General features: G+C 44.2%; 1 protein-coding gene across 1 annotated transcript; it reads right to left on the bottom strand.

The window, feature by feature from the left end:
- Nucleotides 1–524: 524 nt before the first annotated feature.
- Nucleotides 525–90,972, bottom strand: Ccdc3 (coiled-coil domain containing 3). The gene is made up of 3 exons (XM_006974658.4): nt 90,416–90,972; nt 87,393–87,567; nt 525–2,587 (listed from the first exon to the last, which is right to left on the bottom strand). The coding sequence occupies exons 1-3, from the start codon at nt 90,787–90,789 to the stop codon at nt 2,315–2,317; spliced, it is 822 nt and encodes a 273-aa protein (XP_006974720.1). The 5' UTR covers nt 90,790–90,972; the 3' UTR covers nt 525–2,314.
- Between the last annotated feature and the right edge of the window lie 30,924 nt (nt 90,973–121,896).

Genomic DNA, 121,896 nt, shown 5'->3' with positions numbered 1-121,896 from the left:
TCTTGCTTACTGTGCAGTTTTGGAACAGACACTTTGTCTTCTGGTACCTTGAAGGGAAATGAGACCGTAGCCTGCATTTCACAGAAGGTTCTAGAACAGACTGGAGAAAGTGTGCCATGTCCTGAGTGATGCTTGGAGTCAGCCCTTTATGGAACATTAAACGTGTCACTCGTGTGATTGACAGGTGGCAAGGGCTGTGGCCAGATAACAAGGCAGAAGATGATGGGCCCCGGGAAGCCTCCTTTAGCAAGGCTTCAGTAGACGTTTGAAGACACTGATTAACGATACCTCCTGTCCCCCGTGAGCCAAAGAGCAGGAGCACAGGTGTGCTGAGAGATGGAAGGAGGGAGGGAGACTCAGGGCACATCCATCAGGGAATGGCAGGAGAGCAGGCTTGAACAATCCTCAGTGTCCCAGGGTCACTCCCAGATGTCTCCCCCAAGGCTCAAAATCACTTTTCCAGGCTGAAACTGGAAATCATGAAACCTCCCTGATCCAAAGACACGCTTATTGTCTCACGGCTGTTGGAATCACTGCTCATGTTTATTGGAAAAGCAGAACATAACACATCTTGGTCTCCACATTTCTCTGAGTCCTGGCTCTGCCACCTCTAAGCCTGCCATTCTCTTGGGAGGTAACAAAACCACTCTAATGAAATGTTCCCAGGGAGAATTAACGAGAAGGCTCATCTATGTAGCAAATTATGAACAGCACTGCTAAAGGGGCTGTGGAGGAAAATTGGTCCCCAAATAAAAGTTCCCATCATCCCCAGTGCAGCCAAGGGCGTAATACTCGTACATTTCAAGGTACTTCTCAGAGAGGTGCCTGGACTTCCTAAAAGCAGAAAGGTAGCAGTGTGACGGTAACAGCCATTTTATCAGCCTCATGTGTCTAGAGTGGACTTTGGGAGGTTGACATTGTAGAGCCAAAGGAGTCTTTCTATCGAACAACATGGAAGGGCATTTGGTCTAAAGGGCAGTCAACAGGGGAGATGAAGCAGTCGCACAGCTGACTTCTGAATGCTACAGCTGAGGCATGACCAACCTTGGCAGTGGTAAGGACAGTGAGAGCGCTCTATTGAACTGCCTTGAAGTTTTCTTTCCAAAGAAAACTCTTTGTTAAAGAATTGATTAAACGAAAGTACACTGTTATGCAAATATTTCTATCAGGCTATGCACAGATTTTTTTTTTTTGTGGGGAACCTGGGCAGAGAGCATGTGTGTGTTTCTGGGATAGGGGCTTGGGGTATGTGTAGAAGCTTGGGTTGGAATACCTGGACAAAGCTGTTAATGAATCCCACCAGGCAGGGAGATGTATTTGCAGAGCAGGCAATCTCAGTGTGTTGGGGTCATTGACCTTGAACTCGAAGATGTGGCAGGCTGAGCAAACAGAGTTAAGACTCCACAGAGTCTGAGCTAAACTCCAATTCGGGAACAAGGGTTGAAAACATCTTGAAATGTCCATCAAAAGAGATCCGGGTCAGAAGTACAGCGGGGCTGAGAGTGCAGCCCAGCGGTAGAGACTTGCCAAGCAAGCAGGAGATGCTAGTGCGACTCTCAGCATCGTGAAGCAGGGTGTGTCCACCAAAACAATTACTCTTTAGATTAAAACAGCCTGTGAGTATCATGTCAGCCCTGGGGAGCTGGGGTTGGAAAACTGATATAATTTATCCTTACCAATTACCAGCTGCTCAGCTCCCTGCTCAGTTCCCTTACCTGTGATGAACTCATTAAGCCTTAACATGCTTCGGCTGTGAGGGAAATACTGACTTGACTACGGGTGCCCTGCACACTCGCATGTAGGCGCCCTGCTTCTAAAACCATGGGCAAACGCAGCAGAACATTCCAGAATGTTCTCTAGAACAGCGGCTCTCCAGAACGCCTGCTTGTGCCAGTTCTGGTTGCTGAGACTCACGCTGACTCTCTTCTGAAATTAAAAACAGAGTCCCGTCATATCTTCGTGTATGTTCTTTTCTAGAATGATCTCTCCACAATGAAGAGATTCCCTAGAGGCTGAGGGCCAGACCCGGGATGGGCCAGAACCTGGGGCTCCCACTGCCTCTGATCTTTAAGGTATTTGGGTGGCACCAGGACAGAAAAAGGGCATGCCACACGTAGGGTCTGAAGCCGAGTGGCCAGTAAGGCCAGCACCCGATGGGAAATAAACTAAGACTTGCCGTTTTACCCTGTTAGACGCTACCAAATGTCTAACGGGTATCTCCTATAACGTTTGAAGTAAGTGCATGTTACAGAACCCGCCTTTATCCTCTCCTCCGCTGGGACAGGCAAGGCAGGCCGGCATCCGCCTGCACCTGCTACCCGTGCAGGTAGGGGGCGCGCGCGGGCTCCCGGCCCAGGGCATTGATGTGTTGTTGAACACCTGCGCCCACCAGCTTCTCATTGAGTTTTTGGTTCACCAACTCCAGGTGGCGGCTGTTCTTCCGCGCCTGCCTCAGAGACCTCTTGACCTTCTTCACCCGCTCACGGAGCTGCCTGTTGCGCTTCTCCAGGGTGGCCACCTTCTGCTGCAGCTTCTTGACGTGGTCCTCCTCCTCAAACAGGGCCTTCTGCACCGAGGAGCACATGAGCTGGGGGCAGAAACACCGCAGAGGGAGAGGCAGGTGAGTCTCAGAAGCTACAACACGGGTAGTGGCCTTCACCATGACCTTCTCCCTTCACCCGCGAGTCCCACCTGACCTCAGATACAAAGGGAAGCCTCACTTGGCTCTTCTTTGTAAGATTTTGCATTTAAAATATATTCTAAATATTTGTCACTGGCGGCAGGAAGGAATGAACTTCCTGTAGTGAAGATAAAAGCAGTTTAAAGCCACGGCAGGTTATTATTTTCTACAGACTGGCGGATGGTAGGGAATAGTAAGGATTAGACCTAGGGCCTCAGGCATATAGGCAAGTGTTCTGCCTTCAAGCTGCATCCTCACCCGCCCGCCCCCCCTCCACCCCCTTTTTCACATATTAGACTGAGTCAGGATTTGGGGTAACAGGACTCTACTGGACAATGTGCAGGCCCTGGTGAAGAGCAGTTGGACTCTCTCAAAATAAAAACTGTGTATCCTTTGGCCTAGCAATTCTGAGACTTCATGTCACAGCAATGCACTCACATGTGCAAACTGATAGGTATACAAACATATTCTAGCATTGTTTGTATTTACTTCCTTTTGGGGGTGTTGAGAATTAAACTCAATTGCCTCAGAATATGCTAAATGTGTGCTTGGCCACTGAGCTATAGCCCGTCATTTGCTGTTTAAAAAGAGCTGGGCAGAGTAACGCAAGCCTGTGATCCCCGCATTTGGGAGGCTGAAACAGGAGGGTTATCATCAGTCTGAGGCAAGACGGGGCCTGTACAAGAGACTTTGTCTCCAAAATGTATTCTTTAAAATGTAGAATCAAATAAAAGCTTTTTTAAGGGTTGAAAACCTCTTTAAATGTTTATCAAAAGAGATCTGGTTCAAAAGTATAGTAGGGTTCAGAGTGCAACTTGATGATACTTGACTAGCAAGCGTAAGATACTCAGTCTGGTTCCCAGTGTTATGAAAGAGAACAAAAAGGTAAGTCATTATATGATGGAAAAGCTTTGTATCTTATGTCTTTAAGGGAATAATGTGGCTCCATAGGAACATCGTTGAGGCAAGGTCTAAGCCATGGTGTTAATACAGAAAGCACAGTGCAGAATGATATGGACATTGCGATAATGAGGGCCAGAGGATCTGGTCTCCATGTGTACCTATGCTTACATACGTGTATGCTCTCTCTGGGGTGACAATGGCTATATCCTGGGAGCAGAGGGGTCAGGAGTGTGGAGATGGAGCTTTCTCTTTCTGCGTACTTCTTGAGTCTTGTGCTCTAAGCAGGATTCCACTCTTACAAGGAAACAAGAGGTCTTCTTGCCACCCTGAGCTGTCTGCTCCCCCTGTTCTCCATTGTCATAAGCTGTGCTAGCATACAAAGGTTTGAACATCGCTGTCCTCTGCTTGGAAACAGCCTCCCGTATCTGTGTCTGTGGGTTCCCCCATCAGATTCAAGCAACCATGTATCAAAAATCAAAAAAAAAAAAAAAAAAACAATCCAGAAAGTTCCCAGAATAAAAATTTGCATTTGCCGCATGCTAAGTACTCCCCTGGATCCACACAGATGGGGTATAAGCTTCCCCAGCTGTAGCCTGACACCGTCTCTCAGACCCTTAGTCTCTGACAGCTGTCATGTGAGACGTGTTCCCCTTGCTCCGTTTGTGTGCTTCGTACGGAGACTTCTGTAGGTGCTGCTGGGCTGGAGCACGTACAGACTGTTTATCTGCTGTCATTCTGAAACCAATGGAGTACAGCAACTACCTATACCTGTTGCGTTCGGTATTCTACACACTCCAGATGTGGTCATATGCAAATACTGTGGCCACATGGAAACCACTGTGCCACTTTCCATTATACATAAGGAATTTGAGCATCTGTAGATTTGGGGATCTGAGGAAGGATCTCGGGACCAGTGTCCTTTACATGCTGATGGGGGACTGTGTTCATCTAGCGCCAGCCACCTGCACTGCAGTACATCAGTACAGTTAAATGCAGTCTTACGGCCAACTGCCCTAGTTTCTAACCTTGCCTTTTCTGCCTCTAAATGTTCTCACATCGGGTGGGCAAGCTTCTTGAACTCAGTGTAGTGGACTCTGCATTGCACCAGCCACACTGGCTTTGGGACTGGAAGGCCTATGCCCAGCTTCTTGGAGGGTTACAAGTGGACAGTTCTCAGCTGAGTTTTCTGGAACCTGCCCTGGTTTACCTCCCCTTGACTGGGACATTTGTAGTTAATGACTAGGCATGACCCAGGATTAGGAAATCCAGGGCCCTTCATCCTATCTTGGAACATCTCTGAAGGGACATCTTAGCTTCATAGTGTCCCATGAGCAAGACTAGAGCCCCAGTGAAGTTGGAATTACAGTCAGTTTCACCTTTTGCCTGGCCCTCCATCCCCTCTGGCCCTCATGTGCCTAGGTATGCCTCTAATGCCAGGAGCATTCTCTGAAAATTCTCTCATCTGCTCATCTCCTCTCAGAGTCCCCCTCTCACGAAGCCTGACTGGCCACATACAGTTTCCTCATATGTAACGTAAGATTGACCACAGGGTGGGAAGACATAATGAGTTCTGTCCAGACAGTTCTTAGACTCATGCTTAATACATAGTAAAAGCTCATCGACAGCCAGTAGTGCATGGTCAGAGCCACCCCGTGTACATCTCCAGTCTCACTCAGTTTATGCACCACAGGCTTGATCACAAAGTATGCTGGCTCCTGTTTCTTCCTCCAGCACATTTCTCTCCTCCTCATCTCAGAGTCTGTGCCATTCTCTCACAGCTCTCTCTGGACTTTTTTTTTAAGACAGGTATCGTAAGCTGGCTTCAAATGTACAACGTAGCCCAGGCTAGCCTTGCATTCTTTACCTGCTGCCTCAGTGCCTGGGATTCTGAGCATGTGTCACCATGTCCAGCTGTCTGGCAGCCTCATCAGCCTTCTGTGGGTCCACTTTCATGTTGCTAGCTATACCACACTCTCCTGTGGTTATTTATACATGGGGTGATGGGTTTGAGTGCCCTTGGCAGATCACAAATTCTTCAAGACCTAACCCAACATTGGCCTTTGGCATTCTTGTTGCCTGGCAATTTTGAACATATTTTTTAAAAAAAAGAAATTGAACCAATGTCCAAAAATTACTTGTCATAGTTTGGGGCTCCTGGAATGTCACTGTTTGTTGGAGACCACATATGCCACACTGCCCTCTTCTGGCCAAAATGAGACAGACAGACAGACAGACACACACACACACACAAGATAAAGTGGGTAGAGGAACTCATTATTTCTATCATATATGTGTAAGTAAGATGTATGTATTTTAAAATTCCATATGTTCAAGTAGCTAGAATAAGCACTTTCGATCCACTCTCCTTATATCACAGTCTATGAGTTATGTTAGATTCTTCAAGAACAGAATAAAAGAAGATAAGCAACATATACCAAAACAAGAGACCCAAGTCTTTCCATTTAAATGGAATCCATTAGTATGTGCTTGACTATCACATCAAAAGGAGTTGTAGGAAAGGGGGTATGAACAATCACCATGGACAAAGCTTTTCCCAGGTCACCAACATTCCTGGTAGGCATCCCTCTGACCAAAGGGCAACGAACTCCCTATTCGAATTCCCTATTCTGGAGAATTCAGGGCAAGAAGAGATACATCTCTAGCAAAAATACCATAGCCAGCCACAAATGCCTTGACAATGACCTGAAGAAACCAAGATGAGACCAAGAGGCACCAAGATGTGTCTGGGGTCGTGGTGTATTGTGAAGATAGAAACGGTAAATTCCAAAGCAAGGTTAAATGGGCTCCTTAGTGAGTGCATCACTGTGGTCCTCACAGCTTCTCCTTCCCCTGATAGGAGCAAAGAAAGACATCAAGGGACTCGCAGAACTTGTCTGGTGTCACCGGTTGCAAAGCCATAATCCAAGACTACTATCACACAGGTCTCTCCTCTTCGGCAAAGATGCCATGTGCATCAGAACAGTACCATGAAACAATGAAGCTACTGCCCATAAAACCTAAAGTGGGCCTTCTGGGTTCCGGCTATCACCCCCCCCACACACACACATACACACACACACACAAAGTGGTGCTTTCTTCCCCATTAAGAAGTGAGAACTCCTATGCTTTTCAAACACATGTTTCTTTAAGAAACTCCTGTTTGGGAAATGCTTTCCAAATGAAATCAATCTCTTAAAATCTGCTGGAAAAAAAAAAAAGCCAAGCCATGCCATTTGCTCATTTAGCTAGAGGTATTTTTCAGTAATCTGAGCTGCAGAGGGGAAAGGCTGGCTGGGCTGCAGCAGGTACTGCACATTCTCTTGGAAGAACTAGAAAGAAGGCTCTTAGGAGGAGCCCCGAAGCCACAGATTCCCCGGATCATCCTTGCAGAACCCCTGCACCTCCCCCAGGCTAACCTGGAGAAATGACTCTTTGGATGATGCCTAAGCACCTCCATTTGCCTGCAGCAGAGTTTTATCTGGAAGTTTCCATGTGGCAGAAAGGATGCTTGCTTCGGGCAAATGGGCAAACTGCCATGAGATAGAGACTGCTTTCTTACGTTTATAAGTCAGGCTGAGGTACCCATGCTTCCTTATCTTTTAAGATGTCATTTTCTAAAGCTAAAGAAGCAACGAGCTGATTGTAGATCAAGTTTTTTAAAGATAAGCAAGGGACCAAGCCTGGGCAGATGGTTTAGTTGGCACCTCTCAAGCATGAGGACCTGAGTTCAGCTCCTTAGACCCCAAGTAAAAACCTAGGGGCAAGCACACCTATAACCTTGTCACTGGAGAGCCAGAGATAAGATCATCCCTGAGTCTTGCTAGCCAGCTAGCCCAGTCTAATTGGCAAGCCCCAGGTCCCAAAAAAGGCGTCAGCAAGTAAAGGCACCTGCCACCATAAGCCTGGCAACCTGAGTTCAATCTCCAGGACCCACATGGTAGAAGCAGAGAATTGATCCGGCATGTTGTCCTCTGAGCACTACATGTGCACACGGGTGTGCACACTGTGCACATACACACATTATACAAATGTAAGAAATACAGAAAATACAGTAAGACGGAGAATAACTGAGAAAGGCATCTAATGTTGATCTCTGACTTCCACACACATGTACACATTTGTGTACATGCCTCCCTCACAAAACATGTATACATATATACTCACACACACAGAGGAATAAAAATGTGGAACATTTCAATTATGTGTAATTGCATATAGAGCTAGCCACTGTTGACGTTTTACTGTATGTATTCCTAGGGTCAGGTTTATGGGTCTAGGTAAGCACATACAGATTTTAAACAAAATTGAAATCATGCTGTTATTAGGCTGTCTATTGTAATTTTTCCCCTGGAATTTTATCAGGAGTATTTTGCAGAGATTGGTCTGGATACTTTTTTCATTGAGCACCTCAACAGAAACCCGAGTAGGGAGCATCACAAGGTCCCCAGGAACGAGTCAGGGACCCTTTCTTCTTCCAACTACAGGCTGAGCAGAGCGTGATGCGATTGCTGCTGTTACATCCTTGAGGCCGTGTGACCTTAACATGGTCATTTGGGTCACCAGCCACCATTGACAGGGCAAACACAGGAAGCTCCTTGTCTGTACCTTGGTTAGGTGTCTTCCTGTCTGATTGCCTCTCCCCCAGGAAGCTCAGGTTCTACAAGAAGGTTTCATAGTCAAGATCTTGAGAGGTTAAGGAAATATATTCATGTTACAGTCTAGAAGCACCCATCATTTCCAAAGTTGTTCAGCTTAATTACATTCTTTCTTCTTCCCTCTACTTCCCTCTCTCCCCCAGCTCCCCCTCCTTTCCTCTGTCTTTCCCTCCCTCACCTCTTTCTTTTTTTCTATCCAGACAAAACCACTTGCCATTCTGTGCCTGAGTAGAGCCAGGGGTAGAACGTTTTCTAAGTTACTTGGCAGTGCACCGGTAAGCTTTATGTCTAGCTAAACAAAAATAGCATATTTAAAAATCACTACTTCATGCTAGTGGGCCTAACAAATGTGCCCTGAGAGTTCTTTTCTTCACAGCTGCTTTCAATTTAAATAGCCACCTACAAGGACAAGACAACATGTACTTTCTGAAGTATAAAAAAACAAGAGTGCTGTCCAAAAGTAACAAGACAAATAGCTTGCCTTTTTAACACCTCATTCATATTCTTGGGACTCAAAATGAAAAGGAAGGGGGGGGGGACACAAAATGGAGAGTAGTGGTAATCCAACTATGGCCTATCACAAAATCTGGCCCCACATCAATAAAGTTTTATTAGCACACAGCTACACTTGTATGTTTGCATATTATCAGTGGCATTTGTTGTGCTACAATGACAAAGTTGAGTGGTTGCCACAAAGACCTTATAGTCCACAGGCTTAAGATGTTTACTATCTGACTCCTCATAAGGCAGGTTGCAGGGGACATCTGAAACCTGACCTCAGGAGGGACTCAAGACAAATGGAGGTGAAAATGTGATAGTTAACCACTGGATGGGGTTGGAGGGAAGGTGGTCTACAGCCAAGGCATAAGGGAAGGACAAAGAATAGATGAACATCTGACTCAGCCTGCCAAAGACCCTGTATGCCCACACCTCACCTCACGATCATTTTCATCCTGCTCTGGAACACTGATGCAAGGTATCAGCAGTCTTTGTCAAAAAGGCCATTTCATTCCATCTCAACGGATTGTGGCCAATTTTCAAAGTCCAGATGGAAAAGTAAACTTTATATGACTTTAAACTGTAGAAGGTCTAGAAACAGTAGACAGTAAAGGCCAGGATTGCTTCGCCATGTGTGATCCAGGGGCTCAGCTGCCTCAGCCCAAATGCCCACAGTTCTCTTTGGCCCTTTGGAAATTCATTTGGAAATTTAGCCTTGCTGCAGGGTCATTCAACTCCCTTTAGAAAGAGAGAGATGTGTGTGGAGGCAGGCAGGAAAGTGACATTAATACAGAGTGGTCCCCAAGCTGGGTGAGCCCACAGCTCCTGGGGAAACACCCAAACCTCAGAAGCGGGGGCAGTTCTTATGAGGACTCTCTGGAGGGAGAACCTGAGATGCCAATGGAAGCATTTGACTTGGCAATGAGTCCTTTGCTCTTTTTCTGGTCACCCCCCCCTCCCCGTTTTACTTGGCTGGATTATTTTGTACATCCTCGTGTCAAATCCTATAGAAGTGGAGCATGTTGGAAATGAGAAAAGTGTTTGGGGGAAGATGCTGGATTGCACAAGACTCAGTGTACTAGTTAGCTTCAGCAGGCAACTTGACATATACAGGGTCTTCTGAAGGAGCCTTCCATTGAGGAACTGGCCAGATCATATTGGCTTCTGGCCATGTCTGTGAAGGGTCATCTTGACTGATGATTGATGTGGAAGGGTCCAGCCGGCCGTGTGAGGCACCATCCCTAGGCATCTCTAGGGCTTGCTCTGTATAAGGAAGCTAGCTGAGCGTGAGTGAGCAAGTGAACAAGTGAGCTAGTAAACAGCATCCCTCTATGGTTCCTGCTTGACTTCCTGCCTCGATTTCCCTCAATGGTGGAATGTAATCTGGAAGTATGATCTGAAATAAACCCTTTCCTCCATTACATTGCTTTTGGGCACAGTGCTTATCACAGCAACAGAAATCAAGCCATTCAGGATCATGCTGGGGAAGATAGGGCCTATGGCCGGCCCTGCCATGAGCTGGGCAGCAGGGGTGCCTGGGAATGAAGAGGATGGGGACAGACCCTTGAATGGCCAGGGCTTGAATGCAGAATTGCTAAGAAGAGGAGAGGCTGGGCTGCCATGGGTGAATTCTCTGTCAGAAGAGGCACAGGTCTACTAGCTATGGCAGTTGCAGGGACATTACAGCAGTGTCTTTGCTCATATAAATCCACTCTGAAGTGTTTCCCAAAATGGAGTCCGAAGAATCCTCATGGGGAGGCTGCATGGTCAAATACAGTTCAGATATGACACATGCCACGCCTTCCTCTCTGATACAATAGTTATGCACTATCTGTAGCTTTGTTTTATGACAAGGGTAAGCAACCTTCTACGTGTTACCCAGGGAGATGAGCATATTTTCTCTTGGCTGTGATACATAGAGGACTGGGAAGTCCTGGGTCGTGGAATGCTGCTTCTTACCCCAGCTGCTTTTCTAGACCCAGAAGGGGAAGGAAGTGCTGAAATCACAGTTCTTGGGAAAGAAGGCCACTGGGCTCTTGGTGCTGACCACTTTCCACTGTGAGTGCAGAGAAGGCTGAACTGAGAAGGGGAGGGGCGTGTTTTACATTGTTAATGGCTTTCCAAGAATTCACTCCAAAAATTCAGCATCACAGTAGAAGAGACATGAATTTAGTTGCAGGAAGCCATCTAGATGATGGCCTTGGACACTTGTGGTCTTCTCAGTGACAGTTTGAGAAAGACACCTTCCAACGCTTGTTGCCTCCTGAAGTATCATAATCTACCCTTAGCCAGTCATGCCAGCTAATGCTCCTTTCCGTGGCAACTACAGAGGGTGCTCTGTGCTACAGACTGGCTGATTTGGTGCACCCTTGAGAGGGATAGTGTCATCCATGGCCCTGGAATCTCAGGTTTGTAAAGACCTGACGGTTGATCTGGTGTGTGTGTGTGCATGTGGGTGTGTGCGTGCATGCATGTGTGCTCGCCCTATGCTACCTAGCATTGCATGGGTGAATGGATGTGATGTACCTTCTTTAAGACCACCAGATGACCTTGCGGCTATTGAGGTAAGAGGGTCTTGGTTCATTCCTGCCCTGAACTTTGGTGTACTGACCCTGCATGAATACACAACACTGAACCACCAGTGGACTCTTTAAGCTCCACATCTTGGACCGCTGTTGATGTCCAAAATAATGCTCATGCTCTGACCTCAGTGCAGGAAACGCTCATGGCAGACCTCCCTGATGCCAGAGTGTAGCAACAAGGCTATGGAGGGAGTCAGGCCAGCTACAGACCAAGTGTCTGTGGCACCAGCTCCACTGAGGAGGAGGTCCCCAGGGCAGAACCACTTCTCCTGTTCTGTCCCACTGGTGCCATTGATTGACATCAATGATCTGACACTGGTAGCTAGCATTCAGTCTCCAGCTCTTCCACGGAGAGAGGCAGCAGGTTCTGCTTTTCCTCCTGTGGCTCCTGTATTTGCCTGGCATCCTCCTGGCTGGCTGGAAACCCCAAGAGCTCCTGCCACCCTCCCTACTGGGGAATGTGATGGGAATGTGTGAGCTAAGAGCCTGCTTGTGTTTACTTCTCAGAGAACAGTGACTTTGTCCACATGGCCACATCCAGGGCCAGACTCAGCTGAGACTGTTTATCTGGGAGAATTTATCAACTCAGATGCAAGTTTTTATGCTCCTGAATTAAGACAGGTGGCCCTAGAGCTGAAAGGGGCAAAGAGCTATGTCTGCTTAGGTTGGAAAGGGCAGGGGGTGGAATTTGTAAGACTTAGCTTCAAATGTCACTTGGATGCTTGCTGACTTCCTTAGCATTCTTCCTTTTCCTCTTTCCTCTCCTCCCCTCCCCTTCTGACTTCCCTTTCCTTCCCTCCTCCCCTCCTTCCCCCTCCCTTTCCTCCTACCTCTCTCTAGCATATGCATGCGTTTTGAGGGGTGGGTATTTCCCCATATGTGGGCATATCGACATCAAAGGTCAGTATTGCTCTCCACCTTACACTGGAGACAGGCTCTCTCACTGGACTGAAGCTCAGTGATTCAGCTGAACTGGCTGCCAGCAAATCTCAGAGATCCTCCTGTCTTCAGCTCCCTAGTGCTGGGTGTCTTCATGACTGCTCGACAGTTTACATATGGAGTTAGTACTCAGCCTTCCCTGCCTTTCTTAAATCTGAGACTGTTTGGGGGGGGGGACAGAACTGTGTCTGGAGGCCTCAAGGTCACTACATGTTGATGTGGCTATTGTAACACACTGCCAGATTCAGTCAATAATTTTATATCCCAGAGTGAAATCTCAGTTGATAATTTATTTAGTAAAAATGTGATTGGAAAAGTCACAAATAACAGATGACTGAGAGAGAGTGATAAATACTGCTGCCAATTCAAGGGTTGTCTTTCCTGGCATGTGTTAGAGTCAGTCTTGGTAAATTGGAAAGCTTTAATAACAGGGCAAATTTTCCATGTGGAAAGCATTAGATAAAAGGATTTTATACCCGGTGCACAGCTTTGGACAGATCCTATGATGTGTAAAAAGTGGATATTGTCTGTCAGAGAAAAGTTAAAATGTAAGTAAGTTTTAAAATGCCTTAGTTCACCTTCCTTTACACAAAAATTCCAAGTTATTCTGTGTCCGTCTTTAAGTTGCTGTTGTATCTTCCTTACTGGATAAAAAGATCAATTATCAAAGCATTGGAAACTACTAGAAAACAGGGGGAATAACTAACCTCACCATTCAAAGACACCTTTCATTTCTCTTTTAGTGTGATTTTTTTTAAAAACCTGGTTATAAATCAATTAGTATTTATTTTTTATTTTTTTAAATGATGCAGGGGTATATCTCAGTCATAAATAACTTGTCCAGCATATGAAAAACCCTGGGTATGATCCCCAGCACTGCCAAAAAAATAAACTTTTATTACCAAACAAAACCATAAATATTTATGAATATTTGAAATATGTATATATTATAGAATGGCTATTGAGTTAATTAATATGCACGATCTCACTTAATTTTAGTAATGATACCATAAAACTTTGCAGCAATTTTTTCTTTAAAGATTTCTTCTGGTTGTTTTCAATTATGTGTATATATATATGGGTATGTGACCATGAGTGCAGGTGCCCACGGAAGCTAGAAGCATCAGACTGACTTGGAGCTAGAGTTATGGGTGGTTGTGAGCCACCCAATGTGGGTTCTGGGAACCAAACTCAGATCCTCTGGAAGAGCAGTAGAAGGTCTCACTTTTAACTTCTGATTCCAGTCCCACTTGTAGCAATTTTCAAATATTTAATATACATTTATAACTTATATAACACATATGATATATTGTGATTAGGCACATCATATAATGTTCAATAGAATCACTGAACATATTCTTCCTGTGCAGCTGAAATTTTGTATCCTCTGAGCAAAGATCCCACTTTCCTCACCTTTGGCCGCTGGCACACACCATCCTAGTCTCATCCATGAGATCGCTCTTTTTTATTTTATTTTATTTGCCACAGGGTCTCTCCACATAGCCCTGGCTGTCCTGGGACTTACCACGTAGATCAGACTCACATTGAACTCACAGAGATTCACCCACCTCTGCCTCCCTCCCACGTGCTGGAATTAAAGGCATATGCCACCACATCCAGTAAGATTATTCTTTTTAGATTTTGCTTATAAGTAGGGTCACATGCCTGTTTTATTTCACTTTACATACTGTCCTTGGGCACTTAGCTTGATTTCATAGCTTGGTGATTATAACTAATGGATCAGTGAACATGGAGTACAGATCCTCATGGATACATTTATTCCACATCTTTCACACTCATACCCACTTCATTTCAGATATTTTTCTTTCTTTCCTATTTATTATTTTTTAACCTTGACACAGGTTTTCTATAACCTCAGTATTAATTTATAGCTAATTCTCACTAAGGATACAAGGGCAGTACTTAATCTTCATTATTAACTTGACTGAGTTTAAAATTCTGTAGGAGACACACTTGTGACTTTGTCTGTAAGGGCATGTCCAGAGCCAGAGGGTATTAACTGAGGAAGGAAGATTCCCTGCTTCCTTCCCCTCCCCTGCTACCCGCTAACTGGAATAGCACCAGCCCATGGGATGGAGGCTTAGCCTAAAACAAAGGAGCAAGCCAGGTGAGTGATAGCATCCCTAGTTCTGATTCCTGATCCATCCAGATGTGAGCAAGTGGACTTTCACTCCTGCTCTCCCTAACCACCATGACTTACGCACCATGGTGTACTGTACCCCCAAACTATCAGCCAAAATAAACTTTCCCTCCCTTAACTTGCTTCCTGTTGGGTATTTGGTCATAATAATGAGAAAGTGACTAATAAACTTATCTTTCACCTTCTTTCAAATTATAGACATTCCAGGAGGTACAAGGTAATACAATCATGGTGGCTTTAATTGGCATTTCTCTGATGACTAGTGATGAGGAGGATTTTTTTTTTTTTTTTTTTTTTGAGAATGAGAGAGGTGCCTCAGCTTTTACCAATCTTTCCCTCATTCCCTTGGGATGGAATTTCCATTCCTGTAGAAACGATTACTTGAATTTTGCTAAAGCTTGCCTTGAATCTGCAGGTCATCTCAGGTAGTAGAAACATTTTAATGGTGTCCTTTCTTTTACTATATGAACCTGGGATATCTCTATTTGCCTGTACCATCTTTAATTTCTTTTATCAGTGCTGTAAGTAGTTTTCATAGTAGAGATCTTTACCTCTTTGGTAAATTTATTCCTCAGAATTTTATTATTTCTTGTAGCTTTTGTAAATGGGGTTATTTTTTCAATTTATTTTCAGGTAAGTTGTTGGTGTATAGAGACACTACTGATTTATATAGAGTGACTTCAGGCCCTCCAGCTTCACTGAATTTACTTATTAGTTCAAATGGACTTTTTTTTTTTTTTTTGGTGTCTCCAGGGCTTTGTATATCTGAATGTCATCGCAAACACAGACAATTTAATGATCTCCTTTCCAGTGACTTTTATTTCTTCTTTTGCCTGACTGTTGTAGCTGTGACTTCAGTTCTATGCTGAATAGAAGTGGTGAGAATTATTTTTGTTCAACTTTATTGGTCTCGAAGGAAAAGCTTTGACCATTTCACCAATGAGTATTTGATGTTAGCTGTGGGTATGTTTTACACACACACACACACACACACACACACACACACACACACACACACACACACACGTTTGTATGTAATGTATTGTTGCATGCAAAATAGTAGGTTTCCTTACATTATTTTCAAACACAGTTGTTTTGGCTGACTCTTCCCACCCCCACATAAATACATATGTAAAAATTAGAAGCTATGATCCCCATTTACAAGAGAGAAACATGCCATGTTTGTCTTTCTGAGCCTATGTTAACTCACTGAATATGTTTTCTAGTTCCATCCATTTTTTCTGCAAATTGCATAGTTTCATTTTTCTTTATAATTAAATAAAATTTCATTGTATCTATATACAACATTTTCATTCTCCATTTGTTGATGGACATCTAGGCTGATTCCATTTCTTTGCTATAGTATGTGACCTTTTTTGTGTTGGGGTATGTTCTTTCTTTGCCTGATTTGTTGAAAATTTTCATCATGAAAAGATATTGATCTTGTCAAATTCCTTTCAGTACCTGCTGAGATGACCACATGAGTTTTGCCTTTCACTGTTTTAACGTGCTACATCTTGTTTATGGATTTTTATATAATACCTGGTGTGCTGGACATAGCTGGGACCCAAGTCCACGGAGGTGGATCCTCTAATCATGGAGACTGTCATGGAGCCTGAGTCTTCAGGGATAGACTTGGAGCTTGAATCCACAGGAATCAACCAGTGGGGCCTGCCAGAACGTCTGGTACTTGAATCTATGAAGTGGGCTTGGACTGTGGGTATACTGCATCCACATCCATAAAGATTGGCTTGGCACCTACAGCCTAAGGCCTTAAGGGAAGGCCTAGCGGTGGGACATTCTAGTGTGTGAGTCACTTCCTGACTGCTGTAGCAGAACACCTGACAGAACCGCCAGGGGAGGAAGGCTTTATTTGGCTCACAGTTTCGAGAACACAGTCCATCGTGGCAGGACTATCTTGTGACGGGAGTGACAGGGGGTTGGGGGTGGCCGGTGTAGCACCAGAGCAGCCAGGAGATGAGTCCGGCCTTTAACTCTTGAGATGTGTTGCACAGCCTCCTGAAACACCACCAGCAGCTGGGGACCAAGCATTCAAACACACACCTGTGGGAGACATTTCACATTCGAATCAGCACAACTTGGATGAGCCGAGGTACGGTGGACGTGGCAGTAGGCCCCCCTTCCCAGTGTTTTCAAGTGTCACACTGCACTAGGGCAGGCCTGAAGCCTGGGGCTGTGTGGGCTGAACCTCAGGTCTGATGTGAAACTTGAGGGAGGGTCCCAAGGACTGGCAAACCTGGAGGCTGAATTTGCAGGTGATAGCTACTGGTAACACAACAGTGGTCCTGGGCCTGGCAATAAGACATTTCCCTGCAGCCTTGAATTGCCTCCTTCTTTAGGATTTTCATGTTCCTACTAAGGCCTGATTGGACCTACTTTGTCCTGTGTAGCTATGGGGTCATCCTGCCAACACCATGTGGCTTTTATTAGTTATATAATATAACATGTGATAGGAATTTCCGAAAGTTTTTTGGCAAAAAAACTTTAAATACAGAAGGATTCTATAAAGATCTTAAAATATAATATGAAACTTATATGGTTCCACACATATTTTGAATGATATGGTTCCACACATATTTTGAATGTATGAAAAAACCCACAGACTAATATTTGACTAGTACAAACTTCTGCTCGGGAATTTAATTTACAGTATATGCAACCTCCACTCAGTCCCCCTGATCATAATGTTTTCCTAAATATACTTTTGATTCAGTCTTCCTCTTAACACCAGTTGGGGACTAAAGGCATGGCATTTTATGTTCCATTGTGGATTTAACCTATTGATGTTGTAGTTTTACTCTTCTCATTATCTTTATAGAAAATATGCACAGATGTTTATAAAAGTGATAGTCAAGGATGAGCCCTGCAAAAGGGAAAACTTTAATGTAAAAACTTGAATTCTCATCATAGATAAATCATATGCACCAGGCTGCATAATACCTTGTTCAGTTTGAAAGATGAAGGAGAAAATCGCTCCATGTGTCTTACCAAGTGAAAAAAAAAAGCCCTTATCAACCTTCAGAATCATTCATGCGATATGCCGTTCATAAAAGTAAAATACATATGTAACTATATTGGGGTGAGTGGGTGTGGATGTCCAGAGAGATGTAGTAAGTTCTTTCCTTTCAACATGGCTCTCTCAGTGGAGGGAACCCGGACCGCAGGAGGAACTCTTGGTCTCGGAGCTAACAATGCTGTGATTTCACTTGTAAAGTTTACATGGTATGTTCACACCAGCATCACTCGTGTAAGTAGAAATGAGTGTTACTTTCCGAGTTGCGGTCTTGTGAGGGGTGCTGTCTCTTGCATTACACTTCTGTTGCATTCACCCACATGCCTTAGTGCCTCTGGGTTCCTTAAGCATGTGCACAGGCAAGACTTGCCTCTCCTGCATTGTGCCAGTGCACACGCATGAGACAGCGTTCAGCCCAGAGGGACAGGCACTGTGACTAAGTCCCACCCAGCAGGGATAACAAACTTTGCAGTTTGCCATTTTTTTGTTAGAAAAGCCATGCTCAAGTAAGAGAGGAGGCTGGACCAGAAATGGACAGTGACTGAGTGCCTGGTCATGAGTGAGGTCCAGGTTTCCTAACCACAAGTCACAAGTTCTAGCCAGCAGGTTAGGATGAGTCCAGAACAGTATGTCTTATCAAGTGATAAAGGATCATTCTGCTAAGCAAGCTGAGACTTCGGGACATCAAATGCACACAGTTCAAAGCCAGCTGGAGAAGTAGGAGGATGTATTAATAGTTATTGAGAACTGGCAAGATGAATTGGTGCTTAAGAGGGCATCCTGCTCTTGTGAAGGATCCAGGTTCAATTCCTAGCAGCACATTGAGCAGCTCACAACTACTTGTAACTCCAGCTCCAGGGTTTCTGACCACCTCTTCTAGATCCCTTAGCCACTTACACACACACACACACACACACACACACACACACACACACACACATTATCTTTAAAAACAAACAAGCAAACAAAGTTACTGGACTGGGACAGGAAGCTACCCAGACTTGGGGCTTTCTCTTCACAACCTTCTAATGCCAGAGATGTAATTTAATGAACATAAACTATGCCCCGGGCACTGTGCAAAGAGTTTGGGTAATATTTTTTTATTAAATTTTGACATCAAACCACACCACAGTTTGGGCTATGTTTCCTTCTTTTATGGGTTAGACAGATACAGCTCTGAGAGCTTCTGGCACTTACAGAGTGGGGTCCTGGGATGCGAGAGGGGCCTTGAACTCAGACCATCTGTCGTAGAAAGGCTGTGTCCTCACGCTTGTCAACTCCACAGTAGGCTGACTATCTGCGAATACTCAGGATAATAAATACAATTTCATTTATAGACCAGGGGCGGGGGGAGGGGCAGCCGTGGTGACCTCAGCACTCCCTGGCTCTCAGCAATGCACAAACATTCTCCTTGGGAACCAACTCCCCTTCCAACTGCTCTCAAGAAAAACACTCGGAAACTACACATTGTGATCTTGGCCGGGGACGCAGTGGTTTTACTCTCCCAACATAAAAAAACTTAAGACCATCATTCCAGATGACTGACTTCTCATCTCTGTGTATAATCCCACTTGCAAGCAGTCTGGGCATTCAGTTTAAAATGAATTAAGGAAGCAACTTCAGTGTGGAAGGATGTCAGTCGAGCTTTTAAAAACTCAGAGTTAATGAACATCAAATTCCACTGCGGTCTGACTGAGGGTGACCTTTTGACTCCAAAATGTGTATGTCCTCTGGGCTGGGGCTGCCTCTGTGTTGTGTTCCTGCCCCCAAGGTTGCCTGAGCATGACTGCAGGAAGGGTCCAGCCCCAGACTCCTCTGAACTTGAACCAGTAAGCCCTACCCACAGCCGGGCTCCACTGACTGATGGAAAAGCCCGAGTTTATCCTTTTGTTGTTACTATTGTTGGTTGTTTTTATCATGAGAAAGCATCCATAACAGAAAGTTTATCTTCTTAAGCTCATAGTGTTAAATACATCCATCCTGCTTGTATAACTGACCTCTGGCACTCTCTTCACCTTGCAAACCTTCACTGATTTTTATGTGGTAAAATAAGCAGGCCAGAAAGTGGACTGCCTTAACCATGCTTAAGTGGACAATTAAATGCCATTCGGGACACTGTGCTGTCTGTCACACAGCCATAGTTGCCATCCACCTCCCAGACCTTTGTTTTTACTTCCCGGGTATTGACACACTGCTCTAACGACTCCTGGCGCCTGCTCAGCTTCTCCTTTCTTACAAACTGCCTTTTTCCTCCCGACTTGCTTTCTTATAAAAGTGCTGGGCTGTCCGGTGGAGTTCAGTTTGGCCTCTGTCCATGGAGCAAGCATAGGGCTCCCAAGCTGCCTCAGTTCCCCCGGCCTCCTTTGAGACTTGGGTGAGATCTTCCTCCCCAGCAGGATCATGAGCTACCCACCCATGCTAGCTAGCAAGCCTCTTCCTACCTCTGATTTCTTAGTGCCAGGACCCCATGCCAGGGTTAGAACTCCCTTTGTACCCTTCTTAGCAGCTGTGTGTCCTTGGGCAGCTGACTTCCTACGGCCTATTCTGCTAGCCACAGAATGGAGTCACCAATGAGCGTTAGTGCGACTGCAAAAACCAAATAATTTGTGGACTGCAGAGAGGGTTCAGTGGGTTAGCATTCGCCTCACAAGCATGCGGACTCTTGTTCTGACCCCCAGAACCCATGCAAAAAGCCAGGCGAGTTAGGAGGCAAGACAGAGGGACCTCTGGAGTTCACAGGCCAGTTAGCAAAGTTCAGGCCAATGAGAGACCCTGTTATGGCAGAAGACACCTGAGAACCCCTACTGGACATTGTTCTGTGACTTCCACATTTACCCATACCCACATGTATACACACAAATGAACACACGCGCGCGCACACACACACACACACACACACACACACACACACACACACACACACACCACGCGCACATATACACGTAGGCACACAATGGTTGTGTCCTGACCTGAGGCCCTCCCTGCCAGGTCCTTATCTTCTCAGTTCCTTTTCTCGCCAGCGCCCTCTCCTACCCTTCCCCAGCCCCTGTAAGCATTGCCTTCGGTGGGAAACCGGAATGTTTAAGTTATCCCAGGATGTGGTACGAAGCTGGAGCCAGGCTCGCTGCTGTCTGAATCCTAATGAGCTTTGGTGTCTACCCTCTTCCCTGTGGCTGGATCTGGCAGAAAGTGCTGACTTCGCTGTCGTGTCTCGTAGTTTGGAATGTGCAGAAGATGCTTCCCCAAATGCCAGTTTACGGGATGGAAAGCAGCCTGGGGCCTTCGGAACTTGGGAAAACAGTCTCTTGCTCAAAGATTTGCCAAGTAAGTCAGTTTACAAACTTACAACAACAGCCTTTTCCCTCTCCACTTGTGTGTGATTAAAAAAAAAAAAAAAAAAAAAAAAAAAAGGACAACCCCTTGATGGATTTGAAGAATAAGTCCCTCATTTTCAAAAGCTGGTGGTCAGGGAGGGAAGCAGGCCATCTGTATGCTCTGAAAGCCTCACAACACAGGAAAGCAGCTGGGTAGACAAAACCAAGCTGGGATAACCTTCTCCAGACTCCCCATGGGCTTACTGTCTGTAAGTTTAACATTCCGGAAGGGAAAAGTGTCTCCATGACACTCCCTGCTTGGGAACACATGCCAATATCCTCACATGACGTCATGTCTCTGTCAGATGTCCTCAAAGGGAACGGAAGATGTCCCCCACTTTGCTCTGTCACTTCTGGGTCATCACTTTGTCCCAAGCACCTAAGTTACAGCCAGACTGAACTGTTGTCACATTCCAGTACATCTGCCTCTTTATTCAGATGCTTCTCCCTAGCATGTCTTCCTCACTCCCATTAGCCAAGTGATCCCCTCTCTAAGGCCAGCACAATGCCACCTTCATATAGCCGTTCCTAGATCTCTTGATGGCATGTGACACACCACCTCTAGCCTCCGCTACCCCACTCCATGGTACATAGACCCTCCTTTCTTGAATCTATCCAGCAGGAGGAAAATGAAAACCACCTGTGTTATATTTTGCTTTAGGCCGCATATGGGGTTCCCTTTGGGATGTGCACTGTGGCCATTGACATCTTGTTTTCACCTCCACATACCACCAACAGTTCTGTGAAGGCAGCAACCATGAGTGATGGCCATCATTAGCACCTTACCTCTATGTCTGAAGCTTTCTGGGTACTCAATGAATTTAGTTTGTGCTTTACAAGCCAACGGTGCTATTCCAAGCATACAGACTTTGGATGGACATCACCACCCCTGCTCTATCCCCACGAAAGTTGACGAAGATAATTCAGTTCAGTAATCCTCCAACCTCTGCTCTGTGCAGTGGATGCACTTGGCAGTAATTCCAGGAGGAAAAGAATTAGTGAACCATCAGGGTGAACATTTATACACTCAGTTTTACACACTGAAAGACATGGTTTGGGTGCTTAGAATCACCATGGCCTCTATTTATTCGTTAAGCACTAGTATCATTAGCATAAACTATATATGCAACCTTCTAGTTGAAGCCCTGACATGTTAAAGTTTTGAATCTCCTGGAAAGTTGTAAAGATAAAGAATGGGACATTTCACATTCCCAAGCCTGTCTTTACCCTGCCACATGGCATGGTTTAAGACCCACAGTGCATGGTGCTGGTATGAATGCCATTTACTGCTTTTGAGGAGCGATGAACTTGCTATATTCTTCTGTTAGGTTCTGGGAAACGCTATGCCCCTGCAGTGAAGGAAAAATCCTAGAAAGCTGTGACGTGAAAACTCACTGCCAGAACAGAATTTATAACTGTGTTGCTACGGCAACCAATCTGTCACTTTTCACTTACCCTAAGAATATCAGAACACTGGTGATTCTGAGAATAGCCAAAGTGGAGGAACCAGGTGCAGACTCCACAAGGGGCCTGGGTTTACACTGTTTGTCAGCTCCTAGCCACTGCCTGTCTGTGAAGCTCCAAATCTCCAACTTCTCCTTCTGGGAGCATGGGCTTTCATACAATAGCACCTACACCACAGCTTCTGCTGGGCAAGAATGTGTAGTCAGTGCTCCAGAATATGCGGTCATTACAAGTCTAAGAGCTATGGGGATGGTGAAGACTTTGAGAGACCAACATGAGCGCAGCTGGAATTTTTCAGTGATGACTTGTAGTGCTTCAGTGGTGAGCATCCCTTGGGTCATAAAGGTGAAGTTAGTCTAAAGTTCTAGAAATATCTTTGTGCTGAGGATAGGGACCGCAGTTGCTATTCATGGGTAAACACAGCTTTGTAAGGCAGAGGGATTCTAAGTGAAGCACAAGGTACCGGGAGAATCCAGGTGGAGACAGAAAGCCTGGGTATTTTAGGGAGGAATGTGAAGCAAAGAACCTTAAAAAATAAGGTTCTAGCCAATAAGTCTCTGATTTTCTTGTATTTAGCAATTCTAGTCAAAACCACACAAGGGCTGGGAAGCTAGCTCAGCTGGTAAAATGCATGTCCTACAAGCATGTGGGCCTGAGTTTGCATCCCTAACCCTCCTGTGGAAAGCTGGGCATGGCAGCACAATTGCTGGTAATCCCAGCACTGGGGAGGCGGAGACAAGAGGATCTCCAGGGGCTCACTGAGCAGCTGGAGTAGCTGAAATGGGGAGCCGCTGGCCCCAGTGAAGGACCATGACTCAAAAAGTAAGGTTAATCACTGGCTTCTACATACACATGAACCCACATGCTTGCACAGATGTGTGACTACACGAAAATAAAAACAAAACATAGTGAAGATCTCATTTTCCCCTTTTCCAGACTTGTGGTCCATTATTAAGAGCAATTTCAAACTCAGAACCTTGGATTTCATTCAACCTTGTGGGAATTAGCATGATAAACAGAACAGTCACCATACCCAAACAATACCTATCGTGTGAAATGGGTATTGTATGATTTTTAGAAGCTACCACAACTGGCAAACCAAACTAGTGGGAGCTCATGAACGTTGGATCAATGGCTTTGGAGCCTGCATGGGACTGGACTAGGCCCTCTGCATGGCGAGACAACTGTGTAGTTTGATCTTTTGGAGGGGGCCCAATGGCGGTAGAATCAGAATCCATCCCTGGTGCATGAGGGGGCATTTTGGAGCCCACTACCTATGATGGGACACCTTGTGCAGCCTTGAGGTGGGGGCGGGTTTGGACTTGCCTCTACTGGATCTGCCTCCCCATGGGAGCCCTTGCCTTCTTGGAGGGAGGCTTGGGGGTAGGAAGAGGGGGATCTTTGATTAGTGTGTAAAATTAATGAAAATTTTTTCTTTAAAAAAAAGATTTTTAGAAGCAAAGAATCCACAAGGTTCTATTGCTCATATCAGCAGATATGAGATTTTTCTCAGTCCTGTTTTCTACTTTGACCAAGAAAATTAGTCTCTCATTTGTTTGTTTGCTTAGTGTGTGTGCATGTACCCATGGTGCACATGTGGAGATCAAAATATAGTTTCCAGAACTGGTTCTGTCTTTCTAACCACATGGGTCCCAGGAATACACTCAGATGGGCACCAAGTGCCCTTACCCATTGAGCTTTCTTGCTGGCCCAGGTGGACTCTTTACAAAAATCTTGCAAGTTAGTAAAATGAACTTCTTATAGCCACCACTGTGTATCTTCAAGAACTCTCAGCAGTTTGCCTTTCTTGCTTTGTCTAACAACTAGCTTATTTTTTTTTTGCTATGGTATTTCCAAGGAAATCCCAGCTATCATCTGTAAATACTTTATTATGCATCTCTAGGTAATGCATTTTTAAGACATAACCACCATACTGCTATCACATTCAAATTAATAATCACTCGATATTAGCTAATACCCAAACAGTTGTTCCACAGATGTTTTAATACAGTTACCCTTTGGAATCCCTTGGTTCTGAACCAGTCCCCTATAGATGCCTAAGTCTGCAGATGTTCAAATCCCTTATGTAAAATGTTGGAGTATTTGCATATAACCTATGTACATCCTCATGTGTCCAGTCATCTCTACATCACTTATGATACAATGGCAAACATAAGTGCTATGTAAATAGTGGTGGTGTTTAGGGAATCACAAACATAATCAAAAGAGCCTGCCCATGTTCGGTCCAGACTGGGTATTATATTTCTGACCTGTGAGGGATGAATCTGCAGATATGTAGCCCTGTCGTCATGGTGTGGGTCCTGCACATGGTTTATTGAAATCATGACTGAAGCCATGCCGTGGCTTGCACTCATACCTCAGCTCCCAAGTCTCCTTCTTCCTTTCTTAAAAATTCAACTGACTGCTTAAGAGAAACTGGGGCTTTCCTGCTACAAGATGACAAAAAAAGAGAGCCTGTTTTTGACTCAGAACGGATCTCTCCACAAACGATTATAACCTGCACACAAGTAAAGAACAATAACTTGGAAGCTTAGGAGTGGATTCTCTAATACACACACTTTGTTTCAAAAATACTCCAGAGGGATTCAAAATCACTTTGAAGGGATTGCATCTCATTTTCTAATGAATACATGGAACCTGTTCGGGCCAACTTGAACCACACAGAACCCATGGGGCCTGTTAGAATTATCTGGAGCAGAAACTTTTTTCTTTTTCAATTTCAAGTGAAATTTAATCTACATTTCAAAAGCACTAAAAAGACATGTAGGTTTTATCCATCTCAGACTGCAGAGCCCAATCCACAAAATCTAACTAAAACGGAGAAGGGACTTCAGAGCCCCTCCCTAGGTCTCTGAGAGATGAACATTGCCAAGTCATAAGCAACTCATCCAACTTTCTTCTAACCTGGAGGCATGTTGGGGCATATGGGAGATGTTAAGGAATGCAGGTGTGTGCATGCAGGGCTTCGGTGTGTTGAGACACAGCCAGGTAGATGGCATAGCAACATTGTCCAAACAAAAGTAAATGTAGACGTGCTGCGTGTTTTGAGAAGGTACTTGTGACAGCTGTGGCCGAGGACTCGGGAGGCTAGTCAGATGGCAGCACACGGAACTCTTGATAAGAAACACAAACTCTGATCTCTCAGAGCTTAGAAAGCCAAAGCTGTAGAAAGGGAAAGTCCACACGGGCCCGGGCCCAGGAGAGATCACCATAGAGAGGGTGAAACAAGCGAAGCAAGCATGTGGTGCTTTTTATTAGTAGCTTTCTATTAAGTCCTTCCCAGCCCCCTTCCTGAATTGTAGCTCTTGACATCTTGAGGTGTACCTCAGAGTGTGGTCCTAGTTTGCTTTCTGTTGCTGTGAGAAACACCACACCTGAAAGCAGTCTGGGGTAGCAAGGTTTATTTGGCTTACAGGTTACAGTCCAGCATTGAAGGAAGTCAGGGCAGGAACCCGGAGACAGGAATTGAAGCCGAGACTGGTGAGGGATGCTGCTTACTGGCTTGTTCTCAGGCTCATGTTCAGCTGCCTTCTTAAAGAGGCCAGGTCCACCTTCCTAGGGATAGTACCATCTAAAGTAGGTTTGGCATCAATCAACGATGAAGAAAATGCCCCCCCCCAGACGTGCCCCAGGCCAGTCTGATGGTCCTCTTTCCAGGTGTTCTAGTTTGACAACCAAGATTAGCTATCACGTGAACTGAAGGAGTGAACATGAACCAGTTCATCACTAGTGAGCCATCCTGTCCCTTGACAGGGCTGCATTCAGCGATTAAAGCCATGATCTCAGGAACCCCCTTTCTATGACTTTCCGTAGAGAGGACTATTCAGCATCTAAGTTGTCACCTGTACCCAGGTGCCAGCCTCACGGAGACCTTGCAACGATAGGGTTTTGCAGAGGCCTCCGTTGAAGTAAGATGTGAAGTGCCCAGGCCTTCTGTTCTCATTATACCATCCCTCAGCAACTGTGAAGTGCTGGAGGGGGTCACTTTGCCAAGACGATCTTGTCCCATGAAAGACACACAGTCTTCCAGAACCCACAGTGATGGGACAATAGATTTCCATCCCATGACCACCACTGTGAAAGGGGACTTCCAGGGGAGTATAGCTCTGCCAGTCCCTGGAGGAGAAGATCGAAGCCCATTGGGACCGTCTGGCAGAAAGACGATTCTGAAGGGCAATGGCAGATTTGGCTTTCTGCTGAATTTTACTTTCGTCCCTGACATGTTAGCACCTGTGCTCTGACAGCCTGCCTCTGGCTTTTCCTTAAGGTCAAAACGACCTTAAAGAGGCGAGGACTGCTGTCTCTGAGGAGCTGTGGGGATTCTGTAACACTCGCGGTGAAGCCCAGGTCCTGGCATTGATGGATGGCAACACTCTTTGGGGAACAGAGTGTTTCTGCCCCCTCTCTGCATAGATTTTCTTTTACTCTCAGTCATATGTTATTGATCTCCAGAGTGGCTCCCTAGAGCCAGTTTTTTATGCCTTCTCCAGTGGTCCATCAGGGTCCAAGTTGACTTAAGGTTAAGTCCTTATAAAATAACCTGACACTATTGGGTCCCGAGGAATCCTTAACTTCTTGGTCATGCTCCTTATATTTATATGCAGTGATGTCAGTCTAACAGAATGAGAATATTATATGTGGAAATGTAAAGGGCAGGCCTTTAAACTTGTAAAATGCTGTGAAAGTAAACGAAGGGGCTGTGCGGTAAAGAACACTTGCTGCTCTTACAAAGGACCCAGCTGCAGTTCCCAGTTCCCACATGGCAGCTCACAGCCACCAGCAACTACACCTTCAGGGTATCTGACACCCTATTCCGCCTTCCTCAGGCATACCCTCACAGACACTCCTACATACACATGAATAAAATTAAATTAGAGCGGGGCGGTGGTGGCGCACGCCTTTAATCCCAGCACTCGGGAGGCAGAGCCAGGCGGATCTCTGTGAGTTCGAGGCCAGCCTGGGCTACCAAGTGAGTCCCAGGAAAGGCACAAAGCTACACAGAGAAGCCCTGTCTCGAAAAAAAAAAAAAAAAAGAAAGAAATTAAATTAGAAATGAGGGCATTAAAGTGGCTGTGGGGAGAGGTAGTATTCTCAGGGCACAATGAGAAAGAGGTTTCTAGTTTTGAAGTGGACAATGGAAAAAAATAGAATCAGGGTCTCAGATTCCACTCTAGGTATTCCAGGGCAAGCCTCAAGCTCTCTATGTAGCTGAAGATGATCATGACCTTGAACGTCTGATCCTCCTGTCTCTACCTCTCCAGTTATTGGATATTGAGCATATGTCACAGTGCCCAGGGCTAGGAATGGAACCCCGGGTGTCGACATGCTACACAGGCACTCTACCAACCGAGCTACATTCCCAGCTCTGAAATTCCTGTGACTGGATGAACACACATGAGAGAGCAGTTCGCAAGCAGAATGTGGGAAATGACATTATTTGAGCTATATATGAGCTAATTTGAGACATATATGAGCTAATACAATAATAGAAGAGAACTTCAGATTTTCCCAGTTTCCGCTTGTAGCAGAAGTTGAATCTGATGTCAGCCAGTCCTCACACTACACTCAATTTCAGCCAATCTATTCTTACCAGATACATCTCTAATTGTTTTAGAAAGCGGCTCAGGGCAAGAAATTATAAGGGTTTTCTGTGGAATGGTGTAACATTTTCTTTTCTATTTGGTGATAAGAGGTCATTGACTTTCAGTGGATGTTGCTCAGAAATCTCACATGTGTCTCCTAAGAGCAATTTGTAGGCATTTAACAGAGTAATGAATACAATCACATAGCGTTTTTTAGGGGAAGTGTTATCTGATTTCTGTTGAGAAACATTGTGAACTCTGAGAAATGCTCTTCTCTGATCACTGGCATGAGAGTTCTCTGTTAACAGTTTTCTGCATTAGTAGTAGGAGGCTAATAAAGCATTTGGGGATGGGACGGGATGGTGAGCAGTGACGCCTTTCCTGTGCATTTGACAACTGCCATGGCAGAGGGTGGTTGCTACTGCTCAACTCCTACTATGTGCTAGAGCAATGGCTCCCAGTTGGTGGATTCTGTTCCCCAAGGGGACATCTGACAGTCCTGGGGTTGCTAGTCATGTCTTGGAGATTATGTTCCTGGCATCAGAAGGTAGAGGTGTTGTTTACCTTCTGAAGTGCCAGGCAGCCTCCCACAACAAAGAATCCTCCATCCTGAGATCTGACTAGTTTTTCCTTTTCTTTTGAACTAGTGTCTCATGTAAGCCAGGCTACTCTGCACCTTGATTTGTAGCCAAGACTGGCCTTTAATTCTCAATCCTCCTGCCTCTACCGTGCAGTACCAGGATTACAACATCTACTACTGAAGTGGGCTTCAGTATCTTTCTTGAGATATCAATAGTCCTGAGGGCAAGAAACCCATTCTAGAGAACAAAGCAAGGCAGAGAGAGGCCTTGAGGATGATGCATGCCTCAGTAACAGGACTTGTGTGAGATATGTCTAGCTCATTCATGGAGAGTCATAAACCCATACTCTAAGAGTTAGATCCTATGTAAGTGTTTTCTCTATGCAAGAATCCTTAATATGGAATCTTTACCACCCAAGAGATTTGTAGACAGCTTTCAGAGGCTGTTATTGAGTTACTATATTTTTTTTTTAAATATCAGTAAACTTTCTTTTCTAGAGCAGTTTCTGGGTTCATAGCAAAACTGAACAAAAAAAGGTAGACAATTCTCACATATGCCCTCTGCATGTATCCACAAAGTCCCCCTCCATAGACTTCCACTGACACAGCATCACCCAACATCCATCGCTTGTGTTTGGGTTCACTCTGGGTTTTGTATGTTGTGTGAGCTTTGGCAGATGTATAGGGATGGCTACCTAACCATTGAGGATCATGCTGTATATTTTTACTGACCTGCAAATCCTCCACACGCTACCTATTCATCCCTCCTCCCCACTAATCCTGGAAACTAACTACCTTTGGTCTTTTCAAGAGTGTCAAATAGGATGGCTCAGGTTTTAACAGTTATGAATATTAGATACCAAGGAGCATGTTGCCAGATCACCTGTCAAGAGAATGTTGATTTTTTTTATAATTAACACCTGCCAAAGCAGTTGTACCATTTTGTATTCTCACCAACAATCATTTAGAGTTCATGTTGCTCGATACCTTCACCAGCTGTCCATGACAACAAGATGCTGACCATCTTTATACAGGCTTATTGTCTCTGGCATGTTTTCTTGATATGTTGTACTCTCAGATCTATTTTTAAATCAGGTCATTTTCTTGTTAATATTTCAAGGGTTGTGTCTTCTAGATAATTCTTTCTCAGGTATGTGGTGCGAGTATTTCTGCCAGTTTGTGGCTCCTCTTGTTTTCTTGACATCTTTTGCAAATAAGTTATTTTAATTTTAAAGAAGTCCAGCTTATCAACTGTTCCTTTCATGAATCACATATCTGTGTATCTTTTATTTCCTTTTCTTATGGCATCAGCTAGCCCTTTATTACTTTAGGGTATATCATGGTGCAAAATAATGGGTTTCATTTTAACCCAGTACTGTGTATCTTTATCCTGTCTCCTGTTATACCATCACACTAGTCCTGTTTTTCCTTCCTCTGATCTTTAAGTCTTACCTTTTTAAAGGGTTGATTCCACATATGAGGGGAAACACATTGTTTGTTATTATGAGCCTGACTTAATTGATTTAACATGATGATCTGTTATCCTATCCATTTCCTGAAAATGGATGAGAAATACCTTGTGTTTTATATGTGTATATATATATATATATTTCGCTCATATGTATGAGAAATAACAAGGTATTTCTCATCCATAAATATATATACACATACACCATATATGTGTGTGTATATATATGTATATATACCTATACATACACACACACACACATATATATATATATATATATATATATATATATATATACATTTTCTTTATTCGTCTTTTAATGATATCCATTGGCTAATTCAAAACTTGCCTACTATGGGAAACTGCTACAATAAATATGGATGTACATCTGTTGTGTGCTGCCTAGGTTCCTTCAGACGTATAGGGATGTCATGGCTGCACCAGTTTGTTTTTTAGCAGTGTGTAAAGGTTCTTCCCTACCATGCAGTACTCCCACATGCTTGTGAACATTTGTTGTTGTTTTCTTGATGATTTCTTGGTGCTCATCATTCATTCTCACTGGGATAAGATGTAATTTTGATTTACAATTATTTCTTTGATGGCTAAGGACACTGAACATTTTCATATGTTTATTGGCCATATGTATTTTTAGTAACTGCCTGATTCATTTGCCTACTTATTGGATTATTTGGAGGCTGCAGTGTTTTGACTAGAAATGGCTCTCATAGGCTCATAGATTTGAATGTTTGGTCATTAGGGAGTGGTACTACTTGACAGGGATTCAGCGGTGGGGCCTTACTGGAGTGTGTCACTGGATGTGGGCTTTGAGGTTTCAGAAGCCCAAGTCAGGCCCAGTGACTCTCTCTCTGCCCATGGCTCCAAATTTAGAACTCTCAGCTACCCCTCCAGCACCATGTCTGCCTGCACGCCACCATGCTTCCTGCCGTCATGACAATGGACTAAACCTCTAAATTGTAAGCCAGCCCTCATTAAGTGTTTTCCTTTTTAAGAGTTGCCATGGCCATGGTGTCCCTTCACAGCAATAGAAACCCTAACTAAGACACAGGGACTGGATTTAAAGACATCTACCAGCAGGCCAGGTCCTATGTGTTACTTCCATCCTTGGTCCTATTTTGTTTTTTATTCCATACTTTTTGTGAGCTTAATCTGAGCATGTCATATGATTTCATTTTCTTTCTTAAATGTCAATTTTAAGTTCACAGGTAGGAGGACATCAGAGCAAAATAATGCTCAGATTCATCTCTTGTATTATTGCCATTATTAATTTCACTATATATATATAGTGTGTGTGTGTGTGTATGTGTGTGTGTGTGTGTGTATCCATATAACAAGAGTACATTAAGAATAGGACCAAAGCTTTTATTTTACCTCCACTTACTTGTTCTCTGATATGTGTCCTTACTTCATCAAGATACAAGTTTCTTCCCTGTGTATTCTGAGAAAGCCCATTTTTCCTTCATTTTTAAAGGCTAATTCCACATGGTAGAGAATTCTTACTTGGTTATTTCTTTCATCTCTTGAACATTTCACCCCACCCTCTTCTTCCTTGCTCCAATATTGATAAGGCAATGTCCTTTGTGGGGAGAGAGAAAGTCTGGCTAGCTTTAAGATATCTTACTTAATTTTCTAAAATTTGAATATAATATGTCCAGGTGTGGTATTTTGGCATTCATCCGATCTGATGTTGCCTACACTTCCTGTGTCTGTGACTTGTGGCTAATTTGGTAAATTCTCTGTGGCAATTGCTTCAACTACTTCTCTGGATTCCTTCTGGTGCCCCTTGCTTACATTACACATCTTGTTCAGGGGGACTGTGCTTCTCCTACAACCTCCAGTCTCTTTTCTCTTTGCTTTTGGAAGAACCTATTGTCTTCTGTCCTTATTTGTGAACAGTCTACCAATGAATCCATAAAAGACATCCTTCATTTCCACTGGTGATCTTCATCTCTTTCGTTCTGAAACAGGTTGCATTCTGTGCCTCTAGCTGGCCTGGAGCTCACAACACTCCTACCTCACCCTGGGAACACACTTCACCTGCCTTGGTTGCTTACAATTTATTTCAGATTCTTTAATGTTTCCACTCCTCTCTTTACATTATTAATCTATTCTTATGTACCATCTGATTTTCCACTAAAGCATATTAATTATGGTTATTAAAAATTCCTGGTCTAAAGTCAATGTTCCTGCCATATCAGATCCCCATTGTGATGTATGCTGACCTTTCCAAATTGTATTTTTTTTTTTTACTTTTGTTATGCTAGGCAGGTTTTTGTTGAAAGGCTGGCATAAGCTAAAGAAATCGTGGCATACATTGGCCTTAGTAATGACTAGAGCAGGTCAAGTGACACTTTATGAAAAGCAATATTGGGCCTCAGTCTTTAGAGAGCTTGTGACCTTCACACATACTCCTTAGTGTATCCTTCCCCTTAGATGGACCAGGATGGCTTGAGTGAAATAGAATTAGATATTTTATGTAGAATATTATAGCCCCGTGGATTTTTCTTTCCTCCTAGGTTGACTAGGCTCTGGTTATATAGTTTCTCCTGATTGAAGAAATTCTGGTCTTTTTCAAAATGTTTCCTTTGGGGTTGGAGATATGGCTGAGTGGTTAAGAGTTCTTATTGCTCTCCCAGAGGACCAAGATTGTTTCCAAGCATCTATGTGGAGCAGCTCATAACGGCCTATAATTCCAATTCCAGGGGACCAGATACCTTCTTTTGGCCTCCATATCCATACACACATATACACATATATTTTCCAGAAAAACAAAATGAGAGGGAACATATTCAATATACAGTGTATACCTATAAGACATAAAATGATACCTTTTTTTTTAATTCCCTGTGTCAGAAACACGGGGATCTTTATTTTCAATATTCACTCTGAGGACCTAAAGGCAAAATCACTAGTGGGAAAGTGCCCTGTAATGGCTCCTGGAACTTTTGTCTCTTAGATTTGTGTGTTCTGAATCCATGGCATTTTGCCAACCCGAGTGCAGTCATTCTGACCCCAATGCTGGCTTCTGTGGACATCTGTGCTCTAGTGAGTTATGAATCTTGCACCCAGCTTATCTCTTTCCCCAACTGGAGATGCAGTAGTTTGGCCTGTGATCTTCTCAGGCAGATCTCAGAGAGTTCTTGAATTTAAGGCTTTTTTCCCAGTCTGTTATTTGTTGTTTGAATAGAATTGAGACTTCTATGTAAAGATGTGTGGTAAGTAAGTATGGGTTACATCCCAATTAAATTCTTATGTTAAAGAAGCATTTAATGTGTTTTATAGACATACTAGAATGCTCATATCACCTTCGGAGACATTTCTCATTTGAGATTCCCTCTTCTCAGCTGACTTTAGATTGGGTCAAGTTGACATAAAATTAGCCAGCACATAATCTGATTATTCTGAAAAGGGACCCAGAGTTTCACCAGACTCTGGAAGAGCTCCAGTGTAGAGAAAATGGTAAAAAGCCAATGTGATGGGGACAGACCATGGTACCCATCTGACAGGGGGCCGCCATGCTGAGGGAGGACATGTTTATTTTCCTCATGCACATGGAAGACCACCTTTGTCCCCTTGGATTGGGTACCTTTCTGATGTCCTTGCAACTTTGCCTCCAGGGAAGCTGTGTCATCAGCAGCTCATCATCCTTGGACATTATTCACATGGTCGCTCCTGCTGCTGTTCATCCTTTTCCTTCCCTCCCATCCAGATGTTCTCTTATGTTCTCATACTTTTACTCAGTCTCCCCAAATTCCTGGAACTCTGCAGTATACAAAGCGAGTCTCCAAACATCTTCAACTCTGTGTGGCGCATGCTCCTTCCATCTACCTCCTTGAGGTATGCCTGGCTCTTTGCTAAGAACAAAGTTTTTCAACCCATCAGGATTGGGGCTGGCAGGAAGAGTTAACAGTTTCCTTCTTCACCAACAGCATTTTCACTTCGATCCTCCTCCACCCACATACGCTTGAGCTTTGGGACCTAGTCCGTCTGCTTGCATGACAAGCTGCACCTCTTCATGTTGTCACGTACTGGCTTTCTGATTAGCAGCCCACACTTGTGAGTGTTCTTAGCACCCAGGACCCACGTTTTACCCCCAAGCCTTTTCGTCCTGCTGACCCTGACACAGCAACCATATGGATGGTGTTCCCAGAAATCTCATCTCCAGTGACCTCCATCCACATCTTGCTTTAGGTCCTTTCTTCAGATTATACCAGTGCTGTTTAAGATGGAGTAGCCGTAGGCAATTAAACATTTCATCCATTCTGCCCATGGCCTTCTAGAGGCAGTGTGGTATAAAATGAAGGGCTGGGGTTATGATGCCAGAACACTTAGGTACAAAAATCCAAGCTCTATCACGGACCAGCTGGGAAACCATGGACAGGTTTACTTGGTTGTTCTATTGCCCTAAATTTTGAGTCTCAACATTGTCATAAGAGTTAGTTGAGCTAATATGTGCAAAGCATAGTGTTTGAACATAAAGCTAGTCAATATTCCAATATCATCTTTCCATATAACTTATCCATCACTTTCATTGCTGCATTAACTTCTGATGATTCTAGTCTCCTGATAGGTTTTCTCTAGAAGTCTCCATGTGCCCAGGTCTTTACCTCCTTCTGTGTTCAGCCAAAATGTCTTTTATGGTATTTGTTAGGAGAACGGATCAATGATATGTTTTCAATTACTTTGTCTTCTTGCCTTCTTGTCCTGCTAATATGCCAGGCCATCCCTAACTAGAGCTCGATCTCTGCCCTTCCACTCAGGTGTTCACTGCTCCCACTACACTCAGCATTTCTGGTGTTACCTCCGCCCAGCCATCCCTTTGCTTATCTCAAGTCAATTCTGCGTCCCTTTCCTTACAACAGTGGTGCCCGCCCTTTAACATACCCCTCTCCTACTTCCATCTTTCTTGCAAGGTGACCTTGATTCTTATAAAAAAAATAAAGAGGCTCCCGAGTAGAAATGTCCAACTTCACTTTCTGTTCCTGAGATAGATTTGCACTCTGGTGGAAAAGAAGCCCCTCTTTTGAGTTAGGTAGATCCTTGCTCTGGGCTCTGACTTAAATCCAACTTGAAGCTGCATGAAAAGGAAGCTCTGTGTTTTGTAACAGGTATTGTATTTAATAATTGGTAGAGGTGGGTTGAGTTTGCCTAGATGCCAGCTGACCTGTATGATTAAAGGAGGTACTCTGAGAAGGTCAGTCCCACTCCCATGAGGACCAGACAGACACAGGGCACAGTGATTCTGATACAGTCATCATAACATCTTAAAGGGTGATGAAGTCAAAGCCTAGTGAGTCCTCTCAAGAAAAAACAAACCACCCAAGCCTGCTGATGCACGCCTTAACCCCAGCTCTAGAGTGGCTGAAGCAGGATACCTGCTGTGAGTTCAAAGCTAGCCTCAGCTACATAGCAAGAGCCTCATTTTTTATAACCAAGTATTTACTAGAAATAATAATTTCTTGACTAATTCTAAAATTTCCTAGACATAAAATTGTTAAGTATTTATTCATCAAGGTGGTTAGAGGACTGTAAAGGAGGCACAGCTGGTCAGATGGATGGATGAAATGCCCACTCTCGGGCCTTTACCATTCCTAATTTGATTCCTGTGTTAATAGATCTGAATGCCTGAGACAGGCTGATTTTCCTGACAAAGCACAGAAAGATGACAGTGGATATTTTAGAAGAGAAATTAGATCTAAGTACATCAGACTATTCCAATATGGAATCATACCCACCCCCCGACACACACACACACACACACACACACACACACACACACCAATCCTCAAAAAGAAAAGATATCTAGAAAAGGATAGTTGAAATGGGACTTTTTCTTCTCTGCCAAGTTTACCTTTTCTCCTGGGAATGTGACTTTATCAATGGGAAATGCAATGAGGGGATGACTGCTGCAGGAGTCTACAATGGGAGGATCTGGAAGGATGTCCATGTCATGACCCTGTGGGAGTTACCTTAGTAAAGATCATAATACCGTGGAAGAGCTTAGATATTGCACCAGTGAAATCCGGTGATGAAGGAGTTGTCTATAGAAGCTGCCTTGGGTTACAATGGCCCCCTAGTCAAAGGGAAATGAGGGTGGGTCTCTGATAGAAACTTAGATGTCACGTCTGTTGTATCTGAACCTGGGGCCTCAACTGTGAACTAGTTACATGACTGCCTAGTCTCTTAACCTCATAGAGCCTCGCCTTTAAGTGCAGCCAGATTCACTTTCTGTATTGGTTATAAGGAATGTGTTAAATAATAAAAGGTGAGCTGTTTCCCTTGCCTTCTGCCCATAAGACTTTCAAAGACATTAACAGGTTCTCTCATTGAAACAATTGGCCATAGTAACTAGGTTTTTTATGGCTTAAGGAAACTGAGCCCTCTCTATTAAAGATCTAAGTTTTTCTACAACTAAATAGCTGAGTGTATTTGCCTATGAACTTTATCACTCAGATTAAGTATTGTCTCACAGTGACCAGTGACCCTATTTTAATCAAATGTCTAAAAGCATTCAGCACTTTTACAACTTCCCCAAATCAAACTCCAAATCCAAAACTTTTAAGCTCATTGTTAGCTCTGAGAGTTTCTCGATGGTCTTCTATAGTATTTAAATGATTATGTTATTTTTTTTATAAGTGACACATGCCTATAATCTTAGCACTTGGGAGGTGGTAACTGGAGAATCAGGAGTTCAAGTTTATTCTTGGCTAAACAAAGTTGGAGGCTAGGCTGGGGCACATCAGACTTTGTCTCAAAAAAAAACGAAATAAAGTTGTTAAATTAATTAAGCTTTTCAAACTTTAATAGTAAGATTAGTGAACTTTAAGTCATTATATGAGCATGTTATTGATGTCTTCTGTAAACTGCATAAAATTCCTGGAATAATGCTAACACTCATGGTTTAATTGTTGTCTTATTAGAGTTTCAGCTGCTGTGATAAAACAACATGACCAAAGGCAACTGGAGAAGGAAAGAGTTTGTTTCAGCTTACAGCTTGTAGTCTAACATATAGGGCAGTCGAGGCAAGAACTGATACAGAGCAGAGGAATGCTGCTTACTAGCTTGCTCAGCCTCCCTTTTTTCTAATACCCAGGACCACCAGCCCAGGGCTGGCACTGCCAGTGGTGAGCTGGACCCTCCTACATCCATCAAGAAAATGTACCATAGGCTTGCCCAAAAGCCAGTATGGTGGAGACATTTTCTCAGTTGAGGTCCCCCCTTTCCAAATGGCTCTAGCTTGTGTCAAGTTGACATAAAGGTAGCCAGTCATTATCCTAAAAATATCGTCTTACAAATAATGGGATTTCCATTTCACTTGCATTATAATGGTTTTTCTAAATGCAATTTTAAATGCCATCTTTCACTCTTGTGCTTTTCTGACAGATATTGCATGCAATCATATAGCTCACACATGATGTTCATAGGAGGGACTATTAAAAATACAAGCTACTGGGGACTTGAAGATCAGACCACTGGACTATTTCCAGAACTCTAATGAAGAATACCAGTACAATAAATGACTCTGAGCATGTTATCCTAAGCCAGCTGGCAATAAACCCATTTTATAATCAACCCTGTGCACCTGGTTTAGAGCAGCAAAGTGACACTTAGCATGGCCTAAGTGCCGTGGTGAGCATAGGCTCGTGAAGGGCCACCAACTGATGACCGCCAGCCTTTTTGTGACATTGAACCTGGAAGTCAGGTCTCTTAGAAACCAGAGAAAGATGGCCCTTCCAGCAGGGTTTAAAGGAGCCCATACCAAATTCTTCACACCACCTACACTGATGCAAAGCTTCAGAAAAGCTTTAAGTCCTGAGGGAGCCTCATCTCTCAAGAAAGTCCTATCCAAATTCTTGGAAGCGTGCTTCCATTGGAGGATTCAAGGTAAAGCTGAGGAGGAGGGAGATTCCCCAGAAAAAAACACCATGCCATCTCACCTGAAACACTGGGTCTGGTCCTTCTCACTGTGCTGCACTTTTGCTTATGTGTGGCAAGATAATGGCATTGTTAGGATTCCTAACTAGCATTCAGTTGGGTTTCCTTAGAAGTTGTATTACACTTAAATCTTAACTATGGGTCTTGAACACATAGGTTGCCACATAACTGAATGAGGGAAGTGTGAAAACTTTGGCAAGAGGCTTCTGAAAACACAGTGAATCCAAGGGGTTCTCACAGTACTGGCCCATGCTGCATTATCTGACTTGGCTGCAGGCATGCACATATGGCACTGTGTGCTGTGACAACATGAATGAACACTGCTACAACACCTTGGCTCAGATTTGAGACTACCGTACAGTTTGAGGCATAATTTAACTTAGTGTTTTTAATATACAATTGTTCTATCCTTATACAAGCATAATGGTTGGATTATGGGAAAGAAAGACCAATGGTTTCCTGTAGTCATTCCCGTAGGATGTAAGGATCAAGGTGGTTGATCTGTAGTTTGTATTATTTTAGAATGTTTAAGTTTAAAAATTGCTACTTGAGTTTTACAAACAAAAACTCTTCACTGAATTTTGGCTCAGGATTAGGAAAAAATTCCCAGTGGTTTCTGAAATGGCCCCAAACATACTTCTGTCATTTTGTACTACACATTTTATATAAAGTGCATTGATGGTTAGAAAAATCAACATTTTGACCAACCCTGAAAAGTGTTGAAGAGTCTGCCCATCCAGCAAATACAACCATCTTGATAGTATAAAAATGGCTTTCATCTTTAACAAACGGTAAAATCTACATGTATGCCAAAGAATTGGGTGTTAGTGGGTTATTTGTTTTGAGACAGGGTCTCACTCTATAGTCCTGGCTTTATCTGGAACTTGTGGAGATCTGCCTGCCTCCACCTCTTGAGTGCTGGAATTAAATAACTGTTTTAAAAGAAATTTCTCTGTGGGTGGGTTTAAGGAAATGTCTGATTTGTGCCCATCTTTATATATCTATATATTCAGGGTCATAATAAGAAAAATGCAAGAAGGCCTGCCACTTATTTCACTGATAGTCCAAGTGTGACTCAAATTCCTCATCTGTGTCTCTTTACGGAGTCAGTCTTCTGGATTTATACACTGATTCCTTGTTTAAATTTAACAGTAGCAAAAGCTGTACTGAAGACTTTAGAGTTAAATTGTGCTCCAAACTGAAGAAGAAAACAACGGAAAAAGTAATTCAGCAGTCTGTAGACAGATTCATTATCTTCCATCTCTGCTGTCCATAGCCTCCAGCCATGCAATAATTTGATAGTGAACGTTGGGTAGATACTTATTGGGTTGCCTTACTGGTGGCTCCTAACATATAAAGCCTCCCAACGAGATTGTTTACAGTGCCCATCTAGGATACACTTTTATCTAGGCAGGATTTATCAACCAACCATCCATGCTGGCAACTCTTTCTCAGTAAATGAGGGGGAAAGAGGTCAGTGTGGATGAAGGATTGTAACGGCATTAACCCTCCTCCTAGCAGCCCTTGGAATAATCTCCCTGCTGCATCATCTCTTCTCACATGTCTCCAGGGCTTGTGCACAGGCATTCACTGTGTACCAAATGCTGTTAGAAAACACAAGAGAAGACTGTCAGATCATTCAGCTGATTGTATCATGACTTGTAGGATCTGTACTGAAATCAAACAAGTTCATTAGGATGGGGATGGAGAAGCCCTGATGGCCAAGATCTCAGTCAGTCTCTCAAGATGGAGAGATATACCAAAAGACTTTCACCAGTCACTGCATTTTAAGTTCTTAAGTAACAAACTATAGACTTTGGAAGAGTAAAAACTTAGTGGCAAATAGTTAGTTCCAGCCAACCAATCACATGATGCCCAAATAAGCCAAATGCCTAACAGCAGCCAGTTGGGTGACTTTTCTACTTTGCTTCCTGCTCTGTTAAAGCTCACTGCTGACATCTGGGTGGAGGGCTGTCAACCTCCTCTGGTCCTGAGTGCTGCCCTAATCAGCAATCGTTCCTTACTCAAATCAATTTGCTCAACTTGTGTACAGTTTTTCTTTCAATAAGTATTACACATCAGCATGGCCTCAAGACTCAGTCTCCCTCTGTTATGCGAGGAGGGTAAGCTTTTCCCTCTTCCATTCTGCCAGCCTCTTTTCCCTCAGCATACGCACTGCTTGGGCTGGATCAACTTACTTCATCTAACACTACCACAAAGCTCCACTTTCCAGCAGTCCCTGTATCACTATCACCCCACCACTACATTCCTCCACCACCCTCCTCTTCACCCATTAGATAAGAGAGGACAGAAGCCACACAAAGAAAGCAGATGACATAGAAAGCCCAACAGAAAACCAAAGATAGAGGCCATGTCTCTTGTGTTAATTCCCCTCTGATTTCTACTTCCAACGCCTTTTTTTGATCAACTAGAAATTCTGCCTCTTGCCCAAGTTTCTGAAAGGCAAATTCTGTCTCCTGTTTGGTTTCCGGTGTGCCTGATGTAAGGTTTAAGACATGCCACATTCCAGGTGTTTGGAGGGACTGTTTAGCTTGTGAAAGTAGTTTATCAAGTGTATGGTAAATAGAATTTAGAATCATCTCCAATATGCAGATTGTATGATGCTCTGCCTCAAGTTTATGCTTGTGCTGGCCACATTATTTATCATCTGCTTGTACCTCTACAATAAACATTCTACGAACACCTGCCACTGGATGCTAGAAATCCACAGGGCGCCCTGTCTGACATCAGTATCCTCCTCTATAACGTAGCACATCACCTAGCCTTATCGCCTATGCTATCTTATGTTCTTAAATAAACTAAATATCATGTCCTCATGAGCAAGAGCCCCAGTTTGTGATTTCACTATGAGATTGGCAAAGAACTCACAACATGACTGAGCAGGTTATTAAGACTCAAATTTATGGATAAATAATTAATTACCTCTTGTTTGAAGAAGTAGGAGGAAAGTATGGCTTGTATATTTATAATATTGTTTGTTTGATTTTGAAACAGGATCTTGCAATATAGCAAAGGCTGGCCTTGAATTTAAAATTCTCCTACCTCAGCTATCTGAGTCCTGGATTACAGCCGAGTACCTCATGCCACCAAATCGGGCAATAATGACTAAATCTCTAGCGTTCCTACTAGAATCCAGGCGTTGTGCTAGGACAGCTTCCGGACAGCACTGTAGTGTGCCTGCTGTGACTGCTGCTGTCACCACTACCTCCATTCACTAGATGAGGAAACACAGTATTAGAAGACAGAATTAAGCTGTTCTAGCTACAAAGTGGCAGATCCAGCACAGGAACCCATTCATTCTGCTTCAGGGCCCAACTTTCGGACACTAGGCTATACTGATACTCTGGACTTGGGGTAGACCAGGGCCTTACATGCATGAGAGATTCCACAGATAGATGTGCCCTATAGGGGAAAAAAAAAGACAATACATATGCATCATAGGAAGGGGCTCTGTTTAATTCCACAATACCTTCTACTCTCAAGACTCCTAGAGCAATGTGTCTTTACCACCATTGTGAGCATCACTGTCGGGTAGATCTTTGTCCTTCTTGGACCCTGGGTCTGATGCCTTAAGTTCCCAGAACACTGACCAACCAACTAGTGACCACGTGAAGCCCAAAAGGAATAAAAATACAAGTCCTTGCTCTTTCTGGTTTCCTCTGGCAGTGCTGGGGATTGAAGCTAGGGCATCATGCATGTGAGGCAGGTGCTCTACCACTGAGCTACACCCCAGCCCTTAAATCCTTGCTCTTAAGCTGTAGGGATAACTGCAAAGCATCTAACATGTTAGTGGATTGTGGTGATATTGTGTTCCCCAAAATATTGTGCACCCTAATAAACTTATCTGGGGTCAGAGAACAGAACAGCCACTAGATACAGAGACCAGAAAATGGTGGCACACACACCTTTAATCCTAGTATTCCAAAGGCAGAGATCCATCCAGATCTCTGTGAGTTCAAAGCTACACTGGAAACAGCCAGGCATGGTGACTCACGCTTTTAATCCCAGGAAGTGAGCCTTTAATCCCAGGAAGTGATGGCAGAAAGCAGAAAGGTACTTAAGGCATGAGGACCAGGAACTAGAGCCTGGTTAAGCTTTAAGACTTTTGAGCAGCAATTCAGCTGAGATTCATTCTGGATGAGGACTCAGAGGCTTCCAGTCTGAGGAAACAGGATCAGCTGAGAAATTGGCGAGGTGAGGAAGCTGTGGCTTGTTCTGCTTCTCTGATCTTCCAGCCTTCACCCCAATACCTGGCTTCAGGTTTGTTTTTATATTAATAAGACCTTTTAAGATTTGTCCTACAATGGATCTTAGCTCCTAAGGAGTACTGCTTAGCTAAATTACTAAAAAGTCTAAGTCCTTGCTCTTATGGGAAGCATTTAGCATATGAATGGATCTTAGCTAAATAACTAAAAAGCCTAACACAGTGCCTGTGATACCTGAAGGAGCTCTCCCCTGTTTCTCAGGGCAATCCCAAGAGAGCTATGTAACAACATGACTGCCAAGAGTAAAGACCTGCCTCGAGGAAGATGGCCATGGAAGTTACGGCCAGAGGATATAAAGCAGAAGTAGCATGGGTAGCTTCTGGGAAGTGCTTCATAAATGGAAAGTGCAGGCTGGGGATATGGCCCGTGGTGGAGCGTGAGGCCCTGGGTTCAACACCAGCATGATAAAATGAGTGTGCCAGAATGAGATAAGACCAAAAAACATACAAGCTTGTGTGGGTCTCCTTGAGCATTCTGTGTCATCAAAAAATGAACTGCCACAAGTATCTAGAGGGCAACCAGCTGGAGTGTGAGCTCAGAAGGAAGGCCGTGTGTTTGCCCCAGTGTTCCTTTTTCAGTTTCTAGAATATTCTCTGTCAGAAAGTAGGTCCTCATTAAAGATTAAATGAATAACTGTATAAAGGAAAGAATCAGGATAACCCTCACTTCAAAAAATAATTATTTCTTGCATTTAACAAAAGATGATACATTCTGAGAAATGCATTCTTAGACAATTTCACTGTGGTGTCAACATTATAGAGAAGGCTTATTCAAGGCTAGACGAGCTACCCTTCTCTACAGCAGGCTATATGGTATATAACATCAAACCTGTGATCCTTCATGGACCACGGTATCATTATGTAGCATATGACCTTATTTACAGATAAGGACAAGATAGCTAACCCTACAGAGAAATCCCATTTCATCAAGGTGAAGTGCATGTGTTCACCAAAACTTACAGAACTAGTTACAAATGAGATTAAGAATGCATTTATCTCTAGCTGGAAATGTTTTAATGGTATATCATCTAGAGAGTTGTCTTAGTTAGGGTTTCTATTGCTGCAACAAAACACCGTGACCCAAAAGCAAGTTGGGGAGGAAAGGGTTTGTTTGGCTTACACTTCAGCATTGCTGTTCATCACTGAAGAAAGTCAGGACAGGAACTCAAACAAGGCAGAATCCTGGAAACAGGAGCTGATGTAGAGGCCATGGATGGGTATTGCTTATTGGCTTGCTTCCCATGGCTTGCTCAGCCTGCTTTCTTATGGAACCCAGGACCAGCATCCCAGGGATGGCACCTCCCACCATGGGCTGAGCCCTCCCTCATTGGTCACTAAATGAGAAAATGTCTTACAATGGGATCTTATCAAGGCATTTCCTCAATTGACTCTAACTTGTGTCAAGTTGACACACAAAACCAGCCAGTGCAGGAGTGAATGCTGGACAGGTCTAGGACATCTTTCCCTATCCGAGTTCCCTCCTTCCCTTCCACCAATACTTTCCTCTTCATTCTCACATTTCCAGTTTGTTGGTCTCAGTCAGGCCTCAGACTCACTATGTAGCTGAGACTGGTCTTGTTTCTTAACCCTTTTGTCTCTACCTGCAAATACTGGAATTCTAATGGAATACAACTCAGATTCCTGTTAAGATTGTCTGTTAAGTTTTAATATGAAATGTCTGGCCTGGGCTCACTTATTAAATGCTTGCCCTCCTTCTGATTGCAATGAAGTTCTGCAAACTTTAGTATGTGGGACCAAGTTGAAGGGAGAAGGCCATGTAGTGAGTGGAGGAGTCCATGTGGATACCTTGACCCTGGCTCCTTCCTGTTCTGTCCTCTGCTTCCTGTCCTCCATAAAGTTAACAGCTGTTCTTGGCCATCTGCTCCCACAGCTATCATAGGGTTAGGGCCAAGTGAGCCTGGACGGAACCCTTCAAAACCATAAACCAGTGACTCAGCCCCTTAAGCCATGTCAGGTATTTTGTTACAGAAACAGGAAAAGTGACTAGCACACTCTCAGAAAATGTACCTGCCCAAGGCAAAGACCAGTTACTTCCTAGCTTCTCACCATGATGATAGGACAGGTTGTAGGACGTAAGGAGGAGGCAAGTTCAAAGTGAGTGTTTGCATTTGTGTGTGTGTAACCACATCCCAGATGCATTCACTTCCCCCATGCTTCAGGGACTCAAGATCAACTGTCATGCATTTTTGCCAAACCACCGTCCCCACAGTCAAAAAAAAGATGAAACAAAACCAAAAGAACCTTTCATAGCCCATCACTGATACCTTTCAAAATATACCGGATGGTTGCTAAGGCAGCTAAACATAAACCCTTCCCACCTCTTCTACGGATCAGGAATATGATTCAGATGAAAGTTAAAGACTTCTTCCAATCCCACAGGGGAAAGTGTACACAGAGCCCAGTCGTCAACCCCAATGGCCACTCCATGCCATAGAACTTTGACTTTGTTTTCTCAGATGGAAATGGGGTGGGGCTAGACTAGAGAAAGAGAGAGAGGTCTCGTGCTCATGAGAGGCCCTTCCCCACCTCCAAGATAAGAATGTGGTTCATCTAAGGTTAAACTGTATACTAAAATAGAATTGCTATTTCTTGTGCCAGGATCAACTCCCATAGGACCAGAGTTCCTCTTGGCCTCAGTTCCAGCAAAGACTCACTGGCCTGGCTCAGGTCTCTACCACGTTAGAACCCTACTCACCATGGCCAGGGAGTATGAGAAGTTCTAACTGGCCAGGCCTGGATTCCAGGGGTGCAATTAACCCAATAAGAAGGCCCCCCAAAAAAAGAGTGCCACTGAGAAAGAGTGATCTAAGAAAGGTCAGGGTACCATAGCCAAAAACACAAGGTGGACAAAAAGCAGCCAGCGTTCCTAAGTGAGGGAAAGAATTAAATCTTAGGCTGAGACCTTAACCACTGGATTACTGCAGCTGTCTTCATCACTGGGTTAGAGCAAGCCGTTCCTCCTCATCCTCACCCTCCATTATTTCCCAAGACATTAGAGTAGGAATATGGGCTGGCAAAGTGGCTAGCCTGGTAAAAGGGCTTGCCACGCAACCCTGGCAACCTGAGTTCAATCCCAAGAAGCCACAGTGGAGGGGAGAGGCAACCAGTGAAACTTAAGCTGTCTTCTGACCTTCACACAGGCGCCATGGTACATGCAAAAACACAAAGTACAGTCTTTAAATGGAAGGACTATGCCTTCTTATTCCTCAGCACGGAGCCTGACTTAGAGTTGACCCGATGCTAATTAGCAAATGTTCCACCAATTCTTGCAGACAGGGTCATGGCCAGCCAAACGAGATAATAGATGGAGCAGAGTCCCAAGATCATCAAGAGCTCTGTAAACACAAGGGCATCGTCGTAACCTTGGGCTTTCCTTCCCTTGCAGCCTGGGCTGGGGTTCTTAATGTATAAAATCTTTTACAGTGGGTGAGAAAGGAGGCAAGAGGTAGAACAGATGTACCTAACAATGGGCAAGATACCTGGAAAGACTCCCTTAGCAACCTGGGCATCCTTGGAAGCGCTTGCAGAACACTTCTATCCAGAAATATCTCTACACACAACTGCTTTAGGAATGAACTTAGGAGTCTCACAGATACCAACCCAGACTCAGCCTGATCTTGGACAAGTTGCTCAACCTATACCAAGCCTCAGTTTCCGTATCTGTGAGGTGAGAATGCTAATAGTATGCATACCACAGGGTCCTGAGAAGATCTCACATCTCAAGGCACCATTGCCTGCTACCAGATGGGCACTTCCCAAGTCTTCTGGGAAAGGAAAAAGCAGGTGGACCAGCTGATTACCTGACACCAGTAATTTTTTCTAAAACCAAATAAAAATGGGATCCAAATAGCCTGAAAGTGAACAAGAAAATAATTCCATCAGTCTCACTGTATTCTAGCCACAGTGTAAGGTTGCCTAAGTATTTATAGAAATAGTCACCATGCATCTTAAAGAGGATTTTGCATCAACACTTTAGAGTATTTTTTTTCTGTGCCTTATTCCCTGGGGCCATTGACCACTGTACAAATGAATCCTATCTCTATGTGTATTCAGCCTGGAGAAGTGGGGACAGTGAGATCTCTCAAGATTGGTTTCCAAAGGAAGGCTTTGCAAGCAAGAGAAAGTCAGCAGAGCTCAGGCCCGTCTGGGGGAACCAGAAAGGAACAGCCATGCTTAAGTAATAAGATGAAATAGACACTTCCCATCCACCACAATCCTTCTTTGCCAGCTCAGGTTTGTGATCATCAACTGCTTCATGAAGCTTCCAAATAGCCTGCTGCAATCTGAACTTCAAAGAAAACTCTGGAAATGTCAGGAAATCCCCTTTGAGCCTTTCCCCAAAGGGTATGAGTGGGAGGAAATCTAAACCTCAGATAAAGAGATCAGTATGTAGATGTGTGTATCCCAGGGGCCAAACAGATTGATACACGTTAAGTTTCATAAGGGTGGTTATAAATAACAGAACATCACCCTAAGAAGATGCAAAGTCAAACTTGTGCAACAACAGTAACAACAAAAATGCCAAACGGCTCCAGGGCTGTCTCAGAGGTTAAGAGCACTTGCTGCTCTTTCAAGGGGCCCAAGTTCAGTTCCCAGAACCCACATCAGGTGGTCGGTGGCTTCCAACTTCTTGGAACTCCAATTCCAGGAAATCTGACACCCTCTTCTGTCCTCCATGGCCTCTGCACACACAGAGACATCTACACATAACATAGATCTTTTAAAAAGACAGAAAGTAGGCCACGAAGAATGGAAAGAGAAGCTGCTGTTTTCGCTGCCAGAGTGAGAGTGTCACTATTTCTCCATTCCTTCTTTGGTTTCCCCCAACTGGGAAGACTTCGTATAACAAATTCCACCCTCAAATGTGCAGCCTCCTGTGAGAGCAAATCTTTTAAAAACACATAGAAATCAGGAATCCCCAGAAGTCTCTTTGGCTGATCCATTCCTGTGAAATGGCTTTTTGCTTAGAACTGCAATTCCTTCTTTTCTTTCGAGGACCTGAATGCTACTGATTTTAAGATGCAACATGAAGTGGCCAAGACAAAAAAAAATCTAAATCCCAACTTTATAAAAATAAAAATCAGCTACTACAGGAACTCACTTCAAGAGTCAGTGAGGGAAAAACTCAAAATTCATTCACAATTTACCGTGCACTGTTTCTCTTGAGTACCAGACACAGACTAGGAAGGTTATTTTTAGTTGAAGTTAAAAGCTTTTAAAAAACCAACCTTCATCTTTTCCTTTTATGGCTGGGACTGCTGCTACCCTTGTGTGGTTTCTGACAAGTGTTATGTGAGTACTTTGCATGAAGACACACGGTAAGGAACAAACCTGTCCACAGCACGCTGTTTCCCATCCCTTTCTTCCCTAGCCCAAAGTCATAGACCCTAAACTTTGTATTGGATTAAAAGACTTTGGCTGCTTGACAAATGACCTCTGCAACCAATCACTGCTTTTAGCTAGTGGAAGAGAATGGCTGAGAGAAAGCAGAGGCCACTGGGTAGTCATCCCTTCTCTTTCCTTCCTGTGTATGCAGGTATACATAGGTACATACATGCTTATGGAAGCCAGAAGACAACTGCAGATGCCACTCCTCAAATGCCACCTCCTTTTTGGGTTTTTCTGAGACTGGGTCTTTAATAAGCTGGCGGCCAGGCAGCTACCTGTCTCCACCTCCTCTGGGGCAGGGATGACAGGTGCCTGCCACCTGGCTCAGATTTTTCCCATGGGTTCTGGGGATCCAGATCCCATCCTGTGCTTTCAGGGCAATCTGTTTACCAAATGAGGCACCTTCACAACCTTTCTTTTAACCTAGCTAGGAACTCAGCATGCTAGGTAAGAGCCCCTCCTGGATTTCACTGGGCAGTCCCTTTTCCCATCTACTTAGGCTAACCTGAGTATCTCTCACGCAAGTAGGATGCCCAAACACAGGCCAGCTGTTCACTCCATCCTCCCTGTCTGAGCACCAACCAGATTTTCTCCTTTGTTTTACCTTTAACATCCATCTTTCTTCCTCTTGTGTCCGATCAAGTTGCCCTAACCAGATTGTTTCCTTTGTGTTGGCTACTGAGACTCACCACACCCACTTTTAGTCTTGATGATAAACAATAGCTAATAACAGCAAACACACCTACCCAGCACTTCCCAAGTCTTAAGTGCTGTTGAAGGGTTATGTGAACGAACTCATTAACTTATGCTTTATGTCATCTACCCATCAAATAGTCCTATGGGGCTTAATATGTTGGTGACTGATCCCAAATTGAGTTCCACCCTCTTAAGGCTGTTACTTGCAAATGGGCTATCTTTGCAGATGGGTCTTTACTGGCTTAAGAAAACCAAGAAGGATCTTTAGGGTCAAAGACAATAACAGGTTTTTAGATGGGCTACAGTTTATGAAAAGACAGGTTGTTCAAGGGGAGTTTTCACTTGTTGTTTTCCATAAAAGTTACAAAGAAGAGAATGCCGTTCTTCTTCAGGTCTTGTTGAGTGTAGAGTCAATGGCTGGAACTGTGACAGCCCTTTTGCAACCATGAGGAAAGCTGGCTTGAAGACAAAACCCCTTAGGGAACACCAAGCCAAGTGGGGCAGCAGTCAGTTGTCTCTCAAGGCCTGAGTCTCCTAGACTGGAACTGCTGGGATTTTGTTTTCTTTTCTCGTGTGATGGTTCACTCCTCAGTTGTTCTAAATTAACTGATCTCGGATCTCTCTACTTGCTGGTAAGAGCATCTTCAATAATTCAATTAGCTCATTGCTAAGAAGAAAAGGCCTTTTCACTGGATCTCTCCAGATTCCCTTTAGTCCTGCGGCATGCCTGCAGGAGCCGCTCTTCCCATCCCCCCAGCTCTCTCCCCTCTCAGCCTTCCTATCTCCATTCCTCTGTGTCATCTGCTGGTCCTGCAAAAACATTTTCTACCAGGCTGAGACATGGGTCTGTGCCTCCCTCAACCATTATCAGAGAAGCTGCTTCTTGCACTAGATGGGAATTAACAGACCCACGACTGGACTAAGTGCAGAGAGGGAGAGATTTTGGAGCACTCAGTCCTAAATGGGATGTCAAACCCCTCCACATAAGTATCTAAGCAGAAGAGGTGGAAAGATTGTAAGAGCCTGAGGTGATGGATGACTCCAAGGAGAGACTGTCTTCTGGACACAATAGGAATGATGTACATATGAACACAGAGCCTGTGGCAGGATGCACAGGGCCTGCACAAGTTTAAGGTAGACTGGGTCCCAGCACTGAGAGGAGGAAATAGTCCCAACCCTAACCAAGAAGCTATTGCAATTGTTATCTGTTGGCAAAGGGAAAATCAATTCTCTTCAATGGAGAATCAACCACATTCCCGGGCAGGCTCTATAACCAGGAATAGTTGGCCAACACAAAAACAAACAGTGATATTTTGGAAAACTTTTTGTTTTTCATTTTGTTTTGTTTGGGAATATTTTTGTCTTATTGGTCTTTTGCTTGTTTGTTTTGATTTTCATTTTTATGGGGTTTGTTTTTTGGTTCTGTTTGTTTTGAAAGAGAAAGAAAGAACAAAGTTACATGGGTATGAAAGAATTTGGGAGGTGTTGGGGAAGGGAATAACATGATCAAAATATATTGTATGAGAAAAATTAAATACAAAATATTCTGAATCAAAAAATAGCTAGTTGGTGGCACATGCCTTTAATCCCAACACTTGGAGGCAGAGGCAAGCAGATCTTTGGGAGTTTGAATCCAGCCTGGTCTACAGAGTGAGTTCTAGGACAGCCAAGTCTACACAAAGAAACCCTATCTTGAAAAAAAATGAAGTCAATTAATAAACAAATGATTCTTTGATAACCAAAGAGAAAAACAAAGATGAAGAGTCTAAAAGGGCAAGTAGCTTATTTAAAATCCTCCCAGTCCACCAGGAAGCATAGAGAGACAGAGAGATCACGCCAACATGACGGACTAACGTTTCACACAAATTATAGAAGTGGGTAAGGAAGGACAGGATACCCCATCAGACCCACAGATAAGCTAGTTTGGTGTACTGGTCACTCCAGGCCAAAAGCATTTGAAAGCACCCATGGGCATTCTCTAGCTCTGCTTTATGAGTGTAAGAACCCAGCCTCACAAAGGCCCACCGTGGTCAGTTCCCCCTAGGAGCTGGAAACTAAGGCCAGTTTGCTCTTAGGAAGACACTAGAAGTTGAACTCCGGGGGGGAGGGGGGGTATTCGTTTGTTCCTCCTGTGATGCCCCATGCATGTGACATGTTTGCAAAGCTTCTCTCCGGTTAATTTGCATGGTGTGGCTTTATTTAATAGACCCAATTACTGAACCTCAGAGGGGAGAAGGAAAATCTCCCCCTCACCCAACCAGCTGCTCCTAAAACAAACATGTACATACACACACCCCATGCACACATACTCTCATACACACAAATGCACACAAACCACACATGCACACATACCACACACACATACACTGTGATGTAATGGTTTTTGTTTTATCTTCTTATATTTTGTTTTGTTTTGTTTTATTGTATTGTTTTTATGTATTGTATTGTTTTGTTTATCTTAGAAGCCTGTTCTTTTCTAATGAGAGACAGAAAGGGAATGGATTTGGATGGGAGAGGAGGTGGGGAGGAACTAGGAGAAGAAGAGGGAGGGAAAACTGTAATGAGGCTATATTGTATGAGAAAATAACCTATTTTCAACAAAAGGGGGATAAAAAAGACATGTGCCCAACATCTTAGCTCCTGAATATATAAAGCAACTGTTTAGAGATCTGAAGGTAAAGAGACTACACCATAATCATTGTCCTCTTTCAACCATGGATAACCAAAGGGACAGAACCATATTTCAAACCAAATGCACCTGACAGACAAATGCAGAATATTTCTTCCAACAGCATCATTAAATAATGGTGTAATCAAGCTGGCAAGGTGACTTGATGGTAAATCATTTGCCACAGAAGCATGAGAACCTAGACCCCACATCAAGCCTGTCATTGTAGTAGGCACCAGTAATCCAAGTGTTCCTCTGGACAAAGTAGGAGGAGAGAACCCTCAAGGTCCCGGGCCACCTTCCACAGCAGCAAGGACCAAGAGGGTCTGTGTAAAGGCAGAAGGCAAGGACCAACACCTGAGCTTGTCCTCTGACCTTCACACACACACACACACACACACACACACACACACACACTTAAAAATTTTTGTCCACATGAAGAAAAGTAAAACTAGACCTGCATACTATTTTTAAATTAAAATCAACTCAAGATTTGTTACAACCTTGAGCATAAGACCTGAAATTGTGGACTTCAGATGAAGCTCTGTACATGCACCTAGTACATGCAAGATCTACACCACAAAAACAAAAGATGTAAAATAGTAAAACAAACAGATGAAAAAAAACCTACTAGCAGAAAACATAACAGGAGCTTTCAACACTGGTCCAGGCAATAATTGGTTAGATATGTCTCCACCAGTACAGACAACAGAAGAAATAGACCAATGGGATTCCATCCAACTAAAGAGCTTCCACAGAACAGAGAGAGGTAGTCAACAGCATCAAGAGGCACCTCACGGGAGAGAATTTACAAGCCATGCACCTAAAGCAAGGGTAATCTTTAAATTATGTAACAAGAGAGTTAGCAAGACCTGAACAACCATCTGCTGTGGGATGTTCTGTATGTCCTATAGGAGCCCCTTCTCGGGTTCCTCGTGGCTTTACCCAGCAGGTCCACATAGAGGATGATTAGGACCACAGGCCTGAGTGCAGGTATCTGAGATGGTCTGCACTTGGCTGTGCTGTGGAATGGTCTGTATGTCAAGTTGCTCTGATTGGTCAATAAATAAAACCTGATTGGCCAGTGGCTAGGCAGGAAGTATAGGCAGGACTAACAGAGAGGAGAAATAAAAGAACAGGAAGGCAGAAGGAGTCACTGCCAGCCGCCACCCTGACAAGCAGCATGAAAAGATGCCGGTGAGCCACAAGCTGCGTGGCAGGGTATAGATTTGTGGAAATGGATTAATTTAAGCTATAAGAACAGTTAGTAAGAAGCCTGCCACGGCCATACAATTTGTAAGCAATATAAGTCTCTGTGTTTACTTGGTTGGATCTGAGCGGCTGTGGGACTGGTGGGTGACAAAGATTTGTCCTGACTGTGGGCAAGGCAGAAAAACTCTAGCTACAACCATCTCTCAGTGGAAAACACAGACATGGGTAACATTTAAGAAAAAAATGCTCCCCATCACTAATCATGAAGGCAATGAATTAAACTAATATGAGAGCTCTCCTCACACTTGGTTGTTACCAAGAAGACAGGAGGTACATGTGCCAGTGGGGGAAAAGGGAGCCTGTGTACACTTTAGGATAGTAACCCTGATGATGGCAGTGACTTGTGGCAACATGATGTACTTAGAGGACAATATGTTAAGTAAAATAAGCCAGTCAGAAAGAGACAAATGCCACATGATCACAGTTACATGGAATATAAGAAGTAGAATTCACTGAAACAGACTAGAATAGCAGCAATCAAAGACAGAGTTACAGAGACCAAGGGTACGCCGTTCAACAGCCATGAAATTCAGTTAGAAAAGGATAGAGTCTATGGTACACCACAGTGACTACAGTTCATCACAATATATTATACATTGGAAAAATTTCAGAAAGAGGCCAGCCAGAGTGGTGCACACCATTAACCCCAGCACTCAGGAGGCAAAGGCAGGCAGATCTCTGAGTTTGAGGCCAGCCTGGTGTACAGAGCAAGTTCCAGGACAGGCAGAGCTACACAGAGAAACCCTGTCTTGAAAAAAAAAAACTACCAAAAAAATTGCAGAAAGAATAGGTTTTAAGTGTTCTCACCACAAAAAAGGAATGCAAGGCAATATATATTAATTACTGATTTAGATATTCCACTATATATACACATATATGAAGATAAGTTATAAACAATAAATATAAATTTTAGTAGTCAATTCGATTACAAAGCCATCTATTAACAAACAACTAACCCAAACAATTCTGTAGCACTTGGCGAAGTCAAGGCTCTCATTAAAACCATTGTGCATCTAATTGTCCATCATTTACTGGGGCATCTGTCTGCTTACAGGTAAAATATCAAGGCTAACTACTACATAAGCTACAGGATTACAGAATTTCGAAGGGCAGAAGAGTGGTTTCCACACACTGTCTGGTGTGGTGGTTCATGACTGTGATTGCAATGCTCAGGAGGCTGAGGCAAGAACATCACGTGTATGAGGTCAACCTGGGCTTCATAGCAGGATGCTGTCCCAGAAAAACAGAGGTGGAAGGGGTGGAGAGAGGCAGAGGTGAAGGCGGGAAACAGAACGGAAAGAAGAGAGGCAGGGAGGACCCAAGAGACAAAATTGCTGTCCTAACAGTACTGCCCCTAGTCACGTGTTCATGCGTCTCGGTACGGCACCAGCAGCGGTCTGAGCCACAGGGTAAGTCACAAGGGTGAATGGAGGAGGCAGCAGCTGTTCAGAAAGGTCACCCAATGGGAGAAGGTCTAAGCAATGGGAAAAGACCAGACAACGTACTCTGCTTAGCCCTGAACAGCTGCGTTAGGAATGGCACTGGTAGAGGTCCTGTGTGTTCAGAGAAATGTGAGAGAGTCAACTATGCTCTTCCAATATGGAGGCCTCCAATATGAGTAGGGCAGGGTCGGTTCCCAGGATCACCAGGCGGTGTTATTTTCTCCATATTCATGACAAGGAGTAAGTTTCCTTTGCTCACTATACATGTTTCCCAGTTTCTAGTTGGCTTGGGCTTTCAGAGGACCCTGACCAAGGTCTCATATCCCCAAGGCCTATTACCCTCTAGCTCCACACTCCCCGCCCCCAAGTTGTGTGATATGGCACAAAGGGCACTAGAGTACAGAATCTCTGTGACTGTGAGTGGGTAAATGAGGAACATTGGCTCTGTGGTAGTGTCGGCAGGCTAAGAAAGAAAATCAAAGAACCCCAGAAAGTAGAGAGCATTTTGGGACGATGGCCAAGTGTGATTAATAGCCCCCTTAGTCGTGGTAGATAAGGGGTGACAGAGCATCAACTGAAATAGTCAAGCTACCACAACGAAGAGCTCATCCCAGACCAACAATACAGCTCAGGAAAAGGTGCTTGCTGCCAAGCCTGGTGAGCTGAGTTCAATCCCCAGGATCCATGTGGTAGAATGATCTTCACGTGTACACCATGGCATGGTACCCCATGCCCACCCCCACCCTGCTAAATAAACAAACAAACAAATGTAAAAATCATATCTTTTTTTTTTTCCAAGCTCATCCCATTAAGAACACAGGACCAAAGTCGCAAGCTTCCTGTCTGGAGTTTCCATTTATAAGACTGGGCTCTTTCTGAGCCCGGTCCAGCTGGTTGGCACGTCCCAAGTGAGGCATAACTCACAGAGCAGAACACGGGTCAGAGGTTTCCACTGCCCTGCTGGCAGGGGCTGCCCACATCCCTCCCCTCCTGTTTTTCCTCTTAGAATGTTTTCACTGTTGTTATCTCCAGGAGCAGAAGGGATGGAGCCAACTGAAGGTAGGCTGACCTAGGTGGAATGTGGAAATCATACATGGGGCTGTTTTCTCCACCTAAATTCAGCCTCACAGCACCCGTCAAAAGGCAGGGGCCGGGTGAGGCGGCATGGAAAGAGAATTACTCCACAGTGGGAACATGAGGTACTGGGAAGCTGAGGGTGTGGATCAGAGGTCTGGTGGAGTTCATGGTATGAGTCACAGTGGAGACAGGAGCTGAGCTCACATCCGGGAAGACCCAGATGCGGCTGTACCCCCAGGCCAAAATGACACCCTGTTCTTTGACAGAGAAGGAAGGGATGGGAGAATCAAGTCCTGAATCTAGAAAAGGGAATAAACACAGTGATTTGCAACTGTTCTCCATGGCAGCCCAGCAAGGCCCGTGCATGCCAACTACATCCTTGTCCCAGATGTCCATCACTTAAGGTCCAAGGAGGACATGCTGTTGCCTGCTGCTGAAATGGGAGGGATATTCTTAGGGAGCGAGATCTGATTTCTGCCCAGCATGTGCCCCATTCAATACATCGGTATCAAGGTGAGTGGGTGGACAAGGGTTGGGTGAATACAGCTCCATCCTGTCCTCTCCTTGCCTCTTGGAGGGGTGGAAGAGGAGGATGGCAGAGTAGAGCAGAAAAGGTCCACCAGTGGATAAGTAAAGAAAACGTGGTCTGTATATTCTGTGATTAGTCAGCCTTACAAAAGGAAATCTTGTCACCTGTAATACACAGGTGGATCTTGCAGACATATGCTAAATGACGTAAGTCAATCAATCACAAAAGACAACAGCTGGGCTGGGTGGTGGTGGCACATTCCTTTAATTCATGCACTCGGGAGGCAGAGCCAGGTGGATCTCTGTGAGTTCGCGGCCAGCCTGGTCTACAGAGCAAGAACCAGGACAGGCACCAAAACTACACAGAGAAACCCTGTCTCGAAAAACCAAAAAAAAAAAAAAAAAAAAAAAAAAAAAAAAAAAAAGACTGGGTTGGTGAGCTGGCTTGGTGGGAAAAGGCCCTTTCTGCGAAGACTAAGGACCTGAGTTTGGTCCCTAAAATTCACACACCATCTCATGAAGTCACAACCTCTTAGAAACAGTGTTACTGCCTTACATGTCCTAAAACAAATGAGTTTGGGGTACCTGAGATGGAGGAATCTCCAGAAATCAGAAACCTGGCAGGGCCAGGTACATCAGTTAACACACTGAAGATAAGCTGGGGGGGGGGGGGTACCAAAATGTGTCACTGTCACCTTAAGGAATGAAAGCAAAGCAACTTCTTCTTGGATTAGTTTGAACAAAAGCAAACATATCTCCCTGTGCCTTCTGCCTACCTTTAGGTTGTGGTTACTGGCCTGTCTATATCCTCTGTTTCTAATCTGCCTGTGTCTTGTGCCTGATGCCGTGTGTGTGTGTGTGTGTGTGTGTGTGTGTGTGTGTGTGTGTGTGTGTGTGATGCCTGTACCTAACAAAGGGCTTTGCTCAGTATTTTTTAAACAATACAGAACATGGGATTGAAAAGAAATAAGGATTCTTAGAAGTCTTTAACAGAGTTTTATGAGGGAAGACATTACTTTGCTGACTTGGAAAGCAAACAAAACCACAATCAGATGCTATTATCCTGTATCCACTTGTTGCATCTACCACATATGGGATCGTTACTGTATAAGGTGTCTTTTAACCTGTTGACCATTTCAGCAAATACAACACACATATACACACTTGCATTGTTCTGACAAGGGCATGGAAGAGTACATAATTTAAGATGGAAGCTATGCGTTTAGCTTAAGGTGTAAAAGCAGACAGAACACATGGGAAATCCACGGCATAACAAGGTTCATTACATTGTTCTCTTAAAAGCAGGCTGAACTTAAACATGAGAAGTTCACCGTCTTAAGTGATCTCCAGACATGTTACTAACTTAGTTGCAAAGTCTGGGGAAAGTTTAGTCTCTTTAGAGTCAAGAGGTATTTTCAGGAAACTATCACCACAGTCAAGACCCCTTTGTGGGCTCTTTCTCCATTGCTCTCTCTCTCTCTGTGTGTGTGTGTGTGTGTGTGCGCGCGCGTGTGCGCGCGCGCGCGCATATGCTGGGAGTGGAGGTGAGGGAGTCCTCTGGTCAGTTCCTCTCCTAAGTTTGCATTAGGGTGGTAAGTTTAGATTAAAAACACTCATCCTTTCTTCCCAAGGCCCCTGATCCAATAGCAAGCAAGGGTCACTCCCCCTAACAAACGTTCTCCCAACAGGGTCTTCTCAACCTCTTTCCATCTCAGAGGACATAAGGAAGGCGCCCTTACCATGCACTGCACCTCACCCCTCACCCTTCCCAAAAGCACACCTCAGGCCTACACACTATTCTCCCATGAAAACGAGCCCAAGCTCTAAATGGACAGAACCTTCTAGAGTTCTGTTCAGCCCTACCTCTACCTGCCAGGCATTAATTTAGCCTCATGAGTTTCAGACGTCCTCTAGGAAAGGGGATTTTCAAAAACAGAAACCAATCCATCCCTGCTGATTTTCCAGCTAGAGGAGGGACAGAAGAATCAACATGGAGCCAATCCTTCTATGGTCTCAGAACTGGCAAGCTCCCCTTCCCACAGATGGGCAAGCTTGCAGAAATGGCCCTCAGTAGTCTAGTGTCCAGCAGCCAGGAATCAAGTGGATGAGTCCTGCTAACAGTTTCTCTTATCTGGGAAACCCTTCCCACACATTAGCATAGAAGCGTGCCACAGAAGCATATACAGTATGCAATTACCTAGTAATTTTGACAGAAAGGGCTCAATGCATGTAACTTTTACCACCCTTCAGCCATGTTATAAAGAATGGGCTAACCCACTGCCAATTTGTAGGTGTAAGATCTAGTTTCAATGAGTTAGAACTAACGAGGCTAGGAATCAGGTCACGGCTCAGGCACCCAAGGTATCCCCTCTCAGTCCATCACACGGTCTTCAGGACAGGAGTGGCCAATCCCAGCAGTTACATGTTTGTATGTGACCTCTAACTTCTGTGACTCCTTGGATCAGAATCATATACTTGGGCAATGCCAGTTTGTCCTGCTCCCAGCTGGAGCTTGGCACAGCAGCCTAGGTATGGCAGGAAGCAACCTCTGCATTTTGGGGCATCTGGCTTCTGCAGTATTTGCCCTGGAGTAGGTGGGTAGGGAGTGGGCAGGGGCAGCAGCAGACACAGGGAAGGTCAGCCTGTGGACAGATAATCCTCAGACAGCAAGAACGAACCAAAGCAGATTTTCAGGAGCTAGGCGGGCATGGAGTATTCACTCATTCACAGAGCATTTACTAAGTACTTACTATGTGCATGTCTCATGGGAAAACAAGTATGAAAAAGAGAGGTTATTTTCTTTCAAAGGGCACAACAGTCAGGCCTGGCAAGATGGCTCTGCAGGTAAAGGAACTTGCTGCCAAGCCCAGTGACCTGAGTTTGGTCCAGAACCCACATGGTGGAAGGAGAGAACTGAGTCCCACAAGTTGTCCTAATATCCGAGTATGCATGCGCATAGTCTCACACACAAAGTAAATGTAGCAAAGTCTTTACAAGGAGCACTGGAGTCATGGAGGAGAGCATGGGCTGGAAAAGGCTGGTATGGGGAATGGGATGGTCCAGAATTCTAAGGCACAGAATTCAATTGCAGGAGATTTATCAAAGCAAAAATCCAGTCACCAGGGACATCATCTGGTGGAGTGTGTTCTCTACATCTGGTCCCTGGGTTTGCTTTCCTTCATAGCATTATAACACAAATAGACAAATAGTCCTGTCTCATAGGCAAAATAATTCAATCCTTGCTGAAAACAAGACTAGAGAGGAGGGGGAATGAATCAGTGGGACAAAGAGATGCTTAGGGCAGAGGGACTGTTCTGAAAGACACAGTAATTGTAGATACTGTACTGACACAAGCCATTCTGTGCTTGCTCCACACAAAACAACACCAAATATGAACCCTAATGTAAGGTATGGAGCCTGAGTGATAATGGTATGTGTGAGTGTAGACTAACAGATCCTAAACCAATGTCTCACCCTGGTGGGGATGTTGACAGTCAGGGAGGCCGGCCATATGTAAAGACAGGAGGCATGTGGGAGTTGCCTGTATCTCTATTGCATTTCACCATGCTATAATAAGCAAAATCTATTTTTTAGTGTGGTGTGTGTGTGTGTGTGTGTGTGTGTGTGTGTGCAGCTGTGCCTGCAAGTGTGTGCAGGTGCCTGTGGAGGGTAGAGGTCAATGTCTGATGTTTTCTTTAATTGCTCTTCAGTTTGGTTTTGTTAGAGGGACACACACACACACACACACACACACACACACACACACACACACACCTCCTACCCCCCAGCCTGAAACTCACCGGTTTGGCTAAAGTGGTGAGTTTCAGGGATCCTCTCATCTCCACCTGCTCAGCAGTGGGATTACGAGAGCACACCACCACATCCGGCTTTTTACATGGGTCATAGGGTCCTTCTCAGGTTCTGAAGGGAATAAGCAGAAGCACCTTGGCCAGAGTACTGCCATTTTGGCTTCAGACTCCATTTACCTGCAGGGTGAAATAAAGTTCAGGTTCCCAAGCTCTAGAGGAGCTGAGAACTTTCCAGTGGCTGATGAATCTCCTCCCTGAAGCCATAGAAATAGTTGTTATAACATCTTAAGTTCTCTAGAAACGCTATGGCTGTTCCTAAGAGCAGAAGGAACAAATGAACCTGATTGGCTGGACTGGAAGGCTTGCACTGTATTCTGGTTGACAATGATGGAACACACAAGGAAAGTTCCTAATCTGTGACTCCTGATTGGTGAAAATTTTAACTGTAACTTGGCAACAAATATTGCGATTTTTATGCTTATAACCCCCACTTCTGCCCCTGCTTGGGGCTGTCAGGAGAAACAAGGCTCCCAAGTCTTGTTCTGCAGCCCTGATTGATCAGTGACCTGCTTATGTGGTGATTTATTAAAATCGTTGGAATCCATAAGTCTCTCTCTCCTTCCTCACACAACAGCCAGTTTCAACAGCTCCGTGGTCAGCACATCACTAAGCCCTTGACTGAGCCATCTCCCCAGCCCCAAATCTAATCCCCCCCCTTTTTTTTGAGACAGTGTCTCATGTAGCCCAGGCTGGCCTCAGATTGCTATATAGCTAAGGATGACCTTGAACTTCTGGACCTCTCAAGTGCTAATTGTGTAGCTCTGTCATCAGTTTATGCAGCTCTGGGGATCAGACTCAGAGCCTCGATCATGCTAGGCAAGCACTTGACCAACCCAGATGCATCCTCATCCCCTAAATCTATTGTTTACAAACTCACCAATACCACTCAACCACAGAATGAGTAAGAGGTGTGGGCTCTGAGTCAGTCACTCACCCCATACCCTCCCTGCACCAAAGCGTCTCCACAGCAGCAATCATCCCCATGCTCTGACCTGGACAAGGACTCTCTCACACCAACCAAAGTCACTGTACAGCGGGACAGATTTTTGAGCCCCCATGCCTACCACCGTCTGGGTCCATGCTTTGAAGAGGCATCCACTTAGAAGTTCAAATTCTGCCCTCAGCAAGCTCTATCTCATTCTGCAATGGTAGGTAAGGCCATAAGGCAGGCCATTTGGTACTCACCAAACCCAAGAGCCCCTTTACTTCTGTGGGCAACTTCCTCTTCTGTGTGTCAATGTCTAGGTAAAGGTCTGTATGGAAATCTTACTTAGGTCTCAAAACTCAGAAAAGGGCTCATTGTTGTAGCCGATAGCTAAAGTTAAGGCTCAGCGAAGCTGAAGGACATGAGCACATTTGCAGAGTTCATAACGAACGGAGGTAAGATGCTACCCCCAGTCTGTCCCAGTCTAATACTTGAGATGACATCCACCTTGAGGGAATAAGGAGCTGTCACTTCTGAATGTTTCCTTGGTGTCCCTGATGCTCACTGACACTGGTATAATAAAGATCTCTTTATTGTTTATAGTGTGTGTGTGTGTGTGTGTGTGTGTGTGTGTGTGTGTGTGTGTGTGTGTACATGCATAGTGAAGGTCAGGTGATAACTTGTCAGAATCTGTTCTCTCATTCCACCATGGGAATCCAACTCAAGTCATCAGGCTGTCTTGCCAGGCAGCCATACAGATCTTAAAGGAAGAGTGCAGACCACCACCACTGCCAGACCTGGACACTGACTGTGATATTGGCAACCAGGGCATCGAAAGCCACTTTCGTCAGCAAGTCCCTCCAGGAAGTGCTACGCCCCAGGCAAGAGAGAAATCCATTTGTAACATAGATCGTCTAGAGGCTCCAGAAGTGACCTCCACCGAAGGCTCCAATTAATTAGTGTTTCTTATGACATAAACTCCAGCTCCCCTGTGGGCTCTCCAGTAAGAGGACTTCACAAGCAGTTTTTAAACACTGGACAGAGTGTTGCTGCCTCCCTCCGCAGTGTTAATATTTCATCATAAACAGATACACATTAAGTGCCTAATGTTCATCAACAGAATTGGATGGACAAAGATAGAAGTCTTGTTCATTAGCCACTTCAGATAACTACTCATTGGAGACATGCCTGAAATAAATATGGGTTTCGTCTTCTTCTGAAGCCACAGTGCAGATGAACCAGTTAGGACCCGGGCTTCTGCATCGTGGGGTCTGGATGGTGTCAACTATAAGTTTTAAGGAACCCAATACATCATCCGGACAAAAGCCAGCCCCAGCTTCTTGCCTAAAATGTACATCCCACTCTCAACTCAAGATGAAAGGTTCGAGGTTTTAAAATTATGTTCAGGGAAGTAATGGATTTTTTCACTACTTCCCCCTCACACATACCTTGAATGATGCTACACGAGCAGCTGTGTGGCTGAGCCTCCGGTAATGCGGCAGCAAGGATGAGGCAGTGACGGGACAGACGGAAACGGTAGGGTCTGGCCAGGGTGGGGCGGGTGTGTGTTTTAGTCAGTGTTCTATTGCTGTGAAGAGACACCATGACAGCAGCAACTCTTATAAAGGAAAGCATTTAACTGGGGCTGGCTTACAGTTTCAGAGGTTTAGCCCATTGTCATCATGGTGGGAAGCATGGCGGCACACAGGCAGACAAGGCATGTGAAAAGTAGCTTGAGAGTCCTGTATCCAGAGCCACAGGCAGCAGGCCGAAAGAAACACACTGGGCCTGGCTTGAGCCTTTGAAAACCCCCAAACCCACCCCCAGTGACCGGCTACTCCAACAAGGCCACACCTCCTAATCCCTTCAAGTAGCTCCACTCCCTAACGACCAAGCATTCACATCTATGAGCCTGTGTGGACCACCCTTATTCAAGCCACCACAGGGGAGCAACATGCAGGGAGCAGAAGATACTAGTGAGGAGAGAGAGAAAGCCTGTCCACGGAAAGGGAGGAATCTGAGAGCCGGGGCAAGTAACCTGGGGTCTGAGGGAGGGAAATAATGGATGGAGGGAGGGATGGAGGGAGGGAGGGAGGGAGGGAGGGAGGGAAAGAATGGAGGGAGGGAGGAATGGAGGGAAAGAATGAATGGAGGGAGGGATGGAGGGAGGGAGAGAATGAATGGAGGGAGGGATGGAGGGAAGACAGAAGGGAGGGAGGGGGAGAGAGAATCAAGAAGTCGCATGGTACTTGATCTCTGGGCCCACTGCAGCCATTTCCCTGAAAACTAGAAACCCACGCCTCTCTCCCACTCTCTCTCCAGCCCGAGGGCCAGGGCAGGGAAGGGAGGCCTTTTCCAGAGCAGCCGGAAATGACTCGGAACACATCGACAGTCCCCATCTCATCTTGCACCATTTAAGGTGGATTTTGGTTCATTGCTGTTTGTTTCATTGCTCTTTGTTACCTGGATATAGACATGTCCGTGTGTGTGCTTGTCCGTGTGGGGGCGGGGTAAAGGGGCATGTAGGCCCCTCACTCGGGTGCCATACCCCTTGGTGTTTTTCGTTTGTTTATTTGTTTGGTTTGAGAAAAGGTCTCTCACTGACCTGAGACTCACAAAATCGGCTGGGCTAGCTGGCCATTGGGCCCCAGGCATTCACCAGTCTCTGCCTCCTCGGCATTCAGCTTACAAGTATGTATCACCCACCACCGGCCTGCTCGGAGGTGGCTCCTGGAGTTCAAACCCTGGACATCAGGTTGGGAGGTAAGCACCTTGTCTACTGAGCCACTTCCCCAGTGACTTTCAACAGGACTGTTTTGCTTGGTTACCAAGCCATGGCAAAAACAAACAAGCAAACAACAACAAAACCTTTTACACTTTGGAAACCCCGTGGCAGTCTCTGTGGATGCTGCTTACAGTCAACACAGCTAGGCCACGTGCCAACAGTGTAGCTGCAGAGTGAGTCGTTGTCTTGGGTCCTACCTTCCTGTCTTCCCTGACCTTCCTTCTCTTTGTCTCTCTCCTCACAGAATCCTTTTGTGATGTTATATGGTGGAGCTGGGACAGACAGCCGTCTGTCCCAGGCAGTCTTCATGCCACATCTGTGCAAAATTAACCAACTGGCCTCAAGAGTTCCAGGTCATCGCTGGGGCTCTGAGGCCCTGGAACATGCCTGCCAACAGCATCTAGGCTTTGTTTAGCCCCCTCCCCTCCCAGGGGGATGCATGGCTTTGCCGGGTGTCACAGCTGATTTAACTAAAAGCAAGACGAGACACAGCCAGGGGATCTGAAGCCTGGCAGCATCCCAGAGAGTCTGGCCAGCCAGAGCCAAGACTGCCTGGGGGGACAGAAGGCGATCCCCCTGAGCACCAGGTTCACAGACAGCATTTGTAACCACTGTCATCCAGCTACCTCAGAAATGTCCCTGCAGACCTATGATAAAAGCCAAGTATGCCGGGAAAGCAGAATGCCCTGGGTAAAATGGTGTCAGCTCAAAAACACCTCCAGGGAGGAAGGGACCTGGAAGAAAGATAAAATCATGACCTTGAACCAGAAAGGTGGCTCAGTGGGTTAAACACACTCACCATCCAGCAATGGAAGCCTGGAGACCCTGATTTGATCCCTGAAACCTATAAAGTAGCAGGAGAGCAGTGAAGCCACAGAGCTGTCCTCTGGCCTCCACTTACACAATAGTAATAATTGCTTTTAAAACTTTAAAGAAGGTCCTTGGGGCTGGAGGGATGACTCAGTTTATAGTCAAGAGTGTGTACCACTACTCTTCCAGAGGACCAGAGTGGGGCTCCCAGCACCCACAAAGTACCCTTGGCTCATGCTAGGGCCTGGAACTCCAGCTCCAAGCACTGTGACACCTTCTTCTGGTCACACTGGACACCTGCACTCATGTACACACAGAGAGAGAGAAACGTGGGGTGTGTGTGTGTGTGTGCGCGCGCGCACGCTGGTTGGGTTTTGTCAACCTGACACAAACATAGACATATCGTGGAAGAGGGAATCTTAATTAAGGAATTGCCTCCATCAGAATGGCCTGTAGGCAAGTCCTTGGGGCATTTTCTTGATTGATGATTGATGAGGGCCCTGCTCACTGTAGGTGATGCCACCCTTGGGCAGGTGATCCTGTATCAAAGAAAAAAACAGGCTGGACAAGTCATGGAGAGCAATCCAATAGGCAGCATTCCTCATGGTCCCCACTTCCATTCCTGCCTCCAGGTTTCCACCTTGACTACAAACCCTTGCCTCCCCATGTTGCTTCTGGTCATGATGTTTTATCATAGCAATAAAAAGCAAACTAAGACAGCATATTAAAAATAAAATAAACAAACAAATACAAGTCCTTGTCCCTGTCCCCAGAGAAACTAGCTAAGCCAAGACATCTCCAGGAGGGCTCAGATTTTGACCTATTTTCTGCTCCCCAAACAGAGCACAGATCAAGGATTATTTCTTATTTAAAAACAGAGCTGAGTTATCGTCTGAGACTTGCATTCTCCCTGTACAGCCCCAGAGGAGATAATCGACACATCCAGCACCTGTTTCCCTGCGGGGATGATGAACACTGAGAGCTGAGTCAGATGCTGAGGAAGGAGACTTTGGACAGACAGACGGAACTTCTATTCCGACCCTACAAGACTCCGGGACCATTTCTGTCAACCCACCTTTGCTTCTACGGCCTTAGCACATTTCCACAGGAGTGATTTCAGAGTGTGGTGCTTAGGGCGGGAGTACACGGGACCCCAGCTTGAGGAGTACCTGTCCGAAGGAAAGTCCTCCATGGAGGACTACACTTCTCTCTGATTCCCTCCCCTTTCATCCAAGTATGTCATGCACAGATGTACTCAGAAAGCCTTGGGGGACTGAAGAGTCAACTTCATCATTCAACAACAGAATGAAAACTGAAGGAAGAAATGGGGCCACTTGGGGGTGTCTCTTCAGCCACCCAGAGTGGGAGCATCTCCTGAGACTCCTTAGAGTACATACCATCGGTCAGAACAGAGGGCATCTCTAGGACTAGATGACTTTTTTTTTTAAATAAGTCTCATTTTCCCCAAGGTAATGACCTACTATTAACTATTTTGCTGATGGAGAAACTGAGTCAGGCAAGAATGCCAAATGACACACAGATACACATAAGTAAACACTTTAAACAAATCTTGCTAGGTGGGGTAGCATATGCCTTAAATCCCAGCAATCAGGAGACTGAAGTAGGCAGAGCCCTGAGTTTGAGACCGGCCTGGTCTACATAGTGAAATAATAGTAATTAATAATAATAATTAACAATAATAAGTAATTCTTTAAAAAACTGACTATTCATAGCAGCTGCAATCCTAATAGCTGAAACTAGCTATTGCACAATTGTCCTGTAGTTCACAGGTTAAACAAAGTGACGCATCCATACCTTGGGATGTTAGCAATGAAGAAACCTAACAACTTGGATAAATCTCTAGGTTAGTGTAAGGCTGAGTAAACAGACATGATGCCTCAAAGTGTGTACTACCTGCACCATCTGACATGAACCTATAGGCACGAGGGGTGGGTTAGGTGGCTTGGTAGTCAGAGTGCTTGTTCTGCATGTGTGAGGACCCAAGTTCAAATCCCCAGAACCCATGTCAAAATCCAGGTATGGTGCTGGGTGAAGGAGAAGGTGTGGGTAGCATGAAGAAGTGTGTAGAAATAGGTATTTCCACATTTTGATTGTGATGGTGGTGCAGTGGGAGCTACATGTGTGACAAAATTAAGCACACACGCACACACCTATGTAATTAGGAACATGTGACTAAGCTCTGTGGATGTGATCAATGTCATTACTAGGCTTGATAGTGTATTACCACAACACTAACAACAGTAGAGCAAGTGTGAGGGGCACCCAGAACCTGTCTTTGCAACTGCCTCTGAATCTATACTTACTTTAAAAAAAAAAATTTAAGTAATTAGCAAAACCATTAGTCAGTACTTAGAAGTCATAGCTGTATTTCAATAAAACACTGAAGGTGAAGGAAAAGGGGAGGGTGGGGGATGGAGATACAGTGGGCTACAGATGGGACTCAGTGGTAGAGCACTTCCCTAATATATGTGAGGCCCTGGATTCCATCGCCAGCACCACAGGGGGGGGAAAAAAGAGGGAAGAGGGAGGAGAGCCTACTCAATGCAGTGACTTGCCCTCACCTCTGCATGCCGGAGGCCACGCCCATTTTAGTGTAAACTAACTCTCCCTCCATGCAGGCCCACTAGCCTGGATTACACTCCCCACATGGGGGGATGGGCAGCTCTCCCATCCCCCCATGTGCACTGGGACTCTCTGCCTGCATTCATGCTCCTCTCTGTCCTAATTCTTCACCAACGCCTTCCATCTCACAAGGCTCTGCAAGACTCGCCCTCTGCCCATATGGAACTCCGTCCATAGGGAATGCTTGTACCTGCTCGAATTCAGAGACCCAACTCTAACTCCTCTGATGTATTTTCTAAATACCTGACACCGTGGCTAACACCATAGGGAAGTACTCAAAAATCCTCCTGGGTAGACTGAAGGCCTGGCTGCCCCGAAGTGAATCGTTAATATCCATAAGTGATTCTATCAGAACCATGACCTACTGTTTCACACATAACCAGTACAGATAGCCCTCGATGACAGCTCAATTTATGACTTGACTTTATGGTGGCACATAGGTGATACGAAACCACACTTTGGGTTTTGGTTTTGGTTTTGGTTTTGGTTTCCATTCCCATATTAGTGCCACACTGTCTGATAATCTCTTCTTACAATGTCAGCCACAGCTGGCCGCCAGCTGCAGCTCCCAGCCAGTCACATGATCACAAGGGGCACAGCCTATACTCCACAACATACTAAGCTATGATGTTGGGCTGACGTGCTGGCTAGTTTTTATGTCAACTTGACATAAGCTAGGGTCTTCGAGGAAAAGGGAATCTTAATTGAGAAAGTGCCTCCACAGGATTGGCCTGTAGACAAGTCTATGGGCATTTTCTCAATTGTTGATTAATGTGGGAGGGCATAGCTCACTATGGGTGGTACCATCCCTGGGCAGATGATCCTGGATGATCTAAGAAAGCAGGCTGAGCAAGTCATGAGGAGCAAGTCAGTAAGCAGCATTCATCCACTGCTTCTGCTTCAGGTCCTGCCTCTCGGTTCCTTCAGTGACGGACTGTCATATGAAACTGTAAGCATGAAATGCATCCTTTCTACCACAAGCTGATTTTCGTCTTAGTGATTTATCACAACAATAGAAACCCTAACTAAGACTGTTGGTTAGATATTTTTCAAGATTTATTGAAACACTGGTGCCCATGGAACTTAAGGATGTCCAAATCCCTGTGAACTGGAGGTACAGACAGTGTGAGTGGCCAGGAACCAAACCCCAGTCCTCTGCAAGGGCAGCATCCATACTTAACTACTGAGCCATCTTTCCAGCCCCTAAATGCATTGTGATTAAAGATATTTTCAATTTGATGAGTTAATTGTAGTGAAACCACATCATAAAGTGAGAAGCATTTGATCTCAAACGTTTTAATCTGTTACCTTATATTAGACCCATTTTATAGTCTAAAAATTGAGTCCAGGGGATTAAGTACTATCTCAAATACAAAGTTAGTGATAAGTCAAAATTAGAAGCCATAATTCTACTACAAAGCCTAATCTGGATACAAATTGCTGCCCCTAAAACTTTATTGTCAACAAAGCAATTTATGAAGATCATACCCCCCGAAAAGTGTAATGGCTTGTAGCACAAAATGTGATGTTGGCCAGTACCCTAAGGGTACCTGAGGCCCTACAGGAATATCTGAATATCTCATAAAGTGGGAGCAAAGACTGGAAGAGGGTGAAAGGTAACTCAGGAGAGCAGGGGCTCCCAGAAATCATTCCTCCTTCAAATCCTTCTTCTCGGATGTTTGTCATGGTGATGGAAAAACTCACAGCGCCAAGCTGTTTTTATCCCGGCAACAGTTACCATGGCCTTTTCTTCTATCTGAGTTTCTTTTCTGCCTAATTTTTGTATGACTGGCCATGAGTCACTCAGATTTCAATTTTCGATTTGTGTGGGGGCGAATGGGCACCCCCCACAGCCTGTGTGGAGGTCAGAAGACAACTTGTAGGAGTTGGTGCTTTTCTACCATGTGGGTTCCAGGAATCAAGGCTTGACAGCTAGCACCTTTACTTGCTGTCAGAACTCAGGAGGTTGAGGCAGGAGGATGGATACAAGCGTGAGGCCACCCTGTACTATGTAGTGAGTTCCCAGCCACCCTGGGCTACAGAGTTAGACTCTGACTCAAAATGACAAAAACCATGTGTCAGGTGAAAAACAAAAATAAAGGAAATAAAAACCTCCTAAGCACAAGATAAGCAGGTGGATCTCCACGTAGAACTGGCAAGAGTTTGTTGAAAGGATCTCAGATTTCACACTGAACAGAACTTTGTATTTTAGAAAGAAAAATATATTTTCTAAATAATACCAACATATCATTTACCTTTTTCACTGTGTTGGCTTTTTAGGATTTATTTTTATTGCTTGAATGAGTGAGAGAGAGAGAGAGAGAGAGAGAGAGAGAGAGAGAGAGAGAGAGAGAGAATGAATGGTGTCAATGTGTCTGTGTCTGTGTGCCACATATACAAGTACCCCTGAAGAGGGCATCATGTCCTCTGCAGCTGGAGCTGCAAGGGACTGTGACCAGACATGGGTACTGGGAACCAAACTTTGATCCCCTAGAACCACAGCACTCTTAACCACTGAGCCACCCCTCCAGGCCCTACATAGCGGCTTCTGAGCACTAGTCCACGGCACGGGTGAGTCAAACTCTGTCCCACTGAGTCCAAATCAAGGAAGTCACACCAAGTTCTACTGATGGTCTTTGTATTCTCCACCACACTGGGACAGCAGGAAAGTGAGCCGGTTTGACTTCAAGTCCTTGACGAAAGAGTGAAAACTGCTAATTTTTCTAAAGACCTGACTACACTTTTTTAGTATTGTGTGAAGAAGTAGAATTTACACACAGCCCCTCTGCCGCTTCTCGACACAGTGTTGTCTCAGGATGAAGGGCTCCCGTGATGACGTTTGGAGCCAAGGCAGAGACTTTGTTTCATAAAACACTCTTTACTTGAAAGAGTGAGTGACAAACTATATTTGCTCCACTGAAAGACATTTCCTTAAAGAGTGAATGGAGTAAGCCTGCCTCTGAAAGGAAAACAATGACTGTATTTGGTGCCGCCAGTAATAACATCTGAGCTGTCCACCAAAACCCAGAATTTTAAGAATACTGCCACTGTAAGCTTGAGGGCATCCCAACACTTACGACTTGCCAGATGAAACTGGCAATGGTAATTACAAAACAGTTTCTTAAATAGTGTGATCAAGTATCTGTGAATCAATACAGGTCTGACCTAATACTTTCTGCATGTCACGTTACAAATTCATATATAGCTTGTTTTAAAAAAAATTCTAGGGCTGGGGAGATGGCTCACTGAGTCTGAGCATTTGATAAACAAGCATGAGGACCTGAGTTCGAATCCTTAGCACTCACATAAAAATCTGGGTGTGGCCACACATGCATCTGTAACTCTACCATTGAGATCGCTGGGGCCTGCTGGCTGCCACTTGGTTCCAGAGTCAGTGAGAGACCTTGTCATGAGGGAATAAGGTAGCAAGTGACAGAACAAGACACTTAGTATCCTCCTCTGGCCTCCAAGTGCTCTAAAGGACACACACACACACACACAGGACACAAAAGAAAGAGAGCAAGGAGGGGTGGAGTGAAAGAAAGAGAAGAAAAGTATCTCCAAACAAGATAAACTGATGGCTTTTCATACAAAAGTAGTAAAAGTTCATTAAAAATACCTCAGGTTTTTTTAGGGAGTTTGCTGGGAGACTGTCTCCTATACCCATAAAGTCTCACCAACCTGACCACCTAAACATGAGCTGAACAAGGACAACAGACACACCAAAGTGATGGTGAAAGCCTAGGAGGTCTCCACTCAACACAGAACTACAGGTCACTTAGGAATGCTGAGAACGGGAGAAATAGTCTGCCCCAGGGAAGAGCACACCAATTGGTTAGCCAATACCAAATGGTCAGTCCTGAAAGCATACATACAAGTAACCTTATATGGACTCGACAAGTCATATTTAGAAATACATATGCATATACACATATGCATGCAATAACAATTAATTAACAAAGAGGCCATGAGTTAGAAAGAGAGGAAGGAGGGAAGATTTGGAGGAAAGAAAAGGAAGGGAGATATATATTATTGTATTAAAATCTCAAATTTTATTAAGTATAAATATATATGAAGTATATATTAAATAATTTTACATTTATATATAATATATTAAGTGTATATGTTAAATATATTTACATTTAATAAAATTTGAGATTATAAAACATCATTAGAAAGAACAAGAAAACATCTCAGATGTCACATTGAAAAATACCTTTTAGGTAGACCAGTCGCCAGCAAACCTTCCCCATACTCTTGGTTCATCAGGCAGAAACCTCCTACCAGCCACAGGCCACACTGCCAGAAGACCAGATTAGCCGCCCACATGGAAACCTCCTCCACTCTCTCAGTGGTTTCCCCCTCCAACACTATCCCAATCCTCCTCCCCTCATCCTCTGCCAAATCCCAGCCCCCAACTCAGGCAGAGACTCCCTGCTGAACCAGAGGCCACACTGGCCACCAGAACTCCTGGTAGACTGCCTGTCCACTGACCTCCTCCACTCTCTCAGTGCCCCTCCCCCGTCTCCAACACTATCCCCAATCCCACCTCCCATCTCATTGCTGTGTACCAGTCTCTGCTGGATCACAGGTCAGGCAGGTAGCCAGAACTCTAGGTAGGCTGCCCCCACATACACTCTCAGTGGCCCCCACACATCCCTAATGCCCCCTCTTCTTTGCCATTTCCCAACCCCCTACTCAGGCGGAGACCCCTTTATTGACAAGAGAAGACACTGGCTACCAGAAGTCCAGACCCCAACTCAGATGGAGACTTCTGCTCGACCACAGGTCACACAGGCCAGAAGACCAGAGAGGAAACAAACCAAGGAACGAAACACTTATACAACAAAGACAAACCCAGAAATCGGCACCTAGACCTATAATCACCCCAAACCCAGATACCTAGATGCCAATGTAAGAACACAATCAACAACAGCCAGGGCAATATGTCACCACAGAGCCCAGCTATCCTACTACAGCAGGACCTGAATATTCCCACACAACTGAAGCATAAGAAAAAGACCTTAAAACCAACTTAAGGGAGATGATAGAGGTCCTTAAAGAAGTAGTGAATAAATCCCTTAAAGAAATTGAGGAAAAGACAAAAAAAATTAGAGGAAATTGATAAATCTCTTTAAGAAAGCCAGGAAAAAACAGACAGTTGAAGGAAGCCATAAAATTCTTTAAGACCAGAAAATGGAAGTAGAAGAAATAAAGAAAATACAAACTGGGGGAATTCTGGAAATGGAAAGTCTAGGTAAGTGAACAGGAACTACAGAGGCAAGCATCAACAGAATATAAGAGATGGGAGAGAGAATCTCAGCTGTTGAAGACACAATAGAAGAAACATATATTGGTCAAAGAAAATATTAGATCTAAAAAATTCCTGACACAAAACATCCATGAAATATGGGATGCTATGGAAAGACCAACCCTAAGAATAATAGAAATAGAAGGAGGAGAAGAATCCCAGCTCAAAGACCCAGAAAATATTTTCAACAAAATCATAGAAGAAAATTTCCCTAACCTACGGAAGGACACACCTATAATGGTACAAGATACACACAGAACAGCAAATAGATTGGACTAGAAAATAAAGTACCCTTGTCACATACTAATCAAAACACTAAACATACAGAAAAAAGCAAGAATATTAAAAGCTGCAAGGAAACAAGTAACATATAAAGGTAGACCTATTAGAATTACACCTGGCTTCTCAATAGCGACTCGAAAAGCCAGAAGGGCCTGGACAGATATTCTGCAGACTCTAAGAGACTACAAGTGTCAGCCCAGATTACTATAACCAGCAAAACTTTCAATCACCATAGATGGAGAAAACAAGATATTCCACAATAAAGTCAAATTCAAACAGTATCTATCTACAAATCCAACCCTATAGAAGATACTAGAAAGAAAACACCAACCCAAGGAGGTTAACTATGCTTAAAAACACAGAAAATAAATAATTTCACACCAGAAAAACCAAAAGAATGGAAACATGTACATGTGTGCGCACGCACACGCACACACACACACCATTATTAACAACAACAAAATAATAGGAATTAACCATCATTGGTGATTGATATCTCTCAAAGTCAATGAACTCAATTCCTCAGTAAAAAGACACAGATTGACAGAATGGATCAAAAAAACAGGATTCATTTTTCTGCAGCATACAAGAAACATTAAAGATAGACATTACCTCAGAGTAAAAGGTTGGAAAAAGGTTTTCCAAGAAAATGGGCCTAAGAAGCAACCTGGTATAGCCATTCTAGTGTCTCACAAAATAGACCTCAAACCAAAATTAATTTTTAAAAAATGGGGAAGGACACTCCATACTCAAAGAAAAGGCCACCAAGCTTACGTTTAAATTCTTAATATCTATGCCCTGAACACAAGGGCACCCACATTTGTGAAAGAAACATTATGAAAGCTTAAATCACACATTGGTAGTGGGAGACTTCAATACCCAACTCTCACCACTGGACAGGTCATCCAGACAAAAACTAAACAGAGAAATACTGGAGCTAACAGATGTTATGAACCAAATGGACCTAACAGATATCAACAGAACGTTTCATCCAAACACAAAAGAATACCTTCTCAGTATTTCATGGAACTTACTCCAAAATTGACCACACATTTGGTCACAAAGCAAGTCTCAACAGATACAAGAAAATTGAAATAACCCCCTGAATCCCATCAAACCACCACGGATTAAAACTGGATATCAATAACAACAGAAAGTTTACGAACTCATGGAAACTGAACAACTCTCTACTGAATGAATACTGGATCAAGACAGAAATAAAGAAAGAAATTCAAGACTTCCTAGAATTCAATGAAAATGAATGCACAGCATACCCAAACTTATGGGACACAATGAAAGTGGTGCTAAGAGAAAAGGTCAGAGCACTGAATGCCTAAAGAAACTGGAAAAATCTCAAGCTAGCAACTTAAGAGCACTCCTGAAAGCTCTAGAACAAAAAGGAGCAAGCACACCCAAGAGGAGTAGATGGCAGGAAATAAACTGAGGAATAAAATAGAAACAAAGAGAACAATACAAGGAATCAATGAAACAAAGAGTTGGTTCTTTGAGAAAAATCAACAAGATAGACAAACCCTTATCTAAACTAAGTAAAAGACAGAGCATATCCAAATTAACAAAATCAGAAATGAAAAGGGAGACATAACAACAGACACTGAGGACATCCAAAGAATCTTTATGTCATATTTATAAAATATAAAAGAAATGGAAAATTTTCTTGATATATACCACTTACCAAAGTTAAATTAAGATCAGATAAACAACTTAGGATTGCTAACCTCTAGAATGTGAAAAATAAATTTCTCTTACTTAAACCACCTAGACACCAGTGCTTTGCTGCAGCAAAGCAGATGTGATAGTAAAAGAAAATGGCCCCCATAGGGAGTGGTGCTATTAGGAGGTGTGGTCTTGTTGGAGTAGCTGGGGCCTTATTGAAAGAATCGTGTCACTAGGGGTAGGCTTTGAGTTCTCATATACACTCAAGCTATACCCAGTACACAGATTCCTTCTACTGCCTGCTGATCAAGATGTAGAACTCACAGCTCCTTCTCCAGCACCATGTCTACCTGCACACCACCATGTCCTACCATGACGATAATGGACTAAGCTTGTGAAACTCTAAGCCATCAATTAAAGGTTTTCCTTTATAAGAGTTGCTGTAGTCATGGTGTCTCTTCACAGCAATAAAAACCCTAACTAAGAAAGCAGATGAATGCATATGCTTCTATTGAGGAGTAAATTTCCAATTCTACGCAATCTCACCCAGAAAATCAAAGAGGAAGAAATACTTTCTAACCATTTTGTGAGGCAATGCTACTCTGATATTCTTTCTTAATTATAAGGAAATAAATCTATGGACCAGATTCCTTAGATAAATAGCAGTAAAAATAAGTGGATGGATACAGCTCAGTGATAGTAAGCAAGCTTGATGTCCTTGACTCTATCCTCAGCTTATACACACACACACACACACACACACACACACACACACACACACACACACACACACACAGAGCCCCCAACAGAATGTTAGTGAACTAAACCAAGCAATATATAAAAGCCATGCATTATTCTGTGAGTGGGTGCATTAGCATTTACTTTATGAACAAGCTAAAGGGAATGAATCTCATAACCCGTAAGTAGATGCTGAGAGGACATCTGACAAAATTCAACACATTGTTACAACTCTCACCAACTATATATACCTCGTGGAATTCCCTTAGCCATAACGAAGAATAAAATTATGTTATTTGCAGGAAAATGAGTGCAACTAGAGATTATGCTGTTAAATGAATTAAGCCAGTCTCAGGAAGACAAATATGTTTTCTCTTATTTGTGGTTCCCAGATTTTTATAGAGTTGTATACAATTATGTATGTATGTGTGTGTGTATGACAAGAAAGTAGAAATGAAACTGTCTAGGGGAAAGGGGAGACAAATGGAAGAGGAAAGTGTGGAGAGATGGGAGGCAGACAACAGATGGATACAAATGTGCTCAACAATGTGCTTATGGGTGTCCTTATATAACCCAGTTTTCATGCACAATGCATATATGCAAAGTGAATATATTTCTAAGGATATTTTCAAAACTGTCCACAAGCTAATAGAAGCTAACTTCTCTAATCTGATCAAGGGAATCTACAAAAATGCAGTTGACATATTTAAAATATACTATCCATTCTCATCACTCCCATGCATGCTTATACTGGATGGAGGTCTTAGTTGGTACAGTAAGACAATAAAAAGAAGTAAAAGGCATATAGTTTGACAGGAAAATTAAAACTGTACTCCACTGACGACATGATCATACTTTAAAAAGGCATGGAATCTACAAAATCTTTTAGAACTAGGTGTATTCAATGTGTTGTCAGTTATAAGATTAATATATAAAACTGAGTTGTCTTCCTATAGGTTATCAATAAAAGTTTAAAATGGTACCTGTCTTAGTTAGGGTTTCTATTGCTGTAAGGAGACACCATGACCATGGAAACTCTTATCAATGAAAACATTTAATTGTGGTGGCTCACTTACAGTTTCAGAAGTTCAGTCCATTATCATCATGACAGGGAGTATGGTGGTGTGCAGACAGACATGGTCCTGAAGAAGCAGAGAGTCCTACAGCTTGCAGGTGACAGGAAGTCAACAGACAGTCACATTGAGGGAATCTTGAGCAAAAGAGACATCAAAGCCCATTCCCACAGTGATACACTTCCTCCAACAAAGCCACACCTCCTAATGGTGCCCTTCCCTATAAGATTGTGAGGGCAATTACATTCAAACTACCACAGTACCTCTTGGGCTGATCAGATGGCTCAATGGATAAGGCACATGCATACATGCCTGAGGACCTGAATTGTAATCCTCAGAACCCACATCAAGCCAAATGGTACTGTGTACTTGTGATCCCTGTGCCCCTACAGTGAGAAAGGCAGAAACAGAAGAATCGATAGGAACTCATGAGCCAGCCTGGTGTGCATGATGGTAAACAACAAAGAAACCCTGTCTTGAACAAGATGGACTGTGAGGACTGACACTCAAGGTTGTCCACATGTGTGCCACACACATGATCATGTGCACATGTGTATGTGCACTGTGCACACACACAATCATGTGTATACATGCATATGTGCACATGGTTGTGCATGTGTGAGTGCGCGCACACACACACACACACACACACACACACACACACACGATTTTTAAAGGTACTTATTCTTGCTGTGGTCATGCACACCTGTATCCCCAGTACATGGGAGGAAGAAGCAGAAGGACTGTGGGTTTGAACCCAGCCCAGACTACACAGAAAAACTGTCTGAAAACAAAACAAAGCAAAAATGGTCTGTATTATGGTTTGTATGTGAAAAGTGATTGAACATTTGTTGCCCAGATCAGGAGGAGGGAGTTGTAGATGTAAAACCTTGTCTGTTTATCTCCCATTACCCTTTCCTTCAAAGGGTCAAAGGCTACTGGACAAAGTCTGGATCCTCCTAGGGTCTAACAAGCCCCGCATGGTCCAGCTCCTGCCAGAACTCAGGCCTCATCCTCCTCACCCACATCCTTCACTGCTCCACAAGGCTATTCTTCACCTGTATGTCCTGCTGCCACAGGGCTGTTGCACAGCTTCTGTCTCTGAACTGCTGGCACCCACTTTAACCTGAATGCCTCTTTACACACTAGACTTATCTCAGTATCAGTTCACTTGAGAAGGGTTTCTTCCCTTTCAAGTCTGGGTAAGGACTGTTAGTTGCTTAATTTCTTAAGTTGGAACAATCATTTCCATTTTAAATCATGCAATGATCTTTTGATTGTGACATTTTGATCATTGTGGTCTTTTGATTGCCTCTGTTGCCGATTAAGGCTTAATGACAATCAGGGCCTTTGGAGTTTGCTAAATATTGAAACTGTAGCATCTCACACAGGAGCTGAGGTACCCAAATATTTGCTAAGGATTAAACACAGTAATGAGTTTTGTAACTTAGTTATATATATATAATATATATATATAAGATGATTTATATATATATACATATATATATATATATAAAATGATGTCAGCACCATTTGTAATGATGTTGGATTAGAAACGACCCAAAAACCCAACAGCAGGACACACCATTAAATGTGACATATCATGATACTTCCGTACAATGGAATATTGTGCAGCTGTTTAAGGCATCTTCGGAGTCATTGATATGGAAAGAGTCTCGATGTCTATATGTGAATAAAGCAGAGCACAGCTGAGTGTACACAGTACTCCATCACTCTATCAAAGGCAACAGTAAATAACACATGTTAAACTGTATTTGCAGTATCAACATACTTGTTGAATGTTTGTACAAGAAACCAATAACTGTAGCTGTCTGGGGTAGGTAGGGACAGGGAAATGAATGGTGAAGGGAAAGATTTTCTACTGGCACCACTGTCTACTTTCAGATTTGGACTTACAAGAACATGTTATCTGCTTACAGTTCAGTTAATATACTTTTTCAAAGTGCTCCTGCCCGGAAGTTATTAAATACTGCTAAATGGAAGAAAATGCACACAGTCGCTTCTCCTTTATCATTCCCATCACCAATGTGCTTCCCTTTTACTGTTCTGACCAATCAAGGGAGTTGGGTGGGATTAGCAGTCACCAATCCCAGCAGGTATTAGGAGTTACAGTTCCCTGGGGAACTAACAGAAAGCTTTTTTTTAGTTATATGTATGTGTATGTTGGAGGAGGGATATGAACATGAGCACAGGTGCCCATGAAGGCTAGAAGGCGGCACTGAATGCCCTGGAGCTGGAGTTACAAGTGGTTGTGAGCCACCTGACATGGATGCTGGGAAATGAGCTCTGGCCCTCTGAAAAAGATGTGCTTTTAACCACTGAGCCATCTCCCCAGCCCCAGAAAGTTTGTTTATTAATTTGTTTTTAAAAATGCCATGTTTGAAGACTTTGAAATGACTACAGTCATAATGAACCTCTTAACTGTTCTTCATTGTTTACAAAGTGCATCAGATGCCCACTCTAGTGTAGCAGCCTTAGTTTCTGTGGGCCTCATTTTCTACATGAGCAAACTTCAGCCATGAGAAATGAAAGGACCTGCCCAAGGCCAATCCTCCCGACACAGCTGAGCCATCCAGATCTGATGAGTTTACATTCCTTCTGAAGCAGCTAAGAGTGAGACAGCTCCTTCCCAACTCCAAACAAGGAAAGGAGACCATGGGGGCAGCCTGACCTTCACAGGTTTTATTTTAATCCCATGACATTTGATGACAGACATCAGTAAGTCGGGTCAGGCTAGGTCTTGGTCCTAGGGGATAGAACTGGCAGAGAAGAGAAAATATCCAACTTCTGTTTTGACTGTTACACTCGCCCAAGCAGGAGAAAAAAGGAAAATGTTCTTGGCTGGAGTGCAGAGAATCCTGCCAGTAAAGACTCTGATTGCCAAAGACGTCCCCTCAAGCCCCATTAGCACCGTGTCACCAATGGGGAGGTGCCGAACACCCAGTGTCACTACTGATGTCTTGGCAACTTTTGAAAGCAAGACTGTGCTTCTATGAACTAAAGAGGGGGTGGGATATCTAAAAGCAGAGTACTGGAAAGGAACCAGAGTGTGGGAGGGTTTTGCTCCCATGGATTGAGTTGAACGGCACCCTGGGTGTGCCGCACAAAAGCATCCCCATGTCAGATTTTCCAACTGTCCCAGCCCTTAGCCTCCAGATCACCTCCCCAAGTCAAATGACACTCCAAGAAAAAGACCCACTGGTGAAGAGGATGAAGGATATCCTTCACGACTGGAATCTAGGTCGCATGTCCAGGTCACAAGGAAGCATGGCCAAAAAAAAAAAAAAAAACAGCATCAACAACAAAAGCATAAGAGCTTGCTACACACCTGCAAGATTCGTTCCCTAAGACACTGTGAGAAAAGCGAAGTCCAGGGCCATGAACAACTTCTCTGGGAACCCAGGAGGGAGGGATTAGTGAATTCTCATTAACAAAAGCCTCCCCAGCCCTCCCCAGCCCTCCCCAGCCCTCCCCAGCCCTCCCCAGCCCTCCCCACCCCGTCAGCACTTATTCCTACTTGGGGGGAAAGTGACCTGAACAGCAAATTGAACCTTCAAATTCGGTTGAGGGGAAACAGGTAATGTTTCTGAGATCATAGGTATGCTTGTCCTGGGCGGAAGAGATAACTGGAGGCCTGCCCAGAGAAAAAGGTGGATGTTGTAGCTTGTTTTCTTGTCTGTTTGTTTTTGTTGTTTGTTTTGGTTGGTTTTTGAAGAAGGATGGAAGGAATTGCCAATAGGTCTTCCTGTAACTCTTTTCCACACACAACCATTTGAATCACTCCACATTACACACAAAAACTGCAAGGTTTACAACAGAATTATTCAAAGTAAATATAGTCAGTTTTAAGTTGAATTTTGTGTATGTCTGTGTGTGTGTGTGTGTGTGTGTGTGTGTGTGTGTGTGTGTGTGTGTGTTACAGTATGCTTATGGAGGTCTGAAGATGAAAGTCGTGGGATAATTGTATACTGTGTGAAGACATGTCGCTGTGATTAGTTTAATAAAGAACTAAATGGTCAATAGCTAGGCAGTAAGAGGTTAGGTGGGGACAGAGAAGACTCTAGGAAAAAGAAAGGCGGAGTCACCAACTAGACATGGAGAGGAAACAGGAGGTGCAAGATGGAAAAGAGTTAATGCCACATGGCAGAACGTAGATAAATATAAATGAGTTAATTTAAGTTATAAGAGCTAGTTAGGAACAAGCCTAAGCTACAGGCTGAGCTTTCATAATTAGTAAGAAGTCTTTGTGTCATTATTTGGGAGCTGGCTAGTGAACTTGTTACATGTGGCATTCAGTATGAAGGCTTGAATATCCATATAGGGCCTGAGAAAGCAGTTTCTCAAGTAGGTTCAGCCTATAGAGGCACTGCTCTTTTAAGAGACCCTGTTGTGCCAGGCGGTGGTGGCACACGCCTTTAATCCCAGCACTTGGGAGGCAGAGCCAGGTGAATCTCTGTGAGTTCGAGGCCAGCCTGATCTACAGAGTGAGAGCCAGTACAGGTTCCAAAGCTACACAGAGAAATCCTGTCTCGAAAAACCGAAAAGGAAAAAAAAAAGGGGGGACCCTGTTGTACAGCTGAGCACTTGAGCAGCAGGCACTAGGTACAAACTCCTGCTTCAGGCAGACACAACAGATTCCCAGAGCTGGGGTGGGTAAATGTGGCTCCAGGTCGGTGCCCACCAACATGAGATAGGTCGTCATGGAATCAAGAAGAGCAGAGCCATATGGCACCAGCATGCCATATGCTAAGCAGAGGTGGGATGGGTGGTTTTAGTCATTCAGTGGATTATGGATGTTTGTCATCATTTGGGGTGGGGGGGGGGAGGGTTGGTTGCAAGTTGTTATTGGTCATAGTCAAGGATGAAACTAACAAAGGAAATTAGATTCAAGGATCTCAATATGAAAAGAAAAAGGGATAATACTGAATGATAGAATGAAAGGGTGGACAGTTGAGTCTACTTTTCAACAACTACTAGTCTCAAATATTTTACATTGGTATGGATTTTTATATATTGATACAAACTTAAGGTTATTTTTGTTAAAACATACTATACATACATTTCTACTCTTGTTTAAGGGATTGTACCTATGCAGCTTATTTAAAAATGTAATCTTAAAGTTCTAGTCATTAAAGCTATTATTATAAACCATTTAGTATAATTAAGAAATGAAAGTTAGTAATTAGTTATCTATAACAGTCAAACTTGTAGTCATGTTAGGTATGTTTTTAAGGTCATACAGAAATATATTTTAGATAGATAGTCTTCAAACACTTTAAAGAACTACAGAATATGGCACTTAAAATGTTTTAATAATGTAAGGTTTTCAAGACAATGAGGCACATCTGCTCCTGGCAGCACCAATTTACTTCAAAAAAGGATGATGGGCATCAAAGAACCTCCATATGGAGTTTGCTTTCAATATGGCAAATCTAGCCATTTGGGCAAGAAACTACCCTTGCCTCAACTGCTGACAGTAAGCAGTCCAAACTGGACAAGCAGGACACAAAAGAAGGCAACTGCCGAACTTTGCCAAGATAATGTAGGACAATCCTTTTTAATTCCTGCTTCACAGAAAAGTCTGTCAGATATTCTAGGCCTGTAAGATGAAGAGTGATGCCCCGATGCTGCAGAGGAACCAGCTGTCTTTGTAGTTTCTACAGTTTGGGAAGTTGTTTGCTCTGCACTTCCTGTTTACTTAGGTAATATTACATCCTTCTTGGGTCTCTGATGGGGTTGAAGATGAGATAGTTATAGTTACAGTTTTCCTTGTTACAAAATTCAGAAAAAAAAACTCAAAAAAGGTATAAAGTATATAAGGTTGGGAGACATAAAAGCTTAAATCATTTATCTAAGAAAATGTTTTGAGGTCTAAATAGGTAGTTTTAGGATGGTAATACAAGTTAGGATATAAAGTGAACTAGGTATAAAATTTTGAACTCATCAAGATAAAATAGGTAATAATTTCTCCAAATTTGCCAAATACAAATGGACAGGACATTGTGAATGTAATTCTTACTTGATAATTGCTCTTATTGTATATAATTTTACTGTATTAGAGTTAAAACCTTTCCTTTTTATTGAGACAAAAAGGAGGGAATGCTGTGGAATATCCCTTTACACTGTGTGAAGATGTGTCACTGTGATTGGTTTAATAAAGAGTTGAATGGCCAATAGCTAGGCAGGAAGAAGTTAGGCAGGACTTGTGGGGACAGAGAGGACTCTGGGAAAAAGAACAGTAGAGTCACCAGACAGACATGGAGAGGAAACAGGAGGTGCAAGATGGAAGAGAGATAATATCACATGTCAGAACATAGATTAATATAAATGGGCTAATTTAAGTTATAACAGCTACTTAGAAACAAGCCTAAGATATAGGCCACACTTTCATAATAAATAAGCAGTCTCTGTGTCATTATTTGGGAGCTGGCTAGAGGGACAGAAAAAGAACTTCAGATGTCAGTTCTCCCCTCCCACTGTGTTTGAGACAGGATCTATCTGCACTGAGTAGGCAGACTAGCTGACCGAAGAGTCTGTAAAGATTCTCCTGTCTCTGCCTCCCATTTCCCAGTAGGAGTGTGATGGGTTTGCAGATACCTGACCTACTACATCCAGCCTGTATGCAGGTTCTGGGGATCCCAACTCAGGTCATCAGGTTTATATGATACTGAGATGAGGCTATGCCCTACTCTAAGTTACTCCATGTGATACAAAACAGTGGTTTATCAATCTGTGTGTTGCCCTAAGAGACTCCATTGTCAAGCAGATTTTTACTCTATTTTGAGAAAGGATGACTGCAACCCCTGTTAGACTCATAAACCATACATCTGCCAGGTACCACCCACCCAACACTGACTGATAAATGACTGGATGTAAAGAAGGAGCCACCCTATGTGTTTATTGGAGTGAGTTCAGAGTGTGGAGGCACATGAATGTATTAAAATCCTATCAGGGAAAACAGACCTAAGACCTTATTAAACACATCAGACAAAACCAGAAAGTTATACCAGAGTATAACTCCCTTGAATGAATGCCATAAAATGGTGAACACCTAACATTTTGATTGTATGTTGTCACACCAACCTATCACCTGATGACTAGTATGTACCTGGAGGATCAACAAGAAGAGAACTCCCCAACTGTCCCTGGAGCTTCAGCTCCACTGGGTTCCCCTCTGCTGACTCAGACCACTCAACTGCCTGCCCAGCCACCCACGAGAACATGGACCTGAAACAGCCCATGCTGGTGTTTGTCAACTTGCCACAAATTAGAGTCCTTTAGGTAGAAGGGACCTTCATTGAGAATATGCCACCAACAGATGGCCTGTAGGCAGGTCTGTGGGGTGTTCTCTTGATTAGCGATTGATGAAGGAGGGCCCAGCCCACTGTGGGGAGAAGCCACACTGGAGCAGGTGGTCTTAAGTGGTAAAAGAAATAAGGCTGAGAAAGCCATGTGGAGAACGACAGTGAACAGCGTTCCTCCTCTGTGCCCCCTGCTACACTTCCTGCCTCCGGGCTCTTGCCCTGACTTCTTTTCACGATGAACTGCAAGCTATAAGATGAGGTAAATCCTTCCATCTCCATGTTGCTTTTGGTCATAGTCTTTGCCACAGCAATGGAAACCAAATTACAAATTAGGATACTGTGGTTTCCCGCTCTTGGACCCAGGTTCAGGCTTTTACCACACAGCTGAACTCTGTAGCCTTGCCCTCAAACCTGGACTTCAGCCACCTCCCAGCATGGATCTGACTTGCACCTTATCGATATAGACTCTCCCAGCCTACTTCTGAAACTTTTTGTACTCTCCTGCAGCCTTTTTAATTGTGTTCTTTCTGTAAACTACATCTATGCATCTATACTTACTGTGTGTGATGTGTGGTATGAGAGTTAATTAAGATAGAATAAAAGAACTTACATTTGCCTCAGCCAGATTGGATAATCTTTCAAATTCCTGTCATTGAAACCTCTGGGTCTTGAGAATGTATTGCTCTTCAATAGACTGTGATATTGTAGAAAGACACAAACATGTTCCTCTGTGTCTCTGGCTACATGCTCACAACATGCAGCAAGTGCTTTTACCCACACAGTCATCTCCCCAGCCTTTAGCTTAAATGTTAAAAGAATTAGCTGCTAGGGATGGTGGCACATGCTTCAACTCCAGCACTTAGGAGGCTGACCTGGGAGGAGTGAGAATTTGAGACTGGCCTGGGCTATTCAGCAAGTTCAAGACCAGCGAGGGGATCCACATTATGAGATCTTGGTGCTTAAGCACGCACGTGCACGCACACACACACACACACACACACACATACACACACACACATACACACACACGATAATTAGAGGGATGGATGAATGGATGGATGGATGGATGGATGGATGGATGGATGGATGGATGGATGGATGGATGGATGGATAGGAGGGTGGGTGGGTAGATGGGTAGGTAGGTAGGTAGGTAGGTAGGTAGGTAGGTAGGTAGATAAAGTACTTTCATTGAGTTCTGATGGGATCCCTTTCCCAGAGGGCAGGGAGTGAGAATGGAATGAAGGAAAGAAAGGGTCTGTGTAGAAGTAACCGTCTTATTCAATAAGAAACACAGAACCAATGCAAAGATAAAAGCCCAAGAGATCAGAGCTAAGAGCCTTACCCTTCCTGCTTCAACTATCCTCTTCAGCCAAGAGAACTACTTCCTGTGTGTTTGCCTTTATAAAGACTTTCTGTTCTGCCTTCTCATTGGTTGTAAACCCAACCACATGACCGCCTGTCTGTACAGACCTCCCCATCTTCTTTGGTTGGTATTGAGATTAAAGGCGTGTGTCTCCATGCTGGCTGTATCCTTGAACACACAGAGATCTACCTAGCTCTGCCTACCAAGTGCTGGGATTAAAGGCATGCACCACCACCACCCAGCTTCTGTGATGGCTTGCTATTAGCTCTGACCCCTGGGCAACTTTATTTATTAACATACAAATAAAATTACATTTCAGTACAAATAAAATATCACCATAGGTCTGGGAAACTGACAGTGGTCCCAGTCAAACCTTTAAGTTTACTGCCCATCAGAACAGCATCCTGGAATGATTATCACCCCCGACTTCAGATTTTGACACTTCATTCATGTGTCCAGTACTCCCACACTCCATTATCCAAGACACCAGGGTGACTAAAGGGGAAAAATCAGTCTCCCCAAGATCCACAGAAATAGGCCTGCCTCCACTCTGAAACTATTCCCCATGGTCCTATTGTTCTAGTCTCTGCCTTTTCTAATGTTGGAAAATCTAATTCCAAACAAATGTGAGCAAAAGACTAATAAGTTATGCAGCTGCAGGGTTTTAGGACTAAGCCCCTTAAGCTTTTTTTGGAGTAATATTTGATCTCTTGACATAAATCTATTGCTATTGTGGGTTATATACATATGCAAAGCTCCCACAAAATAAGCCAAAACTAAACTGATTACATTCCCGGTAGACTAGATGTGACTCGGTTTTGGATTCTGAGGCTTTGATGTAGTGCCTCCAATGCAGTGTGGAGTATTGAACAATAAAGATAAGGAGGGAGAAATGGGGGCTGGGCCATGGCTTCATGAGTAAAAGAGCTTGTTGCTCAGGCATGAAGACCTGATCTCGATTACCAGTGTGAGAAGCTAAGTGGGGTCATGCAAATCCATAACTCCCAGTGCTGTGGGAGGCAGATATAGAAAGATCATTCAGGCTTGCTGGCTGCCAGTCTCGTTCCAAGTTCAATGAGAGATGCTGTCTCAAGTGAATAATGCAGAGGACAAAGCAAGACATTCAAGCGTACATACATACACACGCATACACACGCACTCATGCACACACAGGAAAATGGGACTAGAGAGAAGTCAGTTGGTAAAGTGTTTATAAACTCAGGAAGACCTGAATTTGATCCCCTAGAGCCCACATTTTAAAAGTTAAGCATGGTGGCACACCCCTCTAATCCCAGCACAGCAGAGGCAGAGATGGCAGGAACCCCTGGGGCTGAATGGCCAGCCAGCCTGGCCAGTCAATAAAAGACTCTCGGTGCCTGCAGTTGCCTAAATGAGAATGATTCCCCACAGGTTCATGTGCTTGAATACTTGGTTCCCAGCTGGTGGAAATGTTTTAAAAGGATTAAGAGGTGTGGCTTTGTTGGAGGTAGTGTATCACTAGGGGTGAGCTTTGAGGACTCAAAAGACTGGCACCATTTCCAGTTCTTTCGGCCTCCTGCTTTTGCATCAAGATAACTATCAGCTATTCTTCCCGCCATGCCTTTGCTTCACCATCATGGACTCTAACCATTGGGAAACTTCAGCTGAATTAAAAGCTTTCTTTTGTAAGTTGCCTCGGTCATGGTGTTTTGTCACAGCAATAGAAACCTAATACTGGGCCTGAGGAGCAAAACCAGAAGTCTTCTGACCTTCACATAGCAGCATAAATGCATCAGCACACACATGTATCTGCACACACAGACAGGGAGGAGGGGAAGAGGACAAAGCCAGTTCTCGGTACAGTGATGTAACAAAACACAGGACAAAGTCTCAGAAAGCGGGGCAGCCGGGCAAGGAGACCTGAGACTGCTGTCAGCGGGGTAGATCTAAGGCAGGAAGCTCTTGACGTGAAAGAACAAATGAATAACTTCTTTTGTCTGGACAGCCTAGCCCATCACAGGAGCAGCTTCTCTGTGAGAGTAAAAGAAAGGTTCTGGGGGCCAGAGGTCCCGGGGCTGAAGATGATGACGTTTATAGAACAAGGCAGCTACCCTAGACTAAGCCACCAGCAAAGACAAGTGACAGAAAGGACGGAGCCACCAGATACAACCAGGGTGATTCTTTAGACCACAAAATAGGGTCACTCCTTGATTTGATATCCACTTCAGACCTGTCTCCGTAAGTCGGTCACTTAACTTCAAATCTATTTTGGGTAGAAAGTGACGGGCCAGCACCTGGCCTGACTTACTCTCCAGTGTCATCGTGACACTGCCATTGTTTGGGGAAACTGACGACCCCTAAAATTTCTCCCTAACAGGCATGTGACTTGGATTGGAAGATTTCTTTATATTTCCACACTCGCAGTCATCTTAGCCTTTCCTACAGCCGTTTGGTCTACCCTGCAAATTTTAAGAAGAGTATCACTTTAAAAATCATGGAATGGGGGCTGGAAAGGCAGCTCAGCAGGCAAGAGTCCTTGCTGCTCTTCCAGAAGACCTGGGTTTGATCCCCAGGACCCACATGGCAGCTCGCAACCATCCATAACTCCAGTTCCCGGGGAATCAAATCCCTCTCCTAACTTCCCCAGGCATGCACATGGTGTACATACATACATGCAGGCAAAAAAAAAAATCCACACACATAAAATAAATCTAAAAGAAAAATTTAAACATGGAATGCCAGCTCTGAGAGTTCTCTTGCTTCATTTCCCTTTCTTCCAAGACAATTCCTTAGAGCAGTGTTTCTCAACTTCCCTTTAGTACAGTTCCTCATGTTGTGGTGACCCCCTCCCCAAACCATAACATTATTTCATTACTCCTCCAGAACTGTAATTTTTCTACCACTATGAATCACAGTGTAAATATCTGATATACAGGATATCTGATATGCGACCCCCATAGGGGTCATGACCCACAGGTTGACAACCACTGCCTTAGAGCCATAATGGCTTACTGGCATTCAACACTCTGAGCACTGTGCCAAGAGATTTACATATTTAAATCAAAGGATGCAATATGGGTGTGACTTTCATCTCCCTTTTGCAGAAGGGGAACCTGAGACACGTTTACCTTCCTCCCATCGTGCTCCTACTTTATGAAGAACTCCTTATCAAACACTAAATCTCAGGCATCCAAAGTCTATGAGCGGCATTCTCTCTCAGCTGGGAGGGAGATGGGAGGATACATAATTTGGAAGAGGATTCTTGACACCTTTGATCATAATGTTCCTGGAAGACATGGCTACACTCCTGTATTGCCAAGGCACAGGCTCTAGCCAGCTCTTACCCTGTTGTCCTCCTGGATCTCCCAGTCACTCGAGAAGGTCATCAGCTGTTGCCCTTGGGAACAGTTAGCAAACTGGAAGAGGCTGGAAAACATCCTTCTGTTTTCTTGTGTGTCTGGAAAGATGGCATCTTGGAAATTGACTCCATGGGGCAAGAGATTGTAATTTTCATCCATCCTAAGGGGGAGGGGTCAAAGCAGAGATGTAGGTGAGGTTATTGGAGGTGGGCCAGCTTTAGTCTAGCTTACAAAGGATGGAGATGGTCTTGTTAACTTCATCATGAAGTCTGCAGTGGCCTCAGGAAGAGACCCCTACTTCTTTTGTTTTCCAGTTTACACTACTTGAAGCTAAACTTAAGGTTTTCTTAAGAACGGAGTCTAGACAAGGGGGAAGATGTGCGCACACACACCTGTCTGTCTATTTACTTCCTAGTGAGAAGGCAGCCAGTTGTAATGTGACCTGGATTCAAGTCTTACTACAACATTCAAGTCTCAAAGTTTCTTCTCTAAGCACCGCCGTCTTCCAGTCTGCTACTAGAGGGTTATAGTAGAACCAACTTTCTTGGTATTATCATGGGGACTGCATTCAAAAAATATAATGGGTAAGGGCACTTCCTGATCAAGTGTGAGGACCCAAATTTGAATTCCTAGCACTCACATTAAAAAGCCAGCTGTGCATGCCGGTAACACCAGCAATGGAGGGCAGAGACAGATCCTGAAAGCCTGCTGGCCCAGCCTGGCCCAAACAGTGAGCTTCCAGGTCAATGAGAGACCCTGTCTCCAGGCAATAAAGTGGAGGGCGATAGAGGAAGACACCAACATCTTCCTCTGGCCTCTGCATGTGCACACACTCCTATGCATGCACCACCTACACATATATACCCATCCAACACATACAAATATAACAAAGCACTTGGCACAAAGTGAATGCAAGTATAGACGTATTAGTGAACATTTTTACATGCTCTGGTGTAAAGAGCTTATTAGAAATAGAAGTCAGAAAAAAAAGAGGTGAGAATTTTAAACCAAGTGTTCCAGTTTGAATTTGGAATGTCCCCCTCCTCTCAGCTTCATGGCCTCAACCTTGGTACCCAGCTAGGGTGGGAAGCTGTCAACGTTTCAGAAGGTCAGACCTAGCTAGAGGAAATAAGTCACTGGGAGTATGCCTTTGGGTCTATATCCTGCCATGGCCCCTTCCTGTATTCCTTCTCTGCTTCCTGTTTGCCATGAGGTGAACAGTGTCTGCCCAATGCACCACCATAATCATCTGCCCAAGTGTGCAGAGCCGCACAGCCATGGAATGAGTCCTCTGAAATGGGCTGAAATAAACCCTGCCCTCCTTTCCATGTATCAGTCACAGTGAGTGAGCAAGAGATAGGGGAGGGGGCCAGAAGAACAGAGGAGGAATGCGGTGTATGCAGTTATTAACCTACTTCAAGGCAAAGCAGCCCTATGAAGAGACGACCTGTCACAGTATCGTGGGACTGTTTGTCTTAACTTTCCGTAATTATGTCATCGCAAAAGATGAAAACATTGGCTGACCACTGCACAGTCACTGGACCATTTTGTGATTAAGAAAGAAAAAAGCAAAAATCCAACACTGTCTGCCCAGATCTTGAGCTTTTTATCCAGTGGAAAATAAAGCACTGTCAAGTTGTTTTATAGCTGGCCCCTCAGTGTTTTCCCTAAATAAAAACATGAAAAGGCTGAGTTAGATTCTCTGTCTCAAGAAAGGCACTCTCACAGTCCAGCTGACTTTATTTAGAAAACCATACTTTCCAGACAATTAAAAAAAAAAAATCAACCTAATCTGGCTAAGCCACTCAAGCCAACACAAAGCAGAGCATGCATTCTAAAGTTAGCCTGCCTTCAATATGGAAAGCACATGTGGCCCTGAGCTTCGGGACGCCCCTCTGCGGAACTTACTGTTTTCATTCTCAGAGATTCCAAAACGAACCTGCAGCCCCTGCTCAGAATCATCCCCAAGAGCCTTGGTGCTGTTTTACAGTTGGTAAGACTGGCACTAGTGATGACTGTAAAGCTTTGGATTAAATCACTGACTGTTTTACACCCTGGCTAAGATTTTATGTCCATGCGTCTCCCTCCCCATTGTTCTGTATCCATCTTAATTGAATAAGAAACAACCCACCAACCTGAGGGGCCACCTGCGGTTTTCTACCTGTGGTTTGGGTAGAATTCAGTAGTCAACAAAAATGAACGGAATTTGGGGACAGATACATTTCCCGCTGATCATAGGCCAACCTCCGCGGAAGTTCACAAGATCGATATTGTCTACCAGAGACCACCGGTCTGACCAGCAGTGACCTGGACTTTTTACCTCTCCCCCAAACCGCTGCTAATTGGAATTACCTGGCAGCTGGTATGAGAGAGTGGGGACAAGCGGATAGCTGGGCTGCTTTCTGGCACTGAGGTGGGTAGGGAGAGAGAGTGAACGCACGTTAAACAGCGGGGCTTTCCCAGGTGCTTCTCGTGTTCCTGTCCGTATTTGCTTCTCACTTTTAGCCAGACGGGAATTGGTGGAGGGGAGAGGTGTGAGAGTGGGACTCTGAGAGAAGCAATTGGCTCAAACCTTACACTTGAGAAGTTCAAAGCCAGAATACCAACAACGGATTCCAAAGGTCGTCTCTCTCAGGACATCAACTGGGTGGTTGGAAAGCGCTTTGATAGCTGCAATTGGCCGCATGAGCCTGTAATTGCAGCACTCAGAGGCTGAAGCAGGAGGATCGCCCGGGGAAAACAGCAAAACCTGGCCTCATAAGCAAAAGCACCTTAACGTAAAAAGGCCTGTAACACCCTTCTGTGCGCACGACTCCAAAAATCATGTCTGTATCTTATTCTCAGCCAAGGGTGGTCGGGATCTTCATAGAGAACAGAGCAAGAGAGAATGCAAAGAGCCTAAGGCATGTTCTACTTTGGGGAAAAAAAAAAAAAAACAAAACAAAACAAAAACGGGCCCCCAGCGCTCCTGACCTGCTGCAGGTAGCCCGCAGAGGGGCCAGGCTCACCTGACAAAGAAGAAATAAGAGTAGTCCTGGACCACCGTGTGGGAGTGACAGGAGAAGTAGCCCAGACCCGTAAGATTGAGCCGGGAGCCGGCGGGCACCTCCAGCATGCTGCCCCACGCCTGGTCACACAGCATCTCCACCTCGGCAGAATAGAAGAGCCCTCCCTCTCCAGCTTGGTACTGCCAAGGCAGGTAGTTGTAGAGGCCCGGCACCTCGGGGTGCAGCGCCAGAACCTTGGCATACACGATGGTCTCGGCCAGCTCTGCGCGGCAGCCCTCGCTCAGGGGTCGCCACTCCGAGGGCAGCTGGCAGGCGTGCGCGGGCGCCGGGCGGGCGGCGAGGCAGAGCGCGGCGAGCAGCAGCGGGAGCAGCATGCCGGCGGCTACGCTCTAGCCCCGGTGCATGGCCCGCCCGGGTGCCGGGGAAGGCAGGGAACCCGGGATCCCGCCCGGGAACCACAGCCTGGGCGCTCGGCGGCGCGAGCTCCGGGGCGCTGGATTGCGCGGCTAGCTCTGTGGCCAGGATCACCATGGCCCGGCCTTCGCCCCTCCACGCTTAAGAAGGGTCGCGAGGACGCGACGGGACGGGCGGGGACTGGGGCGTGGACGGCGGCAGGGGCGGGGAGTCCGCTTGGCAGCCCGGCCTTGCAAGGCTCCTGGAGGAAAGGAACCGGCCTGGGCGCCCTGGGACTCCCGGGTGAACTGAGTCTTGACAGCACAACCTAGTCGGTTTGAAGCGCACCGCTACGCGGCTAGATCAGAGCTTGCCGGGTGCGGGTGTAAAGAGTTGTTCCCTGCGCAGGTATCCCAAAGTTACTGTTCTCAATTTGCACGATGAGGTACTCTGCGTTAAGGCTTCATGTTTCCTCTGCTAGTGATTTAGAATCAAACTACTTAGAAATCAAATCTGATTTTGACTTCCCCAAACTTCGTGTGGAATAGTATCTCCACCTCTCTCCTCTTTCTCTGCCTCCCCACTCCCTTCCTCTCCTCCCCTCTCCCCTCATCTCCCCATCCTCTCTTCCCCCTCCTTCTCTCTCTCCTCTTCTCTCCTCTACTACACACACACACACACACACACACACACACACACACACACACGCTAATTTTCTGTAACAATGGTGTTCAAAGAGTCCCCATAAACATGTGAAAAGCCGTTGTTGCAGGATTTTTTTTTTAAGTTAACTGATTTATAAAGCCCCAGATTCTGAAAGTCCTACACCTGGGAAGCAAATTCATCAGTAAATTGAAAACAACTTTTCACTAGTTAGTGGGTGAAATGGAAGAGAACAAAACCCCTCAAAAACTCTCAATCTCCATTGCCATTACTGTTCTTAGTGTAATAAAAATAAATCACAAAAGGGCTAAGTATATAGCTCAGTTAGAAAAGTGCTTGCTGGGCATGGCTCATGTCCTGGGTTTGAATTCCCAGCACCTCATTAATTGGGCATGGTGACACACGCTCAGTAGCTGGGAGGTGGAGGCAGGAGGATCAAGAGTTCAGAGCTGTTCAGGGGGCTTCATACAGAATTTGAGTCCAGCGCGGGCTAAAGAAACTGTCTCAAAAGAAAAGAAATAAGAATACCTATTTGCAAATCAACATGATCATATAGTCATTTCATGGATGTTATCCATATAGCATTATTAAAATATTTACATTGTATCTAATGCGTTTTCAGAACAGACATAAGCAAAACTGCCATGATAATGGAAGACTGTGAGTAGCACCTCATTTGGGGGTTTGCAGGTTTGGAGGCAGGAACCTAGCTAATCAAGGACCTATCGAGAAGAGAGTTCCCAAGAAAATCTAGAATAGAGTGTACAGATTGGGAAAGAAAAATTAAAGGCTGGACCTCACCTTGCTAGGCCCCCAGATCGTCCAGGGAGTCCTGAAAGTTTGGCTGGATGGTTTCTTTTGTGAATGCTTGCAATGGATGCAGGTTTTGGCAGGCAGCTCTTACAAACAAACCCAACCTGTGTAGAAGGTGCTTAAAAGGAAGAAATCTGAGGGAGGGATTTGGGCATTTCCAGACAATAAAAGGGACTCCAGGCATCATTATCTAGCTGAAGGACTTGGGAGGGCTTCAGATGACATGAGGGTCACATTAGCTCAGAGTCCTGTCTGTGAGCCAATCGGGCTTGGTTTTCACAAACCTCGCGTGGAGCCCCAAAGCAGAGGAAGTGTAAGAAAGAGGCCCTTCACAGGCTGTGGATGTTCACATGTCAAGTATTCAGCCTGAGACCTCAACCAATTTCCATTTTTGAGAAAGAGAGCAGAGAAAGAGAAAGAGGGAGAAAATCTTGCCATGTAGCCCTCAAATGCCTTCAGGCAAGAATTTCAAGTGTGTGCCACTATGCTCAGTGAGACCTCAACAAATTCTTCAGGAAAACCTTACAATCAAAGTAAATCCAGACAGAGGACATCAGTGCCCAGTATACAGATGGTGACAAATGACTCTCCTCCACAGTCACCTGCCTTGGGAAGCACCAGACCTTCACACAGTGAGCGGAGGAAGTGATGTCATGCCTGATATCAGAGGTTGCTTATCAGTGCGGCCCCATTGTCTCTCCTTGGACATTTAAACTATGAACTTTCACAGGGTTACTGTATGAACCTGCTCCAACTGTCATAATGAAATACCACAGGCCAGAGGCTTGCCCAGTGGAGATTTATTTCTCCTAGTTCTGGAAGCTGAAAGTTCAGTGTCCAGATGCCAAGACTGGTGTCTGGCAAGACCTTTGTCCCTGAGGTGCATGTGAATGGCCATCTTGTATTCTTACAGCAAAGGTGGCCTTTTCTTTGTATTCTTCTATCTTCCTCTTGCAAGTCCAGTGGCCTGGGACCCCACCTTTATCAACTCATCTAGTCTTAGTTACCCCCATAAAGGCCTTGTTTCCAAATACAGCCACCCAGAGGGGCAGTATAGAGCTCTGATATATGAATATTGAGTGGGGAGGGAAACAGATAGTGTAGACACAACAGTTGTTCAGCAGGTGCTCGGCAGGTTTGCTTGAGAAAGAAGGAGAGTGTGACATTATTTATATTCCTGGCAAACAGAGCAAGCATTGTCAGATCACAGTGTTAAGAGTTGCTAACTATGAGGCAAGTACTGTTGGACAGGGTTTGTATATTTTATCTTAACTCAATTGCCAGACAACATTCCAGAATAGATATTACTATTGTTGTCCTCATTTTAAAAAATCTTTGTGTGTATGTGATTGTATGTATATTCTCTCTCTCTCTCTCTCTCTCTCTCTCTCTCTCTCTCTCTCTCTCTCTCTCTGTGTGTGTGTGTGTGTGTGTGTGTGTGCACATGTGCGCGCGCACGTGCATGGGTGCTGTCCTGCACATGTGAGCATGGGATTATGAGCACAAGTGCCATCATGGATGCCCATGAGGAGGTCATTGAACAGCTTTGGGTGTTGGTCCTCACCTTCCACCTTGTTTAAGACAGGTCCTTTTGCTGTTGGTCACTATGTTTACCAGGCTAGCTGGCCCATGAGCTCCTAGGATTCTCCTGTCCACATCCCATCTCACCACAGGACCATTGGGATTACAGGTTTGATGTGGGTCCTGGGATCCAAACTCAAGTTCACACATTTGTACAGCAAGTGCTTTTCTCCCTAGACCTGCTGTCTTTCTTTTTTATAGATAAGGATAATTAGGCACAGGGAGGTTAATTGACTTAACAAATACACAAGAGCAGGAAACTGACTGAGCCAGGAGTCAAACCCCGCGAATCAGTCTCCTGAAGTCTACTCACTTAAAGTTAACGCTAGAATAGGGGCAAAAACAGAAGGTGATTTCAAGGCACAAGGTGGTCCTTTACTTAGCATCTTTGTCAAGTATATGGTTATTGCTATGGCTTGAATATGAAACGCCCCCCACAAGCTCATGTGTTGACTGCTTTGTCCCCAGCCAGCAGTGCCACTTGGGGAGGTTATAGAAACCTTAGGAGGTAAGACCTCCCTGGAGAAAGTAGGATCCTGTGCGGGGGAAGGCACGTGCCTTGGGGATGCATTTCATCCCAGGCCCATTCCTGTATCCCTCTCTCTGTTTCCTGCCCACCATGAGGTAAACAGCCCCTCTACCATAACGTCTACCACCATGATGCTCTGTCACACCACGGACTGTAGGCTGCAATCTCTAAAACCATGAGCCAGAACAGTTCTTCCTGCAAGTCACTTTTCTGGGGCTTTGGACACAGCTACTCAGAAGCATTGGTAGAGTTAGGAAGAACTCAACATCAATCCCAGAAAGGATTTGGTGAGTGTGACACTGGCCTAGCATTCACACCGTTCAGTCCTGAAGCCCCATTCTATTTTAATCCTATGTCATAACTTACACAGACATGATAATTTTAAAGGTTTTTCATTTAAATTTCATTGTCCAGTGCCTCTGGGGCCTGGCTGGAAAGATTTGTCTGCTTCTACTAACCTTAGAGCTTCGACTTTTCTTTCCATTTCAACAAGTCAGTAAATAAGCAGCCGGAACCTGGCTATTTCCTCTCTTCTCATAGAAGCTTCACAGAATCAAAGCTTTTCCATTCTTACCGGAAACGGATTTTCCTGAAGCCCCTTCCAGAGGTTGTCCTTCTCATGGGTTCTCCAGGCAGGTCAGTTACATTTTTTTTCTTCTCTATAGGATCTGGCAGAGAGCCTCACTCATTTGGTTTCCCTTCCTGGAGCAGCCTCTGGTATGTTCCCTGATGATCTGCTAGAAAACAAATGCCTCAAAATAAGCAGAGATCAAGATAATTAGAAAGAAACAAAATTCCATGAATTATTGGGTTTCATAGTGAGGCAAGCCACCTTTGCCTATTGGTTCCAAAACCCATCGACTGGGGCTCTGAGGCAAAGACAACACTCCACCATTTCAGGGCCTTGACTGCCAACTGACCCGAGAACGGAGTCTTTCTTAGTCCATCCCACCTTTCAGATATGCCCGGTGCTTCAAGGTAACGGCATACATGGTAAGACCAGTTGACTTTGTGGCCATGGCCCCATTACTATGAAGGGAGCTATAGGACTCACTGATCCAAACTGGTGCTCTGGGAAATGCCATGATAACAGACAGGATGTTGTGGGAGGCCATTGATGGTGTTGCTGGAAGAAACATAGGGAAAGCAAATTCATATCTCATCTACTGAGAACTAATCTCTGTCCCTTCTAAGATGGAAAAAGTTCAGTATAATCGGCCAGGTGGCTGACTGGTTCCCCAGGTGAACGATGCATAATCATGGGGTCAGTATTGGTCTCCTTTTGACGTATTAAGCTCTCAGCAGTCGATGAGAGTGCTGAGCCAATAAATAGCCTGCCTCCTTTCCACGTGTCCACTCTGTCCGTGGGCTCATGAGCAAGCACTAGGTAAAGAAACTAAATGACATCTCTAGAGGATGGGTTTGCCCATCTACTTGTGAGGGTTCCCTTCTGGATCATCACCACTTACATGAGAAATAGAAGCCCTCACAATCTGGGGCCATTCTGAGACATCCATTCATCTCTCTTCTCCGGTTATCCTTCTTACCTGTTTTCTGACACTATTCTTTCAAGTCCCCCCCCCCCATCCAAACAAACAACTAGTCACTGCTCATGAATTCATGTCATTTGAACTAATGGCCACCTCAGGGCTCATTTTAGCCTACACCTCTCAGGCCACACTTCATCACTGAGGGAAGTCAAAATAGGAACTCAAAGCAGGAATCTGAAGGCAGGAAGTGAAGCAGAGGCCATGGAGGAACACTGCTTACTGACTTGCTCAGCCTGCTTTCTTGTATCATCCAGGGCCATCTACCCAAGGGTGGCACCATCCCCAGTGAACTGGACCCACCTACATCAACAATTAATCAAGAAAATGCACTATAATCTGGCCTACAGGTAGATCTTTCTTATGGTGACCTTTTCTCAGTTGAGTGTCCCTCTCTTCCCAAATGACTCTGGCTTGTGTCAAGTTGTCAGAAAAGTAGCCAGCACATTGCCTTTTCATATTTAAAAAATATATTGTCTAGATTCAACACTCAAAACTGTGGTGATTGTGAAAACTCATCAGTCAAGTCAGGAGAACAAAATAAACATTTAGTCAAGAACTTAAACTAAATATATAGTACGCAAGAACTCCAATTGCCATAATTAGGGAGTGGTATATAAGTTGCTATACACTTGTGTGTTTGAAAAGCATTTCACATATTCAAATATTCTAAATGGCATCTGTGAAGGAAGAATATGAATAATCTGGAAGCATATAGGAGACTGAAGCATTCGATGCCATGATCTTGGAGATAGTTACATGGTTATTCATTTTGTTTCATAAATATATTTTTACATATTTTCTTCATATAGTTACAATAAAAGATCTTTAAAGGATATAGGCTCTTTGTCACACTGGATTATAGTCAATAGATCGATCTACCAAGTAGGTTTCAGGTCTGTCACTTTCTCAGACAGATGAGGAGCCAAGTGCAGAAGGGTTACATCATTGCTCTCCAGAATATCACACATGGCAAAGCTCAGTGCACTGGTGTCAGCACTGCCCTGGGTCCCCCCAGGTAGTGATAGAGGAACTAAAGCCATTATAGTAGTCACTGAGATTGGCATGCCCCATGAGCAGAACAATATATGTGCATCACTTCTGGAACAAACACAATAGCCCTGCAGCTGTGCTCCTGCCCCTGTGGTTCAGTAAAGGAAAGAAACCCACAACTAGTTAAGAATGGAGCTAAAATTTGTTTCATTCTGTGCATGTGTGTGTATGTTTATATGCATGTGTATGTGGTTGCACATGCATACATGCTTGTGTGAATGCATGTGGAAACCAGAGGACAATCTCAGGTGTCATTTACCCTTTGTGCGTGTGTGTGTGTGTGTGTGTGTGTGTGTGTGTGTGTGTGTGTGTGTGTGTTAGGGTTTCTCACTGGCCTGGGATTCACCTAATAGCCTAGGCTTGTGGGCTAGCCAGCTCCAAGGATCTGCGTGTCTCTGCTTCCTCCCCAGCACTGGGGTTACAAGTGTGCACTGCCACATCCAGCTTTTCACATTTTGACATGGGAACTGAGGTCCTCGTACTTGTGAGGCAAGCACCTTACTGACTGAGCTCTCTCTCCAGTCCCATAGCTGCAACTGTGATCTGAGTCCATTCATTCATTAAATAGACCAAACTCAGTAGCACTGTGTATCAGTCCTCAGAAAGACACTGATGATGTAATGACCCATCCAGCACCATCCCTGCCCTACAGAACCTTTCCATCCTGATGATAAACTCCAACTTCAGACCACTCCCACTCTGCCTCCTGCTGTTTTCAACACAGAGGTCTATCTGCTACTATCTAAATACAGAGCAGAGCCACAGACTTTTCCTGGTAGCAACCAAGTTGTCTGCATTCAAATCCCCTCCCCTCAGAGTGAACAAGAGAACACATAAATAAAACCCAGTAGTTATGAGTGAGAATTATCCTACTTGATCTAAGCTCCGAACATTCTTTTCTGTTTTTCTGCTATCTTAATCTGTGTACAAAATGGTGGCTCATAGAGCCTAAACAGAGATAAACAACCCAAAATGAGGGACATTCTTCCTATTTCATTGAATCATATTTCCTAGCCCTGCAGGGCCTTTCTGGAAGGCTCCCTATACACACTGTAAACCTCCACTCATTCTTCCTTCTGGTATCCTTGGGAGGCAGGAAGCCAGAGTTATTTCACAGATAAAGAAGCTGGAATCCCCAGAGGTCCAATGCCTGCCTGGGTCACATAACTGTAGGCAGTGGGGATGCTGGGAACGGGACTTGAGGTTAGGACTCCCTGCCTGAGGTCTCCCAGCTCCCAAATGGGGCCTCCTTCCTAAGGAGGTAACTTCATATGTGAAGCTTCCAAAGGAGTCTTGTTCTCCAAAAGGAATGCTATGGGAATGTAGAGCAACCCATGCATATTTCTTCCCCTGCATATTATGAATACATTTTTCAGGAGGTGGTTATGTGCATATAATGATTGTCTGTTGTCATTACAAATTCATCTAATGGTTAAGTGCACATCCACTGCTGAGTCCACAAGTCTGTACTTTCAAAAGAGGAAAACAACGACAAAAATATCTTGGATAACAACATCTTATTTTTCCTTTTTTTTACAGGACTAAGGATTGAGCCTGCAGCCTTATGCATGCCAGGCAAGCACTGTACCACTGAACTATAGCTCCAGCCACCAATACCAAAAATCTTTGCCATTTAAGCATCTGCATTTGAGACAAAGAATGATCAATGTTTGGGCTTGACAAGCACCTGGTAACTGTTCTGTCAGCCACTGTCAGCACTTTGGAGTTTACACTCACCAGTCAGGATAACAATATTGTCAAAACATTTTCACATTGGCAAATAGAAACAAGAATGGCTGGTTTTTCCAGGAGGTGACATGAAGAATGCCTGCTATCATTTTTAAGTCCATCAAACCAAATTCCTAACATCTCCTTGTTCAAAGTTTTAAATACCAAATGGAATCAGTTGGCACAGGCTGAGCACTTGGACCCTCCCATTCATCATTCAACATTTCTATTTCAAACAAATAACTTTTAGTTTTTAATCTCTCAACTTGTAGATGCAGGGCTTGGTTCCAGGCCCTGGAGATACAATTAAGAATAATATAGAGATGCTTTCCTCATTAGTCAAACTGATATGGCTAAAAAAATTAGGCTATGAAACCTTAACCTTTACTTGGTAATGTCTTGAAAAACTGATCAACAGCCTCTGATAATGCAGTCATTGAAATGGCTGCACAACTGGACAAAGGGACCCCTTGGGTGCTGCTAATGGGAAAGCAACCCAGCCAAGCCACTATGGAAGCCAATACAGAGTTTCCTGAGGAAAAACAAAAACTAAAATACATCTGCCATATGACCCAGCTCACTACTCTTGGGTACTTATGTGAGGAGCTCCAAATCACTCTATCGCAGAGACACTTGCAGTGTCTTACTACAGGACTGTTCAAAGGAGCTAAGCTATGGAACCAGCCTAGGTATCTATCAACAGAGGTCTGGATAACAAAAATGTGAGATAGATAGATGATAGATAGATAGATAGATAGATAGATAGATAGATAGATAGAGAGATAGAGAGATAGAGAGATAGAGAGATAGAGAGATAGAGAGATAGAGAGATAGAGAGATAGAGAGATAGATAGATAGATAGATAGATAGATAGATAGATAGATAGATAGATAGATAGATAGATAGATAGGGCAGACTTTTTCAACCTCAAAGAACAAAGTTATATCATTTTCAGAAAAATGGTTATAACTGGGGATCATCATGTTAAGTAAATTAACAAAATTATCAAAAAGACAAATATCATGTGTTTCCTCCCATTTGTAGTTCCTAGATTTTGTATGGGCTCATGCAATCGTATGTATATATGACATGAAAGTAGAAGCAAAGCAGTCTGGGACTAACAAGGGGAACGGGGGGGGGGGGGGGGGAGGCCTGAAGTAGATGATACACTTGCATTAAAATGTCCTTATATGCCAGGTGGTGGTGGCGCATGCCTTTAATCCCAGCACTCGGGAGGCAGAGCCAGGCGGATCTCTGTGAGTTCGAGCCCAGCCTGGTCTACAGAGCAAGATCCAGGACAGGCACCAAAACTACACGAGAAACCCCATCTTGAAAACAACAACAACAACAAAAAAGTCCTCATATAACCCAGTATCATGTACAATGAGTATTTGCCAATGAAAAGAATTTCAGAGAAAATTCATGTGGTTGGGTTTACAACCAATGAGAAGGCAGAATAGAAAGTCAATAAAAAGGACAAACACACAGGATGTAGGTCTCTTGCTAAAGAGGACAGCAGCAGCAGTGAAGGGTAAAGTTTTTAGCTCTTAGCTCTGACCTCTTGGGCTTTCATCTCTGCATTGGCTCTGTGTTTCTTATTTAACAAGACAGTTACATCTACAGAAAATAATAGTTTTTAAAAAAGGATAATTGATTAGTGCGACTCTCAATCCTAACCAGAAGAGCTTCTCTCTGAAGTGGGCAACAGTTAATGCAGAGTCATAAGTGGTCAAAGTGCTGACAATATGTGACTTTTGGGTAAGCCCTAAATGGGACATTTATATCAACTTCCTCCCCAGACCTAGGGACTATTATGGAAAAGGAGACAGAATAAAATGTAAGAAGACAGATATGGGTGCTACAAAATGCTGTCTTCTGGGCTGGAGAGATGGCTCAGAGGTTAAGAGCACCGACTGTTCTTCCAGAGGTCCTGAGTTCAATTCCCAGCAACCACATGGTGGCTCACAACCATCTGTAATGAGATCTGGTGTCCTCTTCTGACCTGTAGTCATACATGCTGTATACAAAATAAATAAATAAATCTTTAAAAAAAAAAATGCTGTCTTCTGCCTTCTGCACATGGTGGGACCAACGCACTCACGAAGTCACTGCAATTATGGTTACCTGCACACAATAAAGTCAGCCGACTAGTCAGGGTTCCAGCAGCGGCAGTAATGGGGTTACCAAAAAGAAACAGGAAAAAAGAGAAAAAGAAAGAAAGCCAGATGCAGCGGCACAAGCCTTTATCCAGCACTCAGGAAGCAGAAGCACGTAGCTCTCTGAGTTTGGGGCCAACCTTGTCTACACAGTGAATTCCAGGACAGCCAGGGCGACACGATGAGACCCTGCCTTTCAAAAACCTGCCCACATAACTGACAAAGCTAAAGGCAAGCAGGCAAGGGTTGCAGCCGGGTCTCTGGGAAGGGGACTTCCCTAGTAAGAGCATAAACAAACCCTCGAGCCCAGAGGGAGGTGGGTCTCATTAACCTTGTCACATCCTGGTCCTTGCAATGCAATGAAAAAGGAAGTTAAGGTTCAAGAGGGCTGGAGAGAGGAGCACATGGTTATCACAGGGCTGCACTGCCAGACGTGTCGTCCACAAAGGTCTCTTTCCCATAGGAAGTAGAGTCTCCTGGGGGATCTGCCAAGGGCCGAGGCCAGTGGAAGAGAAAGGGGAAGCTCTCAAACTGGTACAGTCTTCCTCCTTGAGGGACAATTCCCCCCCCCTGCTGGGACCACTTAGCCGACTGTCGATACACAACTGCCTGGGAGACAGTGTACACCCCAGATGCCTGCCTCACAGCTCAGCATCAGGGTCAAGCTGCTCAGGAAGTGGGTGAGGCTGGCAGCAGGAACAGCACACAGGACGTTTCCATAAGACTGAGCAAAGGCTCCACCAACTGCTCCCCTCTTATTTTCCCAGCTGCACAAGGACTTAAGAGCTGCGGAAAAGCTTAATGGAGGGAGTTTCTCGTGTTGTAGAAAGGATCACGGGGATTATCAGCTTAGTAGGATGTAAGAAATTCATAGAAATGAATAGGAAACTACTTAATTAATTAATTAATTATTAGGGCTGCTGAGATGGCTCAGTTGGTAAAGGTGTTTCCCACCAAGCCTGGCTACCTGAGTTCAATGCCTGGAACACACGTGGTATAAATAGAGAACCAACTCTGAAAGTTGTCCTCTGACTTCCACACATATGTTCTGGCACACATACACCACCACTACCCCCTTTACACACACACACACACACACACACACACACACACACACACACACACAAATGTAAAAAGTAAATTAAAGAATGAAGTGAAGTGTGTAAGAAGCTTGGGTGTCCCTATGTTTAATGCATTAAAAGGGTTATAATAAAGATTTCACCGGTACATAAATAAAACTAAACGTTGCTTTTTCTTTTTTTCTTAAATAGAAAAAAAAAAAAGTCTAACTAGTTCATTCATCACAAAGTCCCAAAGGGATCATAATTAAAGTGACTCTTTTCCCTAAGTGACTTTTCTCTTTCATTCTGCATTTACTGGCCTCTCAATCTGTATTCAAATTGCAACGATGTCACATGATAAGGATTTCTGCAAGTTCTACACTTACAGGAAATTAATTTGTAGAAGACTACCTAGTTCTTGCAAAAATGTTATTACATAGATTTGTCTGTTTACAAATAAAGCTGGGCGTAGTGGCACCTGCCTTTAATCCCAGTACTCAAGACGCAGATGCAGGCAGATCTCTGTAAGTTCAAGACCAGCCTGGTCTACAAAATGAGTTCCAGGTGAGCCAGGACTACATTGTATGAGCAGGTAAAACACCCATACACATAAAATAAAAATTAATTTCTAAGTAGACTTGCTTTCGTGTTCCCTTAAGATTAACCAATTTCAAGAAGCATCTTTTTACACATTGCAGGTTAATTTACACTTTACAAATGAATCTCTGTTGTCGGGGCAGAGAGCCCAGGGCCTCATGCATGCTCAGCTGGTGCTCCACCACTGGCCTTCACTCCCAGTTGTCACAGCTCCTGTTGCCCTGAGCTCCCCATCTTCACATCAGGCTTTTCTCACGGCTTCTGTCCTCTCTGGGAGTCAAACCTCTCTTCCTTTCAGCACCAGACGTGGAGGGAGCTTAGCTTCATAGAATCTTGCAGCTTCTTTGTTCTGATTTTGTGACCCAATGGGCCCCACCAGGACCTCCCTCGTGGGAACTCACCAGTGGCTACATCACTGAAGACAATGATTTCCCCTCCCCAGCAGCCCTAGATTGACATCAGCTCCCCTGGGTAGGCCTGGGCCCCATGAGCCCCTCACCCATCAATGATGGAAGTTCTAAGAGTCTTAGCTCAGACCCAAGCTCACCCCTCTTCTCTGCTTTTCTTCATCTGATGCTAACGCAGTTAGCATCAAGGGCTTGGCTAGTTTGTGCTCTGTTTCTTCCTTTCCAGAGGGTGGAATGAAGAGAGAAATGTGGAATGGTCTGCCCTTGGGGCTCAGCCTGCCTCTGCGCTCAGGGTGGAGGTGGGGGTGAAGGAGGTGTCTCTCCCAGCCTCCCACCTACAGGGGGTAAGTTCTTTGCAGTAAGACAGGGATGGTGGAGGCATGGAGCTAGCCAGCCTTCTTGGGTGTGATGCTGCCTGTTTTCTATTTTTCCTAGGGTGGGTTCGGTTTGATAGCATTTCCTTTGTTCCGGTTTGCAGGGTTGTTTTGGTTTTGGAACAGTGTCTCGTGTAGCACAGACTGTCTTCAAATTCACCGTGTAGCTGAAGATAACCTCGCGAACTTCCTATCTTCCTGTCTCCGCCTTTCCATGTGCTGAGATTACAGGTGTGCCCTTCGAGGGGACCCTGTTTTATGTGGGGCTGGGGACTGAAACCAGGGCTTCATGTATGCTAGGCAAGTGCTCTGCCAATGACACTCAAGACATGCACTCGGTCACATCGCCACTGGACAGGCTCACTGGGCCAGAAACATGCAGGCAGGCCATCCTCCCTGCAGCCTGCCCCTACAGACCGTGCAGTAGCTGCGGTGGGGCCATCCTCCCTGCAGCCCGGCCCCTACAGACCGTGCAGTAGCACAGGGGTCGCAGAGGGGTTGTAGCAGTGGGTGGCAGCACAGCCATCTTCTCTCTCTTTTTCACCCTTGACACACCTACAGCGGCATGCCGAAACAGGCCAGGACCAGATCTAAGAATTCAGACTTCTCTCGGGCTCCTTCCTTCAAATACAGAGCTGAAAGGGGCTGGTACTAAGGTTTACAGAGTGGAAAACAGGAAGTCTGTCTCTCTTAGACTAAGACCCTAAGTCACTTGCTTCAACCCAGCTCTTGCTGGAAAGCCTGGCGCCAGCTGGTGTTGAGACTGCTCAGCAGAAACCAAGTGCTGTCTGTTCAGAAACGGGCCCCTTCTAAATTCATCAAATCCCCTGCCTCTCAGAACCATCTCAACAATAATAAAGTTATCGTTGATAATAAAGTTCCCAACAGAGAAACCTGCTGCTGCACGAGACTTCAAGTACTGGGAAAGACGCAAGCGTTTATGACGTTGACATAAGTGATACGGTAGAAGTGTGTGGAATATATACCACAGCGTTAAGAAGTAAGGTCACACTTGGCTAGCTAACTGAGGAGAGCAACAAGAATACAGCAGGAAACATCCTTAAACAGAAAGCAGTCCCAGGATCTAAGGATTCACAAAGCACAGAGGAAAAATTCAATGAAATCCTTAAATGCTTTCTGTTTTAAAAAAAAAAAAAAGGTAGCTTTGTCAGAGCTGGAGAGATGGCCTAACAGACAAGAGCACTTACTGCTCTTCCAGAGGACCTAGGTTCCATTCCCAGCACCCACAGATGAGTTCATAGCCAATTTTGACTCCAGTTTGGAGCATCTGATGCCCTCTACTGGTCTCTGATCACTGCATGCTCATGGTGCACATATATCCATGACATAAAATACATTAAAAAAAAAAAAAACAGTCTGAGACATCAAAATGGCCCAGCAAGTAAAGGCTCATGCTGCCAAGTGTGACAGCGTCAGTTTGATACCCGTGGTATCAGCAGCTGTCCTCTAACCCCCATATGCGCCCCACCTACCACACACACACACACAACAGATGAATAAAAGGTAGTAAAAGTTTTAAATAGCCTTGTGTGTCTGTATTTGAACATTCAGATGCAACACAAAACATTTTATCCTCATGGCACATACCCACCCACCCATATACACTTTCTCTTTCTCACATGCATACAGACAAAAATAAATATAATCTTTTTAAAATAGTTAAGCCCATCCTGTCTAGGAGAGATGAAACTCGGGGTAAATACTCTTAAGATCCTTATAAGTCTTTTGCCCAAGAGGATCTTGATACAGTCCTTGAGTCTTCATTATATCTTAACAGAGATTTTGACACTGGAGCTACATTTTGCTGCCAGCATCCTGATCTATCTACTGGTCAATCAATCAACTGATTCATCAATCCACTATTTGTGGTGCTGGGGACAGAACTCCAGGCCTTGTGAATGCTCAGCAAATGCTCTGCCACTGAGCCACACCCCCAGCCTATCAGTACTCTGATTCCATTTTCAAACCAGAGTCATTTATCTTTTTGTTGTTATTGTTTGGGGTTTTTTGTTTGTTTATTTTTGTTTGCTTGTTTGAGGTTTTGGAGGTCTTGTTGCTGCTGCTGCTGCTGCTGTTTTTGAGAAAGAGCCCTACTGCATAGCCCTGGCTGGCCTGAACTGTATATGTAGATCAGGCTACCCTCCAACTCACAGAGATCTGCCTGCCTCTGTCTACCAAGGGCTGGGATTAAAAGAGCATGCCCTTGGTAGATCTCAAATGATCTCAAAGTCATTTCTAATTTTGCAAATATTTTCTTAAAAGACTGAACACTTTAGCTCCTTCTTAGTTTTAAATTCTCTTTGAAGTGTAAACAGTTCTGACTTGAGCTTACTTGTTTCTTCTCTATCTTTCCAACGTGTTTCCCCATCCTGCTGGGAGATCTCCTGATCTCCACATTCACTGAACTTTCTGTTCCCATGGGAGCAAAGGGACAGTCGAGCAAACTGTGTTAATGCACAGCTTTGGTTCTTTCTCCAGCTGCCAGTGGAATCTCCTGGTTGCTCCCTAAAACAGTCCCTTCCTATTCCTCTAAGCTATCTCTCTGCCACACACAAAGCCAATGCCACATCCTATGGGAGGATGCTACTCTTTTCTATTGCTGCATAAGCTTAACTTCTAACAATTAATTGCCTCCTACATCCCTGTGGGTTGGTCGATAAGTTATGGTACTTCACATACTGTTTGTTGACTTAAAGTTGGGATATCTAGACTGTCCCAAATGGGCTCACATGCATGACTGGACATTAAGGTATGTTGATAAAGAGGAATTTGGTTCTTCTCCAAGTAGGATTCTCTACATGGTTTACTGAGCTTTCTCATAACATGGAAGACAGTTTCCCTAAAGAACCATTCTGAGTTAGACATGCAGGCATGCATCTGTAATCAAAGCACTTGGGAAGCTAAGGATAAAGGACCTTGAATTCAAGGCCAGCCTAGGATACATAGCAAGACTATATTGAAGGAGAAAGAAAAGTATAAGAGGAAGGAGTTAAAGACAGAATGAAGGGGAGGAATCTGGGTGTGGTAGTATACTCTTTTTAATCCCAGCACTCAGAAAACAGGAGCAGGATGATCTCTAGGATCAAAGCCAGCCTAGTCTACATAGTGAGTTCCAGGCCAGCCAGGACTGCATAGTGAGACTCCATCTCCAACAACAACAAAAAGACAAAGAGGAGGAGGAGAAGGCTGAACATGAGGAGGAAGAGAGAGGAGGAGAAAAAGAAAAGCATTTCCAGAAGAGAAGCCTCATCAAGCCTGTACATGCATCATTGGAATTCCTGTTCTCCTGGCAATGTTAGCCACATGGCCAAGCCCAGGGTCAGAATGTGGAAGGCCCCCCAGGTGCCCATACCAAGGAGTAAGGTTCACTGAGGACCACCAGAGGTTTCCATGTCCTTCAAAAAAAGCCTGATTTTTTTTTTTTTTGTACAAATGATCTAGAATACAACTGTCATTTTAAAAACTCTTTTGTTGGGACTGAAGAAATGGTTCAGCAGTTAAGAGTGTTTGCTGCCCAGTTCCCAGCATCTTAGAGCCACCTGTAACTCCGGGTGTAGAGGATCCAACATGGTCTTCTGGATTCTGTAGGCATCCACATACCAGAGCTTATATACACAAACACACGTGTACACAAAATTAAAAATAAATAAAAGATTTTTGTTAACAATAAAAAGAGTAATAAATTCATTTACTTTTTTTCATTTTGGCATCCAGAAACTATACCTATCAAATGTGTTTTATTTTGTTTACCATGACAAGTTGATCTCACATTGAGTGGATTCCAAATGAGTGGTCTTTTCCTAGTATCAATTATCTTCAGGCCCGAGGAGATCAGAGCTCTGTTTTCTGCTCTGTTTTGCACTCTGAGTCTTGCTGTCAGGTCAAGAGCCCTTTGCAGAGGAGGAATGAGTCATAAAATAGAATTTGGGCTCGGCTAGTTACTGGAAACAACACCATCATAATAACCCTGAGCACTAACCCATCTTGATTGCTATTACATTTTGTTTTAGTCTGCTCTTAGTCTTCAAGAGGAATTAAGGTCACTCTCACGCCAGCTCTGTAACTAGACAGTGACAACTAGGTGTGTCTTGAAATTATATACAATAGCACTTTCCTTGTCAAGCCTTAATAACCTACGCTTTTACAAATTGCTTCTTGCCAGAGTTTCTACAGAAATTAATTCTAAAGGCCTGTAGTCCCTACCCAGAACATTTTGAACAAAAGCGTGGTTTTCAGATAGAGTTTAATTTTGTTCTCTGCCACATGTTTAAGCTTTAAATCAGTGTTAAGGAATAAAGGGGCTTCGGGTGTTACCTTGGGGTTTATGCTGTGGTTGGATACCTGGTGTTTTTCAATAGCAAGAGGGGGACATAAACATGAACCGACTAAGTTCTCTAAAAGTTAGGAAACACTCTACATTCTGACCTAATCCTTGATGAAACTACAGGTAATACATTTAAAGGGATTTAAAATGGAGCCAAGAAGTATATACACTGACCATTCTGTGTACCCTGCCCCTGCCCGGAGGCCTTGTTTAATCTCTTAATACTCGCTGTAACCTGAGCTTTTCCCCTGACTCCAGCAGGAATCTGACAGTCCTGTTCATTAAACTCTATCGTCAAAATGCATCCAAAGAGCCTTTGATTGCATCAGGGCTGTTTGGGGTCCTCCCCTCCTGGGTGTCGTTCTGAGCCTTCTATTTCCTCTTTGTGAACAGATCTCTCATGTTCCCAGACCTGAAATTTCCTTTCCACTCACATATCTTCATCAGCAATTAAGCAAAGGACATCTCCTCCGGGCTCTACCGCTTCCCTGTTTGTTTCCATGGCAATCTGGGCGATTTATAAGGAACTTACAAAGGCTACTTTGGTATTAGCTGTACTTCTGGCAGACTTGGAAATGAAGCTGCTGGAAGACAGTGACCAGTGACTAGTGTAGCATGGAGCTGGAAGGCAATGGTGGGGGTGGGGGTGGGAGGTACCAGGGATGACCTTGGGAGAAGGCTCAGTGTCTATGTCCATCAATTCCTATGCCAGTAGACATTTCCCAGAACCCAACATGCACTTCCGGAGGCGATCCCTCCGCAGCAAACTCTTCCAACAAGCAGGCGCTGTCACATTCTGAAGAGTCTAATTAGAACCAGACTCAACCACCAGGAATAGTTTCCATGTGTCACGATTTATCAGGATTTTCTGTGCAACCTTCAACATTGGGGCATCTTCCATTGTGTCCCTTTCTCTGTGTCTCCTCATTGCCTTAAGATCCTAAGATACTAATCATGCATTCATTGGTAGCTAACCTTCCCCCAGCAATCGCCAGTATCCTTTGTACAGCAGCAGCCCCTCCCTGAGCTCATTTAAACACCTCAGTCCTCCAAGGGAGCTGGTACTGGCCCGTTTTACTGAGAAGGAGCTAAGTGTCCCCATGCCAAAGGTCAGAGATAACTGAGGACAGAGTCTAGTGTGAGTGAACCAGAGCACTTGGGGGGCTGAACAACCTCACTGCAGCTTGTAGTTCGCTTCCCCAACTCTCTAATCACAGGGAAAGCTGCTTCCACAGGGCTTTGGGGATGTTTCCTTTTACCCAGTTCAGTTAGAGAAACTACCCAGGGGAGATCTACAAAATTCAGCTTGGAGTCTGGGGAGACAGCTTAATTGGCAAAGAGCTTGCCTTGCGACCATGAGGACCTGAGCTTGATCTCAAGAGTCCATGTTTGTTGCTGTTTTGTTGTTGTTGTTGTTTTGTTTTGTTTTTTGTTTTAAGCCAGAATCAGGTATGGTGGCACATATTTGTATTCCTGAACTGGGGAAGCAGAGACAGGGGGATCTCTGGGACTCACTTGCCAGGCAGCATGGTCCACTTGGCAAGTTCTACTTTAATGAGCGACATTGTCTCAAAAAGAAGGTGGGGCCAGTAAGATGGGGAAAGGCACTTGCCTCCAACTCTGATGACCTAAATTCAATCCCTGGGCTCCTCTGACCTCTACACGTGTGTGCATTTGCACATTCAGGCACGTGCACCTCCCCCTACTCTCCCCCCCCCTGCAAACACACTAAATATAGATAAGCAAATTAATAATTTTTAAAATGTAATGACAAAAGAAAGTGATTGACACCTGAGACTGCCCTCTGGCCTATAGAGGGCGCTGTCCTGTCTCCTCCTCTCCCCTGATGCACGAGGCAGTGTTCCAGACAGAGGCTTTGGGCAGAAGTGACCTCTTCTGAGCCTCACTGCAATTTTCTGCTGCCTTTGCTCTCACATGTCTTACATTATTTTTTCAACTAACTTCCTGAAAGCAACACAAAAGAACTCTGCTTTTTTGGTGTCATTATGATGACAGGTCTTACAGCTCAGCGGTTATATAATAAATATCAGGTCACAAACCTAAATAAAGAAATAAGTCTCAACTTGATTCTGAACTCAATGACAAAGTGCTACCATCCTTCAGGAACATTCTACCATCTCTCCCACCCTTTGTGACCCTTTCAAAACTTTCTGTGGCCCCACCTAGCCTTTTTAGCTAAATCCATGAGCCAATTAAAGTCAGGAACCACACCATGCTTATACATGTTCCACTGAACCAAGCATGTTCTGCTTGGTTGATTTGTATTAGAGAAAAAAATATATATTACCCCGAGTTATTTTTTCTAATGTCAAGAAGATCCAGGTTTTTATGGGCACCATTCATATAACAATTCATGATTCCTTGACCTTAAGGTTCCTGGGGTTGGTGCCACTCAGAAGGACGTTGCAGAAAAATGACCTGTCCCACCATTAAGAAGAACAAAAGCATGTTGCTTGTTTGCAGGAAGATGAATGCAACTGGAGATCTTCATACTAAGCAAAATATGTCAGTCTCAGAAAGACATGTGTCACATGTTTGTGTCATATGTAGACTCCAAAAATAATATAAAAAGACATGAAGTAGAAGAAGAAACAGCAGGAGGTGGTGGGGATGTGTGGCGATGGTGATTATGGCCAGCGCATCTTATATGCATGTATTAGCATGTTGTGTGGTACTCTTTTGTACAACATAGCCTAATAACAAAAGAAAGGTAAGTAAACACTGAGAGACAGAGAATGAGCCAGGCATGGTGGCACATGCCTATAATCCCAGAACTCAGGAAGCTGAGGCAAAAGGATCATAAGTCTGAGGCCAGGATGGATTCCACGGTGAGACCCTGTCTGTGGCAGGGGGAAAAGGACCTGACTACAGGCAGACCATTTTCTTCTAACGTAAGAAGCTGGGAAGAGCTGGGATGTCTAATAACACAAAAAAGTAATTGTTCACCACCTATAATAAGAAAGGGGGAACATGGAAGAAATAACTGTTTTGTCAGTAAGAGATATTGTAACTCTCCCTCCCCCCCCCCCCGTGTGTGTGTGTGTGTGTGTGTGTGTGTGTGTGTGTGTGTGTGTGTGTTGCATGAGTGTGTCTGTGCCTGTGTGTGTGTATTGTGTGTCTGGGTGTGTCTATATGTGTGTCTATGTGTGTCTGTTTGTGTCTATGTGTGTCTATATGTGTGTCTGTGTTTGTGTGTCTGTGTCTCTGTGTGTGTGTGTCTATGTGTGTCTGTGTCTTGTGTGTGTGTGTGTGTGTGTTACATCCATGTGAGTAAGCATGTGCAGATGTCCATGCACATCAATCACATGTACACAGAGGGCAAAGGAAGACATCAGTTGTCTTCTCTCACTCCTCACGGTGGGACCAGGTCTCTCTCTGAAGTAGAAGCCTGTCACTTCCGCTGGGCTGGCTGACCAGCAAGCTTCCAGGCACTGCCTGTCTCCAGCCTCAGATGCTGGGGTTACACAAACAGCCATGCCCAGCTTTCTACATGGGTGCTGTGGATTTGACCTCGGGTCCTTGTGCTTGCAAAATGGGTGCTCTTATCCACTGGACCATCTCCCCAGCAATGAGCTATTTTAAATCTTTCCCATCTCTTTTAGCTTGCTGGTATCACTGCACTTAGAGATTTTTTTTTCAAGACCTTTTAAAGGTCCCTAAAACATACCTATTTTAAACTTCAGATAAAACATGCTGAACTTTGCAAATAGAAACTCCTTTCCAATGAGACTAAATCAAATAACTCCAAGAAGACTGTTTTTGCTAGACTCTACAGAAAGCAAAGACCTTGTGTGCTCTGAGTACATTTATCACAAACTATTTCCCATGCCTTAAAATTAAAGTATATAGTTGTCTTCAATGTTAACTTTTTAAATAAAAGTTTCCAAATTCCCAAATATAGAGTACAACAAACCTTGAGAGACCAATTATCCAGGTTCAATAACCACCAACACTTTCCCACACCTTTTAATCTACATTCACATTTTTCAAGTTGGAATATTTTAAAACAATGAAGTCCCAAGTCACTTTACCATTAAATACTTCATCAGGCATCTCAAAAGAAGGAACTAGCTTATTATTTAACCACAGTGACATCAAGACACCAACAGAATTAATCATCTGGTATCCAATGCTTCTGGAAAGTTCTCTAAGAATCTAAAATAATATTTTGCCATAGGTTTATTTGAAACATTAATGCCATTATTATGTTTCTTACATTTTCTTTATTTTTCTTTCACTCTAGAATTACAGGAACATTCCATCCCCCCCCCCCTTTCCATGTTACCAGATAGTTAAAGACCCTGAGTCTGTTTAGTGTTTGTTGTTGTTTGGGGTTTTGTTTTTATTGTTTAAGGGGACAAGATTTTATCCTATAGCCCAGGCTACTTTGGAGCTCATTATGTAACTCTGGCTTCCCTCAAACTTATGATCCTCCTGCCTCATCCTCCCAAGTGTTAGGATTACAGGTATGTGTTACCACAGCTAATTTTGAATCTGTTGATCTTGAAAAACTTGTCTACCATAGTTTGCTTGGTGTTTGTTTGTTTGTTTGTGTAGTGGTGTGGACAATATTTTTTCTTTTTTTTTTTTTTTTTTTTGGTTTTTTTTGAGACAGGGTTTCTCTGTGTAGCTTTGCGCCTTTCCTGGAGCTCACTTGGTAGCCCAGGCTGGCCTCGAACTCACAGAGATCCGCCTGGCTCTGCCTCCCGAGTGCTGGGATTAAAGGCGTGCGCCACCACCGCCCGGCACAATATTTTTTCATTGTATAGTCATGTTATTATATTATAATCTAGTTGTTTTCTATTGCTGTGATAAACACCATGAGCAAAAGCAACTTGGGGAGGATAGGGTTTATTTGGCTTACAAGTTACAGCCAAGGCAGGGAGGAAAGCTTACTCAGTTGCTCCTTATACACCCCAGGACCACCTGCCTAGGGATGGCACCGCCCGCAGTGGCCTGGGCCCTCTCACATCAATCATCAATCAGGAAAATGTCCATACACATTCCCACAGGCCAATCTAAGGGAGCCAATTCCTCAACGGAGGCTCCCTCTTCCCAATGGCTCTAATTTGTATCATGTTGGATAAAGAAAGAAGGAGGAGGAGGAGGAGGAGGAGGAGGAGGAGGAGGAGGAGGAGGAGGAGGAGGAGAACAAGAAGAAGAAGAAGAAGAAGAAGAAGAAGAAGAAGAAGAAGAAGAAGAAGAAGAAGAAGAAGAAGAAGAAGAACAAGAACAAGAACAAGAACAAGAACAAGAACAAGAACAAGAACAACAAGAAGAAGAAGAACAAGAAGAAGAAGAACAAGAAGAAGAAGAACAAGAAGAAGAAGAACAAGAAGAAGAAGAAGAAGAAGAAGAAGAAGAAGAAGAAGAAGAAGAAGAAGAAGAAGAAGAAGAAGAAGAAGAAAAAGAAGAAGAAGAGCACAGTCACACTGCAAAGCCCTCACCAACTGAGATTTCCAGAGCAGTGTCCTTCGACCTCGTGGAACTCTGCTCAGCCTCAGCTGTGAAAGCAGAGTGTAGACAGTCCGAGTGTGCACATTGCCCTGGTCTTCTTTGGATCCACAGAGGAGAGATGAAGTAAGGACTCAGCCCTAAGAAATCACCTCTGCAGGGGAGTCCCAGGCAGAGTTCCAAGAAGATCTGGAGAGCCTAGATGTAGGCTCAGCAAAGAGGAGAAAGCCAGGGCTGTGACAGAGCTCTGCTGGGAAAGAACAAAAGCTGATTGTTTAAGGGAAAAGATCAAAATATCATTCACAGTTCCAGGAGAGGAAGCTCCTATCAGAGACACATCGGACTTGTCGAGGCTTAACTGCAGAGGTTTAGACCTTCTCCTCCGAAAGGCATGTAGCAAGAAACAGCCTGGGGTGCTCCTGGGCCCTGACTCCTTGCTCCCCAGCCCCATTCCTCTCTTTGTGTTTACAGACAGAGAGCCCAGGATCTGCAGATTAGAAGCAATAATAAGGATGGTGTTTATGTAGTACCTTGTTCCAGGCAGCTCAGAGCACTTGGCAGGCAGTTTCGCTGGCACTGCCTGCACTCTTAGAGGGAGAGACTGTAGCTGGCAGGGGTCTCTCTCTATACCAGTGAGCCCACTGGTGCCTATCTATACCTATGCTCGCAAGCTGCACACCTGATCGAGGTCATTACTCTCACTCCCATTACCCTCTAGATTTCTCCCCTTCCCTTCTTTTGCCTTCCTTTGTTTCTGTTGCAAGTTCTCCTGTGTGACTCAGGCTGCCTCATGATCTTCCTGCCTATTCCCCCACACACACCCAGAAAGCTAGGAGTACCAGGCATATACCATCACTCCCGACTACTTTTGGAAATCCAACTGTCTACCTCAGTGCAGAAGACCCCTGTCCTGGTTTGCTTTCCGTTGCTGTAATGACATCATAACCAAAACCAACCTGGAGAAGAAAGGGTTTATTTCATCTTACAACTTACAGTCCAGTAAGAAAGCAAGTCCTGGCAGGAATTCAAGACAGGAACTGAAGAAGAGACCATGGAGGAATGCTTCTTACTGGCTTGCTCCCCATAGCTTGCTCATCCTGCTTTCTTATAGACCCAGGACCACCTGCCCAGGGGCAGCACCAGCAACAGTGGTCTGGGCCCTTCCATATTCATTATCAGTGAAGAAAATGCCCCCATAGACTTGCCTATAGGCAATCTGATGAAGGCATTTTCTCGATTGAGGTTCCCTCTTCCCAGATGACTCTAGGTTGCGTCAAGTTGACAAAAAGCTAAACCGAACAAACCCAAACTTGACGTAGTCACTGGAGTAGTTAAAAGTGAAACTCCAAGGAAGGCCACTTGGAGAAATATATGAGATTGCTGCTCAAAGCCAGAGGGTACATGCTTCAGTTCTGAAGAGCGAACATTGGCTGGGACTGCTTGACACACAAAGAGAATACTGGTGCCCAGAAGCTTCCAGAAGGGGCACGGCTGTGATATTCCAGACATCCCTAATCCACCCTTTAAAAAAAGTATATCCAGGACTGGAGATGTAACTCAGTTGGCAAAGTACTTGTCTGGCATATATGAACCCTTTGATTCTATTTCTAGAATTGCATAGTATATCAGAGTGTACACTGTAAAGCCAGCACTGGGGTAGCAGAGGCAGAAAAATTAAACTTCAAGGAAGTCTTTGCCTACATCCATCAAGGTCATCTTAGGAGTTCATGAGACCTGTCCAAATAAAAGAAAGAAGGAAGAAAGGGAGGATGGGCAAGAGGGAGAAAGGGAGGGAGCGAGGGAGGGTGAAGAAAAAATGTTAAGAAAAAAGTGAAGGAAAGAACAGGGCAGTGGTGGTGCACATTTTTAATCCCAGCACTTGAGAGGCAGAGGCAGGAGGATCTCCATGAGTTTGAGACCAGCCTGGTCTACAGAGCGAGTTCCAGGATAGTCAGAGCTACACAGAGAAAACCCTGCTTTGGAAAAATAAACCAAAAACAGCAACAAAAAGAAAGAAGAAAAGAAGAAGAAAAAGAGGAAGAGGAGGAGGAGGAAGAGGAGGAGGAAGAGAAGTCAGGACATCTCAAATTTGACATGGTAGCTCATACCTATAATCCTAACACTTGGGAGGTTGAGGCAGGAGGTTTACTAGGAGTTCAAGGCCAGTTTGAACCACAGAGTGAGACTCTGTCTCCAAAACAAAAATGGATTCAGATGGATTATACCTTAAGAATTGATCATCTACATTTATATTGACAGTGCCTTGAGTTTTCAACAAATATAAATAATTCAAGATGTTATTTGGTATCTTTTGTCTAAATCTTTAAAGCATTTTACAGAGACTGGCTATGCACAATTAAATTTCCTGCTTTCCAGATGGAAGGAGCAGTCAGACTTCAGGGTGAAATTCTGACTTCATTGCCAATTTTCATAATGGCTTTGGGCAAGTGGCTCTTCCTCCCTGGATCTGTTCCCCTGTTGTACACAACTGTCAGCTGAAAGTTTTAGAACCCTTCTCCCTCTCCCATAACTATCTTCCAGACAGGTGGATTTCAGTTGTCAAGGTAACTGTAGCAAATAGATGGCTGATAAATGGTAGCAAGAATGAGTATGCTATTTTTCATGCACAGAAAAGCTTCTTGCTGACTGAGTGCCAGTGGCCTCCGTGACATTGGCCAAGGCCCCACATCATCTCCCTGCTTGACAGTCTAGGGATGCCATCGTCTACAAGTCCAGGCAAAGCAAGTTCAAAGTTCAGGTTGTTTGGTCTATGGGTGACAGGTATAATGCGGACATTTCAGAACCATGGATGACCAGAGAGAAAGAGGACACAGTGAACCATTTGCCAGCTTTTCAGGACGCCCAGGTACTGCTTAGTTTCCTTCTGTTCGCCGTTTCCACCTAGATTTGGTTTTAAGTGCCATGTAGGATTTACTGTGGTTCTGTTTCGGTTTACAGTGCCATGACTTTACAGAGATGGAAAACTGGAATTTTGATCTTTTCCCAGGCTACATTTCGCATTACAACCCTCTTGCTGCATGGGGCAGCTGCAGCACACCAGAGGCTGAGTCTCCATGGAGACATTAGCGGGATCGGCTGATGCTGCCCAGGGTGTTGCATTACTAAGCCGTGCTGTCTAGTGAGTTGCACGATGATTTGAACACCAGGTCCCTAGCTCAGGACACTGTTTGGGGGTGTTATAGAACCCTTAGGAGGTAAATGAGTCACTGGCCTTGGGCCTTAGGGTTTGATAGCCTGGTCCCACTTCCTGTTCACTGTCTGTTCCTGGGTGTGTATGAAATGGGACCCACCAGCCCCTCCTGAGGCTGTTGCTGTACCTTTCCTTATCTGCTCCATCCCTTCCCCCTCACCACGGACTGAATCCCACTGGAACAGTGAACCAAAATAAATTCTGTCTCCCTTAGGTTGCTTTGGTTGGGTGTTGTTGTTGTTGCTGTTAACGAGACAGGGTTTCTCTGTGTAACAGCCCTGGCTGTCCTGGAACTCACTTTGTAGGCCAGGCTGACCTCCAACTCATAGAGATCTGCCTGTCTCTGCCACCTGAGTGCTGGGATTATAGGCGTGCACCACCACCCAGCTAGTCAGAGTATTTTAACACAGCATGAGAAGAAAAATTAAGACACTTTGGGCATAGTAAACACATCTTTGACTTATGACATTTTCCACCAGTGATGGGTTCCTTGGGACATTAATCCATCATAACCCTAGGATTACATGTATTTATAATGCTTTCTACTTATGAAAACATGTTCACTGCCCCAAGATAGACTCTGGTCCATGTAAGTGGGTCCTGACTATAAACAGAGACTGACTACCCAGCTATGTGAGGAAGCTTGGAAGTAAATAACCAGAGCCAACCACTGAGAGCATGGGAGGTAAGTTCCAGGTCACTAAGCTCCTGGCCATCTCCAACCCCAAACATCAGAACTCTCTCAGGGTGACTTTGCTGTACACACTGCTGCTGTCCATTCTATCATACATTATTTCCTGTATTACTAACTGTATGGAACTCGCTTACTATGAACCTTATCTACAGAGTTATTCCCCTAAAGCTTAGAAAACCCATCTTTTTTTTGAAATCGCAATTGACTTTGTAATGTTCTCAAGGACCCACTCTCAAATGATACATACCTCACACTTGGGAACAAAACTCAAAGCCCCAAAGACCAAGGAATTATTTTTCCCATTTGTATGTTTTGTAGCCTTTAAAAAATTCAAATTTTTCAAAATATAACACATAAATCATATAGTCAAGTTGCTCAGCCATAAACACCTATTCGTTTGAACCCTTCAAACTGAGTTAAAACACAGTTTTCAAAAGTTGTTCTTAGGCTGGGGTGGAGTTCAATGATAAGAGGGCTTGCTCAGCATGCATGAGGTCCTGAGTTCCATCCTCAGTCACACACAGACACACAGACACACACACACAGACACACAGACACAGACACATACACACACACACATACACACACACACAGACACACGAGGGCACACACACACACACACACACACACGGACACGGACACACACACGGACACACGGGCACATGGGCACACACACACACAGACACACAGGCACATGGGCACACACACAGACACACAGACACACACACACACACAGACACACACACGGGCACACGGACACACACACCCGTTCTAGAGAACATCAGGTGTCTTCACTCTCAGCCCTATTTCCTGGAGACAGGGTGTCTCACTGAACTTGAAGCTCACTGGTTCCACTGGGCTGGCTAACAAATGATCTTCAGAGATCCACCTGTCTCCATCCCACAGCCACAGGGTTATAGACACACAAGGCCATGCCTGCTTTTATGTGGGTAGTGAGGATCTGAACTTAGATCCTCATATCTGTGCAGCAAGCACTCTTTCTTACCCACTGAGCCGTCCCCCCAGCCTGGCACTAAGGCCTTGTCTAGTTAAATACTAATACTAAAAATTAATACAAGATGAATGGTATTTTGACATCTGACCAAGTCTTAATTCTAATATAACTAACTACACAGACTAAAACACCACTCACGGCAGATCCTGCACATTTTTATGTGACTGTTTATTTATACTTTTCCTCTCTTGGCTCCACAGAATGATATCTTGTTCCACATTAAGTATCCTTGTATGTTTATTTCTCTTTCACTGTCTGGGAGTCTATTCCAAGTGTCTGGCAGAAAACCTTGATAGAGGATTGCAGAGAGTGGTCTGGCCATCAGACAAAGAGACTAGGAACACCCGTCACCATCCCAGAGGCTGGGCTCACTAGGTGTTGAGTGGGCCACCCAGACTACAAGATTCTAGCTGGTTTCCTTAGGCTTTGGACTATAGCAGATTCCTTGGAAGCAAAGCAATGCTGTGGTTGAAGTGGAGTTTGACCACCAGTGACCTGGATCTGAACATTAACTCCGCCATTTCTTGTTGTGCAATTATAGGCAAATCACCTGCATTCCCTGAGCTCCAAGTTTTTCTCACCTCTCACACCAGGTTGAGGTGAGAAATGCATCCAATAAAAACTACAGTTTACAAGTCACTGCTCAAGGCGGTACATAGATTAATGCTTGGGAACCAGGACTAACTGGGAGCTTTCTACTAAAGCCTTCTAAGATTTAATGCAGGAAGTGGAGCCCAGGATCCTATCCTCGGGATAATTTCCAGGATGTGGTATGTTCAAATCAATAGTGCTCTGCTATAGCAAAATGCCTGAGGCTGAGTAACTTCTAATGCATAGAAATGTGTCGGTTTGTAGTTCTAGAGACTGGGCAGTCCCAGGTCAGGGGGCTGCCACTCCAGTGACGGCACACTTGCTTGTTAAATCATCCTATGGCAGAAAGGCAAAGGATGGATGGGAGCGAGGAGGGAGCTAGCTCTTTCTTGGGGACATTGGTAGTCTGATACTTCTCATTAAGTCTCATCTCCATGTATTGTTGCATTGGACTGAAGTTTCTAACACGTTTTGGGGGGGGGAGGGCACATTCAAACCAGAAAACTGTCCCAGGGCTCAGTCCAAAAGGTTGATTATCAAATATGAAAGACATGTAAGAGCAACCCAATGCCTAATTGGGGTCAAACCTTGCAAACCTGACAGACCTCTGCTGTTTCCTGTCCTTACATTTTGATTCTCCTTGCGTGCTGTTAGAGGCATACACCTTCAACTCCTTGTTTGGTTTCCTCTCAAAACCAAATTATATGGCTTTGCATATTCTTTTATGTTAATAACTAAAATATTGCTCCGTAACTTTACATGGTTACCAAGGAGATAACTTCTAGTGAGCTGGAAACACACAATATTTAAAAATAAAACCCTCTGGGCTGGGGCAATGGCTCAGTGGGTAAAAATGACTGTCATATAAGCATGAAGGCTTGAGTTCAGATTTCCCAGGCCACATAATAATAATTATAATAATAATAATAATCCTACTGTGTCTGCAATCCTACCGTGTCTGCAGTCCTACTGTGTCTGTAGTCCTACTGTGTCTGCAGTCCTACCGTGTCTGTAGTCCTACCGTGTCTGTAATCCTACCGTGTCTGCAATCCTACTGTGTCCGCAGTCCTACTGTGTCTGCAGTCCTACTGTGTCTGTAATCCTACTGTGTCTGTAGTCCTACTGTGTCTGTAGTCCTACTGTGTCTGTAGTCCTACTGTGTCTGCAGTCCTACTGTGTCTGTAATCCTACTGTGTCTGTAATCCTACTGTGTCTGCAGTCCTACTGTGTCTGCAGTTCTACTGTGTCTGCAGTCCTACTGTGTCTGCAGTCCTACTGTGCCTGTAACTGTACTACTTGGTAGGCAGAGAAACGAGGGTCCCTGGAGCATGCTAGCCAGCTAACCTTCTGCAGTTGGTAAGTTCGGAGTTCAGTAAAAGACCCTTCCTCAAAAGCTATGGTAAAGAGCATTAAGGGAGACACCTGCTTTGACCTTTCTCCACTACATGCATGCACGCACTCATTCACTACAGGCACAAATTCCTAAAAATAAATTAAATAAAGCAAATATAATTTTTCAAATGCTTCCTGTAAGAGCCAGATGTGGTGGTAGTTGATTGGGAGATAGAGGCAGGAGGATCGCGAGTTCAAGGTCACCCTCAATTATACCAGTCAAAGGCAGCCTAGGCTACATCATGATATACTGTCTCAACTAAGTAAACAAATAAATATCTCCTTTGGACATTAAACGCCATATCAATTTGATGTTAAGCCTAAGTCATTTATATATACTGACACAAGCTCATCTTTAACAGGCCAAAAATTATTCTGTTAACTTGACTTTTTTCCTCCTTTTTGGTTGTTGTTTTGTCTTTTGAGACAGGGTTTCTCTATGTGGCCCTGCTGCTGCTGTCCTGGAACTCATTCTGTAAACTACACTGGCCTCAACCTCACAGAGAGCTGACTGCCTCTGACTCCTAGGTGCTGGGATTAAAGGTGTGCACCCCCCTGGAATTCTTTTATTGGTCTCCCATAAGTAGCTAATAAAAATATGAATATAAATGGAATTAATATTTAATTTCCTATAGCCTCTGGGTTTGAAGGTGGCAAGGAAATATTTCTGGGCTGAATTGTTATGAGTTACTGTTAATAAGCAATTTCTCAAGACAACATAAAGACATAATTTTATAAGTAATCATTAAACTGAAAATGTAGACTCTTACCAGAGAAAAACACACCCCCAAGTCCTCTTCCCAAATAGACCGCTCCTTCATGACCCTCTCTCTACTTTGCAAATATTGCTGTCATCTCTGTTACGAGTACTAGGAGACCCTCTTCATGGAAATAAGCAAATTATAATGGCCAGGATCCCAGCATCGAAGCACTAATTACTCAAGCTACTTCTGATGAGGTAATCTATCATCAAAATTACTTAATGATCGAATTCTCTAGCAACTCAATTAAGTCTTTTCTCAATTTTCATGAAAGTGAAGAATCAGAAATCTCATGGGTTACAAAAAGATTTATTACTCCATCAGTAGATCATTCATTTTCTTTATTTAAAAAAAAAAAAAAAAGGTTTTGGTCTGGCTTCCCAGAGGGCTGGACTCCTGAGGCAATGCTGGCTGGTGAGATGAGGGACGGTGAGGGGTGTCTATGATATATATATATTAAAAGGGGACATCAGAAAGGAGAGCCCTCAGTTCAGCCTAGGAGCTCCCTGCCATCCAATGCTCAGGAGAACTATTTTAGGAAGGAGTAAAATTGTAACAATCAAATCCCTGAACCTGTGTGCCCTTAGAAGGTCATCACACAGCCCTAAGGATCCAGGTACCCAAACTGGAAGTCCCCTGCCTTGGAATCTATGCCAGGACCTGAGTCTCTGGGGAGTGAATGGCTGAACAGCTGGAGCTCCTTCAACATCTGCAAAGGGCATTCTCTAGGCCACACCATGGCCCTCACAGCACCCTTCCAAATGTCAGAGAGTCCCAGTACCAGGAACTCTCATAGCCAAGGGATTTGGAAGAACACCCTATTATTTTCCTTTCTTTTAAAGGCTCACAGTAAATTTACATGTTTAAGGCTAAACATACCAACTTAGCTTTGCTTTATGCAAATGTCAAATTACCTCAATCCCTTCCTCCACTTTCCATGAAGAATACCTAGTTTCGCTTAGATGGGCATAGGTAATCTGCTGTGAAACTCCGAGCTGAATCTCTTGTGCCTTGCATATAGGATTACTCATGGCAGGAGAGGCTGTCTCTCAGTTCCCAGAGGGACTAAAACCTGAGTGAGTTTGTCCCTTGGTC

Source organism: Peromyscus maniculatus, chromosome 5 (assembly GCF_049852395.1).
Source record: "Peromyscus maniculatus bairdii isolate BWxNUB_F1_BW_parent chromosome 5, HU_Pman_BW_mat_3.1, whole genome shotgun sequence".
Classification (NCBI taxonomy): Eukaryota; Metazoa; Chordata; class Mammalia; order Rodentia; family Cricetidae; genus Peromyscus; species Peromyscus maniculatus.
Note: the sequence above shows the minus strand (reverse complement) of the source record. Positions and strands in the feature narration are given on the sequence as shown.

Excerpts from the sequence above, each read along its gene's own strand:
- Ccdc3 (XM_006974658.4), bottom strand. The coding sequence starts at position 90,789 with ATGCTGCTCCCGCTGCTGCTCGCCGCGCTCTGCCTCGCCGCCCGCCCG. Across the intron at positions 87,568-90,415 it reads TCTTATTTCTTCTTTGTCAG|GATGGATGAAAATTACAATC; the intron begins GTGAGCCTGGCC and ends CCTCCCCCTTAG. Across the intron at positions 2,588-87,392 it reads AGATCCAGGAGGACAACAGG|CTCATGTGCTCCTCGGTGCA; the intron begins GTAAGAGCTGGC and ends TTCTGCCCCCAG.